The following is a 120,789-nucleotide window of genomic DNA, read 5'->3' on the forward strand; positions in this document are numbered from 1 at the left end:
TGAGGCCTGGGATTCATTGTATACTTTTATGCTTTGGTTTTTCCCATAAATAAGAGAATTGAGCTTTAATGAAATAAAGTGGCTTGGAAAAAGCCACAGGGGACAGTGTTGACTACCAAGCACCATCTTCTGAACTCACTCCTGCTTCCTTCCTTCCTTCCTTCCTTCCTTCCTTCCTTCCTTCCTTCCTTCCTTCCTTCCTCCCTCCCTCCCTCCCTCCCTCCCTCCCTCCCTCCCTTCCTTCCTTCTTTCCTTCCTTCTTTCCTTCCTTCCTTCTGGACAGCAGAAAGAGATGGAGAAGCTGCATAGAAAAAGGTACAGGCCGCAGAGTGCAGCATGCCAGGTCTGTCCTGACTAGCTGGCCTGCTGCTGTGCTTCAGTCCCTCCCTGCAGTCCTGCTTCATTGGGACTGAAGGTGCTCACCCCTGGCTTCCTACCTACAGTGACCAGCATCACAAATTCCACCCGATGTGCTGTTGAAAACAGTCCTGGAAACAAGGCCACACAGTCCTCAACAGTCAGGCACTGGAAGCATACTCCATCAATAGTTTAGAGAAAGAATTTGCTTTATAAGATAAAAGAATCTGTTGTTTGGAAGCTGCTGTCAGTCACGAATCCTGATAATGAATAATGATACACTTGCAGTTCTTTGACACGCGATCTTTAAAATAAAACATGTCTGATCTGATTTCCAAATTGCAGGGTTCGTTCCTAAGCAACATGCAGATTCATTTAGAAATATTGACAAGAACAAAGGGAACCAGATCTTTTCTTAGCACCACTTGTGATGGCTGAGAAGCAGCTGAGGGGAATGTATCTGCCTCTTGCCATTATCATGACCCAGCCACAGAGATACTAAGGGAAAAGTGGCCTAAAGGAGACTGGAGACCCGTAAAGCAGGCCTCAACCTTGTTGAGCTATATGTATAATATTGTAGCTCTAATAGATTGTTATGTTATGCCTCAATGTGTCAAACCCACAGACTGGCCTGGTTTTGCACCATCCAAAGCCCCACATGGCATTGTAGCTAGCTAGCTACCAGTCATTGCTCCTGCTCTAAGACCAAAAGGTCCAAACACCATATTCTTGCTCAGTTCTGGAAGCATTGTTTTTGTGGGCCCCTAAATCAACACAGTACAAGTGACCTCTTGTTTCCTCAGCCCATATTCTTCATGCACATAAGCAGAACGCCTCCTACTGGGCTCTGTATGTTCCTCAATCTAGATGTTGTCGGTCTCTCAAGTATCTGGGTCCATCCCTGTAACCGAACCAAGCTGCTTCCAGAAACATGGTAATTAAATTAGTCTTGCTTTCATTAGATATTTTGCATTCCCACGCCATTTGTTGAGGATACCACCCTTACTGCATGATGGCCAATAGGTCCCTACTCAGTTCTCATTAGTACCTTCTCAATTCTTTATGGGGCCATTTTCTGCTCAAGTCAACAGCTAGGTCTAACAGGGTTTGTTGTGTTGTTGTTATTGTTGTTGTTGTTGTTGTTAATGAGATGAACTGAAAAGGGGCAGTTTCCTTGGCTTAGATGGTTATCTTTTCTCTGTTGCCCTATCACATGCATTTTAGGAGATGGCTTCATGGCTAAAGTGCTTGCCTCGAAAGCATGAAGACTAAAATTCTAAACCCCAGGACTCACATAAATGTCATGTGAGTATAGCTGCCCAACTATAATTCTAGGTTCAGAAGGAAAAGGGGAAAAAACCCCTCCCCAGCCAAGGGGATCTCTGGGTTTGACTGGAAAATGTTGTCTCAAGGAATGAAGTGGAAGTATGATTGAGGATAATTCCTGACATCCATCTTGGGCCTCTACATGCATGCAAGCACACATACATGAGCACCTACACAAATCTGTCCCCCCTACACATATAAAAACATGCATATACACATGTACACCACACAGACATGAAAATGCATTTTAAACAATAAGGCCCTTGGAAGCTGAAATTCCTACCTATGCTTCAGCACTTATCTAGCAAAGTGAGCTACTACTCTTGGCTCATAATTCATCTTGGATTTATTCTTTGTTGCCAAAAACCAATGGATGAAATTGGAAGAATTTCCCCCATTAAACACCATCTCTGGCATGCTGCCTGCTTTGGCATGAATGTATTCCATTATCCACAGCCTGACACATAAAAGGCAAGGATACAATAAAACATGACCAAGTATGAATGTCACTTTATATGTCAGCCTGACTACTGTGTTACAAGGTGCCCAGGTAGCTGGTTGGACATTTTTCCTGAATTGTATCTGAGAATTTTTTTCTGAAAGACTTTAGCATCTGAACTGTGGACTGAGTAAGGCAGGTTGTCTTCCCCCTGCTGTCACCCAATCTCCTGAGTATATTAACAGAATAAAGAGGGGAACAATTGAAGTCACTCTCTTGACTGCCTGATACATAATACTGATCTGCCTTTTTTACTTCTGGCCCCAAAGTCTTCAGGTTAGATCGGAACCTTCTATCTCCAGCCCCAAGGCTGTTAAATTATTAGGTTGGACATCCTGGGTCTCCATATTATACTCTTATCAACCTTTACAACTAAAACAAATCTCTTTTTAGATAACATATGAAAAATTATAGTCACAAGTAGGGGAATATGTCTGTTCCTGTCCCTAGTGGAACATGATAGGAAAACATTTCTCCTTAACCTCTTTGGCAATGAGAAAGAATTGCTGTCTTTTGACATTGTCCAAATAGTTGAAAATGGCTAATAAAGTGTCCATAGACTTCAGGTTTAATGGTATATACCTGTAATCCTAGCCCTTATCCCTGAGGCAGGAGGATAGCAAGTTCAAGGCTGGCCTGGAATCGCATATCAAGAGCCTGGATTTAAAAAAGAAGAAGGAGAAAAAGAAAAGGAAAGGAAAGGAGAGGAGAGGAGAGGAGAGGAGAGGAGAGGAGAGGAGAGGAGAGGAGAGGAGAGGAGAGAAGAGAAGAGAAGAGAAGAGAAGAGAAGAGAAGAGAAGAGAAGAGAAGAGAAGAGAAGAGAAGAGAAGAGAAGAGAAAAAAAGAAAAGAAAAGAAAAGAAAAGAAAAGAAAAGAAAAGAAAAGAAAAGAAAAGAAAAGAAAAGAAAAGAAAAGAAAAGAAAAGAAAAAGTCAAGTATGGTGGTGTATCCCTTTAATCTCTGTATTTGGGAAGTAGAGGCAGGAATATCCTGTGAGTTCCAGGACAGTCAGGGCTATGGAAAGAAACTCTGTTTTAAAGAAGAAGAAGGAGGAGAAGGAGGAGGAGGAGGAGGAGGAGGACGAGGAGGAGGAGGACGAGGAGGAGGAGGAGGAGAAGAAGAAGAAGAAGAAGAAGAAGAAGAAGAAGAAGAAGAAGAAGAAGAAGAAGAAGAAGAAGAAGAAGAAGAAGAAGAAGAAGAAGAAGAAGATATTGTAAATCTGCTCCTATAGAAGCATTAAAGTGCAGATTCTCAGACCCTGTTCAGAGGGACTGGGTCTAAATGTCAGAGAAGGGTACTCCCTTTTTTTTTTTTTTCACTTGTTGCACATTTGTATTGCTTTTTGAAATTTGACAAAAGCAACTTAAGGGAGATGAGGCTCATTTTGGCTCATGATTAGAGGGTACAATCACTATAGTGGAAAAGGTTTGGCTGCAGGTTTGAGGCAGCTGGTCACATTACATCCATAGTCAGGAAGCAGAAAGATGACTGGTAATACCCAATCTACTTTGTCCTCTTTATTCAATCTGGGACACTAGCCAATGAAATGCTACCTACTCAATGAACCCAATCTCCAAACTTCCTCCAAGATACTCCCAGGGGTTTGTCTCTTAGGTGATACAAAATCCTCTCAAGGTGACGAATTAAGCCTCACAACACTTTTGAGAAAAACTACCGTGAATATTAAGACCCAGGGTGTACTACCTAAGCTGCATTTCAGACATATTAGTCTAGTAGCATATGTAGTGTGCACTAAAGAGAATCATAAAGATGAAAAAAGCTCAGGTTGTATAAGGTAAGGAGGAGAAAGGAGTACAGAACCAGATTGAGGGTGGGACTAAAGTGCCAAAGTACCATAAATCAGTAGTTAAAAGAATTTGCTTCTCTTTCAAAGTCCTGGAGGGGTTGGGTCCCAGAACCCATTATTGTGCTGCTCACAACTGCCTGTAATCCCAATTCCAGGCTATCTTACACCCTCTTCTAGCACAGCAGGCACCCATATATAGATGTGCAAACATACCCACGCACACACACACAGAGACCACTTGCTACTAATATTCTAGAGAACTGGGAGCTGGTGAGATGGCTCAGTGGTTAAGAGTGCCGACTGCTCTTCCGAAGGTCCTGAGTTCAAATCCCAGCAACCACATGGTGGCTCACAACCATCCGTAACGAAATCTGATGCCCTCTTCTGGAGTGTCTGAAGACAACTACAGTGTACTTACATATAATAAATAAATAAATAAATAAATCTTTAAAAAAATATATTCTAGAGAACCAGAGTTTGGTTCACAGCACTAACAAGTCAATTTAAACTCTCCAGAACTCTAATGACAATGTAACTGGTGGTTATAGGCACCAAGTATGCATACAGTGTATTTACATACATACAAGTAAAGCAATAATACACAGGAAAATAAAAATAGATAAATTCTTAAAAAAAAAAAGAAAGAAAAGCAAATAAGAAAAAGGTAAGAGCAAATAGGAAAATTTAGAAAGGCTAAGCTGACTTTTTTAGAACCAGAGCCAGAAATGTGATATGGGTATCCAGGAGTAGAGGGATGGTTCTGGACAATATTAAGGAGACAGAACAAGGCAGAGGGAGGAAAGAGCAATGAGAAGTGTCTTGTCTCAATGGTGTCAAGTCTCAGTGTAAGTGACAGGAGAATGGGGACAAATACTGTAACACAGAGTGAATCCCACTTTGATTTGGAGATGTTAAGTTGGTAGTGTTGGTTCTGAACAGTCAACACATAGTCAGCACACTAGGTTGATGAAGTGTACAGTAAAGGTGATTGGAGCAGAGCATCTACACAACCCACACAGTCCCTTTAAACAAACAGACTCTTAAGAATCACAGATAGACCTGGCTTCAAGCCAAAATGCTTATGCTTTCTTCTGCACACAAACTTATTTGTGTTTGCCAAGAAGGTGTCATTGGCATGAGAAGACTTGACCTCTGGAAAGACATAGGTTCTCCAAGAACTGGGAGGTTTAGTTGCATGAGGGTTTTCTTTGGTAGTTTTTCTTAAACAAGTTTTATTGGAAAATTCTGTAAGGGACCCAAAGCAAGGGTTCAGGAAGGCTAGAAGAATGATGTGACTGATGACAAGCTGGGAAGACAAAGACATGGTTAACAGATACACCCAACCTCAGCTTCTCTTCTGTTTTCCAGAGACCAGAAGAACCAGCTCGTCTCTTCCTTCCAAGAGCTTCATCAATAATCTTTGTACCACTTCTCACTATAAATCTCAAAAATGCAAGGCTTAATCTCTTCATCTCCCCATAGAAACTTTCAGACCTTAAATCTCATCTTGAGTAATTTGAGTATTTGTTGCACACACTTTTGTTTGGAAAAAAAAAACTCTCCTTGAAGAATTTAGTTGTGTGTGTGTCTGTGTGTCTGTGTGTGTGTGTGTGTGTTCACCCACACATGGGTGTAAGCTTGGAGTGAGAATTTTAATATGAATTCAGGTATCCCACAGATACCAAAAAAGGGTCACAGATCCTCTGGAGACACAGAGGGTCTTGTGAGCTGGTTGATATGACTGCTAGAAACCAAATAAAGGTCCTCTACAAAAGCAGTATGCACTCTTACCTGCTGAGCCACCTCTTGGGTCCCAGAAAAAAATAAAAGAATTACTTAAGGGACCATTTCCTTTTCTCTCTTTTTATTAATGCTTTTTCTTTTCTTCTTTTAAATTTTCAAACACTAGACCTATAAAGAAAGAATCATTTCTTCCATGGAATCAATAACATCTCTCTTAACCACCCATCCACACCTGTCCAGCCACATCCTTTCTTGCTTTGGACCCAACTCAATTAAGTGTGCAATTTAAAGGCATGAGAAATTATTTCTGGTGACTAGAGAGTAGGTATGTGATACAAAGGGCTCTGAACCTTATCCCTGGTGAATCAACTCTAGGGCACAAGGAAGATAGCATGCCCTGGAATCTGCTTCTGCTGAAGTTAAAAAAAAAAAAAAAAAAAAAAAAAAAAAAAGATACTCCACAGATAGGCTGTCTCAGGAACCCCACCTCCACGCCACCCCTACTCCTTACCTGCACTGACACTTGCAAGCAAGGTCCTTCTCAAATATGACCAGTGTTTGGTTATTGAAGAGAACAGCATCAATCCTATGATCATCTATACTAATCTTTGAGGACTTTTATTAAAGTTAATTACTATTTACTATGGTAAAACATCATTCCTTGAATAAATGCGGTTTATAACTCTGGGTCTTTACTTTGTATTTTTGTTATTATTATTATTATTTTTCAAAGCCTTCTACTATCAATCATAGCTATGGAGCTATAATGAATGAAAGACAACCAACAGATGAATAAAGACAAATAAATAATTCAGAACCCAGATGTCATTTGCCTTTGCCTCTCTCCTCTCTCCAGAGCCAGCTGGGTCCCGTTTCTCTCATTTTCATTCCTTTACTAAATAAGCTTTTTCAGCCTGTTCCGGAGAGGTAAATAAAAATGAATAATTCAGTCTCCCATCTCATTTGTCCTCCCCCTCAGGGAACCAGAGTCCTCTTTTGTTTTCTGTCAATCTCTGGTTAAATAACATTAGCACTAGTCCTGCATTCTTTTTCCAGTCTCTGCCTAGGAGATGGCTTGCTATGCCCACCAACCATTCCTGGGAGGGGAGTACGTGTTGGGGGGGGGGGGGGGAAGGGTGTCTCAGATGTGACCAGATTGCCTTTGCATACAAGCTTTCTTTCTTGTTTAATGAGAATTCAGGTTGATGATTGTATATTGAGATGTTTCAGGACAGGGTTCTTAATACTTACCAAGGGCTATGGAACTCCCTAGAGTGACTAAAAAGTCTCTTGCCATCCTGGAAAACTTGGGTGGCCCCACTAGGTTCTTCCTGACTGTCAGGCCTGAGTCTGACCACTTAGTTGCTATAGTGACCAGCTCAGTGTCTCATCCCTTCTCTCAAGACTGCAGGCCTCCATTCTTAGTGTGTTGGGAATCTGAACAGGAAAATATGCTAATGACTCCCTTTTCTGGATCTATGACTAAATTCTCCATCATTGATCTTTCAGAATCAGAATATCTCTGATTCCCTATGAAGATGTGTCTCCATGAGTCAACCATATGATTTTATTTCTAGGTATTTCAATCATTTAAGTGTCCCTGGTGACTGCATAAGCTGATTCATTACATCTCTGCAAGCTCCCTGCACTCAATTTAGTACTGAAAATAGCACTGCCTTTTCATGTTACGTGCTGTTTCCACTTTCCCCTCCTACTGGAAGTACAATAAATTCTAATATTCAACAGATAGATGACCCTATGGAGAAATACAGCTAACATTTTAGTAGCTATAAAACCAAGTAACCCTCAGGAAAGCATATAATATGGTATGATCGGCATGGCTACTCTTTATGATGAGATGCCTCTAGGCCAGATTGTTATGGTCTGGGTATGAAATATTCCCTGATGACCCATGCGTGAAAGGCCTAGCCACCTGTATTAGCTACTTTTCTGTTGCTGTGATAAAATACTGACCAAAAACTACTTATAAAAGAAAGAGTTGATTTTAGCTTATATATTTTAGCTTAGATTGTAGCATTGTAGACTCTATAGGGAGTCTACAATGGTAGGGGAGGCATCACAGTAGGTGGCTGGAAAGGAAGCTGAGACACATCTTCAACAGCAAAGCAGAAAGTGGTTATAGGTTAGAGGTATAAACTCTCAAAGCCCATTCCCAATGGCATACTTCCTCCAGAAAGCTGTACCTCTTAAAGGTTCTACAACCTCCCAGACAGTGCTACACACTGGGGACCAAGTATTCAAATACTTGGTTAATAACTATGGGGAACAGTTCTCATTCAAACCACATTGTCTCATTCAGACTTTCTACAATAATTCCTGCTTCTCAGTATAGTTCTGTGCATGTTTTATTCTACTTTCTGGGGAGTCTTTGAGAAAATGTCCAAGCTTTTTATCTTTATGGGACATAGCATGGCTTGGGCTCTGACTTGATTGTGTATTAATCCCTTGATGGATTCATAATATAAAAGCATCATTGGGGTATGTTGTAAGGTAAGGGATGGGGCTTAACTGGAGTAAAGGGGTCACTAGGGATGTATCTTTTCAGCCCCTTCTCTTTACTTCCTGGTCATCATGGGTAACCTAATTTGTTCCCCCACATATTCCCACAGCCTCACCTCAGGACCAAGGCAAGGGTGGCATCCAACCATGGCTATGCCCCAACATGCTGCATGACATATAAGAAGAACAAAGTGGAGTTATGTGAACAACTGCTTACAAGCTAGCTCTAGTCACTGTTGTAGGCAGAAGCCACGTTGTTAGCCTTCATACTGCAAATGCAGATGGGCCTGACTGTAATTCTTAGACTTTACTTTGATGACCTCTAACAACTTAGACCAGAATTCTGCAGACAAAATATATTTGTAATTCTTTCTCACTTAAACGCACCTGGCTTCATGGGGTTGGGGCAGAGGAGTTATCAACACCTAGCCATGTGACTCTATCCACTTGCTGGGAACTTTTCTTTTTCTTTCTTTCCTTTTTTTTTTTTTTTTGTTTGTTTGTTTTTATTTCCAAAGATTTATTCATTTTATTTCATTTTTTATTTCTTTACTGGAAACTTTTCTAAGAAGAGGCTACCTTTAATTCTATGAAGTGTTAAAGCCAGTGTTGTAGCTATAGTGTAACTATCAAGGAGCAAAGGAAGGTTCTGGAAAAAAGCTTGTTGTCCCTGGTCTTTTTTTCCCTTCTAATCCAAATCCCCCAATGCTGTAGTTTGGATAGGTAAAGCTTGTTAATCCTCATGGTCATCTTGACTGGATCAGAATGAATTAGAGGCTACTCCTCTGGGTGTGCCTGAGGGATATTTCCAGAGAGGTTGAATTGTGAATGTGAAGGTCTTTCCTACACATGGACTGTGGGAAGCCACATGTGCCGTTGCAGAGTGGCACTGACTACTGCTGGCCACCACGCATAAGTTTGGACAAACAACCAATGTGTACATATGCAGTAAAGTTTTTTCAAAGACACTGCCTGGCCCGGGCATGATAATGAGGCTTTGGGAGTATAACCAATCAGATGTGAGACATGCAAATGAGGTATGATAATGAGGCTCTGTGAGGTACAGAGAGAGAGAGAGTAGCCAATCAGATGAGGAACATGCAAATGAGGCTTAGTACATAACCAATCTGGGTGTGAGACACGCCTCTCCTAGGCCTATATAAGCAGCACCAATTCTGGGCTTGGGGTCTCTTCGCCTCTGCAATAAAGCTCTCCCAATAAACGTGTGCAGAAGGATCCTGTTGCAGCGTCGTTACTACTGGCCAGTCCTGCGCGCGCAAGAATGGACAGCACCTTCCCATGGCAGGATGCTCAGAAGAATGAAAGGAAAAGGGGGAGAAAGTGTTCTAAGCACCAGCATTCAACTCCCTTTGATTCCTGACTGTGGACTCATAACCAGCTGTCTCATGTTCCCTCCACTGGAGTTGCAAGATGTTCAAGGCACAATATACCTTTCCTTCTTTAGGCTAGTTTTCTCAAACACTTTGTCACAGCAACAAGAATTAACTAATAGAGGAAATATTCCCCCCAAAGCCCGTGTGTTAAGGACTTGGCTCCCACATGGTTGTATAATTTGGGGAGGTCCTGGAAATCTTAAAGTGTAAGTTGTTGCTAAGGGAAGCAGGCCATGAAGGGTGTGTTGCTGGGAGTATCTTGTTCTAGTGTATTCCTGCTCATCTCTACTTTCTGCCTGCAATGAAGAGAACCTTGTGTGTCACATCCCAACCATTATGAAATTCTATCCAATAATCTCTAAAACAGTGAGCTGAAACAAATCCCTCTTCCCTGTAAGTTTTCTGTCAGGTAATTGGGGCAATGCTACACCGGTGTAACTAGCACGTGCATGCAATCGCCACAAGCTTTTCTGGTTTTTGTTGTTGTTGTTGTTGTTTTTTGGTTTTTTTTTTTATTAGCAACCTCTAAATTCTAAGTGAGTGTATATTTCAATCATTTGATTTATCAACTCCAGCCATTCATTAGTGACTCTTATTGGGGAAATTGCCAAGAAATTTTTAGCTAGTTTTATTAGCTTGGAGCATAGCTAGCGCACCTTCTTAGGGTATCCTTATGGCTCCCAATAGAGATGGGACTTTCTGCTCCCCTTAGTACCCTCCATAGCTGGAAGTAGGAAGAGAAAACCTAGAATGTTCTATGATAACCTGTTTTGGTTTTGTTTGTTTGTTTGTTTGTTTGTTTGTTTTTCATGGATAGTACCTGGGTCCTCTGTGGAAGTGGTACCTCCTTTGGGCAGCTCACAATCAGTGGCATATGGTTAACAAGAAATGGCTGCCTGGGGTCCTCCAGGGCAGGTTCCTTACCATCCCCTCTGCCTTTTATGTACTACCCACCTGGACCCATGTCTAGTACAAAGTTGTTTATGTATATGCTCCTTTATGGTATATGTGTTCATGTCTGTATGTACAGATGTGGGTGTGAATGCACATATAGTGTGCAAGGCATACATAAATATTAGATGTTTTCTTTAATGGTCTTTTATATTATTTTTATTTTATTTAAGTGCTGGCCAGGTACCTAAAATCCTAACCAAGAAGCATTGTTAGCAAGAACTTCAGAGACAGAAACAACCCAAGATTGGAGCCTTTAAACAGCAGATAAACAAACCCAGAGTTTCTACATTCTAAAAAATAAAGCCACAAGAACAAAGCCCTGTGTACCACCATCCATTCAGACAAGAGAGGTATCCTTAGAAATTTCCGTTTGTCAAATGTTTGAGCTAAGAGAGAAATAGATGCCTTCTAAGAGATAACAGGAACTCAGTGCAGCATCTTAGCCTAGCATTGTGCTTAGAATAGGCGAGAGCACCCTCGTGTGGCAGATACTTTAAATGTCAACTCAGCATCCAAGAGTAGGCCAGCTGCAGGCAGCTTCCAAACAGGGGAAATGGAGGCTCAACCTTTGAGCCTGAATCAACAGTCAAGTAGTGTAAAATTGTTTTATTGGATGATAATGTATGATTTCTGTACTGTGAGTGTTTATACTGTAGTCAGCACAGTGGTCCTACTGTATTATCCTTGATGGCAGGAGTAGCAATTCTAGGAGGTGGTTAGAAATGCAAATTGCTCCTGCTTTAGAAACTGATGCTGAAGGCTAGCCTACAAATGTCAGTATGCCTTTTTATGAATTCTGAAGCTTGTTTATGTATATGCTCATGTATGATATATGTGTTCATGTATGTATGTATGTACAGATGTGGGTGTGAATGCACATATGGTGTGCAAGTGTGCGAAAGGCATATATCAATATTAGATGTTTTCTTTAATGGTCCTTTATATTATTTTTATTTCTTGTGTTTGTATGTGTATATGCAGATATGCTCTGATGTGCACCTGTAACTCCAGCTGTGCAGACTCATCAAGCCTTTTCATCTTGTTTTTTGAGGTGTAGGCTCTCACTGAATCTGGAGCACATCATCAATTTAGCCAAGTTGGCTAGGCATCCTCCTGACTCAGTCCCCAAAGAAACCCTAACCTTAACCCACACCCAATCCTACACATACACACAGCCACCAGCAGAAAACATGACATGACCACAGAAGTGTAAGAAGTACACCTAGTGGGGTCCAGAGACTGAGGCAGGACAGGGTCGTCAGCGCATGAGAACAACATGTGAGAGTCAGTTCTCTCTTTCCACCATATAGATTCCAGGGATTGAACCCTGGTCATCAGGCTAGACAGCAGATGCCTTTAACTAATGAGTCACCATACCCATGCCCTCTGCCAACAGCCAAATGTATACAAGACTAATAGAACAACTTGGAGCTTTGTACTAGGCATGGAGTCCAGGAGAGTAGTACTCACCAGTCAGGGAAGATGAATTGTAGGGTAAAAGACCATGACCAAAGGGGAAAACTCCCTGACTCTAACTTGACCCATAGCCCAAGACCAGAGCCAAGAAACAATCCCACCAATTGTGCTTGCCTCAAAATCAAGCCAAAGAATCACATCAATCCCTGAGCACAAAATCCTATAAGTCCCTAAACCAGAAACTTTACCAATCCCTATGCTTGCTCCAAGATCAGATCACAAAAATTCTACCAATCCTAGGCCACTCTGAAAAGCTGTGCCCCTCCCGCAAGAAACCCTATATAAAGTCTGCCACCCTTCTGGCCTTTTCTCCCCCAATAAATCCCTTGTGTGAGGTTGTTATGCAGTGACTTTGTGGTATTCTTTGGCTCACGATTTATTGCTGGGATCCCTCTCAGAGAAGAGCTGTAACACTTTCACTGGGAAAATCTCCCCCAGCTGGAGCAAAGCTGTAACATTTACATGAATGATGAAAGAACCAGACTTGGTGGCTCCTAGGCACCCACATCTTGTTGGCTGGATGTCCAGTCACTAAGAGTGAGCTGCCTAGGAGATACCACTTTCGCAAAGGAGCCTTAGCTTCTGTCCATGAGAAAGCAGGTTATAGAACATTCTAGGTTTCTTCTGTTTACTTCTAACTGTGGAGGGTAGATTATTTGAGGCAGCAGGAAGTCCCTTAGGTATTGGGGGCCATAAGAATACCCTAACTAGAAGACTTGGCCATGGCCCAACCTTATCTTTGAGATAAGGTCTTGATAAATCTGGAGCTCATCGATTCAAGTAGACTAGTTAGGTAGTGATCTTCATACCTCAGTCTACAAAGCTAGAGTTATATATTTAACTCTATAGCTGTATGCTGCAGCATCTAGCTTTTATGTGGGTTCTGGGTATCCAAACTTGGGTCCATACCTTTGCACAAGCAGATACTTTATCAACTGGCATACTAGTCTAGTATATAATTGGAGGTTGGTATGCTAGTTTAGTATAAAGTGAACAGTTGGCATGCTAGTCTAGTATACTGTGAGCAGTTAATATGCTAGTCTAGTATATAGTTGATAGCTGGTATAATAGCTTAGTATACAGATGACAACTGGTATACTAATCTATCATAAGGGAGCTATAGACAGGAAGTCATAGGGGTGAGTTCTCTGACCCCAGGAAAACCCCTTGGAAAGCTGTTTAGACTCAGCTTAGAAGAGCCAGTATACCAATTAGGGGAAGAAAGGAAGGCAGAGACAGAGTTTGTTGGACGGCAACCTAGTAGAGCTGTACCCACCAGGGCATCAAGTCATCCATCCCCATGTCTGCATCAGCAGTGCAGATTCAGAAACTGAGCATGCATGGATTAGACAATTCACTCTTGACCTTGCAGATCTACCTGGTTCTAAACACCCCCATCTCCCTGTATCTTTCTGCTTGATCTGCCTGGATTTCTCTAATCATCCCCAAAGCTAATGAGGCTCTTGCTGTAGATCTAGTAGGAACTGTGAAGCATGAGTGGATCTGGTAAGGCTGACGCAGTATGAGCTCACAGGGAGAGAGTAACATGGCTCAGACTCTGACCCAGTGCTCACCAAGTCAGAGGTACAAACAGATGGCCCAGGGTAGGAAAAGAAAGTCTCTAAGGATACCTGTAGCTGAGAAACCAGTGGAGATACCAGAGAACATGTGGCATTTAAGTCTTGAAAGAAGGGATTTCTTTCTTTCCCTCTGTTTAATACTTGAGATAAAAGTCATACAACATAAAATGACCATCTTCAAGTGAATGGTTGAATGCAATTTAGTAGATTCAGTGTTACTCAACTTTTATCTAGCTCCAAAATGTTCCCACAACTGGACAATGGAACATCTGTTTTATTAGGCTGCTTCTCCCCCTACTCCTCTCTGCCCATACTCTCTAGGAAATGCCAGTCTGCATTCTGCTTCTATGGATTTACCTAATCTGGATATTTCACATAAGAGGAAATATATTCTAGGTGTCCTTTTGTGCCTGGTTTCCTTCATGTACTGTACTTTCAAGGTTCATTTACATTGTAGCATGTAGCAATACTTCATTCATTTTTCATGGCTGAATTAAATTCCATAATACAATAAGACCACATTTTGCTTATTCATTCATCCATAGATGGACATTTGAGTTGTTTCCTGCTTTGGGCTATTATAAATATTCATATACACATGTTTGCTTGAGCACCTGTTTTCAATTCTTTAGAGCACATATCAAGGATTAGACTTGCTGGGTCATATGATAAATCAGCTTATGAGGCAGGGGAAGCAAATGCCATGACACTTTGGATGGTGACTATATAACAGTCCTACAGTGCATAACCTCATTAGCATTGTTTCCAGTGATAACTCACTGGGGTTTTGATTTGCATGCTCAGAGAAGATATTCAGGCCATCTTACAACCCCACGGCTCCCGACTAAACAGGTAATGGGCCTGCAGTTCTTATTACTTGAGAAACTGAGACAAGGTAATCACATTCCAAGACCAATCAGAGTGAGCTCAAGGCCAGCCCTGATTCAACAAGACCCTTAATCCAGACTGAGCAATTTAGCAGGCCCAGTCTTGCCACACCACCTCCAGTAGGATCTGTGTGACAAGTTCCACAGACTGAGGTGATTGACCTCAAAAGGGGGAGGCCTCCTGGAACTGGTTGTGGAACTCTTCACTGGAGAAAAAATATTGAGCTGTAGTTCTCACAGCAGGCAATCTATCTGTTTTGTTTTCTCCTATTCCTTTTCTTCTTTACATGTTCCTTGGGAGCCTAGGTCAAGATCTTAAGCGAGAATAATGGGTAAGAAACCATGCCTAGAGATGGGGCCACTAACATGACCTTATCCCCAGGGAAACCAACATTTTACTTTTTAAATCGTTTACGAAACTATTATGATAGATAAAAACTTTCCCAACAATAAAATTTCATATGGCTACATGTGGGTCATTGGAGGTGGATTTTGGTATATGGTAAAGAAAGCCTTAATTAGAAAGGATTAAAATAGTTTAAATTTATACATTGAAAATTTATTTTAAAGAAAATCAGGTACTCGATGTTAAATATAATTGACCATGGGGATAGAGAGTTAGTTCAGCAGTTAAGAGCACTGACCCTTAAAGATTTATTAACCTGCTCCTGGAAATATGCTACTAGTCTTGGAGGACAGCCCCCCCCCGAATTCATCCTTTTAGAATTGTTATATTTTGATGATTCATAATGATGTTACCTGTTCTGTTGGTGATTCACTGAATACACAGTTTCAGAGTTGTAATGCTTGGATGTGTTTGTTTCTGTTTGTCATGGCCAAATTCTTACCCACTAGCTTCGAGGACCCTCATTCCAGGGACCACCATACCCGACTGGAGTGGTCCATGGCACAGTCTCAAAATAAAAACTATCAAGAGAGCTAGCTGAGATGGCTCAGAAGGTAACAGCCCTGGCCACCAATCCTTACAACCTGAGTTTAAACCCTGGAACCTACAAGAAGAGAACTGAAGCTCAAAAGTTATTCTCTGATCTACACATGTGCATTGACAAGCAATCCACACAAATTCACACACACACACACACACACACACACACACACACACACACACACATTAAGCATTTAAACTAAGTGTAACTTTAAAAGTATAAAGACCACTGGAGATATAGCTAAATGGTAAAGTGGTGGGTTACCTGCCATGCATAGGCCATGCATTTAATGGCTAGTACCAAAACGAACAAGACCACAGTTCCCTCAGTTCACAGATGTCATTCCCTCAGCACAAACTGGCTCACTGACAGCAGAGTAATACCTTATCTTTCATGCCCTCAGCTCACTGTACCCTTGCCTTCACATGGCACCTAGTCCCTCCTCATACAGACTGGCAGCTGATCCACATGGTTGGATGTCTGAAGGCAACAATATCTTCAGAGGCCCTGTTCAATGTCACCAAGAGGATGTCTATGAAGCACACACAATGGGCTGGTTCATCCAGGGCCACTTGTAAAACTACTTAGAATCCTTGCCACAATCAGCACTGTACTGAAGCCTGGGACTTCCCTTATCATGAGGCTCAGCAGATTTCTCAGTACCTAGTCACCATTTGGAGGTGACCTACTTCTGATAGGGTAGCTTATGTACATCTCTTGCTAGGTAGACCAAAGTATCAGTAAAGTAAGAACTTTCCAACAGTCTTCAATGTCAAGAGAGCTGTGTAAACACCCCCCATGCTGCCATCCCTCTTCCTCAGCCTCCCCAACCCCTCCTGAAGAACCTCCAGGGAGAACTCTGAAACCTGTGCTCAGTAGGGTTATGCTGGTCTATACTGGGTTTCATAGTGTCATTCCTGAATGGCAATTACCTGAATGATCCACCCCCTACTTGAGTTATCTGCTCTCCTATATATTCCCCATTAGTGCTTTGCACTGGGTCCTTGCTGAGAATTTTGTTTTATTTTGTTTTGTGTTTTTCCAAGATAAGTGTCACTACATAGCTATAGGCTAGCCTGGACTTCCCTATGTAGAATAGGATGCCTCAAACTCATAAATGTGGGGCAAGTGGACCCAAAACTATACCCAGAAAAACTATACCTAAAACTACATCTAAGAAGACGCTAGCCCCGACCCCTACAAATCACCTCCAATTCTAAGGGCCACTGTTAGATTTAATACTCCCTGCCTTTATTAGCTTTCCACTGGGTTGAGCAGTGGCCTCTATCAGGCGAGAAACTTGAAGCCCTCATACAACTGGTAAAAGAACAGCTTCTACTACAATACATCCACTGTTCCTGAAGTTCATGGAACACCCTTGTATTCAATATAAAAAAAGAACTCAGGGATATGGAGACTAATATAAGATGTAAGGACAACTAATAAAATCATGCAAGTCTGGGGCTCTTCCCAAAGAGTGCTGAGCATGTCTCAGTCATTCCTGCCAATGTCCCTCTATTGACAATAGACATAAAAGACTTCTTTTATCCAACCCTCCCCACCCCTAAGACGTGAATGCTTTGCATTTTCAGTAGCCCCCATTAACAACTGTGGTCCAGCCTCATGATATGAATGGACCATTCTCCCTCAAGGAATGGCTAACTGCCTAACCATTTGTCAGGAGGCTCTGGACACTGCATTAAAACCCTAGTTAGACAAATCAATCAATATATATCATTATATGGATGACATCTTAGTTGGGGGGATTCTTCCATCTCCCTTCCCAAATTAAAGACCAGCTAATACCTTACCTATCCTCTCTAGGATTCAAAAGGGCCCCTCACAAAATACAACTTATTATGCCCACTGCATTTTTAGGAACAGATATCTTCCTCACCTCAATATGCCTTCTCAAACCTACCTTTTTCTTCCTTCAAAACTTAACTTTCACCTCCCGCCAGAGCTTTTTGGCTAAACTTGTCTCCCCCTTCCCACAGCATCCTTAATAGACACAAAAGACTTTGTTTATTAAACCTCTCTTTAACTTCTTAAAAGGGGATAAAAGGCCCTCCTCCTTAAGAACACCGTCTCCTAAAGTTTGGAGCTGAGATGCAAGGAAGGACCATCCAGGGACTGCCCCACCAGGGGATCCATAACATAATCAGTCACCAAACACAGACACTATTGCATATGCCAGCAAGATTTTGCTTACATGACCCTGATATAGCTATCTCTTGTGAGGCTATGCCAGTGCCTGGCAAATACAGAAGTGAATGCTCACAGTCATCTATTGGATGGAACACAGGACCCCTAATAGAGGACCTAGAGAAAGTACCCAGGGAGCTCACGGGGTCTGTAACTCTATAGGAGGAACAGCAATATGAACTAACCAGTACCCCTGAGCTCATGTCTCTAGCTGCATATGTAGCAGAAGATGGCCTAGCCATCATTGGGAGGAGAGGCCCTTGGTCTTGCAAAGATTATATGCCCCAGTATAGGGGAATGCCAGGGCCAGGGAGCAGGAGTGGGTGGGTTGGGGAGCAGGGTGGGGGGAGGGTATAGGGGACTTTCGGGATAGCATTTGAAATGTAAATGAAGAAAATATTTAATAAAAAAACTGTTTAGAAAAAAAACAAAACAAACAAACAAAAAAAGAGAACACCGTCTCCTGAGACAATCCAAGTTTTAAACTCTGTTATTACAGCTCTAAAAGACAGGGATCTTGCTAGATATGTCCCAACAATGCCCATACAGCTCTTATCTTTAGTTTCTCCCTTACACTAGTTGGAGAACTATACCAACCCCAGGGGTTTTGCTGGGATGGCTCCACACCTCCATGGGTGGTACACCCAGATTTCTAAATGAGGTGGATGCACTCACTAATATGATTTAAAATGGCAAGGACAGAGCCCTACAAACTTTAAATAAAGAACCTAACATTCTCGTCACCGCCCCCCCTTCTCCTTCACTGATATTCAGTGGAATCAAAAATCACTCCTGCTTTGCAATCAGCTTAAGAGGATTCCCAGGACAAGCTGACAACCATTACCCTAAAGAAAAATGGGCTTTTGTTCTGCCTCTGTTAGGATAGCTGCTATCCCCGCTGACTATTTTCAAAAAAGCCAGTAATTGGAGCCCCTTAATATTTACCCATGGGAGGAAATAGGGAAGCTTCAGTGATAGAATACTACTACCCTGAGGATAAACCCTTTGTAGAGGCTTTTCCTGGTTGCCGACTTGACTATATCTTGAATGAACTACAATCCAGAATTGGAAGGCTCACCAGTTACCCTAATCTGGAGGCTGGGAGATAGAAGTTTCTGACCTGGATCTTGTTGATATGGAGATCTTGAGGCATAGGGGCTAAGGATTCCAGAAGATTAAGACAGGGAGATCTCCGAGTTCAAGGTCATCTGGGATTAAAGGTGTGGTGGCACACCTTTAATCTGGGATACATCTTCTGCTGGAGACCATATAAGGTCATTGGAAGATGGAAGTCTCTCTCTCTCTCTCTCTCCTTCACCTGCTTGCTGTGTGGGACTGAGCAATTGCTAGACCCTTAGACTTCCATTCACACCTGCTACTGACCATTGTTGGGAGTTGGACTGCAGACTGTAAGTCATCAATACATTCCTTTACTATATAGAGACTACCCATAAGTTCTGTGACTCTAGAGAACCCTGACTAATACACCCTCCATTGTCTGATTCAAATAGTTACCCCATCACTCCTCCCAATATAAAGAACTATATGCTATCAATTCCCTAAAGGAAACCAATATGCCCTTTAACCTCTTTTCAATGTATATACTGTCAAATTGCCCCTCTAGCTATAAAGATTCTGTGTCATATTAAATGCCAACCCACTTTTCCCCTCTACTCATACTGGTTTTTCTTACTAGAAAGAACTTCTCCCCTTTACATCCAGCAAGTCAGATCTCACAGTCCTCTGCCAGGTCCAATATCCAAGGGAAATGCCCTGGCTGATCAAATCACCTCTACAGGAACATTCAGAGCCTCCATCAAGCAAGCAGACCAATTCCATTCATGCGCACACACAAATATAAAGGGGCTTCTTGCCCACTTCCCCCACATCCTTCTTGCTTAACTCCAGTGGTTAATAAAACATGTTCCTCTTGTGCATCCCTCATTACTATCCTAGCTTTACAAAATATGGGCAACAACTCCTGAGGTCTCATATCCAATGCTGTATGGCTAATTGATGTCATCCACATTCTCTAATTCAGCAGACAGAAATAAGTCTTTGTTACCATAGCTACATACTCACATTTTATATGGGCTAGAGCCCAAACAAGAGAAAATTCAAAAAGGTTATTTCACCATATGCTCTCCACTTTTTTCATCATGGACATCCCCCAACAAATTAAAAACTGACAATGGTCCTGCCTTTACTAACTCTCAATTCGAAACTTTCTGCTCACAGTGGAAAATTGCCCACCATATAGGGACTCCCCACAACCCTCAGTGCCAAGAAACAGTAGAAAGAACACATCAAATCCTAAAAGTCCAACTTCTAAATCAAAAGACAACAACCCTAAATATATTAACATCCACAAGTGCCCCAAACACCCTGCTATCTCCCTGCATTGCCTCACACCAGAAATAACCCATCCTATCCTAGTGAAATGGTGCAATCCCTTGGATGGGATTCGGGAGGAACCAGAGACCCTCCTTACAGTGGGATCTTGCTTGTGTTTCCCACAGCCTAGACCTATCTGAATTCCCACCAGAAATGTCCACATTACCCCATTGATCAAGAAGATGGCTCGCCCTTTGCTAAAAGATCAAGGACAGAGGAGACACCACTTCCAAAGGAACAAAAAGATCTCCTAGAAGGACATCCATGACCTGGTGACTACTGTCTAGGGCATGTGCCCTCCACAGCTTCATGTCTATTTTTTGTTGTTCTTTGTACTAACACTTCCACTGCCCAGCCTCTCTAGCCTTCCCAACCTCAACCACTGGAGAGTCTTTGCTAGGGAGACCTACAATGGACACAACAAAATCATAGGAACAAGGACTGCCCACTTTAAGGATGTTGGACCATGATTGAGATCCCTCTCCAACCCGATTCCATCTTCACTACACCCACCCAGCACTTTCCTCTACTTCCCTTACTGAAACACTGGTTGATGTCTCCAGGAGGCCTCCACATATGGAGGTTGCAGATATTGGAGTGAATGAATTGAATTGAATTCATTAGCCAAAGCAGCACCATGCTTGCCAACCTTAAAACTCATTTTCAGCTTTCCATCAGCTATCCCTGGGATGAATGTTGGTGAATGGGAGTCGTGAGTACACTCTATCCTAATGGTTATGCCAAATATCTCATAGCCTAACTACATGTCTCTCACCAGCTTGTCCCTGCCTCCAAATCAGTCTTTAGCCATGTTAAAATGCTTCAACAGGAAATCAATATCAGAAGGCACTCCATGTTACTCTTTCCTGCCTACAATACATTCAATATACAGCTAACTTCCTTCCCCTAACCATCCACCCCAACTCCTCCCAATGCTTCTTCTGTGCTTCTCTCTCCTGAACACTATTGGCAGCTGTTCCCATTAACATTTCCCTTCATGAACCCCATGGATCCTTACCCACACAAAAATCACAAGACATTTTTCTCTTTGATTTACCCCTCCCCTTTGCCTTATAGGATCCTACTCAAAACTCTATTCTACATGTTCCCACTACATCACCATCACCAAACCAATATATGCTAATGCCCCTGGTCTTCTCTAGTGCAGAGGAACTACAAGTTCCTGCATTAACCTCCCTTTTCAAGATTCCTGCACTCCATAGTGATTGCTCTCCACGTTTATCTCTAAAAATCTGAAGAACTCACCTTACAACTGGGAGGAGACCAATAGAAGAGAGAGATCTTTGTCCTTCTGCTCATTGGACTGGGTCTCTGTCTCACTGGACACAACAGCAACTATTGAAGCAGTCCTTGTCCAAACCAGCTGGCCAGTAACTTCCAGGACAAACTTGACCAGGCAATGAATTCCACTGCAAGAGGCCTTGAGTCCCTTCAATGGCAGATAACCTCCTTAGGAGGAGTTGTTCTCCTAAACCAGGGGCCCCTGAACTTACTGACTGCTAAACTGGGAGGGATTTGCATTTTCTTTTTCTTTTTTATTAGATATTTTCTTTATCTCCATTTCAAATGTTACCCCCTTTCCTGGTTTCCCCTCCAAAAAAAAAAAAAACCCTATTCCATCTCCCCACCCGCTGCTCACCAACCCACCCATACCCATTCCCTGTCCTGGCATTCCCCTACACTGGGGCATCGAGCCTTCACAGGACCCAGGGCCTCTCTTCCCATTGATGTCCAACAAGTCCATCCTCTGAAGAAGGAATGTGGCTTCGATGTCAATGAATCTGGGCCACCGGGACAAGATGTACAAATGCTCTAAGATCTCCAGGAAGATCTCCAGACACACTATGCTCCCAATCTCCCTACCCCATGGTACTCAAACCCCTTGGTAGCTTGGCTCTTCCTCTCTGTGGCCCCATACTAGCCATTGAGAACCCTGCTTCTCCTGGAACCCTGCCTTATCTAATTTCTTAAACAACAGATGAGTAGCATTGTAGAGATCACTAGTAATCAGGTTTTGGTTCCATACCAAATCATTCCCAACATAAGAGACAATTACTCCAATGATACCTCTTCTTTATAAAAACAAAAAGAAGTTGTTCTAGGGCAAGTAGACCACACCACCAGACAGAAGAACTGGTAAGGTTGAGTGACATCAGACCCTGTGAATCTCAGAACTGAAAACTGTAGGAGTGAAGCCTTGCCTACCTCTACCTGCTCTGGAACAAGTCATCACCATACCCCACTGAGAGGACCATGACACTCAGTCATGTAGGGAAAATACCTGGAGTCCTTCCCCATGCAAATAGAGCATCACTAACATCTCAAACTAAGCCAATAAAAGACATCTGCCTCTAACTAAATCTCACCCTACTTCTCAATGTTTATATAGTCCCTATCCACACAGAATAAAGCACACATTGACGATCATCTAAGATTGGCTGTTTTATTGAGTTATAACACTTGGGAAAGAGTTCTCTCTCCCAAAGTATTCATTGCTGGACCTTAGACCCATCTGGCAGGCCAGGCTCACACTGCTGCCACCCCTGCAATTATTGCTGCCTCTGCCACTGCCACTGCCACTGCCACTGCCACTGCCACTGCCACTGCCACTGCCACCATTGCCATGATAGCAGGACCTTAGGTACAGGTCCTGCACAGGTCTCCCAAACCTCCTCACTTCTCTTTCTAAGAGGCTGTAACATTTCCAGCTTTTCCATCAAGACAGAAACTGATGGAACTGTTTGACCTGGTTTCACTTCACCCTTTGGGTGGATAGAGGACAACACATAAAGAAAGATAAAATGCCTGTCTCCCAAGTGCTAAGATTTAAGGTCTCTCCAGCTCCTTGATATGAACTATTTTTCAAAGGTTCATTTTTATAATTTTTACATATGCACATCTGAGTATATCTAAAATAATAACTGGACAAAGATGCCCACTTTGTTCATTTAATTCAATATAATGACTGAAGTTCTCACTACAAGTATAAGGCAAGAGAGGAAAAAAAACCTAGATACAAATAGGAAAAAAAAATCAAACTATCCCTCTCTGCAAACATATGACCCTACACTTACTTTTTTAATTTTTAATTTTTATGTAAGTTTTTATATGTTTAGGTGTTTACTCTATGTGTATGTCTATGCATTGTATGAGTGTTTGGTGACTGCACAAGACAGAAGAGAGCATCAGATTCCATGGAATTGAAGTTACAGATGCTTGTGAGCTGCCTGGTGAGTGCTAAGAGTCAAACCCATGTCCTCTTTAAAAGCACCCAGTGCTCTTAACTACTAAGACATCTCATTTCTGCACCTCCATGGACCATACTTCAAACAAACAAACAAACAGAAAACTGAACAATCTTGAAGAGAACTTTAAGTAAAGTAGCAGCATAAAAATCAACATATCAAAATCTGTACACCAAAAAGTAATATGCTGAGTAAGAAATTAAAAATAAAGCAAACACAGAAGTGAAAGAGTTTTACAATCAAGACTTTAAGCATCAAAGAAAGAAAACCAGGAAACTAGAAGACATAAAAATTCCCCCACCCCACCCCAGCCCGCACCTGACATACCCTGACCCCTGCCTCCCATACTCAAAGATCAGCAGAATTAGTATTATAGACATGGTTATTTTACTAAAAGTGATTTACAAAGTCTACAATATCTATTAAAATGCCAATGACATTATTCTTTTGAGACATGCTCTCATTATATAGCCCTGGTTTACTATTGGCAATTTTAATTCTTTAACTCTTTGCTATTCTGGAGCCAAAAGACCTGGCTTTTGGCAATTTAACTCTTTACTATTCTGGGCCCAAAAGCTGCTAGCTTCTGGCAATTTAACTCCTGTTGATAGGCAGAGGATTAAGGAAAAAAAAAAAAGCTTAGTTACTTGGGCTTTTTTTCCTCTGGCTCAAGGGCCCCTCACTGACCAGGCAACAGGCTCAGAGTTTAACTCTTCATGACCCAGAGAGAAAAGAAAGAAAGAGAGAGAGAGAGAGAGAGAGAGAGAGAGAGAGAGAGAGAGAGAGGAAGTCAGGCACATACACACTGGCTGAGCCTGATCACCTGCTTCGTCAGTTTCAAAAGTGCACATGCATATGAATATACATACACATACACCTACATATGTATGCATACATATACATACATTTGGTGGATGGAGCAGAGCTCCAAAAGCAACACTTCAATTTCTTCACTCAGTCTGTTTTACCTTAGACAATTTTTAAAAATAAAATTACTTTATAGATAAAATGTTATACAAAAGGGAAGTTACAAAAAGGATGTTGATATTAAGTTCAAAGCAGTGTTATAAGCTCATTATAAGATCAAAGCAACAGTCTCACATGACCTTGCTTTATCATACTGCACACCTGTGGCTTCATCCTTGGACCTGACCTAGAATGAATGCTTTTTCCTGATCACAAATTTGTCCCAAACCTATTTCTCTTCTTAGGGTAATTTATGAAAGCTCATTGTGCTCCTTATTGTGCAGCTTTTACTTACTATTCTATGGAGGGGGTACATTCCATTCTTGACTCTAACTTTATTACATCTTTCTGGCAAAACAACTAAAACTATCTTCTTAAACTTTCTTCCTAAAATTATTTGAATCAAAACAGACATTAAATAAAGTCATTAATTCATCTAAACAGCATTAATTTATGAAAGTTCATCTTCATGTTGATCTGAAGTAAATTTGCCCTATAGGTTGGGTTGATGCCCAGGAATTGTTAAGCTATGTAATTAATAATGGTAAGAAAGGCATATCAACACTGAGAGGCAATCCTGGGATGAAGTCTCTGGGGCTGTGCTGCTCCAGAGTCCACCCATTGCAGTCATGCAAAAAGAAACTCTCTTGCTTGCCATAGTCTTTCCTAGGTGGCTTCTGTCACTTTCTCAAATCCCTTACCCTTTCCTTCTGGGAGAGCTCCTCTACTTACTTCTGCAAGACTTGCTCCCTCAAGTGGTTTCAGTAGGACTACAGAGCAGGTGAATGACATATGGTTGGAGTTGGGTCAATCTAACTCAATTCCCCAGGAATCTAATTTGAGCAGTAAATCCCAGAGGGTAGAAATTCCTCAGAGATCCATCATCACATTCCAACCAGTTCTAGTTTGCTTTCTATTGCTGTGATAAGCACCATGACCAAACGCAACATGTGGAACCACACACTTGATTTTTCCCTATGGCTTGTTCAGCTTGCTCTTTTAAACAACTTGGAACCACTTGGCCTGCAGTAACATCATCTATGCTAGACCATACCTTCATCATCATCAAGAAAATGGCCCCACAAACTTGCCTATGTGGCAATATATTTCTTTAAAGTTCTACTTTTATTTTATTTCATTGTATGTGTGTGAGTGTTTTGCTCTCTACAGAACAATCTTTTGAAGACATTTCTCAGGTGAGCATGGACCCTAGTTTATGTCAAGCTGACAAGAAGAAAAAAATCTAAACAGTACACATCTCTTTAAGCAATTGCTGTTCAGTCTTGTCCATAGACCCTAGGAGTTACCTTCATAATCCCTGTTGTTTACTCTACTAGCAACTTTTCCATAAAGACCTTTTGACTTAAATCAGCCAAAACTGGCTTCTTGCACTTTGCAAATACTGATATAGATGTCCCATTTTGACCACACAAAGAGGCTCTGTAGCCATGTATGACCCTTTCCCTCATTTCAGGTGGCTGGTACCAGAGTTAGGAAAAGGTGCACCTGAGACTTAATCAACAGCAGCCATTACAACCTTCTCAGGCAAACAGCACCATCACAGGGAGCATTTCCATGTAATGTCTACAGAAGCAACATTCTCAGGTGTCTACATTCTTTTCCTTGGCAATCGAGAAGGCAGAGGATAGACTTTATAAAACACTATCTGGCATTATTGACTGTACATCTTCCATGGCCCACCATAGCCTCCCACAGTTCAGTCCCTAAATGAGCTCACTGAAACACAGCCTCAGATCACCCTGGCCCACCAGAACTAAGATGGGCCTGCCCAGGTCAAGAGACAAGAAGAAACAGATGCAGTTCAGGTGGCAGTGTAATTGACACACAGCTGCCCAGACACTACACTGACCTCAAGTCACAGAGCTGCTTTGAAAACGTGCTGTTAAAATTCTATCCCAGGGAACAGCACTGACAGTAGGGGAGGAGAGCAAGCGTGTTGACAGATTTTAAGATCTATAAATCAGGCCCAACTCTGTGTGTGGACCAGATGGTGTCCTTCTTCCTCCTGGTCTGGCTCCATGTAGCAAATGGGAACACCGCTCCACAGCTGCTTAGGCCAGGATCATTTACCAAAACTGCTCATGTGATTGGGTAACAAATCCCACCGATCTGTCATATGGTTGTTCCAAATGTAAAAGCCAATCATTTCCTTAGGACTGTTGGCAAATGAAGTTACTGTGTACATAAAGTATAAAACATAATTCAGTTCTATTTCTGGATGCTAATTTGGACAGAGACCCATGTGAAGCTCTTCCCAAGAATATTATTAGTGTTCGTGCTTTACAGAGGAGGCAGCTGGTTACCAGGTAGGCAAACTCACATCACAATCACACTGATGATACCCAAAAGACACAGTGCTGAAGCTGCAAGTAACTATGTGTATGCCCAGCTTTCAACACTGACTCTAGAAACTGCCAAGTCCAAAATTGAAGAGTGGGCAAAGATTTTGCTTAGCATGCTGAGCAGGCCTTGTGTTCAACCACCATTACACAGACACTCACACATACACTGAAGGTGACAGTCCTAACACTCACTGACGGTCTGGACATGAGATATTATTTATGTCAAGTTGACAAGGGATGGATTGTAGTGGTTATTCCTGGTTGTCAGTTTGGCTATATCTGGAATGAACTACAATCCAGAATTGGAGGACACACCTGTGATCCAGATCTTGAGGCTGGAAGACACAAGTTTCTAACCTGCATCTTGGCATGGAGATTTTGGGGCATAGTGGCCATGAAAAGTTTAGGCTAAACAAGGTAGTACACACCTTTAATGCCAGGAGATTGAGGCAAGGAGAACCCTGACTAATATGGGGGTGGTGGAATGGTGGAGGAGGGGGAGGGGGAGGGGAGAGAAAGAGAGAGAGAGGGGAGGGGAAGGGGAGAGAAAGAGGGAGAGGGGGGAGGGGTGGAGGAGAGGAAGGGGAGAGGGAGAGAGAGAGAGAGAGAGAGAGAGAGAGAGAGAGAGAGATTCTATCCTCTAGAGAACCTTGACGAATACGCTCAACTGTGTCAGTGGCCAGTCCTTTAGAATCAGAGGCATCTCTAATCTCCCAAATTCAAGGGCTACTGAAAGAATAAAGGTCAAGTTCTCCCTCAGGAAAAGTCCTGGGACCTACCACTACTTTATCCCCAGGTTTACTACATATTTTTGTGTAACTACTGCTCCAAAGGCACTTATTCATCCTTGAAACTCAGACTCCAACTTAATTCTTTCAATAATGAAAACTTTTCACTCACTTAACTCCAGTGGGAAGTGACCTATATTGAACAGCCATTCTCGTTTCTTAAATCTAAAAACAAATGTTCCCTTAGTAACATGAGCAAAAGGAGCCGAGAGGTTGGTAACAAAATACAGATTAAAGTACTTAATTGAACAAAGCCACTTACAAACAGCTCTCCTAGCCGGGCAGATGAAGCAAAGAATCAGGTCTCAGCAAAGTTAGCTCTTTGGGTTTTGATACACGAAGCAGTTTCCCAATTTCCCACGCGAAATGGCTCCATTTCTATGCTAGGTATCTAGACAGCTCCAGATTAAAACAAATTCAGTGTCTTAAATGAGGTGGTACTGCGCCGCAGCTGGAGCCAGCAGGAAACTCAATTTGCACTGCATAGAAAGTCAACTACCATTGTCCCCTTGCCCGCCTCTTCGACCTCAGTTCTCACTAGACTAAAATTTGTTCTCTTATAAGTTCATCTGCTTGTCAACTCTAAGTAGCTTCACCTTAGGAAGGGTGCGCTCAGCTAAGATATTTGACCATATTTGACCACAAGGACTTCCACAGACTCTCAGATTTAGCCTTCCACCGGGTTCCTACACTACGGGTGTCTATGTGCTGGGTTCAGTCCAGAGCCTTATTGAAGCCATGCTGTTGTCTCCCTAGTTAGCATCAACCAGTGAAGCTCCACGTTGAAGCTTCACGAGTCTCCACAAGATATCATCCCAACACACACAGAAGAAGGGAGCCAGATCTAGCAAAGACAGATATCTCTTATTAACCAAGCCTTCCACAGCTAAGCGCGTTGACTCCACCCTCTCCACAACATCCAATCAGAGCTCCCTCAACCGGATCTTCTAGGATAGTGCCTAACCCGGAACCTACACTGTCTTTGCCGCCACACCTGGGCGGAGCCAAGTTTTCTACTGGCTCGCGTAGCTGCCCGTCGCGGGGAGGCGGGAGTCGACGGGAACCGGGATGCTAGCGCCTGCGCACATTGCAGCTTGCGGCGCGCGGGAAGCCACTACCGGCGCTTAACCGTTCCTCGCCTCCTGGACGTCGGCTTCTCAGGCGGAGCCTCTGGGAGGAAGAGGAGAACAGGAGAGAAACTCTTCTGGCCCGGGACCGCGACCGGGGCGGAACCCGGGACCGAGTCGCCTTGGCGGCGCTGACCGAGATCGAGCAGGTAAGTGAGCGCTCCTGCCTGGCCGTCTGGCAACGCCGCGGCACCAGGGACCTCTTCCCTTTTCTTAGGCTCAATAAGACATGGATGTTGTCCTTTCCTCCACGTGGTGTCTCTGCAACCTGGCATCAGGCTTTTTTATGTGCAGAACCGTGGCGGTGAGTTTGCCATACCCGGAGGAGAGCAGCAGTTTGGGGCCGGGGGATGTAAGAAGCGACTCCCAGCTGGAAATGAGGCCCGGGGCACGGCTGCCGTTTCTGAGGTCCAACTCCAGGAAACTACAGTATGAACCATGGGAGTGGAGCATCTTTCTGACTCTCACTCTACTATGTTTCGGTCGTACTGCTCTCTCCTTAAGAGAGAAAGATGACCGGGTTCTGTGGGTAGCTGAGGACCAGAAATAGGGGTGATCATCTTTGGGGGCGTGACCAATGTTAGGGCGAAGCATTGTGGCCTAAAGAAGTGGGGATGAGGTGGTTGGACAGAGAAATATGGTTACCTTGGAGAACATTGTTAAGCCAGCATCCCTAGAGCTGTTTTCATATAGAACTGCTTTCAAAAAAATCCTGGAACTTAGTAAGCATAGCTCTGACTCCCTTGCTTCCGTAGAATGAAGCAAGTAAGTTTGTAACTCTTTTTGTAAAGTTGTTACAGTGACTTGTGCAATGATGATTGAGGGAATGTACCTAAACTACTAAGCAAACAGCACTTCAGATTGATTGTTGAGTCGGAGGACCTTGGTGAGAGAGTGGCAAGAGCAGTATCAAGCTGGCTCCGAATTCATCTATAGGGCCAGCTTCCTCCTTGCTCTGTGTGGAATCCATCGTTCATAAACTGATAAGCTTAAAAAAATGAAACCGGGCATGGTGGCGCACGCCTTGAATCCCAGCACTTGGGAGGCAGAGGCAGGCGGATTTCTGAGTTCGAGGCCAGCCTGGTCTACAAAGTGAGTTCCGGGACAGCCAGGGCTACACAGAGAAACCCTGTCTCGAAAAACCAAAAAAAAAAAAATGTTGGCCCAGGCATGGTCGTGCACACCTTTATTCCCAGCACAAAAGGCAGAGGCGGATGTCATGAGTTCAAAGCCAGTGTGGTCTACATAGAAGTGGCAGAAATACATAGAGAGAACGTGTCTCAATAAAATAATAAAGGCTCTTGAAATGAAAAAGCATGTGTTCACAGCTTAAAGTTTTAAGCTTACTCTGTAGAGACCCTGTTTCTGGAAATTGGCAAATAATATAAATTACTTGTGTCCTATTTTCAGTAATATTGATCAGTACTAGGTTCTTTTAAGTGGAAATAGTTAACCATAGAAAAAATTAGCAGCCATTCCTGTTGTAAAAAGAAAAGCCATGCTGCTTATGTGATGGAACTTTAATGTTTTAAGGAACTGTGATCTTCCGGAATCTCCCTGAGACTGTTTGAATGCTAGAGCCTTTCTGCTATGGTGTCATGGCCCTGCTGGTCTTAAATGGTGGCCATTAATGCTGAAGACATAAATTCTAGTTAGTCTTGGGTTTACTTGTTATGGGCATTGTAACCACTGTCCTCCACTCTCCTGAGAAATATGCCATTCCCTGCATCTTCTGGGTCCTTGTTGGATTATTTCATGGTAGTCTTTTCCCATACAGGCACCTGCTCTCCTTTGTTGGGTCAGTAACCACTCACTTCTACAGCGGGAGACACAGGTTTTACTAAGATGAGCCACACCCTGGTTGCCTAGGGGCAGTCACACCTATCCACGCTTTTAGGAAAGCAGACTTCAGGTATCAAATGTACTTTAATAATTATAAATGGATTTTAAAACCCATTGTAAGGTGAACATATTGGACTTTTTTTTTTGACCAAGCTTACTATTTAGCCCAGACTGGTCTACAATTCCTGTCTCAGATTCTCCAGTGTGCTCCACCACTCCTGACTTAAAGTCCCTAACTCAGTGCTGGATGTGGTGGTGCACTGTCTAGTTTAATTTTCTGTTCCTTTTTTTTCTTTTTTCTCTCTCTCGAGGAAACTAAGGATTGGAAAGATGAAATAGGTAGCCATTGAGCTGACTGCCTTTGATTCCAGATCTATATATCATGACCCTGCCTTTAAAATAAATAGGCTTGAGTCTGAGCCTGAAGTCATCTGCCTGTAGTATGTAAATGTTCTGTTACCTATAGAAAAATAGGGTTGGGAGCTAGATGGGTCAATGGGTAAAGGTGCTTTCTGTCAAACCTAACGACCTGAGTTTTTGATTCCTCGGAGGCATGAGATGGTAGGCAGACATGGTAGGCAGGCAGAGAGGACTCTTGCCTGGTCTCCTTTGACCTACAATGAGCCATGGCATGCACCAAATCACATGCACACAAACACTATTTTAAAAATTAAAACTTGAAAGAAAACTTTTCTCACGGCAGAATAGACTTTGAAATTCACTTGTGTTCACTTGACCTTTGCTGTCCTACAGTCCCTGGATCCCTAAGGAGGAGGCGCTCAGGCGGAGGCCTCTTGTCAGCAGAACCAGAGATGGCATCAGTAGATTTCAAGACCTATGTGGACCAGGCCTGCAGAGCTGCAGAGGAATTTGTCAATGTCTATTACACGACTATGGATAAGCGGCGTCGGCTGCTGTCCCGCCTGTACATGGGCACAGCCACTTTAGTATGGAATGGAAATGCTGTTTCAGGACAAGAATCCTTGAGTGAGTTTTTTGAGATGTTGCCTTCCAGTGAGTTCCAAATCAGCGTGGTAGACTGCCAGCCTGTCCATGATGACGCTACACCAAGCCAGACCACCGTGCTTGTGGTCATCTGTGGAACAGTGAAGTTTGAAGGCAACAAACAGCGGGACTTCAACCAGAACTTCATCTTGACTGCTCAGGCGTCACCCAGTAACACGGTGTGGAAGATAGCAAGTGACTGCTTCCGGTTCCAGGACTGGGCCAGCTAGTGGGGGTGACCGAGGCATCTTAGCTTAAGCCCAGCTCTGCAGAGAAATGCCAGTCTCAAATCTCAGGATGTGGAGAACACAAGTTCATTTTTGTTGTCACAGCAGCACTGCAGACTGGATGTTGGACTCCCAGAATCCCCTTCCTGGTTATATACTGGTTTGTCATAGTTGCCTTTTAAAAGTAGTAAACTTTCTATTTTTCTACTTACTCAGTAGAGACCCTGTTTCTGGAACTTGACAAATAAATATGTTGCTTTTCTGCCTGATATGTCTAAATCTTGAGAAGGGTGGAGGAGTGTGAAAGGCAGACAACATGGTAGGAAGCACCTATAGAGGTGGGAGGCTGAGCTCCTCCCCAGTGTGAACTTGGGGGAATCCAGACCTGTGGGTGGCAGCCCTATCCTCACTAGAATCCTTGAAACATTGGGAAGCACCTGTCCTGTGCCCACCCTTAATGTGTGGTGTGTATACATACACACATATATGTGTATATTATATGTATATGCACCTGACAGTTGGCTTTGCCCTTGACACCTGAAATGGGAGTTAGTGATGTGAAGAGTCAGCTGACAGCTAAACACTGCTCCTACCAGAAGTGCAGACGCTGGGAGGGAATGTCAGAAACTGTAAGTACAAAAGATCCACCTAAAACTTCAGTCTGAGTTGTCACTTGATTTGACGTGATTAAATTCTGGCCAGTGAAGCCCAAAGAAGCTGATTGATTGAAATGAGGAATTTTGCATCAATAAACCTACACTTCCTCTCCCTGGCTGCTAAACCAACTGGTTATGCCTTCATCTTGGGCTACAAGACAATCTGGCCTTGCCCTAGAGTTAGAGTCCTCATGTAGTATTCTAGTGTAGACCTAGTCCACCTATGATAGAACCTATGTCTTGGCCCATCACACCCATGAAGTAACAGCCCCAAAGCCACATCTAGAGCAGTCAAACCAGTACTACAGACTTGGTGACAAAATGAGACTCAAGGCATTCAGGCTGAGATGCTATTAAAGTTTATGAAATAGCAAAGTGAGGTTTCCACCATGCTGAGTTGACCAAGATCCTAGAACAGTAAACATGGCCCCTTAGGAAGAGACACAGGGAAGAAGAGTGGAAGAAACAGTTTCTGAGCTTTAAATATCACACATTGTCCCCCAAGGGTGAACTTGATACAAATGCCCTGGAATCAAAAGAATTAAATTTGTTAAACTCTACCCTAATTTTCCAAAATTGCAAAAACAATGATGTTGACCTCCAGGTTCTTGATTTCCTGCCACTCTGGGGATGTATGAATATGAATTAACACGGTTCTCAGAGCTTTGCTCAATATCCATTCCACAATCCACTCTAATTTCTCTCTTGCTAGCATCCTCCAATTCAACCTTCTGCTCTCCCCCAGGTTCTTGTCCCCTACACCCTACCCTGTCAAGGTTCCCTCTCCCTCACCCCCTCCCCCATCCATCAACCCACCTTTTCCTTTGCTGTTCTTATCCCTGCCCTACGAAAATGCACTCCACACATAGGCCACAGGCAAACACTCTGCAGTCAACACTAGGCTCTCTCCTGTTGGACCCAGCACACATAAGGACCTGGAGAAAGTACTCAGCAAGAAAAGAGGTACCTTTTTCTGTGGCAGCCACATTTGTTTTTAGAACAATAAAGGCAACGTTTGCTTCAACCACAAATCTTCATTTGTAGTCTATTTCAAGTTCCCTTTTAGAATGTCTGCTAAATTGAGAGGTCTGGGTTCTGCTCTAACCTCTATTTTGCTTTAACAAAGACAAGATTTTTTGTTTTTTTAGTGCTACCTTGTTGGAAAATTGTGAAAAGTCTTTCCTTCTAATTTTTTTCCTGGGTGATTACCAAAAACACTTGTGTGAAATGGCTAAAGATGGAGTGTATATGGGAGAGGGGAGCGGTTAAGTGATAATGTGCCCAAATTTAAAGCAGGTAAAGACTTGTGGCCTGTTAAAACTCAACTCTCGAGCTGACCCATAATTGACGCACTGTAAAGTAAACACACTGGCTGGATGTTGGTGCCTGGGAACCGCACAAGAAAACTCGCCCACGACAACGCCGCGTTGTTTCCCCGTCAACTCCCACGCCCGCCCTGTTCTTTCTCATTCCTTGCCTCCGATAGCTTCCAGCGCGGCCGCGTGGTAGCAACTGCTGCTCTGCTTGGTTGGATGTCAGGACCGCACAGCCTCTCACTTCTGGGCTAAGATCACTATAGCGCCATACCTTTAGGACTGGGGTGGGGTGTCACGTCATCACCACGCGACCACCCAGAGCCAATTACAAGATGGTTCCCCGGGAAACTAGGCGGCAAGCCAAGAGACCTGGGCCTCAGTGGCTGCCTGAGTCTCCCAGTGTGAGGGACAAAGCGCTGCGGGATATCAATCCAACAGTGGTTGCGCGCGATGGAGAATTTGACCCTACTCATATTCTAATGAGAATTGTTTAGTAGCATTCTTTATCTGCTGGTGATTTCTTGTTGGTGAGGTTTTGGCTCTGTGTTGTCTTACCATTGCTTGGGGATAGTTTCAGTCCCTTGGCACAAAGAAGTGTATGGGTCAGATATGTAGTTCTAAAATCCGGGATAATCTGAAGAAAGGGTAAAGCAATGATTTACCGAGGGGGGATGAAGTGAGGTCAGCAGAGTCAAGCAGGAGTCTGAGCCAAGTACAGGGGGCACAAATGAAAAGTGGTGACCAGGATTTAATCCAGACTTTAGTTACATTGGTGTAGAAGAAACTATGTGATAGAATTGACGTTATAAAAATGATTTACTAATAGATTTTTCAGAGAAGGCATTAAATCACACAAGTGGAATTTAGCTAAAGGAGTTACCTCCAAAACACCCCCAAAGATAAGTAGTAGTATATTAATCAGGCCTGTTAGAAGAAAAAATTAGGATGTTAGGATGCTCAAATGTGTGTTCACCACAATTGGCTACAGCCTTTAGATCCATCCCCAAAGACATGTGTAAAAGGCAGCTCAAGGTGTGTGTGTGGGGGGGGGGGATGCAAGATTACAACCATCATTAAGTCCCCTGTACTGCCCCTGGGTAACAACCCTTCAACAAACAAACAAACAAACAAAACAAAACAAAGCACCAAAAACCAAACCAAAACAGTGCTACAACAAAACTGGTGTACTTAAAACAATTCTGACAAAATGTTGTATCTTTGCTGTGTAAATCTACTATTTGCCTAAGCAGCCAGACTTTCAGTCTCCTTTCTCTGTTAAAATTGTTCAAAGTGTAACCTGGGGCCAGAACCCAACAGGGACTTAAGGATGAAAGCCTATGTAAATGCATATGCTTAAAGCAAGCTAATAAAACCTTCCTTTGGTTGCGCCTTAGCTCTAGTTGGCCAGGCACTTTAGCCTGGTAGCTACCCACTGATGTGTGTAGATATATAAGTGTAGATAAATGTTAAGTGTTGCAGCTCTGAAGTGAAAGACTTGCCCTATAGAAATGTCACTGCCTGCTCTGCTGGGGAGACTGGGAGTCTAACAGCTGTCTGTTCTCTGTTCTAGGGAAAGTGTTACAGCTCACTGCACAGCAAACCTCACATAGATTTCGTTAGAAAACTCCAGGAGTAAAGCTGCCTCTGCTCCAGGCTCCAGGGAGAAGCAACAACAGTGAGCTGAATCATAGACCGGGGGTGGGGGATGGGGGGTGGGCGGGCGGGAGGAGCTGTTATACCGGATTTCTTAGGGGAGGAGCTTTTCAGGGCAGAGATTTCCGGGGTCAGGATTTCTGGGATTTCAAATCCTGAGCTTGGGGAGCTCAGCGATTGGTGAGTTTTCCTGCTCAGGGATTGGTGGCTTTTCCCCCACACCCCTTTTGTTCACTTGGCCCATGGATCTGGATGGGAAAACTATCCATGCCTCAGGCGGCTTTGGCTGAGGTGACATCTCCCAGAAGCCAGTAGTGGGAGACAGAAGAGGAGGTGCGGTTGTCAGGGCAACTCCTAATTGCCCCCCACCCCCACCCCACCCCCCTGCTTAGGAACGACAATATATACCTTTCCACCAGTCCAACTAAATGCACTCAACTTTCATCCCACAGAAATGTCGGGGCCCCTTGCTGGTCCAATAAAGCAGTCTCAGCCTGTTGAGCTAGAGTTTAAATACTTCTGTCTCATTTTTCGTACACATAGATTTCCCTTTTGAATATGCTCAGTTTATTCACACAAACACTCCCTATAATACCATGCTATTATAAAGATTAAGGGACTCCCAGCTCAGGGTTGGTTCATCAGCATATCGAAGCCTGCTTGGCTCATAGGAGCTGCCATGTGGTTGGCTCCATAACACATCTTGAAAACATTACATTATTTCAAATCACACAAAATGGTTTTACTTATATTCCAAACTGGGTTGTAAATCGAGATTTCATTCTTCTGTGTAGCAAAACAGTTTATGGCTTATCACACACACACACACACACACACACACACACACACGTGTATTCCAAGATATAATCATCAATATCTATTGAAGTCATAGTTTAAACTAACTTCACCTTGTAAGAACTTTTATTTCAGGTAATTGGCTTAATTCAGTGGCTAGATCGCCTCTTTGCAGCAGGAGCTAGTTAAAAGAACAAGGCATTTGGGAAGTTGAAGGAGCTATCAATCTCGTGGGCATTTCTACTTGAAATAGCCGGCTTCCACCCTAGAGAAAGACACGGTCTGTATTAAGACAGAGGCCAGTTAGTTTTCTAGAGGATTAGATATATTTTAAAGGGAGGAAAAAGCACTGTTTCGCTAAACTAAATGTTCAACGAAAGAAGTGACCAGAGACATTCTATTCTCAGCAAGAAGAGGTCTAGCTGGCTGGTGGCAGTAGGGAGGCGACTTCGTAAAGCTTTAGCAGTAGGTGGAAGCATGATCAACATTTACCGGGAACTGGAAGTGTCAGGCAGGATTTTCTAATGACCAGGTTTTAATTAAGATCATGAGTGGGATTTAAAGCGGAATGATTCAAGAAATACAAAGCTGCGCCAGCCTTCCCATCCCACCCCGGCCGTGCCCTACGCCAAGACTTGACCCACCGAGGCACCCCGGAAGGCTAGAAAAATCCTGCTTCCAGCAACCTGCTGACCAATGCCTAGCTGCGCAGCTGGAGCTTGTCCCAACTTTGTCAAATAGCTCTGCCCCCAACCACTGCGGTGTTCTGCGCAGGCGCGGCCTTGGATAGACGCTGGTGGTAAATCCGGGATCTGCTAGCTAGGGGCCCTGCTCAAACTCACGTAAGATCACGTAACCAACGGCCGGAACCGCCTTTGCAGCTGGAGGTGCGCGCGCAGCGCCTTCCTAGCCTACGGGGGGCGGAGCCCACTAGGGGGCGGGGCGCGCTCGTGGCGACCAATCCGCGGACCCTGCGGTCCGCTGTCCCTGCTGGCCTGGGCCAGGGTACGGGTCCGTGGAGGCACTGGCTAAGAGGTGAGCGTGCTGCCGACTGGTTCGTCTTCTAGGCTGTCCTCTGTCTTCTGTCCCTTGGAGCGGCGGGCTGTGGGGGATGTAGGCACAGGACGGGGAGTACGGGGGTGCGGCGGGACAGGCCGAAATGACCACGCAGGCTGGACTCTGGAGGCCGGAGGAAGGGCTGGACCTTGCCGCCAGAGTTCATTCTCCCTGCGGCTTTGGAAGATCATCGGTGGTCCGGGACTCGGGGTAGCCAAGGTGGGGTCAGAGGTGGTGCAGTCAGAGAGGCCACCGACACCGACCTTTATTCCCTGCCTGAGAGCCAGGATCCCTCTAGGGTGGGCAGGCTGCGGAGAACAGCGTCTCCTGGAGGCCTGGCCTGGGAGTCCCGACCCCGGGACTACTAGGCGACCTTGGTGAGGAGGCTAGGCCCACCCTGAGACGGCCGAATGCCAATGAGTTACAATGGAACACAGCTGTCACTAGACCTCAAATAGCCGCTCGCTATGACCGGTGTCTGCCCCCAGGGGAGGTAAACAGGGAAATCTGCTCAGGGCCTTCTTGGCTGATGGTGAAGTCGCTGCCAGATCTCCTGGAAGAACTTCGATTTCCCTTGAGGGACCAGGGCGAGGTGTTAGGAAATCAGGCTGGCCGTATGGGCATCGGGCCAAGAGGGGTCTTCAGCTTTAGTCTTCAGGCTGGGGCCGGGGATTCTGAAGAGCATTGGCCCTTGAGTACTTGCCTCTTGTCTCTCTCATACCAGTATTTCCTTTATTTAAGCTTCCTCTGTAGGTAGGTAGTGTTCCCTGTAGAGTCCCCTTTAGTCAACATGACATTCCACAGGTGCCAAATTTACAATTGCACTCTCTAGGAGTCTTTTCTGTGTTTGAGACTGGAGATTTTGGGTAGTGGTCTCTTGAATGAAATGGAGAGGCAATGGCAGATCCAGGTAGACATATGGAATCCAAGGTGATGTCTAGCGTCAGGTGAAGGAGATCTAGGAATGCTCTGGAGGGTGGAGACTTGGAGACCCATGTAAGCCTGGAAAAGGAAGTTAGATTCAGAGACAGAGGACTCTGAGAAGAGTGCACAAAGCAGAAGACAGGAAGTTGGGCTAGCATTTTGGAATCCAGGACAGGAATCTTGGGGGATATGTTAACTGCAGGGGAATAACCTTTCATTTGGTGAAGCTGGAGTTGAGGGGGTTGTTGACAAACTATAGTTGAACCAAGACGGGCATGAGGCTCCGGTTCAAGATGCCCATCAGCCAGCTAATCATACTGGCCTGTCACCCGTAAGATGAGATGTCCTTTACAGGTGTGTAGGAAGCCCACCATGAACCAGCAAAGGTCAGACAAGTTGGAAGTGTTTGCTATGTTGTGTTCCATAAAGGCTCAGAATGGCTGGGTCTTCAAGAGGAAGAAGTGAACGTCCAGAGAAGCTTCCCACTTGCTCAAGGTTACACAGTTTGTAAACGCTCTGGAACTTGAATTATTTCAGGAGAGCAGCTCAGTTTACCTGGTGTTTAAGGACATTGCAAATAAGGATGGGTTTTAAGCTATTTTTCTAGGAAGTGCTGTTTTCAGTGGTAAAAGTGATTATCAAATAACAATTTCTTGCTCAAAAAAACCCAACTAGATGTAAATTTTCCTATACTTTGGAATATGTCTTTGAGTAGATTAGAAAATAACCTTGATAAGCAAATTACTGCCTTAATGAGTTTCACTAAAGGTGAACTTATCATTTGTGCTCAGCACTGGGGGAAGGCTTGCCAGTATTGTTTTCATGAGAATATTTCTCATGAAAGCCTTTCTGGGACTTTAGAAACTGATAAGAAGTGAAGTGTAATTGGACTCTGTGTTCTATATGTGTTTTTTTTTTTAAGATCCATTTTGTTTTTAATACTATGCACATTTCTTTGTTAGGGTATGTGCAAGTGAATGCAGGTGTCTGAGAAGTCAGATCCCCTAAAACTGGAGGTAGAGCAGTTGTGAGTCACCCAGTGTGGGTGCTGGGATTAACCTTGGGTTTTCTGCAAGAACAGCATGTACTTTTCTTAGCTGCTGAGCCAACTCTTCCACCCTATCTTTGAGTAATGGTTGTTGTTGTTTTGAGATAGGGTCTCATATAGTTCCGGCTGGCCTCAAAGTTGGCCAAGATTGGTTTTGAACTCCTGTCTTCCTGTCTTTACCTTCTAAATGCTGGGATCCTACCTGGCAGTGTTGGTTATAGATACATGCTGCCACATCCAGTAGTGATTTGAATCTTTCAATGAGAAGATTTGAGTATGTTAGTTACTGTTTATATTCTTAAGAACCAATGTAACTCACATAATTTCAAGCCCTTTCTTTGGTCTTCATTCGTGAGCTGATTGAGTCTTGATTTTGTTTTCAAAGCTGCTTTTAGAAGGAAGATGGAAAGTGGCACAGTTTTGCTGGAATCCAAATCTTCACCACTCAACCTTCTGCATGAGATGCATGAGCTCCGCCTTCTGGGCCACTTGTGTGATGTCACTGTTAGCATAGAGAACCAGGGTGTCCATGAAGACTTCATGGCCCATAAAGCAGTGCTGGCGGCCACCAGCAAGTTTTTTAAGGAGGTGTTCCTAAACGAGAAGAGTGCAGATGGAACCAGGACTAATGTTTACTTGAATGAAGTTCAGGCTGTTGACTTTGCTTCGTTTCTGGAGTTTGTCTATACTGCCAAAGTGCGGGTAGAAGAAGACCGTGTGCAGCAGATGCTCGAAGTGGCTGAGAAGCTAAAGTGTTTGGACCTGTCTGAAACATGCTTGCAGCTAAAGAAGCAGATGCTGGAGTCTGTCCTTTTGGAATTGCAGAATTTCTCTGAGTCTCAGGAGGTGGAGGCCAGCAGTGGCCCCCAGGTGAGTGTGACCCCCAGCTCCAAAGCAAGTGTACCAGGGGAGGATGCTCACTCCAATGGCCTTGTAGATTCCTCCGACTACCCAATAGAGAGACTGGGCAATGGGCTCTCACCAGAAACACCATCCAAGAAGTGTAAGGAGAAACTGGACAAGAAGAAAGATGTGGCTAAGCCTCCCTTCCCTAAAATCAGAAGAGCAAGTGGGAGGCTGGCTGGAAAAAAGGTGTTTGTGGAAATCCCCAAAAAGAAATATACAAGAAGGCTCCGAGAACAGCAGAAAAGTGCTGAGGAAGCCGCAGAGAATGACAAGTGTCCTCAGGACCAAAGCCCAGACAATGAGAGGATGGAGACTGAGCCAGCTGCCAAAAGTGAGGCTTGCCCTGCTAGTGTAGAACTGGAGGAAAGCCTGCAGAAAGTGGAGGGGGAGAAGGAAGAGGAAGAAGGAAAGGACGGGGAGGAGAAGAAGAAGAGTAACTTCCAGTGCACAGTCTGTGACAAGGCCTTCCTGTACGAGAAGAGTTTCCTGAAACATATCAAGTACCACCATGGTGTGGCCACCGAAGTGGTGTACCGATGTGACACTTGTGGCCAGACCTTTGCCAACCGCTGCAACCTGAAGAGCCACCAGCGCCACGTGCACAGCAGCGAGCGCCACTTCCCGTGTGAAATGTGTGCCAAGAAGTTCAAACGCAAGAAAGATGTGAAACGGCATGTGCTGCAGGTGCATGAGGGTGGTGGCGAGCGGCACCGCTGTGGCCAGTGTGGCAAAGGCCTGAGCTCCAAGACTGCTCTGCGGCTGCACGAGCGCACACACACAGGCGACAAGCCCTATGGCTGTACCAAGTGTGATGCCAAGTTCTCACAGCCATCAGCTCTTAAAACCCACCTGAGGTGCGGCTACCTGGGAATGTTGCTATGTGGAGCAGGGCTGGCCTGCATGCAGGGATGTGGGTTCCCATGTGCTAACATGCTCTGGGCAGTTGGAGATGGTTTTAGGACTTGAACCAACATGTCTGTCTCTGTATATCTTCATTTCTCCACTGGTGCCATCTAGGACTTGGGAAATTGAGGCAATTTTTAATCCTCTTTGGAGGAGGAAGTAAGGGAAGTGGCTCTTCAACTTCTCAGAGAACCTTTGGCCCCCTCCTCCCACGCATAAGGCCAGGACACAGGAGAGCCATCCAGAATTCTAGGTGCTGTATGCCTCCTGGTAGCCTGAGGTCTCCAGGCCACTCTGTACTTAAGCAAAAGCTGGGCTATTGAAGTTCCATGAAATGATATGTAGTGCTGTAGGACACTTCCCAGTGGTCTTTTAGTTCTCAGGGCTTGGAAAGTGCCATTCAATGGTTGATCTAAGAATAAAGATCTAAAAATCAGACCACACTTTCTAACTTTTTTTTTTTTTTTTTTCTGAGACAGGGTTTCTCTGTGTAGCCCTGGCTGTCCTGGAACTCACTGTGTAGACCATGCTGGCCTTGAACTCAGAAATCCGCCTGCCTCTTCCTCCTAAGTGCTAGGATTAAATTTAGGAATTTAGCAGTATCATTTATGCTTGCTTTAATTTTTCAGAGATGGTCATGTCTTTGCCTCTCAAGTATTGGCATCAAAGGCATGTGCCACATCGTAGTTCTTCGTGTATTATGTTCTCATTCCAGACAAGCAGTTAAATTTTCTACTGTATTCTACCTTTGCCCTCTAAAGCCATGGGGGGCGAGAGCATGGTGGTTGTCATCTTTCAGTTTGCCTGAGTTCAAAGTACTTGTGTAGGAAGCACTCAGTAGATCATGGCTGATTGCTACATCATGCTGGTTGTGAAACTGAAATGCTCCTGTGTGGGTCTCAGCAACGTAAGAGCAGATTTTTTTCTCTTTAGACTGTTCATGTTAGGAAATGACAGTAAAATATTTGGTCACATGGTACTTTGTCAACAGTAATTCCTAAGGTTATTTCAAATGAGGAAGCTTTTCAAATGTTAAGTGATTCTCTGCCTTCCAGTGCCTCACAGCATAAATAAGGCCCAGGAGAGATGTAGGAGCTCTCAAGTGGGAAGTTCACTCTGGTATATGGAACTGAGTACAGATATCAATCCTTGGGTCTTGCACAGAAACTTCATGTGTGTTGGGATGTACAGTAAACCCTTGCCCCTGAGCCAGGGTTTTTTTCTATATAGCCCTGGCCATTCTGGAACTTGCTCTGTAGAACTGGCTGGCCTCGAAATTAGAGACTTCATGTCTGCCTGTCTCCCAAGTGCTGGGATTAAAGGCGTGTGTCACCATTGCTTGGCATATGGTGAACTTCTGATCAGTTCCATTAGTCATTTATCTCAGCACCCTTGGAGGAAATGGTTTTTGCATAGTACAGAGGAATTTGGAAATTGTATTGCAAAGTGACCTTTGACATATACCCTGAGTTACCATCTGAATGTTGTACTTTCAGAGTTCATACAGGGGAAAGACCTTTTGTCTGTGATGAATGTGGTGCAAGATTCACTCAGAACCACATGCTGATTTATCATAAAAGGTGCCACACAGGTAAATACCCACACTCTTGTGATTGACTGTCTTTCCTAGCTAGAGAAGAAAACTGCAGTTGCTTAGTTAGAAGTTGGCATCCACCAGAGCATCGCAGGTTACAGCTGGGCTTCAGCTTTTCCATCGAGTCAGGCTTACAGATATACCTGCTGCCTGCAGTGCTGCTGTACCTGGTCTGTGTCACTAGGCACTAAAATGGAGCACCCAGGTCTTTGATGTCTAAGGTATTTAAGAGTTGTACCCCGAAGTCTATTTTCAGGAGTCTGTCCTAAAGAATTATCTGCTATCTGAGAAAAGCTGTGCAATCAGCTCCCTTCTTGCTATGTTTAATAACAGAATTAGGAGCAACATGATGGGCAAACCACAAGGAAGTGTTTGCATAGGCTGGAAATCCATGCCCCAGCTCAAGATATGGCTCTTCAGAGGAAGGACTCTTGAATTGCATGGGCACATCTGTGCTTTCATGAATGCTTATGAATGGTCACAGTGCCAACTGTTGAAAACCTGGACAGAAACCAGGAGCAAATACTTACCTGACAAATAATCATATTTAGATAAGATATTAACTCTATTTCTAAAAATCTTTGTGATAGTTTTCCGTGAGTGGGAAAGATGTTTTATTCTGGTTCAGCATTGCACTCCTGTGGTTGAAAATGTTGATGTAAAGTATGTAGGACAAAGAGCCTGGTCTATCACTTTGTACTATATCCCCTCACCCAGCTCTTCTTTGCTTACACTTTCACCTGTAAGCACTCAACACAGACCTCAGGTCAAGCACAGTCCAGACAAAGGAGGTGTGGACCATTTGGTACTGGAATGCAAAACTCCAACCGGAAGCTGTGGGGGAGGCAGTGTCACACCATAGATTTAGAGTTGGTATATGATTATTAATGTATTAAAACTTTATGGAAGCCAATGTTTTAATGTTTGTAAAATTGGGGGGCACACCAGCTGATGGCATAAGAACTTAAAACAACAAAAAGTGAGGCATTGAAATTGCCATGCAGTCTAGTCAAGTCGACTGGTGTCACTAGCCTCGAAGCTACTTGATAATCCATTGTGAACTTCCCTTCATTTTAACAGAGGGATTTTTACAGAAATGGTTGTTTGAGAATAATCCAACAGACCCCCAAAGTTGTAAAATTTTCTTATTCGCAGTAACTGAATTTCTTAATCTTAGCTGGCTGAACAGTAACCATTGATTCTTGTCCCGTGGAATGCTGTTTTGATTTCCCAGGATAGTCCCACTTTTAGCAAATAGCAAGAGAAGAATGTTTGATGTTTCATTAGAAAGTGTCAGCTGCTGCTTGCCAAGGTCTAAAGAGAAGACTAGCTCTTCCTCATCTGGTTGTTTTAATGCCTCTGTTGGTATTTTTGTCTTAACTGTTTCTGTAGGTGAAAGGCCTTTCATGTGTGAGACATGTGGCAAGAGTTTTGCTTCTAAGGAGTACTTAAAGCATCATAACAGAATCCACACTGGATCGAAGCCCTTTAAATGTGAAGTGTGCTTGCGGACCTTTGCTCAGCGCAATTCCCTGTACCAGCATATTAAAGTCCACACGGGTATGGTTGCATAGTACCAGGGGAAAGTTCAGTCTGGCAAGGAAAACAGTTCACAAGGGTGAGATTTATTAGAAAGGCACTTGAAGAATGTTGCTTTGGTGTCACTGTGGCCATAATATAGTGGCTCAGGGCTTTCCAGGGTTGATTTTCTCAGCGTAGAGAAAGCATGGCCAGATTCATGGCAGCAGGAACTTAGGAAGGTTCCTCACATTATGCTAAACCAGAGAAGGCTAGCAGGAACGAGGGGTGGTATGATCTTATCCTACTTCCAAGCCATCAGGAAGTAGCCAGGTCCATAAAGATCCCACAGCACAGCCTTCAAAATAGTGAGCAGCTTGAGCATTAAGAACGTGAACTTGGGAAGCACATTTCTATTTCATTCCTTCTGAATCAGAAGCTTTATGAGTGAAAACTTGCCAAACTTTGTTATAGTAGTATTTTTAACCCTCTTTACCCACTCTGGGGCCTTTGATTAAACTTGTACATGTTGTCTGAATGCTGTACCACTACATTAATTTGTGGAACCCTATTTTTATGTTTTCTTTTTTGAGATAGATTTTCTTATATCCCTTGAAGTTCCTATGTAGCCCAGGATGATTTTTTGTTTTGTTTTGGTTTTTTGTTTGTTTGTTAGTTTTGAGACAGGGTTTCTCTGTGTATCCCTGGCTATCTTGGAACTCACTCTGTAGACCAGGGTGTCCTCAAACTCAGAAATCCGCCTGCCTCTGCCTCCCAAGTGCTGGGATTAGAGGAGTGCACTACCACACCCGGCCCAGGATGATCTTTAATTCCTGATTCTCCTCTCTATACCCCTCAAGTGCTAGGGTTACTTGTCTGGCTTCCTTTATGTATGTATTCATCTAATCTAATCTAATCTAATCTAATCTAATCTAATCTAATCTAATCTGGTATGCTTGCCTGCCTGCCCTCCTTCCTTTCCCTCCCTCCCTCCTTCCTTCCCCCCCCCTCCCTTCCTCCATCCCTCCCACCCCCCCTCTCTTTCTTTCTTTCTTTCTTTCTTTCTTTCTTTCTTTCTTTCTTTCTTTCTTTCTTTCTCTGGCTTACTTCCTTTATTTATAGTTTTTGTTTGTTTGTTTGTTTGGTTTTTGAGACAGGGTTTATATAGCCCTGACTGTCCTGGAACTTATTCTGTAGACCAGAATGACCTTGATCTTAGAGATCCACCCACCCCTGCTGCTCAAGAACTGGAGTTAAAGGCCTACCCCACTACTGCCAGGCTAATTCCATATATTTTAATTAATTACGTTTATTGTGTGTATGTGTATGGGTGATTTAAGTGCCCTGATGTGTATGGAGGCCAGAGCCAACCTGTGGAGTTGGTCCTTGGCTCTCCCCGTGTGGGTCCTGGAGATGAAATTCAGGTCATCAGGCTTGGCGGCACCTTTACTTCCTGAGCTGCCTTGTAGGCCCTTTCTGGTTCTGATAAAGTGAAAGTGAGAACATTTTAATATGCAAGTGGGGACAGTGTTTGCAGCATGGGGTTTATTGAAAGGGCACATAGCTTCCTGTGGCCTGACAGCTTGAGTATGGATGCTTATATGATCCACACCTCTCACAGTTGTACACGGTTAAAGAATGTTAGTGTACATATGTGCACACACTGAAGCATTTTGATAGGGCAGTCCATTACAGCGGATAGTAGGTTTGTATTTCATCAATGTAATGTCAGCTGCACACACAGAACTGACCTATTTCTGGTACAGTTGTAAGCTCTTGGGATTACAGTATAGTAAACTGGTGCCTCTGCCAGGTAGTCCTTGGGTCATGGTGATGTAACTTCCCTTGTGCTGAGTCTTCAGAGTAGCCAGGGTGCACAGATGTGTATCCAGAGTTAAAAGGAGACTGAAGATGCCATTGAGTAGTTTCCTTCTTTCTTTGTTCAGGAGAGCGGCCTTATTGTTGTGACCAGTGTGGGAAGCAGTTCACCCAGGTAAATGCCCTCCAGCGCCACCATCGCATCCACACTGGGGAGAAGCCATACATGTGCAATGCATGTGGACGGACTTTTACTGACAAGTCTACTCTCCGGAGGCATACCTCAGTAAGTGATGAGTAGCCTGCTTGAAAACAAAGCCCTTCTGGTCAGTCCAAAGGGTCAGAGGTGGTAGCAGGTTCTCTCTTTGGGTGTCCTGAAGTGACATCTAGCCAATAAGGTGAAGGACCCCTATGGCCAAGCCTATGGTAAACACTTGCAAGCAGTAGCTGCTGAACAGGGCAGATACTTGGTAATTAGTGCACAGATTTAAAAGCCAGGGAGATCTTTTGTTTATTTTTTAATATTAACCTTTTGATCGATAAACAGTCCAGCTCTGTTTTCCAGGCTGTTCTTGGACTTATGACCTTCCATCTCTGCCTTCCATGTGCTAGGGTTATGGGGTTTTTTTGAGTGGTTGTGTGCCAGTGTCTGGCCCTAAAGAGAGCCTATTGTTTTAAAATTTGCATGCATTAGTAAATATCTGTAAACTGGGAAACGTAGCTACACGTGCAGTGACTCTTATTTTGTTTTATTTGTAGATACATGATAAGAATACGCCGTGGAAGTCTTTCCTTGTCATTGTAGATGGCTCACCCAAGAATGATGAAGGGCATAAGACAGAACAACCCGATGATGAATATGCATCACCCAAACTTTCAGATCGATTACTATCTTTTGGTGAAAATAGCCATTTCAACAACTTACTGGAAGTCCAAGGCAATGTGCCTGCCGTGCAGGAGAACAGCTCTACAGGCGCTGCTTGCAAAGCAGTGGTGTCTCAGGACGCTCTGCTTACCACTTCCATCAGTGCCCTTGGTGAGCTCACCCCACAGGCAGTTTCCATGCCTGCACACCTTCCCTCCTTGACCAATATGGAGTGAGAACTTGAAGTTGTGTGCCAAGCAGTCTGTGTAATTGCTGTATTCCAGGTGATGCCAGGGGCTGAGGAAAAGTTGTCTGTGCAAAAATGTAGGCAAGACTGGCCTTGCAGGTTTCTTCAGACTTCCATGACCTTGCACGTCTCTTTCACACTTGAACATTCTGTTAACATTCTGATCTGCATGATCTCAGCTACATTTCATCAGCAAACACGGCAGTTAGCATAGCTCATTTAACCCTGGTGTAGCCGTACATGTCAATCACACTAATGCTTGATTCTCTTGACGTCTAAACCACTGCTTGTCTTAATCATAGAGTACACAGCATTGACCCAGCTTGGGAAAGTGCTGTTCGTGGTCTCCTGGTCTCGCCCTGCCTTATGCTTCCATGTGTGTTTACTTCACTCTGGTCCCTTTAGGGCGTTTTTCTACAGGGTTAAAGTAGAACTGGGGCCACTTATTTTTAGCTGATTCTTCCTGAGATAAAAGCAAATAAGATTTATTCTGGGAACCCTAGAATGGGGTTGAAGAAGTAGATGATTCCGTTCGTTTCTCTCCAACCCCCTTTTGTAGGCACGAAAAGATGAATGGCGGGTGGAACATGTTCAGGGTAGTACCTTAGCATGTGTACAGGTAAGGAGTCTGTCATAACATCCAATTTGGGATGAGCTGTTGAATTTTGTTCCCTAAATCAGATTAAGTCAAAGCTGTCCTACCAAAGAATCCAGCAGACAGTTGTCTCTCTACAGAAGTGTGAGAAATAAAGCCTAGGTGTCAGAGCATTTAGCTAGGTACATTTTCACAAACAGCATGATGAGTGAGCCTGGCAAATCTTGACTATTTTGCCAGGCTTTTTTATAATGTCCAGAGCTCCCCAAACCCCCATTTTCACAGGGGAAGATGACACAAACTAGTAACTGCTACAAATTCACCTCTAGAAGAATGCAAGACTCTAGAGCAGTGGCTCTCAATGACCCTTTCAGAGGTTGCCCTAAGCTATCAGACAATCCAGGATATTTAATTATGATTCTTAACAGTAGCAAAATTAGTTATGAAGTAGCAATGGAAATAACTGTATGGCTGGGAGTCACCACAACATGAGGAACTGTATAAAAGGGTCCCAGCATTAGGAAGGCTGAGAACCCTTGAACTAGAGGGGACCAGAAGCCTTGGTATGCTCAACTTCTATGCCTTAACAAGCGGATCATAAGGAACCAGGGATGTTGTTTCAAATGTTCCTTTGGCTTTCTCATGCTGAATTTAGTAATTGTTCAACAAATTTCCTATGAAAAATGCATTTTATGGTACTTGCTATCCCTGATACATGGTTGCAGGGCCATGGATGGGTATGTGGACCCTGTGCCACCTGTGACCCTTAAGCATTAATTTTAAGAGGGCCTTAAAGGGGGAATTCTTATGCTTTCTGGTTGCCTTTCCTCTCTGCTTTTACTAAACTTGCTGTGAAAACACTCTGGTTTCTAAGGGAATGACTCCTAATGTTCAGGGTGAAGATAGATCACACAATGATAGAAACTGAGAGTTCTCACTCAGTGATCACTTTGTGGTACTACCCTCAGGAGCTGGCGAGGCCACCAAAAGGGGTTCCAGGTGCTGGTAATGTTTCCCACTTGCTCTTGAAAGTTCAGGGCTGAATTATTTCACATTCGGTTATGACCTGGCAATCTAGTTGTGTTTACAGACAAAAACAGACAAAAAGACTAGTGATTGGCATATGACCATTTTATCTGGTAAGAGAAAACCTGCCCAGCTGATGTACTGTGTTATGGAATAAAGTCATCTTGATGAGAAGGAATTTAAACAATAGATTATTTTGTTACCTATTGGAAGAACTGTCTTGAATTTGTTTCTTTAGAAGTTCTAAATAAAATTGTTTAATGTGCTAATAATGTCTGCTTTGTAAAAGTCCTTCTAAATTTATTTACATTATAACTTAAGGTAGGATCTAAAGAAATAGACTCTTTTAGTCTAATTTGTTTAATAGCATGAACATTAAAACTTCAAGTCAGGGTCTTCTATTTATAGTCACCACAGATGACTGACTTACATTCCTGAAATCAACAGTGGCACACACAGGAGAATGGCCTCTGCTCAGCAGTGGTCAGTTTTGATCTGGGCCGCGTATAGCATAAGGGCTCGCAGCAGGCATCAGTGAACACTTGGCTATATCCATCTTATCTCTTCCCAATAGGGGAGGTGAGCTTTAGGGACATAGGCCCTAGAGTTACACCACTTTGTGGTGCCTCACGTACTTCTAATCTAAATAGTTTTATGCTGTGAGAAAGCAAGACCTGCCTTTAGTGAATTTGTCCCAAATGTGCTCTGACAGCATATTACTCTCAGAGCATCCATAAGGGTTACTGAAGAGGCGACCTGGTGCCATTACAACCATTCTATGTCACAACATAGTTCAAACACGGGAGAGCTCTATAGCCTTTGGTTTTATCAAGGCTTTCTGTAGCAGTTTTAAAAAACGGGCCAGGAATTTGAACCGTTAGATTTTTGCTGTTGGGGATTATCTAATCAGAAGTGTAGATTATAATTTAACTTTCTAAAGATTTTATGTGCATGGGACTTTCCACTGCATGTTTCTATGTCTGTGTACAGCATGCATGCTTGGTGCCTAAGGAGGGATTAATTCCCCTGGAACTGGAGTTACAGCTGTGAGCCACCATGCACTGCTAGAAGTCAACCAGGGTCCTCCAGAAGAGGAGCCAGTCCTCTTGGTCACCAAGCTTTGCCTCCAGTCACAACTTTTAACTTGTTAAATGTTACACCACTCTAACTTCTAAACCGCTGCCAGCAGAACCGTCAGGTGAGTCTGGCACAAAGCCCCTAGCAAAAGTAGTGCTGTAAGCTTCAGGGGGAGAAACTAGTTCTGACCTGAGTCAATTTCACTAGCCAAAAAAACAGTCAAAAGGTTACCGATAACTTCCACTTTATTTACTGTACAGGTTCACATAAAACAAACGTTCTTTTAGCTAAGATAGATTTATTGTTACACGATTTGTTTTTGTAATGGACTCCCTTGCCTGAGAGCAACTTAGGACTTTACAGTGCCTGCTTACTGGTCACAGCTCACACTGTAGCAGGCAGGTCACGGGCATGCTGTGCTGCTGCCAGATTCTCCACAGTTACAGAGGTTTGAATTTGGACATTTTAAGTGCACAATACCAGAGGGAACAATAAATGCACAAGGGCTGGTGCATATACTTTGGTTATAGTGACACCATCACACATGGTTACAACTGTGCAAAAATACTGTTTTATGTCATTAAAAAAAAAAAAAGGAATTCACACAAGCTATAAAAATGTTGCCACAAAAGGAAAACTTTTCTGTAAGAAATATTAACTGCCATAACTATGAATTATCTCCAGATGCACTCAAATATGAGAACTATAACAATCGTTGCGTTTTGGTCACAATATTCTAGAGACCATGAAAGCCTAAAGCCTGGACATCTTGAGAGAATGCATTGCTCTGTGTCTGCGGGACATTTGAAGGGAGTAAGCTTGCATACTCCTGTCCGGACATGGTCCTCATTCTTTTATCTTCTGCCAAAAGTGTGTTCTTTGTATTTTTTTTTTTTTTAGATGGTCTGACTTAGCTTAGTCTGGAATCACGTTCCTCTTGCCTCAGCCTCCCAAGTGCTGAGACAAAATAAACTCAACAGGGACTCACCTCAGCCTTTCAGTCCTTTTTTTTTTTTGGTTGGTTGGTTGGTTGGTTTTTTGAGATAGATGGAGTCTCACATTAACTTAGGCTGGCCTGGAATTCACTAGGGAGTCCAGGCTGGCCTCAACCTCACAGCAATCCTCCTCCCTTCACCTTGTAGATACTGCGGGATTACAAGTGTTCATGATGCCTGGCCCAGCATTTAACTTCAGGAAAAGCAAATAAGTGAGTAAGTTTCTTTACAAGCAGCAAAGTAATCCAAACACTACTTTAACAACCCAACACTTCTTCATGGAGGTGTGTTAGGGAGCCATGATGAAAGGTAAACCACAGTGCCCCGTAAGACACCATGTGGGTCTCACTTTAAATGGTCGCATCAGAAGACTGAACTGGGAGGCAGAGAACAGAGGCTGGCCAGTGTTCAGATGCTCTTCTGCTGGAACTGACTTAGAGCCATTTCCATACCTCATTTCCAAGGCTGCCTGTGGCTGGCCGTGAACAAAGCAGTAACTCTCTTTCCTATACATTACAGTTTTAAATTTTTTTATTTTTAAGTGTATGCATGTTTTGTCTGCATGTATGCGTGAGCATCACATGCATGCCTGGTACCAGTGGAGGCAAAAAGAGGATGGTGGATCTCTTAGGACTGGAGTTATAGACAGCTGTGAGCCCCCATATAAATTCTGGGACTTTAACCCTGGGTCCTCTGAAAGAGCAAATGAGGCATCTCTAGCCCCAGTAACTCACTTTTTGTCTTTACATTAGAGAGTCTAGTGGAGTCAAGCAGTATCAACAAGGTTCCATTGCAACTTTTACCTTTGGTATAGCCAGCTATCATACAGAAACCCCTAAAGGCATGGAAGGAAAAAGGAGCTCTCATCAGATTCTAGGGCACATTCCCTCTGTTTCAGACATGCAAAGGCCTCTCGGCTTCCTGCATTTACACCCTGTTACCACCATGACAGGGGCCTGACAGACACCTACCACCTGTTCTCATGGGGCCAGTTTCTGCTTCATTTCCTTTTTTCTTTTTAAAATAATAAGATTTATTATTTTACAAATGAGTGTCTTGCTTGCATATATGTGTAGATTTCATTTGCCTGTATGTGTTTATCTGCACGCACATGCTTGTGGAAGGCAAAGGAGGGCACTGGAATTCCTGGGTTTACAGGTGGTTTTGAGCCACCCAACATGGGTGCTAGAAATCAAACTTGGGTCCTCTGGAAGAGTAACCATCTCTCTAGCCCCCTTTTGCTACTTTGTTTCACTTTTGAAAGAACGGACTTTCTCATCAGTCCTCCAACTCTTCTCGTTTAGCCCTGGGCCTGGGCAAAGCTACTACTCTACTGCATGGTAAAAGCCTCCAACCCTAGTCTAGGGCCATCCAAAGATGAAAACACCATTCCAGGGCCATTTTTACCTGGATAATCAGGAGTTTCATTGTCACATGATAGCAGCACAATAGGGCAATGAGACAGGCCTAGTAACACAGGCTCTTCAAGCACAAATCATCCCAGCATAAAAGTCTCTCAGCAAAGGGGACCCAGGGAGCAAGGTCATGTCTACAGTACTGTATCAGCATATAAAGTAGCAGGGAGCATCAACATCTCAAATAACAGAGCATACGTCTTATGTAAACCAAATAGGACATCAGAGCTCATACACGCAAATGAAATAAGTCACAGACCCTCAAATACAAGTGAGGCTCTTATCTAACCAGGGATAACACAAACTCTTATGCTACACTGATAACATTTAACCACCATGTCCGACAAATGGACATCACCACACATATTCAGCTGGAATTTTCTGTCCAACTCTGCTCAAGCTTGGCATGACTGTGGCCCAGAAGACAATGTGAGGAGCATATATGGATGTGTGAATAAAGGAGATGCCAGCTAAAGATGGTTTAAGGCAAATATGAAGGGATTCCCACTCCAGCTAAAAGTGGAAACAGTCTCTAGAGAAAGGGAAAATTCCATCTCACAGGTTTTATGTGTGTGTGTGTGTGTGTGTGTGTGTGTGTGTGTGTGTGTGTAAGTTAAAACAAAACCAAGGAAATCTACCTTGACATCCATCCAAACAAACAGGACCCCAGGACCTACCAGCTTCAAGTGATGTTAGCAGATCCTAGCTGTTGTCAGTGTTTGTCATGCACATGTGAGCATATTTTGCAAAACAAGAAACATCACTAACACCTTCAAAGTAGCTATAAAGGAAAGCCAAACAGTTTCTACTGAATTACAAACTTATTCCTAATAAGCACCCTAAACTAAGTCACTTGTATAAAGGTTGCATCCAGATACCAATGCACAGGGTCTTTGCTAAGCATCTATAAAACTGGGTTGAGGACCAGAGTTCAAGAAAAAAGAAAACACAAAACGTGGCAACATTAACCATGGGCCCTGAAAATATCAAAAGAACGGGAAAAAGATTTGGCAGTACTTCTCAGAAAACTATGAGGACTCAGATACTCGCATGATGTACTTTGGTTGTCATGACCACAAACTGAATAGAAGCCTCCGATTCTCACATGACACAGACATGGTGAGCTAAAACAATACATAAACTGTGTGGCTGGCTTATTTACAAAGACGGCTCTGCCCGAAGACAAAATAAAAAGGAATGAGCTGCATGCCACAAAGATGTCAGCACTTCACTTGAGGTCTCCATCTCCTTCTCCATCCCCTTGGATGGACTTCTTGATACGAAGCAACATGGTGGTCAGCCACTGATCCAAACGTGATATTGAGTCAAACTCCTTCACCTGGTTTAAGGAATGAAGAACGGAAATTATATCCAAAAACCACTAAATATACAAGACAATAGTGGTCTAAGCTGTTTGAAGATGTTACTGTAATAACCCAGTGACTCTCATTGGAAGTTACTCATTCTAATTTACAAGTTCTTTCACTAAAATCAGTTTTTCTTTTCCTTTCATAAGCCTGTGCATTTAAGTTTTCTCTATATGTGAACACACATATATAGCAGAAATCACAAATACAAAATCAAGAACCAGCTCAATATAGCTAGAATTTCTGCGTGGTTAATGGAACTAAATTAAAAAAAAATTAGGCTGGTTTATTTTAGGTACATGAATGTATATGCAGTCATGAGTGTGCTCTTAGAGAGCCTGGTGTTCCTATATGTCAGAAGATGGCACTGATCCTCTGCAACTGGAGTTACAGATGGTTGTGAGCTGTGGGGTGCTAGGAACCCAATTCTAGTGCTCTGCAAGAGAAACAAATGTTCCAAACTACAGTGCCGTGTCTCTAATACTTAAGGGCACTCACTAAGTGCCATTTGTGGAACATGCAAGACATGATCTTTGGAAAATACAAGCAAGTTGAACCACATTGAGATAAATGTTTAGAATTTATACAAAACGGAATTTTTATATGTAAACCTTTAAAAATGCAACATATCCCGAAGGTTTAACTTACTGCTTCAGTGTACGCTTCACTGTTCTGTTCCTCATGAGCTTCTAGAAGTTTCTGATGGCATTAAAAAAAAATCAAGAAAATACTTTAGGCTAGAAAGTTCTGTTTCTGAAGGAATACTTTATTTTAAAGAGGAATCACCTTAGTATCTCCTGCTCTGATATCCCTAGTATCTCATAAGATGGGATGTCTGCAGTAAGCATTACCCAAGAAAAGGCTTTAGCCTTGTATTGCGATTTCAAGGCTGCATACTTCAGAACAGAGTTAAACATCCTAACTCTCCTAGCATATGAATATCTACAATGGAAAAAAGAAGTCAAGTCCAAGATACCCAAGTGATGGCTAGTCTTCACTGTCAACTTGACTAAGTTTAGAGTCACTATTCAATCACTCCTCTGGGTGTCTCCAGACAGATTTAAGAGAAGAAGGAAGAACTAAAGAAGAAAGAGCCACAATTTCCTGGGTCCTGGATTAAATGAAAGGAAAGAGCAAGAGGGGCCCCAGCACTCCATTCTTCCTGCTTACTTACTGTAGACTCCGTGTGACCAGATGCCTCATGCCCCTGGGGCCCGAATAGACGGCCCAATGAAACTGTAGTCAAAGCAACTTCCTCTATTAAGTCGCCTAATGCTGGATTCTTTGTTACAGTAATGAGTCCAGTAACCAACACCTCCTCCTCCACTTACAGACTAAAGCTCCACCCATCAGCACCAGTAAAGGCTTCTGTCTTCAAAGCTGTTTCAGTACTTACCTTCAATAATTTACATTCTCTGGAGTCCGTAAATGCTGGAAACATTTCCTCGTATTTCTCCAGAGCAAGCTAAGGGAGGAAAGGAACCAGTCACCGAGACTTAGTGAACTAGGGAAGTTGTTAATGCTCTATCAGTTCAAAAATTTTATTTCCATCTCGTTTAACTGTTGAAGAAATATAATGTTAAATCCTACATCAGAACAGAGGAAATCTATTTATTTTGAGTATTCAATTATGATTGATAATACCATTTCTAAAATAATTTCTAGATTTTAGTTGGGCAACTGGAGAGAAGAAACAAAATAAAATCTAATTCACTTCTAGGATCTATGTATGTGTGCTACATAGAGAAGACCTTCACATCCTCCAAATGCCAAATGTCCATGAGGTAGAATGGACTCTAGAGTAGTTTTCTGTGGTTCTCTGATGGCCAGTGTTGTGTGGTCAGGCCCCATCTTACTTTCCAGCCGTGCTCTTGCTTTGCAGCTTTCTCTGACCTTCATTCTATTCTAACTCCACTTCTGAGGTGTGTTGTTTGTGCTTTTTGTTTTTTTAAATGAGGTCTTAGAAGCTGGGTGTGGTAATCTATACCTTAAATCCCAGAATTTAGGAGGCAGAGGCAGGCAGATCTCTCTGAGTTTAAGTTACCCTGGAACTACATAATGAGTTCCAGGACAGCCAGGGCTATATAGTAAGACCCTGTCTCAAACAAACAAACAAACAAATAACCTCCCACCCCCAATATATCCATCCATCCATCCATCCATCCATCCATCCATCAGGGCCAATGAGGTTTTTAACAGGTAAAGGCATTTGCCACCATGCCTGACTTGAGTTTGATCCCTGGATCCGACATAGTAGAAAGAGAAGATTGACTCCTAAAAGGTGTTCTCTAACTTCCTCACGAGTGCTATAATATATCCATGTTTACCTCCTCACCCCAATAAGTAAATAAATAAGCAAACATATGTAAAAGGAACAAGAGAGTGCACTAATTTTACTGTCTTAGTTCCTAATCTACCTAAATCAACCACTGAAGGCAACCTGAAGAGGACAGCATTGCAGCTGCTGAAAGAGTCAAACTCGCACACCACGAAAGAACTATTAGTTTTACTCTGTGTGTAGCAGGAGACAGGCAATAAGTATGTGTTCATGTGGCTGTGTGCCCAAGCATGTTAGGGCGCATATATATGGCAGCCAGAGGTCAGTGTCACAAGCTTCAGGGATCTGCTTATCTCTGCTTTGCTCCTTAGTGCTGGACTTACACATGTGAGCCAGTATACCTGGCTTTTACATGGGTGCTGGGAACCTCAACTTGGGTCAGTCCAGTGCTTTATCAACTGAGCCCTCACCACAGCTCTTCACACCTGAAGGAAAAGGCATCCCGGGTGACAAAGCATCTGTCCTCAGGGGTAAAGTCATCAGAAAGGGGGCGCTCTCACCTTTGCGTTCAGCTCATCCACTATGAAGTGGCAGAGCGCGGCCTTGAAGAAGTAATCCTTTGCACTGTACTTCAACAAGGGGTTATCCATGGTGTTTGCTCCCACCTAGGCGGAAGACAGCAAGGCAATGTTATAGGCCAAGCAATCCACTGCTTACTCATCTGTTTTCCTTTTAAAAAATACCTTTCACTATCTTATACTGATATATTCCATGCCAAGTAGTACAAAGTTTTACTAGATACGAAATAATTATGAGGGACATGAACTTTTAAAAATGCCTGGAAGATGAAGGAGAGGCCTAAGCTCCCCTGGTTCTTCCTATGAAATACAACTAGAAGTTTGCTTGCTTGCTTGCTTTCTCTCTCTCTTTCTCTCTTTCTCTCTTTCTCTCCTTCCTTCCTTCCTTCCTTCCTTCCTTCCTTCCTTTCTTTCTTCCTTTCTTTCTTTCTTTCTTTCTGTTTTTTTTTAATAAATCCAAACATCTGTGGACATAGGGCACAGGAAAGCCAACCAGCAAGAGACAAGACATCAAGAAAAATCCCCTGGTGTGGGGGTGGGGGTGGGGATTACTGGGCTTTATTTTTCTTTATTGTAGTCCCACTATGAAAATAAAGAACCCAGCACCCAAAAATTCCAGAAGGAGCCAATTAAAAGAGAGTGGTAAAGGTCTCATGAGGCCTAACAGGGGTGAGACATCCAAAAAGGGGAGTCTGAGCTTCTGCCTCCACCAACATACCTAAATCTCCAGTCAGTGTGGCCAGTGCACAGAAGGATGATGGAAATCAGATGTGGCCTCAGAGAACAATGAGGTGGTCACCAATCTCAGCAGAGTACAATGTGAAGGTCACCAGTCACAGCAGAGCACAAGGTGAAGGTCACCAATCATAGCAGAGCACAAGGTGAAGGTCACCAATCACAGCAGAGCACAAAGTGAAGGTCACCAATCATAGCAGAGCACAAGGTGAAGGTCACCAATCACAGCAGAGCACAAAGTGAAGGTCACCAATCACAGCAGAGCACAAAGTGAAGGTCACCAATCACAACAGAGCACAAGGTGAAGGTCACCCATCAGTCACAGCAGAGCAAACGAGAAAGTTACTGATTATAGCAAAACCTGAAACTTACTACAGAAGCAACAGACAATTCCAGGTAGCAGAAATGTTAGACTGTTTAAGTTTGCTTAAAGGAGCTCTCAGAAAAAAATTCCTCAATAAGCATTCAAAGATGCTTGAAACTAACAAACTAAAGAAACTAAAAGCCAGGGCCAGTAATGGAGCTTGGTGATGGAGCTTAGTGGCGGAGCACCTGAGTGCTGTGTTTAAGGCTCTGGGTTCAATCCCCAGAATTACAAAGTAAAGCAAGAAAACAAAACAAAACAAAACAAAACAAAACAAAAAGAACACAAAGCCAAACAACAACAACAACAACAAAAAACATCTTGGAACTAGAGAGATGGCTCATTAGTTAAGAGCACTTGCTTGCTGTTCACCCAGAGGACCCAGGTTCAGCTCCCAGCATTTACGTCATGTGGCTCATAACCACGGTAACTCTAACAACCCCTTCTAATACAGGTGATCTGATAACCTCTCCTGGGCTCAAACCCACTAACATAGCTGCCATTTATCATAAAAGGACAGACCAATTCAAGTTGTCCTCTGTTTGCCACAGGTGGCACTTATACTCTCCACATACAAAATAAATAAACGTAACATTTTACTTATTTTTGTTTAAATTTATTTATTTTATGTAAATAACTGCTTTTTCTGCATATACAGTTGCATGGCAGATGAGAGCATCAGATTCCATTACAGATGGTTGTGAGCGACCATGTGGTTGCTGGGAATTGAACTCAGGACTTCTGGAAGAGCAGCTAGTTCTCTTAACTGTGGAGCCATCTCTCCAGCCCCTCAATATTTATTTTAAAGACTGAAAAACTAGAACAAGAGACAAACAACAGAACAAAAATGAAATCCACAGAATGGGAAAAATGCTTGTAAGTTAAGTTTTTTCCTGACCATGAAGGACTTGTATCCTAATATCTAGGATTAAATTACTCCTAAATCTCTCACCAAAGATGAGAAAATGGCCAGTGAGCACATGAATATTAATATCACTCATCAGGAGAGAAAGAACAGATTATCCTTCACATTCATTAGGAATCACAGAGATGCTGGTGAGGACCAGAGAAGCTGAGCCCTGGACACTGTTCTGGGAATGCTCAATGATCCAGTACTCTGTGAGAGTCAGCTAGCTCCCCAGCAAGACAGGCATTGATACACCAAGAAGCCAAACAATCCTGATTCCATTCCCAAGTATGGAGTCAAGACATCTGAGAACATGCTCTCACACAGGCTAAGTGCAAATGTTCACAGCAGTTTATCCTTAACAGACCCCAAGTGGAAGCTCCTTAAATGCCTATCAGCAGATGAACATAAAAGCCAGAGTATTACTCAGCCATGCAAAGCAATGAAACACTGACACATGCTACAATATGAAGAATCTTAAAAATGAAATCAGTCACAGAAAACAGATGGTGCATTATTCCATGCATGTCAAAGGGTCAAGGACGGCAAATCAGGAAAACAGAGAGCAGGCTGCTTTCCTGGCTTTCTCCGGAAGTGATGGGAAGGCTCTAGCGGTATATAGTAGTGATGGTTACAAATTTGTCAAGGTGACACCAGTCCTCACCTGCTCATAGATCTCGATGGCTTTCTGGTACTGCTCCAGCTGTGCAGCGTAGGCTGCCACCTTCAGCAGACACTTGTTGGCAGAGCTGAAAGTAAGAAAGTGACAACGCTGAGGAGACCTGGCCTAAGGACACTTGCTTAGATGACAAAGATGGCGTTCCCTTTATCACATATGAAAAGCCTGCCACTGATATGAAGAAAAGCACTTGCCTGTTAGATTCCTCTCCTTTGTAGTAATCAGCAGATTGTTCATAGTGTGCAATAGCCTGAAAGTACATACAGTTAACTTACAAACAATTCACTTAGAGATTTGCATTAAAAACTACATGTTGGGGCTGGTAGGATGGCTCTGTAGGTAAAGGCATTTGCTAGCAAGTCTGACAATCTGAGTTTGATTCCTGGGACTCTCATAGTGGAAGGAGAGAAGGGATTTCTCCACGTTGTACCCTGCCTTCCACAAGTGTGTAATGGAAAATGTGTGTAATCACAAAACAAGTGAATTAATGTAATAAAAAAAATTTAAGTCTACATGTACACAGATATTTTTTTCTGATAATTAAACTTATTCAGTGACAAATCTTTTACAAGTTGGCCTCCTCAGTCAACAGAATAAAGTATGTAGCCCTAAAGCCTCCTGGAGACAGAATATTCTGACTCTCTATCTGTGGTGGCTTGAATAAAAAATGTCCCTCTAAGGCTCACATAGCTGACAACTTGGTCCCAGTTGGTGGTGCTGTATGGCAACGTTATGGGTACGTACAGGCTCGCTGGAGGAAGTACATCACTGAGCATTATCTTGAGAGTTTATAGCATCACCCCGTTTTTAGTTCCTTCTCTCCTCTGAGGTTAAAGATGCTGCTGCATCTTCTTGGTTTCCTGCTTCTGCCACAATGCCTGTCATCTGCTGTCATGTCTTCCTGTCATCATGAACTCTATCCCGTAGGACTCTAAGCTAAAATAAGTTCTTTGCTCCATAAATTCGTTTTGGTCATGCTGTTTCATTAAAAGCAACAGAAAGGTAGCCAACAGTTTCCCTCACTTACAGCAAACAGCCCAGCTTCCATGCAGCTAGGGTAGCCATGACTAGCTCTCTGACGAAAGATGAACAGCTAAACATCTTATTTTGCATTCTTCCCTTGATCTTTTCTACTTCCCAAAACATAAAAGACATGGCCAAGTCTGGTAGACTGAAGCCACAGAATGAAGATGGCAGAATTCTGTCAACCTGCTTCCTAACCAACCCCTTACCCCAGCATTCCCACCATGATCAAATGTACTCGAAGCTAAGTGAATGTTAGCTTAGAGTGCTGTGGAGCTGTTATGTTCTACAAAGCACAGCAGCAGCCCTGACTGTTCTATCACAGGCAAAGGCGCTCCTGAAAATTTGTGATACTCTAACAGTAGTCGGATGGAGAGAGCAGAAAGCTAGCAGCTTACATCAGGCTGTGACAGGATTAGTGGAATCGGACCACGGGAAACTTCAAAAGGCGAAACACGCCCTATCAGAGCCCCAAACAACAGAAAGCGGTTCAAAGAACAGGATGACATATACTGCTTTAGCAAGCCTGATGAGGTTAGGTTCTGGGAAGAGTTAGCTACTTTTCAGGAAGTTACAGGGGAAACAGACCATGTACAAAGGTAAGGGCCTGAAAAACCAATGGCCTCTTCAGCCCAAATGGCAACAGATAAGTCTACAGGAGGCTTTCAAGCAGGGATCAGGCAAGCATTTCCCACAATAGCTCTAGTCATACTTTGGGGTCTAATTGCTGATTGAGCTCTGGTAGCAGGTATTCACTGATCCTGTAACAACATAGGAATAAATGCTATATCCTAGAGATTCTCAATAAACTTCAGTTTTGCGTGATTTAAACATTTTGAAATGTTAATCTGGGGAGGGAATATTAGAGGATGTGGAAGTCAGCGGACACTTTGTGGAGCTGGCTCTCTCTTTCCTCTTTGTCTGAGTTCTGTAGACTGGACTAGTTTATCAGGCTGCACAGCAAGTGTTTACCCCTCTGAGCTACTTCACTGGCCCAATTTCATGTTTTGCATGTGCCACAATGCTTTCGCTTCTGATGATTAAACAGCAAAACAGCATTGTGTTTATATAGATATAGAGAAGCAAGCAGCAGGTTTGCAGTCCTTTGCCATCATTTACAAGCTTTCCCAGATACACAACCAGTGTAACATGAAAATCGGACTGAAAGTGCGAGGCACAGACATAAGAAAACAAATAGAACAAAGTGGGCTTGGGAACTCTAGCTGAATACTCTCTAAAAGCCCACAGCCTCTGCCCATCTGTAAAGTAGTGACTACAGTTGTCAGAGACAACACTACTGAAGTCTTTGGATTGTGGAGTATCCCAAGAACACAGACCTAGAACAATTCTTCAATGCGACACATCTAATGTATACTTTAGCCACATAGTCCACCTACCTAATATGCTCCCCAGAGTTCCTCAGTATTATAAAAGGAAAAATAAAAATAGAAACAAGTATACATGTTAAACATACGAGCTACAATTAAAGGTCAAGTACCAAGACAGAAGAAAAACAATAAGTATACTAACCCCCTCTTAACAACACAGAATTCTATACAAAAGCAGTAGGGACAATACAGTCCTCTGGAATGTTTCTCAGAACTGTCACACATGCGTTTCCATCTCCCACAGAAAGGCAAGCTCCACAAGGGAAGGCCCAGGACTGCTGTTCACCGTAGCATCCCTGAAGCCAGGGGCATGTTAAGTTCCAGGCATTTGCGGGCCCTGGAGCTGAAAGGGAGCCTACTGCATCTCACTATTTCAACCTTAGGAGTCCATTGTGCAGATGGAACACTGTTAAACCTTAAATAGCCTCAAGACAAAGCCAAAGCTAAGATATGTGCTCATCCTATGCTGTAAGCAATACTACTAAACCAGGTCTTTCAGGAGCCCAAACCAGAAACAAGCTATGTCTCCCCTGGATCTCTCGAGGATCACGGAGGTAAGACCTGCTTACATGCTGGCGAGTATTTTACCTCAGGAAGCTACAAGAAGTCATTTGGATGTACGATGGCACATCTCACTGCCTAATAGATAAAATCTTTGAATAAAACAAGAGAATGAAGAGACATCTGTTATACGGACAGTGAATAATATCTAGAACAAACTAGTACTTCAGGGTAATTGATTTCTCATACATAAATTTCACACTTCACTGACCACAACCTTGTGAGTCCAACTAGGAAAAAGACAAGACAAGGACATTTTTAACGGTGTAAGAGCCTCAAAGTCAGGGACCGTGACAAGCTAGCTCTCTTCTCCATGTCAGAATGTGTGTAAGTGTAAGATAAACATAATTCTTTTTTTTTTTTTTTTTTTGAGACAGTGCCTTGCTACGCAGCCACACTGGCCTTGAGCTTACAATCCTTCAGTCCCAAACTCCTGCCTGCTGGAATCCCGAGAACCGCCACACCAGCCTTTATTTCTTAAATTCCTTTCAACAGAACAAGATGCATCAGTGAAAAAAGGTGCCACCTACTGGTTAATTCACAGAATGACAGAAAGAGACCAGCAATAGAAGCTCAAGGGCACCATGACAAAGGAAAAGAAGGAAAATGGCAGCACTAGAAGCCATTTGATTCACCCCTACCCTGTGGCGCCCTGTGTAGTGAAGCGGTGATGCAAAACATCCCCTGGTACAAGGAAGGTGCAATGTCTTTTGACCACTCTGACATGAACCAAAGCACCAACAACAGGTGAGCTAGGTGACTCTGAGGCAGTCCAGGTAAGCAGCCCCTTTCTCAGCCAGCCAGGCCTAGGAAGACTCCGCCAGGACACCTGTAATGATTCTGAACCAGCCAAGAGGCCAAGCATCTCCCGTCTGCACCGTGCGTGGTCAGTGCTCACCTTCTCAATGTCCACGAGCTCAGTCTCATAGATCTCGGCAATGGTGATATGGTGCTTGGCTGCGATTGTGAACCTCCCCTAGGGGAGAAAACAAGAGTTACACACCGGCTTCACCTACACAAACACCAGCCAGTTTAGGAACAAGAAAAAGTACAGCTCTAAAGCAGCGTAAGGACTCCACCCCACAGCCATTCAAGCAATGCCATGTCTTACCATGTCTGTGTAAATGTCGATGGCTGCATTTAAGCAGTTGATAGCCTCTGAAGCAAGCGTTGGCATTTAAGAAAAACAATGAAAAGGTCATTCAGTGAAAGAGGGTTCAGTGAGCCCGCCTCCTGGCTGCTACTGACGTGGGTAAGGAGGTACAGGCTGGAGTGCAGGGTGGGCAGGCTGGTTAGTAGGAGCAGATACAATCATGCACAGTACAGATTCATTAGTGTGGCTTTGTTCCCAGCGGCCGCACTGGTATTTAAAAGCAGTGAAGCTGCAGTCATCCTGGCTTAGTAACTCTTAGGGGATCCATTCAGGTGACAGACTGTATTACAGATGAAACAAGACCGACCACAGGGATTGCCACCAACATTGATAAATTACACCTGCTACTACACAGGGTAAACGCGGTCTTCATCAGTATCATGTGTCTCTATATTAATTTTGGGAAATATCACTTTTTCACAAGAAAAAGATTATTTCAGTGGACTCCATTCTTCAGGTGGCCAACATTTAAAGCACTTTGGAATACTTGTTCATCTGTTAAATTGTATGTAAATGTGTATACTGTTCACAGACGCTCACTTTCAGTATGCTAACCTAACAAAATAGTCTTGGTATTCCGCTTAACGAAGGGAAAACTTCATGATGACAATCCTAATAACTTATTTCTTTTAAACAATGAGCCAGAAAGTTTCCTGTCACAGAAAAGTGTGGCTGAAAGAGGCAGAAGGAGGCAGCTTAACAGGAGAAACAGAAAAGTGACTAGAAGGACAAAAAACGAGAAGCAACCGCTCCCTAAAGTATATTTTAAAATGTCCATTCACCACTACACCTTACAGACTACAGAAAAACAGACAGAACTTATGGATTGCACCACTAAGGCCCGGTGTTCCCACATCACCAAGTTCTTATCCAGTGGTTTTTTTGTGGAGAAACTGTAGTCATCCAGAATTCAGCTCCTTAATTTAAATTAGCACATGAGGCTGTACCAGGTCAAAGTACATTTATGAAACCCAGGACTTTGTGTCTTTGATGTAGGGTTGGATTATACATACATACATACATACATACATACATACATACATACATATATCCTAGGCTGGTCTGTAACTCCCAAGCCTCCAGCCTCAGTCTCCCAAGTGCTGGGATCACAGGGGTGTGTCACCACAACCAAACCAGAGACTTGGATGCTTGTGTGGTATTCTACAATATGAAGGCATTGTAAGTCTGCTGTGCGCCTCCCCACATTCTGCTTATACCCACAGTGTTCAGTTTCTCACTTAGGAAATAAAAATACGGTTAACCTTTCTACAAAAAAAAAAAAAAAAAGCTGGACATTTTTCTTTGGGATACATTCCTAGAAGTTTAGATTTGTAGGTTAAACAAAATAGACTACAAAAGAAAAAAGACTCAGGGTGGTGGTGGTGGTGGTGGCAGTGCACACTTTTAATCCCAGCATTTGGGAGGCAGAGGCAGGCGGATCTCTGTGAGTTTGAGTGAGGCTAGCCTGGCCTACAAAGGGAGTTCCAGGACAGCCAGGGCTACACTGAGAAACCCTGTCTCGAAAAACCAACCAACCAACCAACCAATCAACCAAAAAAGACTAAAGATAGCCATGTACATGTAACAGGATTTTAATACATTACTTTAATACTTCTCCAAAAGGAAATAACATTTGCAATACTTTTTAAATCTACTATTTTTTTTAAAAAAAGGTTTTGAAGAGCACTTAGGAAAACAATAAAGAGCTCTGTGTGGTTAACACACCTTTAACACCTTTTAAACCACTCTCTCACTACATAAAACACATCGAGGAGTACAGTAACATCAGGGTTTCCTTCTTAGTTCAGGACCATGTTTCATGAGGTTGAGATAAGGTGCTTGTAATCCCAGAACTTTGGAACCAGAGTCAGAGGGTGCAGAGCTGCAAGTTTGAAGCCAGCTTTAGCTGCATGACGAAAAACTGTCTCAAATGTCCCTTAACCCTTTCAGACTAATGTCTTTATGATTAAAGAGTAAACATTATTACATTTACCAAAATTTCCTTTCTATCCCATAACACAGAATTCTTATTACCGGGACTTAGCGTGGCACACCAACCTCAAGGCCACAGGAAATGCTGCCAAGGCAGTCACACAGAGCCTCTGAGCGGCCTTACCTTGAGGGTCTGCTTTCTTGTACGCATTTCCAGCATCCACAAAGCTGGTAGCAGAGTCATGCTTGCTCTGGAGCTGCATGTGGAGTTTGGCAGCTTGACAAAACGCATTCCCTGCAGCTGAAGAAGGCGCCACAGTTAAATTGTGAAACAAGGCCTTTCCAAATAAGAGTCCAAGTCTCTAAAAGGAGGCTTTGCAGGCAGAGACCAGAGGCGTCACATTGAAACAAGTGCATTGGGTGTTGGTCGCTTTCCCCGGCAGTTCCAGAAGGCCTGCTTTCCTGAACACAGAGCCTCCTTTCTTAATGACTGTAGCCAAAATTTATGCGCTTGAACGCTAGTCCACATCATGAGATCAGCCCAACAAGGTGCACCCAGCTCACACAGTTAAAGGGCAAAGCACTGAAGCCAAGGGTATTCATCTCATCTCTCAATCCAGTGTCTTTGGCTCTCAGCTGTCATTATTGAGTCTGCTCCACTAGGAAAAACATGACTAAGAATGGCGTGAAACCTTAGGGTTTGGGGGAAAGACGTGGTTTGCTAAGGTAGGATCTTGCCCTTCCTGAAGCTGAACTCAATCCATGCCAGCCTTCCATATGTCAGGACTACAGTGATGTGTTACCATGTCCAGACTCATGTTCTGAATGGCTGGCCTCCAGCTGGTCAGTTCTAGAAGCTTGAAGAGGTGTGCCTAGGTGAGGTCTGGGAACTAAAGCTTGACAGGGCCACCTTCCTTCCCTTGCTCTTCTTGCTTCCTGTCTACAATAAGGTGAAGAAGCACCTCTCCCACCACGCCTTCTGCCCACACACGTGGGGTTAAACAAGCACAGAGTGAGTCTCTGAAACCACGAGCTAAGTGAGACTCTCCTCCTTCAGACTGTTCTGGGAGCTAGGAGCAGTACTAACTAACAACAGACACAAAGCAGTGCACTGCGCTAAGTAACTGCTTGCTTTAAATTCACTCGTAAGAAATAAGACATCCAATTCTGTGAAAGCTTTAGTTGTTTCCGGATCCCAAGCACCCTCGCCACAGGCACTGACCTCATTCCCACATGGCCTTCTGGTCACCAAGGAAAGGAAGCCATACAAACCCTGGAGCCTGCTCCAGTTCAATTTCTGATCTGCCCCTCTGTTTCTGACAGAAGAGTACACGTGAGATTTAGAAAGCACTGACTACCTAGCTTGGCATGGGTGCTCCTGTGGTCTGAATGTTGGTATCCCCCACCCTTTGTATTGAGTATCCAGATGGCACAGTATTACCCACTAGGCCCTTTAAAGGAGTGGTTAATCCACACACTTATACGTGGAATTAGCACTCTTACACAAGACACTGAAAGGAGAACGCCGCTTTGCTCCCTCTGCGATGTGGGATGAAGCAACAAGATGGCATCTTAGAAGTGCTGAGGAGTCCTCGCTTTTCTTTTCTTTTCTTTTTTTTTAATTGGGTATTTATTTCATTTACATTTCCAATGCTATCCCAAAAGTTCCCCACACGCTCCCCCACCCACTCACTCCCACTTCTTGGCCCTGGCGTTCCCCTGTTCTGGGGCATATAAAGTTTGCATGACCAATGGGCCTCTCTTTCCACTGATGGCCAACTAGGCCATCTTTTGATACATATGCAGCTAGAGACACGAGCTCTGGGGATACTGGTTAGTTCATAATGTTGTTCCACCTATAGGATTGCAGATCCCTTCAGCTCCTTGGTTACTTTCTCTAGCTCCTCCACTGGGGGCCCTGTGATACATCCATTAGCTGACTGTGAGCATCCACTTCTGTGTTTGCTAGGCCCCGGCATAGTCTCACAAGAGACAGCCATATCTGGGTCCTTTCAGCAAAATCTTGCTAGTATATGCAATGGTGTCAATGCAATGGAGCTGAGACGAAAGGATGGACCATCTAGAGACTGCCATATCCGGAGATCCATCCCATAATCAGCTTCCAAACGCTGACACCATTGCATACACTAGCAAGAGTCCTTACTTTTCTAATCCTTACATTCCTTACATTCTGAGCAATATATTTCTGTATTTTATAAATTCCTCAGATGAAGGTATCTTGTTCTAGCAGCATAAAAGGATTAATGCAAACACTAACCTGTGAGAACTGGCCTTTAGGGCTACAGTTAGTAAGAATAATCCCTGCTAGCAGCTGAAGAGCCACATTAAGACTTACAAGAGTCTGAGAAGCGCCAAGGCTAAGCTAGCTGCAGGCAGAACCCAACTGATCAGGAGCTTTGCCTGGCTCTGCCTTGGAAGAATGAATGACCCGGACCTGCCGGGAAGTGGTTGGGAAGGCCTGGCTCTGGAAGCACTGGTGCCAGCCATGTTCATCACTGCAGACAAACCTCTCCCCAGCACATTCCAGCACACTTCTCATTTCTTTACAAGTCCCATTGACATTTTACTTTTGACTACGTTTATTGTCCCACGACTAATCATGACCTATCCTTTTCCTGCTGGGAGTACAGCACAACAGCTGGCTCCTTTCGGCTACTTCGACCTCCCAGGTAACAGTTGGTGCTGGTTATACAATTGCATGCTGCCACTTCATTGCTTGGAACACAAATTCCAATCACTGCTAACAAGAGCAGCTTGGTCTCTCTTGACCTGGAAGTGTCTTTAAAGGAGAATAGTCTCTGGGAAGTTACCCAACTTGTCAGTCTCAACGGTGGCTGAAAAGCATTAGCTTAATCATTACAAAAGAACTTTAAAATTATAAAGAGACAAAATGGTGTCATGCTCACCACCAGTGCACCAGTGCTTTAACTTCAGAGCCTTGTTTATTTATTCAATTAAATACTATACCGACTATCCACCACATCAGAGACACGGTGTGGACCCTAGGGATGGAGTCCAATTGCAGACACATAAACACTCTGACCCTCGAAGGTACATGCTAGTGAGGGCCTCCATGTGATGATTCATGTAAATATAAATCACTAAAATACCTAGGAGGTAATGTGGGCTGTGGGGAAGAGTAGAAAGTTTCCAGGGAGAGATCACTGTTTTTAAGGGGTAGTCAGAAGAGAGCTGGCTGAGAAGATAACCTTTGAAGATGGACCAGAAGAAAGCAATAAACAAGGGGAAAGTATGTAAACAGGTAATGGCACGTGCCAAGGCTCTGGGGTGGCAGGCAGGAGCATGAACATGAGCAGATGTGGTAAAGCCTACTACACTGGGTGGCTGGCAGAAGCTGAGACAGACAACGCCCCAGTGCTCAATCTTGTTAGCTACCCGAGATGAGGATCCTTTCAGCACCAATGCTTGGCTCACTCTTTAAAGGGAACACACAGTCCTGTCCTCCTACCAAACTGTTTTTAAAGTAACTGCCTGGTAAATAAACAAAACATTGTACATACCACTCCAGTTCTTGGCCATCTTGAACATATTTGCAGCTCTGGTATACATTTCACATGCCTCTTCTATTCTTGTGTTTCCTCTGAGAGAAATTTAAACGCAAGGTTACATTTCTGTTCTTGTTAATTCATATCATTCATTCATATCCCCCCTCCCTCACTGAAATAATACCGAGACTATTATTGTATTTATTGTATAATTATTACTATATTATTATAACTCTGAAATACTCAATGAGCTCTTCTGTGCACAAGACAAACTACAGAATCTTAACAGCTATTCAAAAACACAGATACTCTTTGTGGTAGTTTGAATAGGTATGACTCCCATAGACTCAGGTGTTAATGCTTGGCCCCTGGGGAGTGGCACTATTAGGAGGTATGGCCTTATAAGAATGGGTGTGGTCTTGTAGGAGGAAGTGTATATGTCACTGTGGGGGGCAGGCTTTGAGGTCTCCTAAGATCAAGCTCTAACCAGTGTGGAATACAGTCTCTTGCTGCCTTTGGATCAAGATGTAGAATGCTCAGCTCCTCCAGCACCATGTCTGCCTAGATGCTGCCATGTTTCCCGCCATGATGACAATGGATTAAACCTCTAAAACTGTAAGCCAGCCCCAATTAAACGTTTTCTTTCGCAAGTATTTCCCTAGTCATAACAATGCTTCTTCATAACAATGGAAACGCAAACTAAAAGATTCTTTTTGATCCTAAATTCCAGTTGAGGAGGCTGAGGAATGGAGGGCTAAAGTCACTGCATTGGACCACACAGCAGATACCATAAAAACAACACCCAGACAAAGATACGGTGAATCCAAGGTCTACAAATGTATCTACACTGTAACTTAGGGCTCAGTGGCTAAGGACACTCGTTCTTGCAGAAGACCTGGGTCCAGTTCCTATCACTTATATGGTGGCTCACGTCTGTAACTCTAGTACCAGGAAGATCTGATACCGAGCTCTCCTGACCTCAATGGGCAGTAGGCATGTATGTGGTACCAATACATACATGTAGAAAAAATACTCATACACAAAAATAAATATATCTAATTTGTTTTTAATACAAGTTTTCTATCAGGAAGGGTAAGTAGATTTCCTTATATTAGAAGGGTACTTCTCAAAGAAGATTATGTTTTGAAGTGTGAAGCTACTTTATCTTGCCATTCTTTAACACCTAATGGACAGATGTGGTGGCCCAGGCCTGTAACACCCACAGTGGACTGACAAAGGCAAGAGATGGCTGAGTTCCAGGCCAGCCTGAGCTCCATGGTGAGACTACCTCAAAAGCAATGCCCCAATCGTCTCAAAAGCCACAAAACCCAGAAACAGAGTACTGAGAAAGTGCCACATTATTTTGCTGCTCTGCTACTGTGTGCCATGTGAGCTCTGGCACAGTTTAGCCTGTCTCCAATATGGAAGCACCTTAGAGCCACAGCCTCACCAGGTACAGAAAAATCACTGTGTAACATCTTGAGAAGAGGGCACTCCACAGCAGCTAGAATATATGTAGTTCTAGAAAGTTCTTCACTTGGTAGCTAATTCCACTGATAGCTTAATTTTTATTTATTTTTAATTATAAAAATTACTTTATGTATCTAAGCATTTCTTTGCATGTATATTTGTGTACCATGTATGTACAAGTGCCTACAGAGCACAGAAGGGGCATCAGAGCTCCTTGAACTGGGGTTACAGATGGTTTTGAGCCACCACGTGGATGCAATACTGGAACCAGGTCCTTTGAAAGAGCAGCCAGTGCTCTTAACCACTGAACTGCCTCTTCAGCCTCTAAGAGATAGCTTTATATAGTCAGCAATTTCTTCAGACATAAAGCCAAATTCATCTTTGGTGTTTACCTTCCAGAGTTTCTAAATTCAAGTCTGCTTCTAATTAGCTCAGGCCCTTCCATACAAGACATCTATCGTGTCTGTCTACACTGCAAATATAAAATCACAAAGGAAAACCAAGGCCCAAGAGACTCTGACTGCAGCACATACATTGAGGACCTCAGAGTGGAAGGTGGAAACAGACTTGACAGGGAGTGAACACAAGGGCATGTCCATTGAGCTTAGATAGGTCATGATCAGCGAATGAGGAGAGCTAAAGCAAGGGCTTTTGAGGTAGGATCTCTCCCCTTTGCTCCTCTGCCACAAAAGTGTACAACATCTGCCCCCTCTGCACACTTCCACCATGTGAGGACAGTAAAGGCTCGCAACAAATGCCAGTACCTTGACTTTTCTAAGTTCTACTCTCCAGAACTAAAAAATCCACCCCTTTAAACTACTCAGTCTCAGGCATTCTGTTGTGATGTCACAAACCAGACTTATGATATCTAGAGCCAAGAGTGCTGGGGAAAGGCAGGAAGGGTGCCACTGGCAAAGGGTGCATTGTTTCATTTGGGGAGGCAGGAAGGGTGCCACCGGCAAAGGGTACGCTCTTTCATTTGGGGCTGGTTCTTTTCATGGTTGCACAGCTCTAATATGCAAACATTTTAAAAGATCAGAGCACACTTTAGACAGGTAAATTATTTGCTAGGTGAATAATATCTCAGTAACACTGCTACTTCTAGCTGCCAAATAAATGACCTGGGGCCATGTCACAGAAGGAATGGCAGGATGTCATTAAGCTATTCCAAAAAGGAAAGCTTTCAACCTCAGCCCTCAGGTCCCTTTTCTCTATTTCAAATCGCCATTAAAATTCTTTTAAAGACTTGCTTCCTTTATGTATGTGTGTGTGCGCCTGGTGCCTGCAGAAACTAGAAGACGGTGTCAGATCCCCTGGATCTGGAATTACAGATGGTTGCAAGCTGCCCTGTAGGTGCTGGGAACTGAACCAAGACCCTCTGGAAGAACAGCCAGGGCTCTTAACCTGTGAGCCATATCTCCAATCCATCGACATTTCTTCTTTTTTTTTTCTAAAAAGCAATGAACTAATAGGATTCCCTAGTGGAAAAGTCCTCACACGAGAAGTTTCTCACTTTTAGTCACAGTTAACACGAGCTAGCCTTTCCCTGCGTCTTGTTTTCTGTCAAGTACCCAGAATCTTGAACTGTAATTACAGTCAGTGCAGCCATTCTTATTAAGTTTCTAAATAAAACTAGCTTAATTAAAATGTACCTTATCCTACTTTCAAGATGCAAACAACAGAATCCGTATGCTGTGCTAAGCTTACATCCAAGTATTGCCACAACAGGACATTTTTTAAATTATTATAATAACCAGAGAGGATACTTCCTTCATCTCACAGAAGAGACACTGTCATCTGGAGGTCTGCAGCTCTCCATGGCCACTCAGCACAGAGGTGCAGCTCAGCTCACTCCTGACTTCAAATCTAGAGATCTTTGTGAGAAGGCAGAATGAGCTAGCTGGGTTGCATCAACAGACACCCGTTCTGATCAGAATCACAAGCACTCTCATTACTTGAGAAGAGGGGCTGAAGGGATGGCTTAGTGGTTAAGAACACAAACTTCTTTTGCAGAGGACCTGAATTTGGTTCCAAGTACCCACAATGGGTAACTCACAACAGCCTGTAACTCTCATGGCCTCTGACCTCAAAAGGTACCTACATTCATATGCACATACCCATACAGACACACAAAAATCAATCTTAAAAATAAAACAATAAAAATGAAGAAAGCCAGGCATATATACCTGAAACCTCAAAACGTGGAAGGTAGAAGTATAATGATCAGACATTTAAGGTCATCCTCAATGAGTTCGAGGCCAGTCTGTGGTACATGAGAACCAGTCTCAAAAACAAACAGATAACAACAAACCAACAAACCATCTAGGGAAGACTCATCATCAAAAACAAAAACAAAAAACAAAAACAAACAAAAAACCAACCAGGATATAGGCTGGGGCTATGGCTCAGCTGGCAGAGTGCTTGCCTACTGCGCTCAAAGCCCTGGGTACGATCCTCACCCAATCCATGTAAACTGCACAGGAAGGACCACATCTGTAATAGCAGCACTTGGGGAGTAAAGGCAAGGGCTTCAAAGGTTCAAGGTTAGCATCCACAATATAATGTGTCTCAGGCCCACCTGGGATACATGAGCCTTTCTTTGCCCCCAAGTGGGGTGGGTAAGCATTGGGTAGCAATATAAAAATAAAAGGTAGGCTGCTGATAGGGTGAAGATTCTTGTCTGTCAACCTAAATTCAATTCCCAAACTATGCAAAGATGGAAGGAAAATAACAGACTCCACAAACAAATAAAACTGCATACCTTTTGGAAAATATCTTTAATTAGCACATGAACACTAAATATTATGAGTTTTAAAGAGCAATACTCAGTATTTATATTCAAATAATCCAACTGATGGCTACCCTGAGCTCCACAGAGAGCAGAATACTCTTAGAAACACAAGAGAATTTGAAAAGAATCTCTGCTATGAGGTAACATGATGCCAGCATATGGCACCAAAGTGGCATGAAAAAAAGATAAACTGAGCTAAAGTAAGCGTCCTTTGGTATCAGGAGTTTCTGACCTTGAACAAGGAGACACCTTCTCTACCATGAAAGGAAACTCCAGCAGGCACAAGACCTGGCTCCCCCTGAGGCCTCAGCCTAGCACCGGTTCATTTCAGAGGCCAGAGCTCCTTGGCCACTTACTGCTGAGGTCAGTCACTGTAGACCAAGGTCCATGGCAGCTGTCTAAGGGCCAGTGAAGAGCAAAGCTGTCAGAAGTTAATTAATCCCCAAATCCTCTCAAGTCCTATTATTTCCCCACCCCAAGTAATCACTGTTTGGAGCACAGAGCACACTGGCAACTATAATACAAACTATTTTAAAACTGTGGGTGGGAGGAGGGAGGTATCAAAGTAGACTGGAGTGAATTAATGGCACACACATCATGAGATGTACCCAAAAGGAAAAGGTAACAACTGCAGAGGCAGAAATAAAGCTGCCTCTAAAGATTACAAGATATTAGAGTAGAAATATCTCAAATAATTACAGCTATGGCAATGTATCTGTGTGCAGGCACAACCAGAGAGAATTCAGGGCTATAATCCGGATACCCTGAGGGCTGCTACAAAGACAAGAACCACTGTGCTTATTACTGGCAGGAACATCTCAGCCTATCCTGCAGCAAGAGGTCAGACCAGGGCCCGGCACACAGGTTACAATGACAGCATTGGCTGTGAGTGTGTTGATGGAAGAATCTGTCCACATCACTGTTTTTTTGGTGTTTTGTTTTGTTTTGTTTTGTTTTGTTTTGTTTGCTGCTCCTGGTGGTTTTACTGTTGTTGAGTTTGCTTTCTGTTTTGTTTGTTTTTCGGGGGGGGGGGGGGTTGCTACTGATGTTTGTTTTGACACAAGGCCTTGCTCTATATAGGCAAGCCTTAAACTCAAGATCCCCCTGCCTCTCCAGTCCTAGGATTCCAGACATGCAGTAGTGAGCCCAGCTCCACATAGCAATTTTTAATAAGCTGTCCACGTGTTCCTCAAGGTAGCAAGCAAAAATAGAAAATATTGAGAAAGGAGAGACAAATCCACTCACTCTCTGTTTAAAAGTATCTCTGCCATAAATATGAAAAAGGAAAGAGGATAAGAAAGCCTGAAAAAGTCCTAAGAAATCATACTATTACTATTAACTATCTTCCCTAAAAATCTATAATGTATATATAAGTCTATATAAGTATGTATAAATTTACATGAAATTTTCTCATCTGGGTTGAAAGTGTTCCCTCCAAGAGCCAAAGACGATACAACAAAAATGTCTAAAACTCGGCATGAAAAGCCCTCTTTTGAGCTATTGGTTGGTCAGTATCTCAAATACTACAGGCTATTGATATTGCCACTGATTGCCTCCAAGGGGTGCAAGTAAAGTCTCTATTGCTGAAGACACCTGAGCTGGAACTGACCTGAATGTCTCCTCCCTGAGGACTAGCGTTTACGGTACCAAAAAGCACCACGCAAGCATCCAAAGGAGGAAGACAAGCAACAGTCCTACTCAGCTATGATGCCTGTGAACCACAAAGACAAACCAGCAACACTATAACCCTAGGAGTGCAATACTAGCACTCATACCATGGCAGCAGCCAACAGCTCTCTAATTAGACGTAAGACCTGCTCAACAAGAAGGATATCTACCTGATAATGGAAACCTTGCCACTACCCAGGACTAGTGAAGTCATAGATCTTGAAGGAGCAGCGACAACCTCCACTTTACTAAACAGCAAAAACATAACTTGTACATTCTAAATGTTTGTCCTTATACTTATAGATAAGTCTAGTCTTCATCACTCTTGAAGGAAACCTCTTTGCAACAAGATGGGGACCATTATAGAAAGCCATGACCAATAAGAACAAACCTGTGGAACCCAGTCCCAATGGATACACCTACAAAACAACTCCCCTAAGGCTCAGGGAACACTGAGGAAGAGGGGGCAGAAAGATTTTTAAGAGCCAATCAGGGAGCTTGTGTGAGAGTACTATCTCCTAGGAACATCAGAAGCTATAACCATAAAGTCTCACCAACATCACAGCCTAAACATGAGCTGAATAAAAATAACAAGAGACACACCCAAGTAGACGAGGGGGTAAAGCCCACAAGGTTTCAACCCTTCACAAAGAACTACACGCGACTAAGGAATGGGAGTGAGAGAAATAGTCTTCCCTAGGGAAGAATTACCAATTAATTATCCAATTTTAAATGGTCAGCCCTGCATGCATGCATGCATACATACATACATACATACATACATACATACATTATACAGACTAAGCAGGAAATGGGCCACTTGAGTGGGCCTTGATATTTATTGCTGGGCCCTGCTTCCTGTATGGTCTCTGCTTCCTGTTCTGTAGGTGAGGAGTCCCAGCCACATGATCCTGTAGTAATGAAACCACTTCCTATTACACCTCTACCATGATGGACTTCTCTCAAACCTCAAGCCAAATAAATTCTTAAGTTGCTTTAATAAGATATCCTGTCGCAGCAAAAAGTAAATAATAAAACATCTGTATCAGAAGTGGGGTTATTACAGTGATAAATCTGTTCATGTGGCTGATTTGCAGGAGAAATATGGAGGAGACTGGAGACACAGACTAGCAAAGCCCCAGAGAGCTATAAATAGAGATTAATGTGCTATTGCAGTGGGGGTAGGGAAGGATGATGATACAAATGTGAACAGTGAGGGTGTGACTCACTGGGTCTCAGAGAGAAACAAGGACTCTAACAGGAACAGGGCCATTTGTGGCACATTCTGGCAAAGAATCTGGCTAGGTTCTGCCCCATCCTGAAAACGTGCATGAGGGTGAATTAAAAAGTAATGGACTATGTACTTTGTAGAATTCCAAGACACAACAATATCCAGGCTACAGAATGGTCACTGCTTAGTGCTCTTAACCAGATTTAGGTGGACAAATAGAGTAGAAAGATCGGGAAAATATAGTTTCTAGAGGAAAGGAATATGAGCAGTTTGAAACCTGCGGGCAGCTGGGTGGTGGTGGCACCACCAGGATGGTGGTGGCTCACACCTTTAATCCCAGCACTTGGGAGGCAGAGGCAGTTGGATCTTTTCGTTCCAGGCCAGCCTGGTCTACAGAGCGAGCTCCAAGATGGTCAGGGCTACCCAGAGAAACCTTGTCACAAAAAAGCAAAATAAAAGCTGTGAGTTAACATGAGCTTGGAGAAAGCATCTGCCAAGTGTTAAAGAGACTACAGCCAAGAAAGAGAAATCACAGACACTGAGTAGAATACGAAAAGTGTCTTAGCAGGGGGTGGGGAGGGAGCATGGCTGCATACACCAAGAACTTCAGAACTTGTTGGAAAACCCTGCATATTAAAACTACTTTTATTCTGTATTGAAGTTCACTGAGATGTATAGACTTTAGATCTAGCTATTCTTGCTGAATGTTTTCCTCCTACAAGTGTTTTACAATAAAGCTTTAATAAAATAATTGTATATGTGCATTTGTGTGCATCAGACTTCAGGTGAGTGCATGGTGGTCAGAACAACTTTCAGGAATTCGTTCTCCCTTTCACCTCTTTGAAGTGGGGTCTCCCTTGTTTTTGCTGCTAGGCTGCATACTCCAGACTCGCTGGCCCGAGAGCTTCCAGTTGATTCTTATGTCTCTATTCCACACTCCAACTCATAGGATTGCTGGGATGACCGATGCATGCTACTGCAATCTAAGCTACTTAGTGAGTTTAAGGCCAGTGTGGCTACATGATGCTTTGGCTTGCAAAGAAGGATGGAGGGAAGGAAAGGGGAGGGAAGTAAGTTTGACAGAGTCTCTAGGGTATCTTGCTCTAACAGACCCACCTAGAGAAATGTTCTTCTAAGCTTAGACCACTGCAGCCATGGCCCAAGAGGAAAGGCTACATCCCAAGCAAGCAGAATCTGGCATTGAACACATGGTAAAGGTTTTGGAGAGATGAAAAATATAAGTAATGGGGTCATAGAGGCTTGCTCTAGAGTCTTAGAAGACGCTGCAACAAGGCAGCATGTGGCTAGATTCCCTGCAAGGAGGCTCTGAGAAGCCACTGCACAAAGCCATGAAAGTGAAACCTGAGTTGTAATGAGGACCTCAGGATAAGGGACAGCTGCTGTGGGATTACTCTTCATGTTTAGGAGCCTGCCTAAGGACTAACTACCAGGTTCTCAGCATCTCAGCGTGATGTGGCTCTTGTTACTATCTCAAAGTCCACTTAGTAAATTCTGACTTCTTTCTTCCATCCCCTGCTTCTGGTGCTGCAGAGGACCTGACTAAAACAGAAGTATGGGATAGATCTGTAGTTACCAAGGTTTGGGAAGGGTTACGGGCAGGAGAAGGCAGGGGGGAGGGGTAGGATGATTAACAGGTACAGGTATGTAGGTGATCTCATGGAAGAATGTCTCATGTTCTACAGCACAGCAGGATAAATACTGTTGACAACATTTCAAAATAGCCAGTGGAGATGATTCTTAATTTTCTCCACAGAGATATAAAAAGTATCTTGGGGTGATTAATTTTGACAACTGCTCTGGTCTGCACAACACAGTTAACATTGAAATGTCCCACTGTAGTACACTTATGTGCCATTTGAAAACAACATGTTTATTAAACAAGTAGGAGAAGGGAGATACTCTTTAAGATATTCCCAGGCCAAGGGAGAGGGGAAGCAGCAATCAGAAGTTCCTTCATTTTTCCATTAACTGATGGCAGAGCTCAGTGTTCAGCACAAAAGTCTAAAAGTCCAGGGTTTGGATCTTGCTCGGACCACATGCACGTAATACCATTCACAGCCTGCTCAGAGAGGCAGTCAGCTAGGAGACGAGGAGAAGCAACCAGGTTGGGTGCTAGCACATGCCAACAAAAAGATGCCTCAAAGCTCACTCCTGTATATTCAGATTCAACTTTCTGAGAACTTTTCATTGTTTCTGCTTATTTAAGGGGGTGGATGAGGAATCATGGATTTTCATGAAAGCAGAACACTCCACTCCACATTTAACAACTGGCTAACAAAAGTATTAATTGAGTTTAATTTCCTGATTAAGGTAAGAGGATAGGCATGGGTAGTTGAAAAGGCTGACTGGACTTCTGGCAATGCTCTGAAGCTCCGCCTTCATAGGAAGAGTATGCACCAATAAGAGCTAATAACAGAACGTTGGTTTAAAAAACAAACAAACAAACAAACAAAGATAGGTAAATACCTAAGAAAGCAAAGGATAGCATCAATTCAACTTCCAATCCAATTCCACACAACCGGATCTGACCAGTGACATTCTAAACCCATCTTCCCAGGTAGGTGGTGGCACACACCTTTAATCCCAGCACAAAGGAGGCAGTGGCTTGAGCGTGAGTTCGATGCCATCTGTATCTATATAGTGAATTGTAGCCAGAGCTACACAGTGAAATTTTGTCTAAAAAAAAAATTACCTTTATAAAATGTAATCTTTGACATGAATTTCAATCTTTATAAAATATTAATAACTGCTATAACTCCCAAGGGATAATGTTACCTAAATATAAATGTACAAACACAACCTGCATATAGAAAACCTCCACTCAAATGGAGGTAAAAAGAAACAAATCCAGTGTGCATGGCTCCTGATATAAGTTGGGAGGAGGTCTGTGGGCTAAGATTCAGGGAGAACCACTCCCCAGCAAGGGAGCCCTGACTTAGGAGCCCTAGGCCAGGCATAGACCTGAAGGGTCAGTGCAGTGCAGGTCAGGAAACTGAAAAAGAGTACCTTGGACAGAGCCACAGTCTCTAGAAGACTGCCTTTGGGAGAGAGGGAGGGAACTCCTTACCAGGAGGCAGAGCAAGGAGAGAAGGCAAGGCAAGCTGCAGAGATGAGTTCAGTCTTGCCTAAGGAAGGGGGCCTCTAACTATTGCTCCACGGTGCCACTCCTTCCGGACACTGTACCCAACTCTACAACAGCAAAGTCTCCTCTCCTACTACAGAAGCCCATGCTGCCACCTGCTGCTGCTGGCTGTGGGGCGCCACGGAAGTCTTGGGTGAATGTGTGATGTTGACATTGGTTTGGCTATGTCTAGGATCCAACATCTCAGATCCATGAGAAATTGGCAAAGCCTTCCCCACATGGGTCACCCTCATCCATGAGAAATTGGCAAAGCCTTCCCCACATGGGTCACCCTCAGAATGGGTGGCAAAGGCTTCCTACCGCCTGAAACTGTACAGAGAGCACTTACTAAGACTAGCAAATCTCTACTGTGTGCTGTACGCAGCAATCACACTGAGGTTCTGGGTTGTTGCATAGTTGGTACTCTCCATCAGAGCATGGCCCACCTATAGGTGTGTCTATGTGCCTGTCCTTTCTTCTTTTGCTCCTTGGGGCCCCTTATCAGGGTCAAGGGCAAGTCCTCCTGGACTCAGTGGGAGGCAGTCCAGGAGACTGACTGACTCCATGTACTTAAGAGTCCTCCAAAGAGGGAAGAGGAAACAAATGTTTTAGCCAGAATCTCGGAAAATTCCCAAGATACAAAAAATACCTGAATCCAAACACTGAACCAGCCAACCTTGTACTAAGGTCCACTGAGAAATCCTGGTAAGCTACCCAATTCCATAAATAAAGAAAATCTCTGGGCTCCCATATCAAAAGGCATAGGTGCTTATAAACCTAAAAAAAATCAAGTTAGGATTGGTTTCAATGCTAGCGTACACAGCTGACAGCTGAATTTTCCAAGAACTAAAGAGAGAAACAAAGTCACACTGCTATCAAATAGCTAGTTAAGCCATTTGTCATGTGCCACTAATAAAACCCCAAACTTCAGGTATAACCCTATAGGAGGAACAGCAATATAAACTAACCAGTACCTCCTGAGCTTGTGTCTCTAGCTGCATATGTAGCAGAAGATGGCCTGGTCGGCCAACATTGGGAGGAGAAGCCCTTGGTCTTGCAAAGATTATATGCCCCAATACAGGGGAATGCCAGGGCCAGGAAGGAGGAGGGGGTGGGTAGGGGAGCAGGGTGGGGGGAGGGTATAGGGACTGTCGGGATAGCATTTGAATTGTAAATGAAGAAAATATCTAATAAAAAAATTGTTTAGCTGGGCATGGTGGCACACGCCTTTAATCCCAGCACTCGGGAGGCAGAGGAAGGCGGATTTCTGAGTTCGAGGCCAGCCTGGTCTACAAAGTGAGTTCCAGGACAGCCAGGGCTATACAGAGAAACCCTGTCTCGGAACAACCAAAAACAAACAAACAAACAAAAGAGAACCAGAGAATGTCAGTGGGTGGGCACTGGATACATTTATTACAGATCTAAGACTAAAGGAGATAATGAGAAAGGTTAAAAAAATAAAAATGCAAAGGATTTTGTATTTGTCTAAATACAAATAGCAAAACTCCCACACCAAACCAACAAAAGCAGGCAGTGGAGGAAGGAGAAGGCACACACACGTTCTAGCACACGGGGATAGGTGTTTTAGAACAAACGAAATAACGAGGTCTAAGTAAGGAGCGGGAGCTGGACTATTTTTAAAAGCTTTATGTCATAAATATAACAGCTGAACAAACCACAAACATCTTATGTCTGGTCTACATAACTGAGTCTAGGCCAGCCAGAGGTAAACAGAATCAGATAAATTATAAAGTACAGTAAATCCAACAAAATGCTTCGACAGTTGAGAACCAGTCACATCAATATCACTTTCAGAGTTGCTCACAAAACAGAGCCACAGAAGAGGCACAGCTAATGTAAGTCTCTTCTGAAAGGCTTAGGATACAGAGCCAGAAATGCCCCAGACGGCAGAAGAGTTGCCTCAGCTGCTCTTACAGAGGATACAGATTCAATTCCCTGCACCTATATAAGGCAGCTCACAACTGTCTGTAACTCTAGTTTCAGAAGATCTGACATCCTTTTCTGGCCTCCTTGGGCACCAGGCACGCATATGGTGCAGACATACATGTAGGCTAAATACCTATCTATGTAAAATAAAAAAGATTTTTAAAAGGTGGTATAAAAAACATACACCAGAAGTTTAAGACCAGTCTGGTCTACATAACTGAGTCTAGGCCAGCCAGAGGTAAACAGTGAGACTCTATGTAAAATATAAAACAAAACCAGCACACAACAGCCAACTCCGTTATCTGTGTCACAACACAAGCTCAAGTAGCCCTGCCATCCTGTAAAGGCTTCTCTAGCTCAATTCACCCGCAGGACGGTTGTGATGTTGGTTCTTTCCTAAGGGCCCTCATTCTACACCCAGGGTGTCCCCTTCTTAATGTCTCAAGAGAATAAAGACTCGGCAGAAGCACAGGATAGGCCTGCAGTTCCAGGAGAAGTATATGTCCTTTCCACTTAACTTCCCCAGAGTCAGTCACAAAGCCATCACAGCTTGTGGGAAAGGAGAAGCCGGCTGACACAGGACACATGGCCACTGGAATGACTCTTTCTTATATAACACATAGTCACAACTTAGGAAATGTACACAATTTAAAAACATGTAAGACATGTTTAAAAACATCCTAGTATTCTAGAATGGACACGGTAGATTTTGGACTCAAAAGCATCATGTAAGATAAAATAAGCTCATTCTATAATACTAAAGATAAAGATCATAATGGAATTGTATTAACTGAATAAAGCAATAGTCACTTTCTTAAAGCAGAAACTATAGGAGATCCACAGAAACACAAAAAGACAAGACATTAACACGCTTCTCTCAGTCCAAAGCATATCAAATAAATAAAGACACAAATGGCCTAGTCCTAATTATATAATCAGTAGTTAGATATTATATATCTGTATCAAACTGAGAAGCAAACATCCACCTTCATATGACCATTCATGAGCACTGATAACATATTAGGCAGCAAAGAAAGAAGAAAGATCATTGTTGGTTTTCTAATTACAAGGAAATAAAACAGAAATTTAACAACAACAAAAAAAATTTTAAGTCTCTTCTGTCTAGAAGGATGCCCCCAGCAACTCCTAGATCAAAGAGCAAACAGACTTAAGATCAAAGCACTATGTATCAGGTCCTACAGTATACAGTCAAAGCAGTTTAAGAATTCACACCTACATCACATTCATATAAGCAAAACAGAGACAGTAAATTAATACCCCTGCAAAAACAGAGCCAGAGGGAAAAATAAATGGTAAGGAAAATCAAAAAGCAACAAAGGCAGAAAAATAAGGTAAAAGGCACGCAAGCAGCAGAGCAGATGAGGATACTAACTGGCTGCTGGAGAATAAATAAAGGATCAAAAACTCAAGGGAGAAGACGGAGGAAACCATAATGCAAAAGTACGTACCAAGAATCAAAAAAGAAAATACTGAAAAAGAACTTAGAAATTAAAAAAGATTCTGGCATAACTCTGCAAGTCGAGTTTTGATTAAATGAATAATTTTCTGAGAAAATATAATTGACTAAAATTGACTTTAGAACAAACAGTGCATTTAAATATTCCAAATTTAACACCCACACCCACACACAAACAAACAAAACAAAACAACCCATGTTAGTGAAAGAACTGGGCTAGGGAGACTCTCAGTGTTGGGAATGACAACACACACATCTGTAATCCCAGCACCGTGCAGGTGTGGAGCCAGGAGTACTGCCGGTGTGTATGCTGGCCATCAGCCTTCTGCCAGGTTCAGAGAGATACATACCCTTTCTCAAGAGAATAAAGCACAAAGTGTTAAAGGAGAGACATTTTGCCATTCTCCTCTGGCTTCTGGATGTTTGCACATATACCACAAATGTTGAAAACAAACCAAGAAAAGAAATGAAAATACACACTTACAAACCCAACAGTTTCACTCTAAGTGTAGCTACACAACCCATAAAAAAACATAGGAAAAGAGAGAAACACTTAAACTCATTTTCTAAGATACCTACAACATCAACATTTCAACCTCATAAAGGCTATATACAAAGAGTCACAAGTAAGATAATTCTAAATAAACTGTGTAAAAACAGATTTCAAAAGAGCTTGTTAAGAAAGAAAGAAAGAGAGAGAGAGAAGAGGAAGGGACGGAGGGAGGGAGGGAGGGAGGGAGGGAGGGAGAGAGAGAGAGAGAGAGAGAGAGAGAGAGAGAGAGAGAGAGAGAGAGAGAAAGAAAGAAAGAAAGAAAGAAAGAAAGAAAGAAAGAAAGAATAGTTTGTTACCGTTACTCTGGGAGGCTCAAGCAGGCAGAAGGATCACAAATTTGAAGCCAGCTTGGGCTATAGTAAGACCCTCAAAGCATCTCAGAGGAGTTTATTCCAAGAACGAAAGGACAGTTCAACAGGAACCCACCCACTAATCAAGATATTGGTAATTTAAAGGAAAAAAATAATTTTTATCTCCACAGATATTGCTAAGGCTTTTCAAATAAAACAATGGCCCTTGATGAAAAATACCCAGTAAAACAGGAATTCTGTTCCCTACTATGAGAAATATGCCTTAATTCAAATATTGACTAATTAATTCTATGTAAGATTTTCATTGTTTTGATAAGTTCTACATGAAAACAGAAAAGTTAGCATTCTGAAATTTTAACTCCCACCTTGAACTTCCTGTGAACCGTGTGAGCTGCTGACAATTTTTTGAATGTAATACTATCTTCTCATCAAATCAATGAATACAGTTCTGAAGGCCTAACTGTATAAAGTCCCCTATGATTAGGATAACACTGTGATCTGGTGACATGGACACCTGTGGTTTACCCCATTTTTTTTTTTTTTTGCTGTTTAAAAAAAAAAAATGCCAGTTTGGGGGCGGGGAGCGGTCTTAGAGTTTCTATTGCTGTGAGAAGACACAGTGATCAAAATCAACTCTAAGATGGGAAAGGTTTATTTGGCTTACACGTCCCAGGTCCTAGTTCAGTGATGGAAGCCAAGGCAGGAACCTGGAGGCAGAACTCGAAGCAAAACCATGGAAGAAGACTGCTTACTGGCTTGTTCTTCACGGCTTACCCAGCCTGCTTTCTTATCTAGCTTAGGACAGAGTCCTGTGGGCTGTACCCTCCCACTCTGCATTAACAATTAAATCAGGAAAATGCCTACAGACCAATCTAGGGAAACATTTTCTCAACTGCAGTCATCTTCCCAGATAACTCTAGCTTGTGTCAGGTTGACATAAACAATCAACCAGGAATTATTTGTAATCATAAGTGTCATGAATAATTCTCATGAAATAAAAAATAGTTGAAAAAAAATCAGAAGTACAAAATCCCAGAATTACAGATTTAAATGACATGTATTATTATTTTTCTATAAACAATTATCCATATCCATATCTTAGTTCTTAAGTTATAAGAAGTATACATAAACACGCTCATATGTCTTACACTGTAAGTTCATCTTCGTAAGTAACCGAGTCTACATTTACTCTCCTGTTTTTGAGACAGGCTGACATGAAACCCAAGATCCTCCAGCTTCAGCCTCTAGATTACTGGGTGAGCACATTCATGATTTTTTTTTTTTTTTTGGTATTATTTTTCCTATTCTTTTTGTTTTGTTTGGCTTTTGTTTTGTTTTTGAGATATTTCTCTACATAGCCCTGGCTGTCCTGGGATTCACTATGTAGACTAGGCTGGCCTTGAACTCACACAGATCTACCTGCCTCTGCTTCCCGAATGCTAGTATTTAAGGTGTGTGTCACCACATCCAGATGATTAATGACTTTAAAAAAAAAACTGAATTTACATTTAAGTATTAATCATAACTGAGAAAGATGTAAATGCTCTCTCTCAAAGCTATCACATGACTGTGCTAAACATGGAAACGCAATCTTCACTGAAATAAAAACAAGGGAACAATATGGATCTAGTCTATAGTATCTAAGAAATATCTGAATCTTCACAGACAGACATGAAGTAGACCCATGTTTAGTTGCAGTAATCCAAAAGGATCCTTCATTAAATTTACACCGAGACCACCTCGTTTATTAACCCTGAGATGAAGGAACATTGAAAAGGAACCATCAGGGGGTTGAGAATATATCTCAGTGGCAGGATAAACGTTTGCCTAACAATGTACAAGGCCTGGGGTTGCATCCCTAGCACTGCAAACAAACAAACAAAGGAAGGAAGCTCAGAAACACTTTCCTATCATTCAGTAAGTACGGCTTTCTTCAGTGTGCTCTGTGCCCTCACTGCAGGTTCCCCTAGTAACAAATGGAGATAGCAAGGAGGTCTTTGCACTTGGAAAGTATCCCATTGTCAGTCTGGGCAGCTAAAGATCCTTCTAGCCGTTCTCGGAGATGCTAAATTAAACTTTGATTAACTACAAATGTCCACAGCTCCACTCTGGCAATGCACTAAGTGAAACTTTGACTTTTTCAGTGGTGGTCTTACACACTGTTGTGCTCTTCAGAAAAAGTGAGAATTAATTTGACGGCACAGCTACAAAGAAAACAAACAAACCAAAACCAAAAAAAAAAAAAAAAAAAAACAAAAAACAAAAAAAACCCAGACAAAAACAGTTACTCTTTAACCGGGAATAAGACAGAAAACCAAACAGAAGTAACATTGGTTGCAGGCTTGTCTGCATCCTTTCAAATGGTTTTCTTGTAGGGAAGCTGTAGCAGCTTCGCTGGGGGGATAACTGTACTCATGCACGCCTCCCTCCCTCAACCTCCAGCTACCAAGCTGAAGAAGCTTCCAATAGACTCACTCTCATGGATTTCCTCGCATATTTCCATCTAAAGCAACAACAGAAAGGCAGAGTTATGTAACAATACTGAGAACAAAGTATATCACAAAAGCGGTGTTTGGGATACAGGAGATGGAGTCAAGCTCCGCTTTAATCTGCAGTTAGGAGATTAACAGTCAGTGACGTGAAACATCTGCATTAAGCCAAATGCCTTTTTAAATGTCTGACACATCCTTAAATCATCACCTGTCCATCTCTTAAGCAGGAGCGCCGATGATACTTGCCATGATTAATTCCCTGTTAACTTGAGAGTCTCACATGGGGATGGATAACACTACCGTAAATGAGGGATAGAACCAAAGAGGGGTGGGGCAGGGCAACGTGTAAGGTGATGACAGATGCTTGCAATAGCACACCCACAGGACCATTGTAACTAAAAGAGAAATAGGTCTAGTTTGGGGTTTCAAATACTTATATACTTATAATGGATCATATGAAGTTCTACATATTCTTCTCCTAAGCTTTCAGAACCAAATATGACTAGAAACCTCCCAGTCCTGAGTGCAAAGGACACTTAACCTGGCTAAGACTCTTAAGGTATTTATTCATTTAAGCTAGTGACCACACTTTTGGCTCTGAAATCCCATAAAACTCAATCCATCTGCCCTTCTGCTTCTTTGATAAGAGGGACTGCCAGCTCTGATAAGTATGTGGATAATCATGCCACAGCCATTTCCAACCTCCACAGGTCTAAGTATTTTATAAACTCATTGATTATTAATCACAAGACACACTGGATTATAGCAGAAGAAACTGAGGCCCAAAGAAGCAAAGCTAACCTTTTCCAAACCCCACGGTAACAACCTGGACTGCTGTTTCTAAGTGACTCCACACAAACTGAGCGTGGATGGGAAATGAAAGTCTTCCTACCTGGCCTGCCACTGACAGGGCAGCAACGGCCCAAAAGATGTTTCTTCAGAAATAAAGATTCCTCAAAATCCTTTCCGATGAGTGTCTCAAGATTTGACATAGTTTCCTCAAAACAGTGCTCCTCTTGACCAAAATTAAATGTCCATAACTGGCTCAAGGAAGCACATCCCGATGTGGAATGTGTATTAACATCATCTCCCAAGGTGAGCTACTCTGCCATTAAATTTCACACAGACTGAATGCAATCCAGTGTGTGTTTTGTGACTCAGACAAGAATTAGTCTTTGGCACTTGCAATGCTCCTTGTCCCTTTGAAAGAGGAAGCAGTATCTATAACTTACACCTACACTTCCAAGCTTCATATTACATGAGAAATTTAAGAACTAGCAGAGACAAATGCCCTTAGGGGTCTCCAAGCATGGTCTCCTTCTCTATCTTGGCAGACCATGGTACCATAAACTGTATCAATGTGACTCTAAGCATTTCCTGGAGATGCAAACATAATGGGGCTCAATTAAACTATTATATAATAATTAATGTAATTAGTAGTCAGATGAATGAAGTAAAAATAAAAGTCAAAGTTCACTGGGTACATTTTCAGCACTTAAGTGTCTATACTGAATTTTTACAGAAACTGCGTCTCACAATGCAGCAGTTTAGTATGTACCTCTAGTCCCTCTCGATAATTAAAATCTGTTCTTGGTACAGATCTTTCACTTTCAAATGGGAGAAAAAAAAGAAGAGGCACACGTAATTTCTACCGCTGTCATAAACAGCTGAATCATTCGCATAATCAACAGCCCAGAATTCTTCCACAAGCTCTCAGGGCAGGTTTTGCTTTTTGAAAGCTCAGAATGTAAACCAAACCCTTCCCTACCAAGATATGTAAGAATTAACAAAATCACGGGATTCCCAAAGGATACTCTGACTTTAAAAAGGAGCAATGTTACATACAGTTCATCAAACGGGAAGCCTGAACTACGGATACAAGTCACTCTGGCAAATGAAAAACACACCAAGGAGGATATGATTTCAAGGCCCTTGAGCCAAGGCCAGCGGGCAAGTGCCCGGGATACAGGGGCGCAGACTTCGCGCTCCCCACGAGCCACCAGCTGCTGCCAAACTCCAGGTTGAATTCCAGAACCTCACAGTCCTGGCTCCCCCGGGGGATTTACGGGCCCAACCAGGGGAAATGAATAAATCTGGTCCACCAGGAGGGGTGGCATCCTTGAAGAGGCAGCTTGGCGCGGACCCTGGAGCTAGCACCGGACCGTTGGCGACGCATGGGACTTGGGGGACCACAGAGATCTCCGAGGACGCGTAGGTGTTCTGGGTTGTTTAAGGGTGCCTGGGGATTGTGAGCTAGAGGTTCTCCGGGTGTGGGTGAGGGGTGTCCAAGGCCTGAGGATCCCCAAAAGGTTCTGGGGCTTGCAGTGTGTGCTGACTGGAGAGACACCCCAGACACGGCCCAAGGGATGCGATGAGGCCCTGGATGCTACGGGACCCAAAACAGAGCGTGGGCCACTGGGAATCCCGTAACCCTAAGCAGTTGCGCGGGGTACTCTGCGGTGGCAGCCGGCTGGGCAGGGGATCGGGCACCAAGACCCCTAAGGGCAAGACCTCTGGCGCTCACCCGAACAACCCTCGGAGGAAAGAGTGGGAAGCCTTCACTCGCTTCTCGGCCTCCGCCATAAGCTGGACCGCTTCTCGCTCCTTCCCTGCGTTGTCCATGTCACCCGCTGCAGCCAAAGCCTCCTCTGCTGACTAGCTAGGCTCCCGGGACGACTTAGCCCTCCCTCCAGCAGGTGCGGACACGCAGGCGCGGCACGCGTGGCCTTTCGGGATCTGTAGTCCTACATTCCACCTTAATGCCAGTTTGTCAGAGACCACAACTACAGTTCCCAGCAGGCTGCTGGGCAGGGCCGGGCGTTCTCCCGGACTCCCTGGAGGAGGGGGAAGGGGCGTGGCCTTCTGGAGGGGTCTTGGGCCTTGGACCCTTGGAGGTAGACTTCAAGGTTGAGAGAGAGAAAGAAAGAGAGAGAGAGACAGAGATAGAGACAGAGACAGACAGAGAGAGGGAGACAGAGAGACACTCTACAAGCAATACTGCAAAATTTAATCTAATGCAGCAGTTCAGCTCAATTTAGTCAACCATGTGGTGCCCCACCTCCCAACTCTGCCAGAAAAGCAGCAACAGCTGGCCTAAAGAGCTATTTTTAATTTCTGACAGCAAGACATTAAAAATGCATCATCATCCCCAATATAAATTCAGAGTTGATTTTAAGCGTCCCCAAACTACAACTTTCCATTTGGTCCTCTTGTTTAAAAATGGATTGCATATCTTTCCTGTAGGCACAATCTACTCTTGTTATTGACTGAATTCTATTAAATGGCTATAAGCCAGTGAACTCTCTTATGCTTTACATAATGCTGGCTATAGTGGGTGGATCTTGACAAAATTCCTGTCTGCCAGGAAGACTTCTAATCTACTAAATATCCATAGATAGATGCAATCCTGTGCCAGTGACTTCTAGGCCTGTCCCAGAGGGAGGTGTTTTTTAATACAATGTCTAGACCATTTATGCTTGGCAGTGCTACTTCTTAGGTGGTGCAGCAAATAGAATTACTGCCAAATGAGAGTTTCTGATGATTTAAAACTCTTCATGAATACGCTGTAGGAACTGGCAAGCAGAATTTGTCTAAGAAAATGAAGCCTGTTTTCAGAGAACATAGCAAGAGCGTTTAAACTCCTGGAAACAAGCTACCAAAACTGATGTCACAGTGTGGCATGATCCAACCATAGCAGGATGCTCTCAAGATAGAGGGGAATATCGGCTCTTGGTGCATAGTTTTTTTTACAACTACTATGAGCTTGTTTTTTTGTTGTTGTTTTTTTTTTCACTTTGGAGAACTGATTTGCAAGTTTGGAGCAGGAGGGTAGACGGAGGTAGGAAATTGGAGGTGGCAGTGGATGTTGGATTGAAGAGAGAAAAATTGCAAAAAGTGAACCAACATTGGCATTTGAAAAGGAGTCAGTTGGGGAATTTGGTGGATTGAGTCAACTCCTAAGCATCATGGGCAGCAGCAGTGTGTTGATCAGAGCAATTCCCAACCCTGGCTGAATGGAACAACTCTGCAGGATAGTCAAGAAATATTGATCCCTCTGCCACTAGTCTTTGGTGTCCAGATCTCCACTCTACCCTATTCTGGAGTTAATCATTCTAAATTCTAAAGCTTTGGATGAAAAGGAACCAGAATACATTCTCCCAAAGCACACCTCAAAAACCAGACATTTCACTCATCTGCCTTTAATGGATGCTCATTCATTCAGACTGTGGCACCTACCTTACAGTGGCTCTGGGCACATCCTATTCAATGGACATTCCGGATACATTCAAGCTGAGTGAATACAAAGAAGAGTAGATTAGAAGGTTAAAGGCCCACTCTCCATATCAAACAGTCCATAGAGGTTATCCCACCCAGCAGGACTCAGTTATTCGTGGGTTCGAGGGGGACTGCAAACCTGGGCGGAAATGGGAGGGAGAGAAAGGAGAAGCCGAGACCAAGAAGGGATTCCTATCAAGGTCTCAGTTTATTAGGCAGAAACAGTGGTTCTTAAAGCATACATCGAGGGGAATAGGGAGGGATTGAGGGGGAATTAACAAAGAACAAAGAAGTGGGCATCTGGGGACATGAAGGCCGAAGTCAGGCTCCAGGTGGCAGGCATTCTTCGTCTTATCTCCGGAATTCGAATCCTCCTTAACAGCCTTGGGTGTCAGTCCGGGCTCAGCAAGTAACTCGTGTCCTTGGATGTCATGGGAATCAGGAAGAGATAAGGAAGAATTCAGCTTTTACAGCCTCAGGTGCCAGAAAGGGAACAGGGAGAAGGAAGTGATGAGCAGCTCCTAGCACAAGGTCATTTGGCTTGTCAGGGTGGGAGACTGTGAAAGGCTTTTTCTCACGGTATGGTCTCCAACATAGAGGCATGACTGAACTCATCTGAAATCCCCAGTTCTAACAGAAAATGACGTTCGTGAGTAGAGGATGTGGCCATCTGCCTGTTGCTAGAGTTGTAGGTAGAGTAGGGCCACCTTTTATAACCAAGCCTCAACAGTAAAGAATGGTGTGACACTTTTCTACACCGAAGCAAAGAGGTAAAGCTAGCCTACATACAGGGAGGGGAATTGGATGATATTTCTTGATGAGAGGGACTCAACCTTGTTTATTTGTTTGCTGTTTTGTTTTGTTTTTTTCTGGGACAAGGTCTCTCTGTAATACTGGTTGTCCTAGAGCTTGCTACATAGGCCAGGCTGACCTTAAAGGCAGTTTTAAGCCACCACAGATAGGTTAGAGGAAGTCAGTCAACAGCCTGGTCCACCCTGGTAGTGCTGACCATGTTGTATGTCTGGAGACCCCCAAGCTGAGAAATAGAATCACCTCTGGTGACCCTTCCTACCCTAAGGAGTCTGCTAGGGTATCAGCCCCCTCTTCCAGGACATTTACCTTAATTTCTCTTCTGCTTTGAGAAAATACTCTGCCAAAAGCAACTTAAGGGAGATAATAATCCTGACCCACAGTTCAAGGTCTTGGTCGATCAGAGAAGGAAAACTAAGGTGGAGGAGCACCAAGCATCTGGTCACAGTATCTACAATAGAAACAAGGGCAATAAATGCTACGCTGCTCCAGTGTGGGGAGCCGCCCTCACATTCGCCGTTGCAAGATGGAGCTGACATCCTGTGTTCTAAGTGGTAAACAAATAATCTGCGCATGTGCCAAGGGTAGTTCTCCACCCCATGTGCTCTGCCTTCCCCGTGACGACAACTCGGCCGATGGGCTGCAGCCAATCAAGGAGTAATACGTCCTAGGCGGAGAATAATTCTCCTTAAAAGGGACGGGGTTTCGCCATTCTCTCTCTTGCTCTGGCTCTTGCTTCTTGCTCCTGAAGATGTAAGCAATAAAGCTCTTGCGCTCTTGCGCTCTTGCCCTCACTCTTGCTCTCTTGCGCTCTGGCTCCTAAAGATGTAAACAATAGAGCTCTTGCTCTTGCGCTCTTGCACTCTTGCGCTCTGGCTCCTAAAGATGTAAGCAATAGAGCTCTTGCTCTCTTGCTCTCTGGCTCCTGAAGATGTAAGCAATAAAGCTTTGCCGCAGAAGATTCCGGTTTGCTGCGTCTTTCCTGGCCGGTCGCGAGAACGCGAGTAAGACTCCAGCACTACCTGTTCTCCTCTCCCTTGCCTCTCATATAGCCCATTATCCTATCTGTGGAATGGTGCTACCTACAATGGGGGAGTCTTCCAGTTTAATCGGCACAATCAAGATAATCCCCCTTAGGCCACACCACTCCTAAAACATTGTGCTTTACTTTAATAGGCAGGAAAAACAGAGCTTATCCAGAAGGCTTTTTAACCATAATCATGAAAGCAATGCATTCATAACTAGAAACTAGTTAATGATGTCTTTTATTAATTTTCAAAAGACATTCAAAGCAATATGAGTTTGTGGGAGAGGTGAATCTGTGTGGCAGGTGTGTGTGTGTGTACTGGGGGGAAGTAGCTTTTCCTGCTAAGTAACACATGCTATAAATATCCACCCAAAGGACTTTATAGATATGATTTAGCAGTTTCCTTAAATATATCCTATTGCTTGTACCACAAGTTTCTGATCCATAGAGACATCCCCCAATTCCTCTTTCACTTTTAACATATGCATTCCCATCTAAACTTAAACTTAGACGTCTTCAAGATATAGATTTGTAGTTTATATTTCTTTGAGCTAAGGCTTTAGGACATCAGCTAAGAGGGAACATCTTTGATGCAAAGCACTCAGGAGACATGACTGTTATTGTTAACTACCAATAGCTGAGCACATTAGATTTATATAACTCTTTCCCGTGGAGCATAGTTGAGTTGTGTGAAATTGGGCTTTCACAAAAATTTTCACATCTGTCTTGCAAATGAAGGGAATTGCTCTTATCTGGAACACCCTGCCCCCAGTTGAATTAAGAGAATGCCAGCGGTACTTCATGACCAGTGGGGAAGAGCTGAGGTTTCGATGACTTACTCGCATTACAGTAATTGACTTTGAAGATACAGCCAGTCCTTATTATTCCTGGATTTTATCTTTACAAATTCACTTACTTGTTAACACATGATGTTTTTGCAACCATTCTGAACATATCCCAAGTGGTGAAAAATGCGAATGAACTGACATATTCCAGCTAGGGTTAAATACATGGCCTCTGACTTTTGGGTCCATCTCTGTCAATAAGCTTCCCTTTCATAGCCTCTGTAATGCCAAGCTTTTCATTTTAGTCAATTTTATGTTGAGAGATTTCATGAATCTCCAACTTGCAAATGGCAGGTTGCTGACTTCCAGCCTCCATAACTACATGAGCCAATCTTGTATAACAAATCTCTCCATATGTATATATAAATATGTATACACATGCATATTTATGTTCCTAGTGTTTCTGTATCTTCGAATTCATCTACTTTCTGCTACCCTTTAGGGCCTGCAGGGATTCCATCAAGGAGTGGGGGGTGGAGGGGGTCCTGTACCTGTGGCTTCTGCTTGAATTTAGCCAATCAATCATAAGGTAGAGATCAAGGAATGAGCGAGCACATAGCATTTCTTTTTCCCAGTTCCTTCACAATGTGGCCACGTGACAGTTCCTGGTTCTTTCTGGATTGTTCCCTTCTCATTGTTCTTGCTTAGGAGTGCTGATGTGGGTACTGTTACCTGCAGAACAGTTCCCTAGCACCCTCTCTCCCCTCCCTCCATGTCCCCTGCTTCCTTTGTATCCTCACCATTGTGTAGACATTATGCATAGATCATTCTTGATGGATTTTCTTTTTTTCTTTTATTTTCAAGACAGGGTTTGTCTTTGTAGCCCTGGTTGTCCTAGAACCCACTCTGTGGACAAGGCTGACCTTGAGCTCAGAAATCTGCCTGCCCCTGCTTCCCCAGTGTTGAGATTAAAGACATGTGCTGCCGCCACCCAGTTTTCTTAAATTTTTTATTGATCTCATGTCTCTGTTAACTGTGAAGACCCTGAGTGACATGTTCCCAACTCACTGTATAAGGCCAGTATGATCCTCAATCCCAAACCAGAAGGACAACATGGAAAGGGAGAAACACAGGGCAGTCTCATTAATGACACACAGAGTATGAACCAGGCATTGGCAAACATACAAAGAACAAAATCCAGATGTATTGCTGACATAAATAGAAATACTGAAGTTTAAAATGTTTGGGAGAACATGGAGGAAAGTAGCATCATTAAAATGTTTAAGTAGCTTTCTGACCTTGGCTTTCCAAGTAAGACATTGAAAATGCAAACCAGAAGAGAGAAAATCAATACATTCACCCCATTAAGGTTAAGAATCTCTCTCCTCCGATGTACCATAAATAAAATGGAAAGGCAAGCCACAACCTTTTGCAACATGTATCCCAAATCTAAGTAAAGAAAAGAATTATGAAGGAAAAGGAAATCTTCCAAATCAATGGGCACAAACAGCCAAATAGAGAGTGGGACAGAGGCCTTGAATTTTCAGATTTAGTGAATTTCAATGCATGCATTGCCTTCTTTAACTTGATTGTTTTTCTGGTGGTGACCTTGTCATCTGCTCATAGAAAAGCAGAAGCAGGCTCTAGAAGCCATTTGCTTTTCATTTAATTTCAGAGTAGGACCTGATGAGAACTACTGTGGACTCTACAACACATGGCTGTAAGCTACACTCACCCTATTCTTCAGCTACAGAACCTTAGAATTTACTTTTTCTACTTGTTTTTTTCTTTTTTTTTTTTCAAGTTTCGTTTTGTGTTTTGAGATAAGATCTCACTGTGAAGCTAGGTTAGCCTTTAACTCCCAATCCTGCCTCAGCCTTCTGAATGCCGTGATTACAGACCTGTGTCACCACACCGGTAAGAAAGTTTTGGTTGATCTTCATTTTAATTGTACATATTTAATGCATACAGTGTGAGAATTCAATACATGTATATGATATGTAATGGTTAATCCATGGTAATTAATTTCAGTCTCCTTATCATTGTGTTAAATTCTTCTCAGAGTTATTTATAAAATGTATAATAGGCTATTGTGACTACAGACACCCACAGTGTTATTGATTTACTATTTTTTCACTCCTGGCATTTAAGTGCCGATCATCCATTTTCTCACTCTCCCTCTATTACTGTTCCACACTGAGCTTATTAAGTGGTGTGTGTGTGTGTGTGTGTGTGTGTGTGTGTGTGTGTGTGTGTGTGAGATGCATATGTCTGTACTTGTGCATGGGCTGTGCTTGCCTATGCATGCATGTGTGGAGGTCAGAGGTCAGTGTATCTTCTATCATTCATCTTAATTTTAGAGAAAAGCTTGTCTACTAAGTCTGCAGATTGCTGTTTAACTAATCCTAATGGGGCTGAGTCCCTGGTATCTGCCTGTCTCCTTCATCCCACAGGTATGTGACATCATCTCCAGCTTTAGTTAAGTAATGGGGATCCAACTCAAGTTCAGATGCTTATATAGCAAAGATTATAGCCGGTGAGCCATCTCACCAGCCTCGGGTTTTTTAATAAAAAAATAATCAAGGCATGAGAAAGAACACAAGATATATGCTCCTTTGTGTTTTCCTTATTTCATTTGGTATGATATCCTCTAGTAGTTTTGATGCAGGTGGTAGGATATAATTTTATTAATTTTTATTATTTTTAATTGTGCAGGTATGAGGGGACGTTATGTACACAAGAATGCAGGTGTTCAAGGAGGCCAGAGTTATCAGATCCCCTGGAGCTGGAGGTACAAATGGTTGTAACCTGTCTGATGTAGGTTCTGGAAACTGAACTTTGGTATTCTGGAAGAGCAACAAGTGCTCTTAAGCTATCTCCCCAAGCCTGAATATCATTTCATGGCCTTTAACTCATGATTCTCCTACTCTTAGAGTCCGAATTACTAGGAATATAGGCATGCCTTACTATGCCTGGAAGGATATCATGCTTTATAATAAGTAAATAATATCCATATATATGTATATTACATTATATGCCTCCCCCAACTCTGTGCGTGTTTGTGTATGTTCCTGAATGTTCACATGGAGGTCAGAGGATAACCTCAAGTGTTGGTCCTCATCTATTACCTTGTTTTAAACAGGAGTTCTTTTTTTTTTTTTCCTACTGCATGAGCCAGTCTGGCTGGCTCACAAGTTTCTGTGATTCTCATGTGTTTGCATTCCATTTTCTAGTGGAGATGTACTGGAGTCACAGATGTTTGTGCTACTGTCTGGTATTTACATGGGGTTTGGGGATCAGAGCTTAGGTCCTTATGTTTGAGTGACAAGTGCTTTCCCTTTTGAGCCACCTCTCTTTCCATGTACTAGGTTCTCTCTACACATAGTTTGAAGACAAGACCACATATTCAATGTTTAACCCCCAACTAGGAACACCGGAGTTTGGAAACTTCTAACAGGCCTAGATGGAGGAAACAGGTCCCTCGAGACATACCTTTGAAGGTAGCACCTGATTCACAGATGTTTCTTTCTGCTTCCTGGGTACTAAAAGGTAAAGAGGCTCCTCTGTTATACTCCCCATCCCCTCACTGCTATGATGTTCTGTCCAAACTCACAGGGTCAGGTAACTGTAGGCTTAGATTTTTCAAAACCTATTTTAACTATGGTTCTTTAGTTCTTCAATCTCCCTTCTAGCCTACTACCCACCAGAGGGGAGAAGAAAGGTTAATAGGAAATGGGGGTTATGGTCCTGTTGAGAAATAGTTCTTTGGGGCAATTCCAATCTTTGTTGTCAGCAGTCCAGTGCACTAGCAAAACAGCAAATACAAATTATCAGAAGCAGTCCAGTCCAAACACGAATCAGTAGCAGCAGCTCACTCCAGAAGAAACTGTGAGGCTCCACTGATTGGTACAAGTTTGTGGAAATGGCAAGAAGCAGCATGAATACTACCAGAAGTTCTTTGGTGTATTTTTTTTTTTCTCTACAAAATCATGATAAGTGAAGATCAGGGAAGAAAGTAAGGTGAACCAATGCATGCATGTTGTCAGCGAAGCCCAACAAAGACTAGCAAAGGGTGGCAAGGTGAACCAATGCCAGAAGGTCGTCCACTGTTGGGTAATACTCATACTCTTTCCAAACACCATGTGTCCTCTCAAGCATCCACTTGAGCAAAACATCACGTCTTTTTATCAAGCAGCTTCCAGAAAAGCACCACGTGTCTGTTCTCAGCAAAACATCCTCTCAAAAGACAGTTCCAGAAAAATATCACAGTACAAAAACGGAGTCCAAAGCTAGAAATTCCTACTTTAGGTAACCATGGATCAAATTCCCTGAAGTTTGAATGAGAATAAATCCTCCCTCTTTATGTTTTTTATGGATGGTTTCTTACATCGCTGCAACAAAGTCTAACTAGCACATCATCTCATCTGCAGTTGAGCACCTGTGCTGACTCTGTGTATCTGACCTCTAGTAGATAATGCTGCACCACACATGAACATGGGCATGTTTCTCATATGCTGATTTAATTTCTTTTGGATCCACCCAGAGATGGGGTAGTGGGGTAATAGGCTAGCTCTATTTTTCTGAGCCTTCTATACCACTCTCCAGAATGGCTTTACATCCCCACCAAGGGGATACTGAGTTTGCTTTGCTTCAGCTGTGCTCCACTTGTTATTTGTTTGATTTACCTGTATTTTGGTTCCAATTATCAAGTTTTTCCTAGCCCCTTGTGCCCTTATTCTCCCTCTTATATAAATAAGCATTTGAGTGAGATCATATAGTCTTTGTGACTTGTACCAGGTGTCTTTCACTTAACAGAATTTCATTCAAAGATTTTACTTTTGTTTGTTTGTTTTGAGTCAGGGCTTCTTTGTGTGGCTCTGGTTGTCCTGGAGCTCTCTCTGCAGATCAGGCTGACCACCTCTAATTTAGAGACCTGCCTGCTTGTGCCTCCCAAGTTCTGAGATTAAAGATGTGTGCCTTTACACCTGACTGGAGATCTTATCTTTTATTTTTATTACAAAAAAAATTATGGTAGTTCAGGGTACAACTTGTGGGAAATAACTTCTTTTGGCAGCAGATGCCTTCTTTTGGTGAGACATGTCAGCAGACTTGATTTCTGAGTTTTAATGTAGGCTTTTCCTAGTTTCCTTTCCTTTCCTTTCCTTTCCTTTCCTTTCCTTTCCTTTCCTTCCCTTCCCTTCCCTTCCCTTCCCTTCCCTTCCCTTCCCTTTCCTTTTTTTCCTCTCTTTTCCTTTCCTTTCCTCTTTCTTTTGTCCTTCTTTCTTCCCTTCCTTCCTCTCTCTTTCTTTCTCTGTCCCTTATTCCTTCATCTTCTTCCTCCCCTCCCTCCCTCCCTCCCTTCCTTCCTTCCTTCCTTCCTTCCTTGCTTCCTCCCTCCCTCCCTCCTTCCCCCTTCCTTCTTCTTTTTTCTTCATATTAGGGAATGAACATATGGTCTCACACATCCTTGGCAAGTAGTCTACCACTGAACTATGCCCTCAGCCCTGCTCCCTGAATTTTAAATATTCTCAACACAGAGAAATGAAATTTGAGGTTGTATTAGTAAGGATTATCTAGATGATAGGGTCTAGAGTGATTCTTTCTTTCTCTCTCTATAAATGGGGTTTATTAGAAAGACTTAGGCTATAGTCCAGCTAATCCAACAATGACTGGCTATGAAGAGAAAGCTCAAGAATCCAGAAGTTCCTTAGTGCACAGGGCTGGATGTATCAGTTGTTCTTCAATAGATACTGGAATCCCAAAGAAGTGGTCTCTAATGCCAGCGAAGGAGTGGACTTGTTAGTGAGGGAAAAGCAAACAGCAAAGAACAAAAGCTCCCTTCTTCCCTGTCCTGATTACACGGGCTTTCAGCAGAAGGTGTAGTCCAGATTGAAAGTCTTCCTTCCTCAAGATCTGGATTAGAAGTGGATCCTCCTATTTCAAATTAAGCAAAGGCCTCTCACAGCTTTGCCCTACATTTTAGGATTTTGGTTAATTCTAAATATAGTCAAGTTGACTACCAGGTATAGTTATCACAGAGGTAATGTCAACTATTTTGATCAGTACAAATTATGTACATGTATCAAAATATCATTCGTATAATTATGTCACTTAAAATTTTCAAAAGTAAAATGTAACAAGAGGAAAAAAGGAGAAAACTGCTGTTTCTTTAGATGGAGAAATCTGTTTACAGGCTGATAAATTATTTTTAATATGAAAAACCCATGAAGAAATAAAAGACTTAAGTTTGAGTGAGGAGTCCAGGAGCCACCAGCTGTCCCACCCTGATGTCCTTATCCAGCTCTGTGTAACTGAGAATTATCTTTCTCAGCCTCATGATTTCTCAGGTTCCTTAGTCTAGAGGAGAAAATGTACAGGGCCTTTTGAGGCAATGCCAACTTGAGCCATCTGTAGCACCACCTTGTCCCTCGGCCATTCTGTGTGCCTGCTACAGGACTGCTCCTCAGGACCATAGGGCATTTCCAAGCCAAGGTCAGCCGTCTCCATCTGTGGTAGCTCCAGCAGTGAGGGTCCAGGGCTGCTTTGGGATTGCTGCTGGCAGCATGGGTGGTGCTGCCTGACAGTCATGCCTGGCATACTTGAGTAGGTAGCAGACTGCTGACTGTTCCTTTCAGAGCCATCTTGGAAGGGTGCCTGGCAACCTGGTGCGTCTTAAATAGATTTACTTCATGTCTGTGTTATATCCAGGTCAGAATCCTGCCCAGAGCAGGACTATTCAGGGTATTCAGAAATACCTTTTTTAAAAGTCTTGAAAAGAAACAAAATGATACCAGCCTTTTTTGTAAGGAGTCATTTTCTTCATTCACTCTGTGGGAAAAGAAGATTCAGACATCAGATACAGGTGTAGGCTTTTTAAAAGACTGGCACATTGTGACTCTTCTCACAGCCCTGACACGGTATCTATTAGTTAAAAACAGATGTCCCTTGGTATCCATGGGGATTGCTTCCAGGGGCTACTGCAACTACTAAAATCTGCGGATGTTCCAGCCTTTGTATAAAGCAGCATGGCGTTTGTATAAGACATGTGCATTCTCCTCTATCCCTTTTACTTCCCTCACATCTCTTAAAATTTTTTTATGATTCTATACTAGAATTTCAGGTAAGAAAAGTTAAAGTAAGAAGGTGAATCAACTGGCCAAGCAGCAATGAAATGACTCATTTTTCCTTCCTTGTATGCCATTTTTCAGGAGTTCCCTGCACATTCCACCCCCCCCCCCCCACCACCCAACTGACACCAGGATTAACATTAACAAGCCTGAATATCAAGGAAGGGCTCCCTGATCAGGATATAGTCTATTCTGTTGCCTAGCCTGGACCATGTCCAGCATCTTTGGTATTTGCTAGTGACCCGGGGCAAGGGCATTCCACGTCAGGTTACCAGTGAGAGCTGGAATGCCATGAGCAGTTCCTTTGGACCAGACTGATGGGTGGTTTAGTGCAAGCCCAAGAAATCTCAGGCAAGGCCTAAACCTGAGTAATCTCTCTATGAGAGTTGGGTACAGTGAGGGAAGAACAGCATTGACAAGGACAGAATAGGGGAAGGGATGACTAAGTTACAGCCAGGCAGCACTCTGGTATGCAGACTGCTCAGCCCACACAGGAAAGCATACTGCCTGTGGTGATAAAGCATGTTACTTTTATGTCTATTTCCTGCTTGTTTTCTTCTGGGAGCTGGATTGACAAATCTCAAGCCTAGATCATAGGCAGATGTCAGATGAATCCCATCTACCAACAGGACACGATTGAGCCATCAAGGGACAGGTTACCAAATTTAGTTTGTCAAATAGGAGGCCAGATTTGCCGAGCATGAAGAAAAGATGAGAGAGGGAGGGGAGAGAGAGAGAGAGAGAATGAATCAGCACAGAAGCTGTCTGTCTTACCAGGTGTAGCAGCAAATGGTAAGATGTCTTGGGTGCCGGTAGGTAAGAAGGGCTATGGTGCAAGGCTCAGTGTTTCTGTCTTTTCCTTGTGGCTTTGGCCAAGGGCTGTCCATTTTCCCTCAGTGTCATAAGCACAGGTCATGAAAAGGATCATAGTGGTGTCAGAAAAGTCACTGGACTGACTGCCTATTTCATAGGAAGTACTCTGGGTTGTGTCGCACGGCTTTTATCTATCCACCTTGCTATTTACCTACCTATTCATACCTGAATCTTTCCATCCATCCATTTACCCATCATGCATCCATTTATTTATACACCCCCATGTTGCGCGCTCTCAACTGGCCAGGAAGAACGACGCTGCTACAGAATCCTTCTGCACACGTTTATTCAGTCCTGTTTCTTCTTTTTCCATATATCTCCCTTGTTTATATCTCCCTTGTTTATATCTCCCTTGTTTTTATATCTCCCTTGTTTTTATATCTCCCTTGTTTTTATATCTCCCCCGAACCCTGGGCCTCTCACTCTTTTATACTCTCAGTTCCCATCCACGCACAGCAGGCCACGCCGCCTCACCAGGCACGCAGCTTCAGCTAATCAGGGCAGCAGGGGCAAATCTCCACCAAATTGGATTCACCTGTATCCTGGTACACCTGCGCAGCACTCAAGATGTTTGTGTCTTATATGAGGAAGTCAGGTGCAAGTCATATGACTTAGCTGCAGTCCCTGGCGCCTTTAGGACTGCCGCCACACCCGCTCCCCACAATTCCCCCTTTTTTCTTTTTTGGCAGAGAGAATGTCTGTAGATAGCCCCCCGCAGCCATGTCCCTTACCCGTCCTTGGGTGACAAACAGCATTGGTTTGATCCCTGTCTTAGGTTGGTGACATGCCCAGGGAGTCTTATCACTGACTACCTCTCATGCCAAGCCACTCCTGGGGAGATTGTGTTTTGCTTGCAGCAGGTGCATCAAAAGGCCAGGATGTTAATTAACCTATGGCCAGATCTTAATTGCTGCAAGCAAGCCTCATGGGTGAAGGTAGAGGTCTGATCCCCAGTGTGCAAGCATAGGGGCCCTACACAAAACCATCCCTTAGGCTCATCACCCAGAGAGGTCTTGGCCAGCTCCCGTGTCGTTTTTCCTGGGGGAAGGGAACTAGGACACTGAACCTTCATGCAATCAGACATACCTTCCACAGGATGCCAACAGCAAGCTATCCTCTGTGCAGTGCTTAGCCTCGCACCCCACGGCATAACGCAGCATAATTTCTTTTAGAGTGGCAAACCAAATCTGAGATTGTCCCGCCTCCACTGCAGCAAAAGCCTACGCTACCATGGCGAAAGTGCGGGCCGCACACTCTGCACCTAACACATGTGCCAAACACAAAAGACACACACACTATAACAAGCATACATCCCAGGGCTCTCATCCCCGCTCATCTTCCCTGAAGCAAGGGATAGATAGCCAGAGGGGCTATATCTTTAAGGGGAATTCAGGGATCAAAAAGCGTGGAAAAATTTGAATGTCATGTCGAGCTGGTATCGGCTTCTGGAATACCAAAAGGATCTCTCATCTCGGCTCCATCCTTTGTGCTTGTGGGATCATCCACCACATCCACAGGGGCAACTGGATCAGGAGCCTCATTCTTGCAGCGTCTCACCAATCTCTCCGGCACCCAAAGAGGTTCCATCTGGTCCTGTGGAAACACACAAACAGACCCTCTCGCCCACATCAACACCTGATCTGGTTGATCCTCTCCAAATCTCCGGACAGAAGGTCCACCTACAGGTGGCTGCTGAGGAGGCATAGGGAGGCGGCACAAAAGCTAATTCGCCTTCCTCCTCCACCTCGGCTCTTTTATTTTGTCCTTTCTGTCCACCTGATAACACTGTGTCTCCTTTCTTTTTCCTTTTTCTTTTTAAGCCCTTCTCCTCTTCCGACATACTTTCTTGTTGCTCTGTAAGGATTTTCTGACCTGTCTTGACTGCCTCTACACACAGTTTCAAACAGTAACAGAGTCCATATATCAGAACAAACAAGACCAAAACTATCAGACCTACCCACAAAGGGTCAATAGAAGAAAAAAGCATAACTACACAGCGAGGATCTATTGATCACTACACTGAGGTTATCATAGTTCCTTAATCTGTCCTGAAACCGTGAACCTTAACTTGTCCCAAAGCCATGAACCTTTAGTTACCTTGTACCTGCTTCCTGGCAACGTTATATTCGCCTCTATTTTATCGGAGGTCCTTCCCAAACTCCTGGGTTACTTTGTGCCTACTTCCTGGCAACTTTATGCTCACCTCTATTTTATCCGAGGTCCTTCCCAAACTCCTGGGGTCGCAAGTTTCACTCACCGTGAACTTACCCTGCCAGCAACCACTGACTGCTGAAAGTTCTGAACTCGGTGGGGGAGTCAGTTCCCCGTACGGGCCACCAATTGTCGCATCTGCTCTCGACCAGCAAGAACGATGCGACCACCAGTCCTTCTAACAGCAGTTTATTCAGTCTTCATCTTTCTTCTTTCTCTTCATCAATACCGTTCCCCAGCTGAATAGTTCTGAATCCACGCTGGATCCTTCTCAACAGTCTGTTTTACGGGAACACTTCATTAACCCCTTCTTCCCCGTTATGCAGTTCTGAATCCTCCCTGTAGCAGGGGGTCTTCGCTCTTGCCTGAAGATGTTTCTTTTCCCGGGTTTCGGGCACCACTTCTTGCGCGCGCTCGCAACTGGCCAGGAAGAACGACGCTGCTACAGAATCCTTCTGCACACGTTTATTCAGTCCTGTTTCTTCTTTTTCCATATATCTCCCTTGTTTATATCTCCCTTGTTTATATCTCCCTTGTTTTTATATCTCCCTTGTTTTTATATCTCCCTTGTTTTTATATCTCCCCCGAACCCTGGGCCTCTCACTCTTTTATACTCTCAGTTCCCATCCACGCACAGCAGGCCACGCCGCCTCACCAGGCACGCAGCTTCAGCTAATCAGGGCAGCAGGGGCAAATCTCCACCAAATTGGATTCACCTGTATCCTGGTACACCTGCGCAGCACTCAAGATGTTTGTGTCTTATATGAGGAAGTCAGGTGCAAGTCATATGACTTAGCTGCAGTCCCTGGCGCCTTTAGGACTGCCGCCACACCCGCTCCCCACACCCCCATCCATGCATCCAAACCGCATTATGAAGTGCAGTTGACAAATAATCCCATGTGTTTACAGTGGACAATTTGAAATTGTAATACTTGTGCCCCTTTCAGAGTCATTCATCACTTGTCTTTTGGACAAGACCGAGGTCTCTGTAATTGCCTCCTTACATGGACCCAGCTAAAGTCTATTTTTTTTCTCTCTTTGCTATGGACCAAGAAGACTCCTCTAAGTTCTCCTTAGTCTATGAACTTCTCAATCCCCTGCCTTCCCTATAACCTATAAAATTATGAAGCATTTTACTTCCATTTTCATGACATGAGGAGAACCTTATTTTTCCTTTTCCTTTGTAAACAGCCAATCATCTTAAACAATCTCCACAGCTGCTTAGACCAATTTGTGTGTTTCTTTTTATTCCCAAATGGAACCAACCATCATACTCCTCCTATTTCAGAGTTATAATGAGGAATCCAGTTTTCCAATTCTGTGAAGATAAGCAAGTACCTTCTTTGCCTTTGTTTCGAGTGTGTTATCAAGCCCCTTACTTCCCCCTTTTTGTCTTCATTCCTTATGGCATTATATCTCTGGCTCCTTATTTTTCCTTTAATTCAAAGGCAGGTTTCTGATACTCACTGTATTTCTCATATTTATGATTGTAATTAGAGTCTCTATTTTGTCTTTATTCCACAAAGAGCTTGGACTAAGGCTTAAGGCTCACCAGACAATGGACCCCACTTAGTTCTTGAACATTAAAAAAAACTGCCCATTTATTCTATATCCCATTGATACAAATAGGCCAGTTATTTCTCCTTTATCCCATAGATTAAATAAATATTTATTTTCTCCTCCAAATCATCAGTCTTTCTGGTATTGTTTGGGGGGAACTAATTCAGGAAACAAGATGCCCACACTGACATGAGGCAGGAAGCAGTTCTATTGTGCAGTTATGACTTACACTCAGGCTCAGCAGAGGACTGTTTGAAAAGCTCAGCCCCAGGGCTGGAGAGATGGCTCATTAGTTAAGAGTACTGTTGCTCTTGCAGAGAAGCCCTGTACCTGATTCCCAGCACCCACATTGGTGGTCCACAACCATCTGTAACTCCAGCTCATGGGACTCTGACGCTCCCTTCTGACTTTGTCAGACATCAAGCACACAAGTGGAACACACATGTACATTCAGGCGGAACATTCATAAATATAAAATAAAAATTTAAAATACATAGCAGAAAGAAAGAAAGAACTGAACCCCAAGTTCAGTTAAACAGAATGTTTCGTACACCTCTGTCCTTCTGCTGGCACATAACAATCCAATTTTGTTGGCTATATTTAGCTTAATTAATAGTGTGTTGATTGTCAATAAGCAGAGTTCTTCCTCCACCCAAGTAGCAGAGCTTACTTAACAAGTCATTTCTAATACAGAGGAGAAAGGTATAGGTGAGACATCTATTTTGTAGTGAGTTCGGCTCATCCAACCTAGAGTGTTCTAAAGCTTCCATGTCTGGAGCTCGACAGATTCTAGGACTCTATGGAGCACAATATGGACGCTGTGGTACCCTAATAGTACTATAAACTATTATTACTGGAGGGACACAATGAAGCTTAGACTAGGACTAGGAGCTCATCAGACAATGGATCCAGCATATGAATCAGATTCAGGAAGAATCACACAGATGATTTTGAGAAATCTCCAGTGCTGGACACAAGGACAAATGCTAGGTGTGGTGGCACACACCTTTAATCCCAGTACTCAGTAGGCAGATCTCTGTGAGTTCCAGGCCTGCCAGAACTCTATAATGGGACTCTGTTTCAAAAACAGAGATGAAAAAATCTAGGCTCAGGGAGATTAAGTAGCCCAGAATCTCCAGAGTACAGCTGGAGCATGAGACATGTGTGTTGCCTGCCATATCACTCTGCTTCTCAATGACTAGTTTTAGTTTTTAACGTTTAAACTTTAATTTTGAAATAATATGAAACTTACAAATAGACTGAAAAGATCCCGAACAAACAAAAGCCCACAGAACCTCGCCTAGGTCTTTAACCTCCTGAAACATTGACATAATCCCAGTACAACTATAAAACTAAGAAGTTAGCATTTCACAATACAGTCACTACAGTACATTCAGATTGTGGTATATGTGCGTGCGTGTGTGTGCGTGCGTGTGTGTGTGTGTGTGTGTGTGTGTGTATGTTGGTGCAGGTAGATGTGTATGAAGGCCAGAGGTTGCTATTGGAATGTCTTACAGCATTACTCTCTGTCTTATTTTTGAGGCTAGGTCTCTCAATGAACCTAGACTTAGCATTTTGTCCACACTGATTGACAGGTGAGGCCCTGGGACCCACCCATATTTGCTTTCCAACACTATGGCTATTAGTGTTCACAGCCCAATCTGACTTTTCTGTGAGTGCTGAGGATCTAAGCTAGGATCCTTATGCTGACACTGAAGAAAACATCTCTCTAGTCCAAGGCTTTGTTGATTCTCTTACTATTGTTCTTTTGCTGGGGGCAAAACATTAGGGTACTGTAATGAGCTCTTAACATACAGGTTGCACCCTGCAGCGATAATTTCTGAGTAAGACTCCTGGCTGACTTCACATGGGGAGCTTGGGGTTACCTCACAAAGCTCTGCTGGGTCATAACAGGATTACAAGGGATAGCCTGGGAACCTGCCAGCACAGTGGGAAACAGCAGAGAGAAATCTGTGGCAGGTAGGAGGCAGGTGAGTAAGGGGACCTGACTGAGGAAGCACAGGGGTTGCTGGTGACTTGATAAGGTGGGTGGAATATACTACGCCAGGTTCCATGTGGTCAATTCCTTTGTCTCAGTTCAAATACAACTTATTCCATAAACTTTCATCTATTTCCATACACAGTGCCCTCTGCTATAGCATGTCTTTATTGTGTGGCTCTGAAGTCTGTTCTTGGGATCACACTACATGTACAGGCAAGGCTAGGGAACGCTCTCATGGCTTGGTATGTGTGCAGAGACAACCTCTTAACCTGGATTGCTAAAGAACAGAATGGCCATTGCTAGTGGCAGGAGCACTGCTCTGGCCCTTGGGAAGTTTTCCATGGATAGTGTCCTTAGCACTTTGGAAGAGTGAACTCAGTGTCTTGATCTCTGCTTTAGGGTCCGTGAAGCTGTCTCCCAGGAAGCCAATGCCGGCAAGACTGCTGTGGAAGGCGGAGAGAACTGTTGCTGCACTCGAAAGCTGGCAGCACTGCAGCTAAGTGCCTTCCGAAGCCATGGAGATGAAGGCCAGAGGTTTGAGGATCCCCTTGCTGCTGTTGCTGGTGACTGTGGTCGTAATGGCTAAGGTGAATCACATCCAGAGGTGGGGGGGTTTCAAGGAGAAGGCCATGAGCAAGAAAAACATCAACTCGACACTCCATTTTTTCATCCGCTCTTACAACAACGCAAGCAACGACACCTACTTGTATCAAGTTCAGAAGCTAATTCAAGGTCAGATGCAGGTTTGTGCTTTGTTGCCCGGACATCAACACAAGCCCCATCCTGCTTCTTGAGACATATGGGGATTTTCTATAACCAAGTCCTGGAAACTCCTCAGGTAGCTTCATGTGCAATGGGTGCACACGATATCTCTGAGTTAAGCAGCTCATTTGGTCATCACAGCCAGGTCGTGACCTAGTCTGGCCTCAGGCTGGAAACTAATCCTTACTACCTTTTCCTTGGCCAAAAGCTGACCTGTAGCTACTCTGCATTGTTCTATGGGAGAAATTGCATTTTGTTCTGCCTACCAGAGGGCAGCATGGGGATGTCTTTTTTTTTTTTTTTTTTTTTTTTTAATGATATTATCTGGAAAAACCATAAGCAGGCTCTGTAGATTCCTTTACTTCCAACAGCATTTTTATTTCTTCAGTGTCCAGGACTGTAAATCAGGATTGAATTTTGTGTTTGAGACATTTAGAGCAACAAGTCTTTGGTGAGAGCAATGGGGTCAGGGAATGCAGCCAGATTAATTCTACCTGTTTTTAGGCACAGTCCTCCCTCCTTCCATGTGAGTGCTAGGATCACATGTGCGTGTCATTGTGCCTTCTCTTTTGTTTTACACACAACTTTGTTGTGAATCTTATCAGTCGAAAGGCGGTAGAGGAAAGCATTTGCTTGAAAACTATTGAGCCAATGTTTCCTCAAGGTCAGATCAAACCAGTCAGAAACAATTCTGCTTCCTAGCTATGCAGTTTTGAGAAGAAATCGTTCACTATGAGAGAAGATTACTAGTCAGAGAGAATGGAAAGCAGATGGAACAGGAGTTAACAGCAAGAAGGGGAAGACATGGGGCCGGGTGGGCAATGTAAGTTTGATAGCTAAAGTTCCTTAATCCCAACACAGACATTCCTGGGGATTCCTTGGTATTATGCACTATAACCACAAGGTGGCGCTGCTTCGTCTTCACTTTGATCGGTTTCCTTAAACTATAATTGAGATACTAATATAACCTGTGAAATCAACCTTCTACCATTAACAGTTAACTAGTCGAAAATATTTTTTAAATGTTTATATGCAAACTTGAAGTTATTTAAAGTGATAAGCGGACAATTTGGACCTGTCACTTGGAAAGGGAGGATCATGGACACAGGTTTCTGGACATCTCAATATCTAGATGTGACTTTGAACGTCTCAATCCTGCAAAGAGGGGGTAGTAGACAAGCGTGGTAAGTGGTGGGCCTGGTTTCACCTTTCAGCTGTTCCCAGCTGTGGAATCATGATTACGCATCATCTAGAATCTTTCCTGCCGCTTCTTCAGAGGCAAAATGAGTCAGAACAGCAACAATTTAGCACAATGCTGCCACCTAGTGGCACTTGTCAAATATTTACTGATATGGCTGTATTCTAAGTGAACAATGGAGACTAATAGTGAGTAAGAAGTTTCATGTGCATGCATGTTTTAGGTTTCCTCTACATACAACCTGCCGATGGCTAGGCAGTGTGACAGTGGTTGGCACAGTTCTACAACATCCCCGTGCATATGTAGAATGGCCACCTTGATGACAGCAGAGGAGCACGTGCATTCTAGGGCATTCCAGGCTAGGACTGAGATTGCGTTAGCAGTGCAGCCATGAGCAATTGCCTTGGGACCTGGCCTTAGGTTTTTCTATGGGGATCATTCAACCAGGATCAAGGTGAATTTTCTGCCTGCATCTCCCCTAGACAGACTTACTATCTCATTAGGTTGGACCACTGGCATTTGGGCACAAGAAGCAGGAGACTCCCAAGAGCTTCTCTCCACTATATGTAGTTCTCTCGAATCTACACATTTCTTTTGAGGTGCCAGACCTGGGTCAATGGCCACCATATTTCCTTAGTGTTTTACTCCATGTGTAGGGCTTCTTTTCCACAAAAGACTCCCCAGTCCCTCTTCCACCACCACCTTCTCCTCTTCCTCCTCTCCCCCTTCTTAGTCTTCACAGCCTTAGGTTTGACCATGAGTAAGAGAAGACAGATGGACCCCTGAGAGCTGGCCCTGGCTGGTGTTCTCTCTGCCTTACCTGGTTAGCACAGCATCATCTCGCACTGTCCACTGCCCCAGGAGGAAACAGATGTAGGGAACAGGGGGTAGCATATCAGGTGGAAAGCTCATGGGAGAGAAAGCAAGGTCGTCAGCGCAGGCCATTCTTCTGTTCTTGGCTCTCTAGCTGTCATAGCTGCTCTACACACTTTGGCAGAAACGTTTAATAACTTAAAAGTCCTTAGGATACCCCCGTGTGGCTTTTCCTGGGGAAACCTGAACAACAAATGTCTACTTACTACAGATAGGGCACCAACAACAGACCAAAGCAACAATTCCAAGAAAGTCTAGCTTAGTTTACCAGTGAGTTTATGGGGGATACTTAAAGGGAACATGGGTGACTCAATAGCAGCTGTATCACCAAAAAAGCCTACTCCAGAAAGGGCTTAGGATCATAATGGCATCTCAGAAGTTCCTGAAGGTGTCACAGGTGGTTCACCTAGCCCAAACCTCTCCTTAATCACCTTGGGTAGGAGACCTTAAGATCTTGCTTTATTTGATTCCTGAATCTTATAAGCCAGCCTCCACTCTCCAGAGGGAAAGTTTCGATTGGGAGGAAATATCTACACAATAGCTTGTTTTATTATTATTTTTTAGATGCATTAGTGGAAGTGCTTCTGTTTTGCTCACAGACTCCACAAACAGTTCGGATACTTATGTGTCCCTTGCAAATGGAGGCTGTGAGGTTATTTTCTCAAGGTTTCAGAGCTGATACGTGGGGAGTGAATGCCTAGAATCAATTTGACTCCTAAACTATAAGTTTTAAAAGACATATTTTCATGTGTATCAATGTTCTGTTTTCAAGTATTTGTATAGAAGTGCACCACATCCACACAGATCTTGCAGAGATAAGTGGAGGGCGTTGGATTCCCAGGAGCTGGAGTTACAGATGGTTGTGAACTGCCATTCAGGTTCTGGGAACCAAATCTTAGTCCTCTGCAAGAGCAACAAGTGCTTTTAACTGCTGAGCCATCTCTCTGATCCATATTTAGATGTATTGCTAAATTGTCCTCTTCTTTCTGATTGACTGGAAAGGAAAGTCGAGAAGGAGTGAATAACTGCACAGACTGGGAAGAAATAGGGCCATGCACCTCACTGCAATATGAGAACTATGGTGTTCTGTGGTTACCAGGCAACCCAGCTTGTCTTATCATAGGGATGAGTGGAGGACAAAATAGAGGCAATATGTGGCTACCACAGCAAAGTTGAGGGCACAAGGCTGTGGATGACCAGAGATCTCAGTTGCCAGAATCACTCAATGGGAGAGGAGGAAGGAGTTGAGTTTTGATGTATGATTGCAGGAAACAGCAGTCATGACTTGGTTCCTCCTGGAGAGGGTCAGCCACTAGACACTCAAAGTGGAAATTAGAAATGTGACTAATTACTTCTCTGCAGTTGACCACAGGGGTGGAGTATTTGGTTACTGTGAAGATTGGCAGGACCAAATGTAAGAAAAATGAGACGAAGAAAGCCTCCTGCCCCCTGCAAAGCAGCAAGCTGAAAAAGGTATGTGCTGGGGGTTCTCTGAGTGCACCTGAAGGCCAAGGATGGGGAGTGAATATTCTGAAGCTGTGAGAATCTCAAATGCCCAGCCCTAGGGCAAGCTCACACTTCTTGGTGCATCTGTTTCTCCCCACAGAGCCCCAGGGTGCAAGTGTTATTTGCTTCTCACTAGGACTCCTGTTATGGTCTTGCTCCTTTTCTCTATGTTACCGAGGACTGTCCCATCACCTCCTCTGCATCTTCTCAGTTCTGCTGTCTCTCATTGTACCACATTGTCCCTTTCTATGTTGCTGGTCCTTCTTTGGCCAGATGGTAGATAATGAGGGCCTCTTCCTATGCCAGGGTGTAGGTACAGGAGTGGGAGGAGAGGAAGAAACTCTGTACTCCTTCCTGGAACTCAGGGTTCCAGAGTCACCTGCCTTGGGTCTCAGAGGGACAGTTCCTTCCTGGGTGCCCCAGGGCCTGAGGAACCGGAGCCTTTGTCTCACTCTTTGAAAGCTATTTTCTGTAAAGCTGATTAGTTGTTTTTTTCTTCTTCCTTTTCCACAGAGCCTGATTTGCAAATCACTGATATACTCTGTACCCTGGATGAACTACTACCAGCTCTGGAACAATTCCTGCCAGGAGAGCTGAGTGTCTATGTAAAGAGCTCTGCTGACACCCAGATGCCTGTGGTGTGTACTGGTTGTACTGCCTGTGGTGTGTAAAATTGTAAGAGGACCCGTGGTCCTCCCTGGGGTGTTTCTACACACACACAAGCACACACAAGCTCACAACATTGACACCCAACAACACACATAGTAACAGCTCCTTTATTTTACTTTATACACGCACACACACACACACACACACTACACACCTGCCCTCATATACTTTACATGAACCCCCACCACACAAATTTATACAAGCATTCCCACACATGAACCCCTGTGCCTTCCACACTTGCAGTTCACGCACACCTCACAGAAATGCAGTGGTCACCAGGGACTGCTGTACTTGAATAGGAGGCTGATATCCCTCTGGGGAGTCTCATTGTTCTTTCTACCATGCTTCTGCGTTCTCTGGGTCCAGGATAGGGAGCTTTATAACCTGCCAGTACATACAACACTGTGACTCACACATGTCATGATGAGCATGTCTGAAGTCCCATGACCAAACACAGCTGAATACCAGTGTAGATTTGGAACGATTGTACCAAGGCTATGACTTACAACAGCAAAAGGATAAGAGGCGGCAGAAGGATAAGAGGCGGCTGCAGCGGTGGCAGAAACAGCAGCAGCAGCAGCAGCAGCAACAGCAGCAGCAGCAGCAGCAGCAGCAGTGTCTTAGTGATGGTTTCTATTGCTGTGAAATGACACCATGACCACAGCAATTCTTACAAAGGAAAACATTTCATTAGGGCTGGTTTACAGTTCAGAGGTTTACACTTTTGTCTGTCTACTTTCATTGACCTATGCAGATCTGTCTATGGGAACTGGGATTTGAAGACCTTAAGGCATGGTGTGGACTACCGTCTAATGTTGTAGTCAACTATACTCTACATTTAGTGTACTTTTATACATAGATGTAACAAAGAAAGCAATGATCCAAAGAAGGTTGTCTGAGTTCAGCAAAACCCAGGAAACCATGTAAATAAACACCAGTAAGCACATACTAAATATTAACAGGGCAGCCCTTTTCCAGAACTTTCTCAGGACAGACCAATTTAAATATAATTCCTGGCACATACTATAGATTATATCTGAGAAAGCATGAAAGCAATGTAGGAGGCTGTACTGGCTAGTTTTGTGTCAACTTGACACAGCTGGAGTTATCACAGAAAAAGGAGCTTTGGTTGAGGAAATGCCTCCATGAGATCCAACTGTAAGGCATTTTCTCAATTAGTGGTCAAGGGGGAAAGGCCCCTTGTGGGTGGGACCATCCCTGGGCTGGTAGTCTTGGGTTCAATAAGAGAGCAGGCTGAACAAGCCAGGGGAAGCGAGCCAGTAAAGACTATCCCGCCATGGCCTCTGCATCAGCTCCTGCTCCCTGGCCTGCTTGAGTTCCAGTCCTGACTTCCTTGGTGATGAACAGCCGTATGGAAGTGTAAGCTGAATAAACCCTTTCTTCCCCAACTTGCTTCTTGGTCATGATGTTTGTGCAGGATTAGAAACCCTGACTAAGAAAGAGGCCATTTCCAGATTCAGGTCACACTGAGAACAGAACCCTTTCACCTGATTCAGCATACCCTTTCACCTGATTGGTTTCTATAGCTGTGTTCCAACATTCAACAGGGATAAGCACATCTTATAAATGGAATGCAAATGTTTGTTGCAGGAGGCATAGAATCACATTCAAGAATAATTCAAGGAACAAAATGCACTGCAGTAAAAGGCCCTCTGTCTTTTCTCCCGGAGCCTCTCTCAAGAGTTCCCCAAGGCCTTGGTTCCGGGACTCAGCAGAACTTAGGAAATTAGTCTGAACAGGTTAGAGGGTGCGCCAGAGAACCGGACAGCTTCTGGGACGGGCAGAAGCACAGAGCCGCTGAGGCAGCACCCTTGGCGGGCTGCAGACAGCCGGCCACCTTCAGGACCAGAGGACAGGTGTCCGCCTGGCTTGGGAGGCGGCCTCAGCCTCAGCAGCAGCGGTTGCCATCTGGGTTCCGGGACTCCGCAGGACCTAGGAAATTAGTCTGAACAGGTTAGAGGGTGCGCCAGAGAACCGGACAGCTTCTGGGACAGGCGGAAGCAGAGAGCAGCTGAGGCAGTACCCTTTGCAGGCTGCAGACAGCCGGCCACGTTCCGGACCAGAGGACAGGTGTTTGCCTGGCTCGGGAGGCGGCCTCAGCCTCAGGAGCACCGGTCGCCATCTTGGTTCCAGGACTCCCTGGAACTTAGGAATTTAGTCTGCACAGGTGAGAGTCTGCACCACAGAAGCTGACAGCTTCTGGGAACTGCCAAAGCAACACAGCTTCTGAGAAAGGCCCTGTTTTGGTCCTTCTTCTTCGACCAGGAGGAGGTCCAAAAACAAGATATCTGCGCACCTTCCCTGTAAGAGAGCTTGCCAGCAGAGAGTGCTCTGAGCACTGAAACTCAGAGGAAAGAATCTGTCTCCCAGGTCTGCTGAGAGACGGTAACAGAATCACCAGAAAAACAATCTCTAAACAGAGTCAACTATAACTACTAACTCCAGAGATTACCAGATGGCGAAAGGTAAACGTAGGAATCCTACTAACAGGAACCAAGACCACTCACCATCATCAGAACCCAGCACTCCCACTTCGCCCAGTCCAGGGCACCCCAACACACCCGAAAACCTAGACCTAGATTTAAAAGCATATCTCATGATGATGTTAGAGGACATCAAGAAGGACTTTAATAAATCACTTAAAGAAATACAGGAGAACACTGCTAAAGAGTTACAAGTCCTTAAAGAAAAACAGGAAAACACAATCAAACAGGTAGAAGTCCTTACAGAAAAAGAGGAAAAAACATACAAACAGGTGATGGAAATGAACAAAACCATACTAGACCTAAAAAGGGAAGTAGAAACAATAAAGAAAACTCAAAGTGAGGCAACACTGGAGATAGAAACCCTAGGAAAGAAATCTGGAACCATAGATTTGAGCATCAGCAACAGAATACAAGAGATGGAAGAGAGAATCTCAGGTGCAGAAGATTCCATAGAGAACATCGGCACAACAATCAAAGAAAATGGAAAATGCAAAAAGATCCTAACTCAAAATATCCAGGAAATCCAGGACACAATGAGAAGACCAAACCTACGGATAATAGGAGTGGATGAGAACGAAGATTTTCAACTCAAAGGACCAGCAAACATCTTCAACAAAATTATTGAAGAAAACTTCCCAAATATAAAGAAAGAGATACCTATGAACATACAAAAAGCCTACAGAACTCCAAATAGACTGGACCAGAAAAGAAATTCCTCCCGACACATAATAATCAGAACAACAAATGCACTAAATAAAGATAGAATACTAAAAGCAGTAAGGGAAAAAGGTCAAGTAACATACAAAGGCAAGCCTATCAGAATTACACCAGATTTTTCACCAGAGACTATGAAAGCCAGAAGAGCCTGGACAGATGTTATACAGACACTAAGAGAACACAAATTCCAGCCCAGGCTACTATACCCAGCCAAACTCTCAATTACCATAGATGGAGAAACCAAAGTATTCCACGACAAAACCAAATTCACACATTATCTCTCCACGAATCCAGCCCTTCAAAGGTTAATAACAGAAAAAAACCAATACAAGAACGGGAACAATGCCCTAGAAAAAACAAGAAGGTAATCCCTCAACAAACCTAAAAGAAAACAGCCACAAGGACAGAATGCCAACTTTAACAACAAAAATAACAGGAAGCAACAATTACTTTTCCTTAATATCTCTTAACATCAATGGTCTCAACTCCCCAATAAAAAGACATAGACTAACAAACTGGCTACACAAACAAGACCCAACATTTTGCTGTTTACAGGAGACACATCTCAGAGAAAAAGATAGACACTACCTCAGAATAAAAGGCTGGAAATCAATTTTCCAAGCAAATGGTATGAGGAAACAAGCTGGAGTAGCCATCCTAATATCTGATAAGATTGACTTCCAACCCAAACTCATCAAAAAAGACAAGGAGGGGCACTTCGTTCTCATCAAAGGTAAAATCCTCCAAGAGGAACTCTCAATTCTGAATATCTATGCTCCAAATACAAGGGCAGCCACATTCATTAAAGAAACTTTAGTAAAGCTCAAAGCAAACATTGCACCTCACACAATAATAGTGGGAGACCTCAACACACCACTTTCACCAATGGACAGATCATGGAAACAGAAACTAAACAGGGACACACTGAAACTAACAGAAGTGATGAAACAAATGGATCTGACAGATATCTACAGAACATTTTATCCTAAAACAAAAGGATATACCTTCTTCTCAGCACCTCATGGTACCTTCTCCAAAATTGACCACATAATAGGTCACAAAACAGGCCTCAACAGATTCAAAAATATTGAAATTGTCCCATGTATCCTATCAGATCACCATGCACTAAGGCTGATCTTCAATAACAAAAAAATAACAGAAAGCCAACACTCACGTGGAAACTGAACAACACTCTTCTCAATGATACCTTGGTCAAGGAAGGAATAAAGAAAGAAATTAAAGACTTTTTAGAGTTTAATGAAAATGAAGCCACAACGTACCCAAACCTTTGGGACACAATGAAAGCATTTCTAAGAGGGAAACTCATAGCTCTGAGTGCCTCCAAGAAGAAACGGGAGAGAGCACATACTAGCAGCTTGACATCACATCTAAAAGCTCTAGAAAAAAAGGAAGCAAATTCACCCAAGAGGAGTAGACGGCAGGAAATAATCAAACTCAGGGGTGAAATCAACCAAGTGGAAACAAGAAGAACTATTCAAAGAATTAACCAAACGAGGAGTTGGTTCTTTGAGAAAATCAACAAGATAGATAAACCCTTAGCTAGACTCACTAGAGGGCACAGAGACAAAATCCTAATTAACAAAATCAGAACTGAAAAGGGAGACATAACAACAGATCCTGAAGAAATCCAAAACACCATCAGATCCTTCTACAAAAGGCTATACTCAACAAAACTGGAAAACCTGGACGAAATGGACAAATTTCTGGACAGATACCAGGTACCAAAGTTGAATCAGGATCAAGTTGACCTTCTAAACAGTCCCATATCCCCTAAAGAAATAGAAGCAGTTATAAATAGTCTCCCAGCCAAAAAAAGCCCAGGACCAGACGGGTTTAGTGCAGAGTTCTATCAGATCTTCAAAGAAGATCTAATTCCAGTTCTGCACAAACTTTTTCACAAGATAGAAGTAGAAAGTACTCTACCCAACTCATTTTATGAAGCCACTATTACTCTGATACCTAAACCACAGAAAGATCCAACAAAGATAGAGAACTTCAGACCAATTTCTCTTATGAATATCGATGCAAAAATCCTCAATAAAATTCTCGCTAACCGAATCCAAGAACACATTAAAGCAATCATCCATCCTGACCAAGTAGGTTTTATTCCAGGGATGCAGGGATGGTTTAATATACGAAAATCCATCAATGTAATCCACTATATAAACAAACTCAAAGACAAAAACCACATGATCATCTCGTTAGATGCAGAAAAAGCATTTGACAAGATCCAACACCCATTCATGATAAAAGTTCTGGAAAGATCAGGAATTCAAGGCCCATACCTAAACATGATAAAAGTAATCTACAGCAAACCAGTAGCCAACATCAAAGTAAATGGAGAGAAGCTGGAAGCAATCCCACTAAAATCAGGGACTAGACAAGGCTGCCCACTTTCTCCCTACCTTTTCAACATAGTACTTGAAGTATTAGCCAGAGCAATTCGACAACAAAAGGAGATCAAGGGGATACAAATTGGAAAGGAGGAAGTCAAAATATCACTTTTTGCAGATGATATGATAGTATATATAAGTGACCCTAAAAATTCCACCAGAGAACTCCTAAACCTGATAAACAGCTTCGGTGAAGTAGCTGGATATAAAATTAACTCAAACAAGTCAATGGCCTTTCTCTACACAAAGAATAAACAGGCTGAGAAAGAAATTAGGGAAACAACACCCTTCTCAATAGTCACAAATAATATAAAATATCTCGGCGTGACTCTAACTAAGGAAGTGAAAGATTTGTATGATAAAAACTTCAAGTCTCTGAACAAAGAAATTAAAGAAGATCTCAGAAGATGGAAAGATCTCCCATGCTCATGGATTGGCAGGATCAACATTGTAAAAATGGCTATCTTGCCAAAAGCAATCTACAGATTCAATGCAATCCCCATCAAAATTCCAACTCAATTCTTCAACGAATTAGAAGGAGCAATTTGCAAATTCATCTGGAATAACAAAAAACCTAGGATAGCAAAAACTCTTCTCAAGGATAAAAGAACCTCTGGTGGAATCACCATGCCTGACCTAAAGCTTTACTACAGAGCAATTGTGGTAAAACCTGCATGGTACTGGTATAGAGACAGACAAGTAGACCAATGGAATAGAATTGTAGACCCAGAAATGAACCCACATACCTATGGTCACTTGATCTTCGACAAGGGAGCTAAAACCATCCAGTGGAAGAAAGACAGCATTTTCAACAATTGGTGCTGGCACAACTGGTTGTTATCATGTAGAAGAATGCGAATCGATCCATACTTATCTCCTTGTACTAAGGTCAAATCTAAATGGATCAAAGAACTTCACATAAAACCAGAGACACTGAAGCTTATAGAGGAGAAAGTGGGGGAAAGCCTTGAAGATATGGGCACAGGGGAAAAATTCCTGAACAGAACAGCAATGGCTTGTGCTGTAAGATCGAGAATTGACAAATGGGACCTAATGAAACTTCAAAGTTTCTGCAAGGCAAAAGACACCGTCAATAAGACAAAGAGACCACCAACAGATTGGGAAAGGATCTTTACCTATCCTAAATCAGATAGGGGACTAATATCCAACATATATAAAGAACTCAAGAAGGTGGACTTCAGAAAATCAAATAACCCCATTAAAAATGGGGCTCAGAACTGAACAAAGAATTCTCACCTGAGGAATACCGAATGGCAGAGAAGCACCTGAAAAAATGTTCAACATCCTTAATCATCAGGGAAATGCAAATCAAAACAACCCTGAGATTCCACCTCACACCAATCAGAATGTCTAAGATCAAAAATTCAGGTGACAGCAGATGCTGGCGTGGATGTGGAGAAAGAGGAACACTCCTCCATTGTTGGTGGGATTGCAGGCTTGTACAACCACTCTGGAAATCCGTCTGGCGGTTCCTCAGAAAATTGGACATAGTACTACCGGAGGATCCAGCAATACCTCTCCTGGGCATATATCCAGAAGATGCCCCAACTGGTAAGAAGGACACATGCTCCACTATGTTCATAGCAGCCTTATTTATAATAGCCAGAAGCTGGAAAGAACCCAGATGCCCCTCAACAGAGGAATGGATACAGAAAATGTGGTACATCTACACAATGGAGTACTACTCAGCTATTAAAAAGAATGAATTTATGAAATTCCTAGCCAAATGGATGGACCTGGAGGGCATCATCCTGAGTGAGGTAACACATTCACAAAGGAACTCACACAATATGTACTCACTGATAAGTGGATATTAGCCCAAAACCTAGGATACCCAAGATATAAGATACAATTTCCTAAACACATGAAACTCAAGAAAAATGAAGACTGAAGTGTGGACACTATGCCCCTCCTTAGAAGTGGGAACAAAACACCCTTGGAAGGAGTTACAGAGACAAAGTTTGGAGCTGAGATGAAAGGATGGACCATGTAGAGACTGCCTTATCCAGGGATCCACCCCATAATCAGCATCCAAACGCTGACACCATTGCATACACTAGCAAGATTTTATCGAAAGAACCCAGAGGTAGCTGTCTCTTGTGAGACTATGCCGGGGCCTAGCAAACACAGAAGTGGATGCTCACAGTCAGCTAATGGATGGATCACAGGGCTCCCAATGGAGGAGCTAGAGAAAGTACCCAAGGAGCTAAAGGGATCTGCAACCCTATAGGTGGATCAACATTATGAACTAACCAGTACCCCGGAGCTCTTGACTCTAGCTGCATATGTATCAAAAGATGGCCTAGTCGGCCATCACTGGAAAGAGAGGCCCATTGGACACACAAACTTTATATGCCCCAGAACAGGGGAACGCCAGGGCCAAAAAGGGGGGGGTGGGCGGGTAGGGGAGTGGGGGTGGGTGGGTATGGGGGACTTTTGGTATAGCATTGGAAATGTAAATGAGCTAAATACCTAATAAAAAATGGAAAGAAAAAAAAAAAGTTCCCCAAGGCCTTGTTCACCATGCATCATTCTTTTGGCTGTGTCAGGACAATTGTCCTAGCGGGAAGCATGGTGACATGCAGGCAGACAAGGTGCTAGAGAAGTAGCTTAGATTTCTACATCCAGATCCTCAGGCAGCAAGGCCTAGCTTGAGGATTTGAAACCTCAGAGCACACCCCCAGAGACACACCTCCTCCAACAAGGCCACTCCTACTCCAACAAGCCACCCCTCCTAATAGTGCCACTCCCTATGAGCCTCTAGGGGACTATTTTCATTCAAACCACTACAAAGAGATATAGAGTAGTGTCCCAGGGGAAGATAGAAACTCTGAGTCCTTGTGATTGCAGCCACAGGGTGCACTTAATCCCCAGCAACAAGCTATGAAGGCATTTGTGACAAAGTGTCTGCTAGGGACCAATGTTGGAGACTCAGCGCTCATGTTGTTTGGGGCTGGTCTCATAGGCCTGTGTCAAGTTCCAGACTCTAGGAGGAGAGAGGTGCCAGACACAGGCCTCACTTGTGTTTGTAGTGTGGACATATGGAGGCCCTTTGGTAGGTTTACCATCAATGTGCAGACAGTTACCCTCTAGGACTCCAGACTGCAGGCATGGTTCAGTGAGCTTATATTCTCACTTCCCTATAGCTACCTCCTTCCCATGACTCACAGCTCAGCAGAGAGGTCACAGAATGAGAGCTGAGGGCTCTCACTTTGAGCTGAGAGCATGTTGAGTGTACCATGTGATGCTTGGCCAACTCCCTGAGCCTGCCCTGTCTCAATCAGAGGGCAACTAGAGAAACTTAGGGGAGAAGAATGTAGATCCCTAAGCAAGCGCCTCATGTGAACCAAGATGCCTGGAGGAGAAGAGGACACAGGGAAAGAGTGGAAGTTGATACATTTGTACAGAGCCCAATGTACCCTGGCATGCAGATCCAATGCCCACGGGGCCTCTGAAGACCCACATTGCCCTCCACTTTCTCCCTGAACCCACTGAGTCATCTCTTCAGTCTCTAAACACACCATTCCTGTTCACTCTTTAATAATGGACCTGTGAGTGGTTTTCAGGATTTTTTTAATTTTTAATTTTTTTTAGGTAGTGTCTAGGTAGGTAGTTCAAGTTGGTTTTGAATTTGAGATCCTCCTGTCCCAGCATTCCTGACTCCTGGGATTATCAGCACATACCACCATACCTATCTAGTTTCAGTGTCTAATAATACCTTTTAGCAATAAGCATGTGTGAACCTATGTCAAAGGTGGACGTGCACATGTGTCTCTAGTGTTGACCCCATGGGGGTTG

The 120,789-nt window shown here is 43.4% G+C and overlaps 4 protein-coding genes, 1 long non-coding RNA gene and 1 pseudogene across 15 annotated transcripts; 3 read left to right on the top strand and 3 right to left on the bottom strand.

Annotated features, from left to right (window-relative positions):
• The first annotated feature begins 28,527 nt into the window (after positions 1-28,527).
• Positions 28,528-31,939, top strand: Nxt1 (NTF2-related export protein 1). Of its 2 annotated transcripts, NM_001110159.1 has the most exons (3): positions 28,554-28,748; positions 30,377-30,511; positions 31,195-31,939. In NM_001110159.1, the coding sequence occupies exon 3, from the start codon at positions 31,254-31,256 to the stop codon at positions 31,674-31,676; it is 423 nt and encodes a 140-aa protein (NP_001103629.1). In that variant the 5' UTR covers positions 28,554-28,748; positions 30,377-30,511; positions 31,195-31,253; the 3' UTR covers positions 31,677-31,939. The 2 variants fall into 2 exon arrangements, with proteins under 2 accessions (NP_062735.4, NP_001103629.1); NM_019761.6 differs by lacking the exon at positions 30,377-30,511 and having other exon boundaries at positions 28,528-28,748.
• A 3,357-nt stretch (positions 31,940-35,296) lies between these two features.
• Positions 35,297-48,862, top strand: Gzf1 (GDNF-inducible zinc finger protein 1). 5 transcript variants are annotated; one of them, XM_006500305.4, is made up of 6 exons: positions 37,005-37,128; positions 39,517-40,881; positions 42,427-42,521; positions 43,917-44,084; positions 45,989-46,146; positions 46,620-48,862. In XM_006500305.4, the coding sequence occupies exons 2-6, from the start codon at positions 39,524-39,526 to the stop codon at positions 46,959-46,961; spliced, it is 2,121 nt and encodes a 706-aa protein (XP_006500368.1). In that variant the 5' UTR covers positions 37,005-37,128; positions 39,517-39,523; the 3' UTR covers positions 46,962-48,862. The 5 variants fall into 5 exon arrangements, 3 of the variants coding, with proteins under 3 accessions (XP_006500368.1, NP_001342618.1, NP_083262.1); NM_001355689.1 differs by having other exon boundaries at positions 37,033-37,368; positions 39,507-40,881; NM_028986.3 differs by having other exon boundaries at positions 37,033-37,128; positions 39,507-40,881.
• On the bottom strand, positions 36,191-36,857 carry Gm46771. The gene is made up of 2 exons (XR_001783505.2): positions 36,738-36,857; positions 36,191-36,358 (listed from the first exon to the last, which is right to left on the bottom strand). It is a non-coding gene; the product is annotated as a predicted gene, 46771 (long non-coding RNA).
• A 1,035-nt stretch (positions 48,863-49,897) lies between the features above and the next one.
• On the bottom strand, positions 49,898-52,093 carry LOC108168731 (annotated as a pseudogene). The gene is made up of 2 exons (XR_001783217.1): positions 52,073-52,093; positions 49,898-51,538 (listed from the first exon to the last, which is right to left on the bottom strand). The product of XR_001783217.1 is annotated as an uncharacterized LOC108168731 (transcript).
• Napb (N-ethylmaleimide sensitive fusion protein attachment protein beta) lies at positions 49,898-88,338 on the bottom strand. 2 transcript variants are annotated; one of them, NM_019632.3, is made up of 11 exons: positions 88,179-88,333; positions 68,588-68,667; positions 65,230-65,346; positions 63,072-63,118; positions 62,859-62,936; positions 59,183-59,238; positions 58,974-59,058; positions 56,286-56,390; positions 54,844-54,912; positions 54,096-54,146; positions 50,570-53,419 (listed from the first exon to the last, which is right to left on the bottom strand). In NM_019632.3, exons 1-11 carry the CDS (start codon positions 88,274-88,276, stop codon positions 53,309-53,311), a joined length of 897 nt encoding a protein of 298 aa, NP_062606.1. In that variant the 5' UTR covers positions 88,277-88,333; the 3' UTR covers positions 50,570-53,308. The 2 variants fall into 2 exon arrangements, with proteins under 2 accessions (XP_030104094.1, NP_062606.1); XM_030248234.1 differs by lacking the exon at positions 63,072-63,118 and having other exon boundaries at positions 49,898-53,419; positions 88,179-88,338.
• Positions 88,339-106,273: 17,935 nt separating this feature from the next.
• On the top strand, positions 106,274-111,347 carry Cstl1 (cystatin-like 1). 4 transcript variants are annotated; one of them, NM_177655.4, is made up of 4 exons: positions 106,274-106,313; positions 106,724-107,067; positions 110,520-110,630; positions 111,177-111,347. In NM_177655.4, the coding sequence occupies exons 2-4, from the start codon at positions 106,840-106,842 to the stop codon at positions 111,258-111,260; spliced, it is 423 nt and encodes a 140-aa protein (NP_808323.1). In that variant the 5' UTR covers positions 106,274-106,313; positions 106,724-106,839; the 3' UTR covers positions 111,261-111,347. The 4 variants fall into 4 exon arrangements, with proteins under 4 accessions (NP_808323.1, NP_001349136.1, XP_006499365.1 ...); NM_001362207.1 differs by having other exon boundaries at positions 106,724-106,911; XM_006499302.1 differs by having other exon boundaries at positions 106,280-106,302; positions 111,177-111,291.
• Positions 111,348-120,789: the final 9,442 nt, after the last annotated feature.

The sequence above is a fragment of the Mus musculus genome, chromosome 2, assembly GCF_000001635.26.
Source record: "Mus musculus strain C57BL/6J chromosome 2, GRCm38.p6 C57BL/6J".
NCBI lineage: Eukaryota > Metazoa > Chordata > Mammalia > Rodentia > Muridae > Mus > Mus musculus.

What these genes read in the sequence shown, in the direction of transcription:
- Nxt1 (NM_019761.6), top strand. Translation starts at nt 31,254, where the DNA reads ATGGCATCAGTAGATTTCAAGACCTATGTGGACCAGGCCTGCAGAGCT.
- Gzf1 (XM_006500305.4), top strand. Translation starts at nt 39,524, where the DNA reads ATGGAAAGTGGCACAGTTTTGCTGGAATCCAAATCTTCACCACTCAAC. An exon ending in GCATATTAAAGTCCACACGG is followed by an intron (nt 44,085 to 45,988) that starts GTATGGTTGCAT and finishes TTCTTTGTTCAG; the next exon opens with GAGAGCGGCCTTATTGTTGT. An exon ending in CTCTCCGGAGGCATACCTCA is followed by an intron (nt 46,147 to 46,619) that starts GTAAGTGATGAG and finishes TTTTATTTGTAG; the next exon opens with ATACATGATAAGAATACGCC.
- Napb (NM_019632.3), bottom strand. Translation starts at nt 88,276, where the DNA reads ATGGACAACGCAGGGAAGGAGCGAGAAGCGGTCCAGCTTATGGCGGAG. An exon ending in GATGGCCAAGAACTGGAGTG is followed by an intron (nt 65,347 to 68,587) that starts GTATGTACAATG and finishes CGCCTTCTTCAG; the next exon opens with CTGCAGGGAATGCGTTTTGT. An exon ending in GAGAATGTAAATTATTGAAG is followed by an intron (nt 54,147 to 54,843) that starts GTAAGTACTGAA and finishes TAATGCCATCAG; the next exon opens with AAACTTCTAGAAGCTCATGA.
- Cstl1 (NM_177655.4), top strand. Translation starts at nt 106,840, where the DNA reads ATGGAGATGAAGGCCAGAGGTTTGAGGATCCCCTTGCTGCTGTTGCTG. An exon ending in TAATTCAAGGTCAGATGCAG is followed by an intron (nt 107,068 to 110,519) that starts GTTTGTGCTTTG and finishes ACTTCTCTGCAG; the next exon opens with TTGACCACAGGGGTGGAGTA. An exon ending in AAAGCAGCAAGCTGAAAAAG is followed by an intron (nt 110,631 to 111,176) that starts GTATGTGCTGGG and finishes CCTTTTCCACAG; the next exon opens with AGCCTGATTTGCAAATCACT.